The 144,179-nt window shown below is 42.7% G+C and overlaps 2 protein-coding genes and 1 long non-coding RNA gene across 4 annotated transcripts; 1 reads left to right on the top strand and 2 right to left on the bottom strand.

Moving 5' to 3' along the window:
- Positions 1 to 8,909: 8,909 nt before the first annotated feature.
- LOC310687708 lies at positions 8,910 to 37,342 on the bottom strand. The gene is made up of 3 exons (XR_014516554.1): positions 37,215 to 37,342; positions 30,863 to 30,939; positions 8,910 to 8,988 (listed from the first exon to the last, which is right to left on the bottom strand). It is a non-coding gene; the product is annotated as an uncharacterized lncRNA (long non-coding RNA).
- A 51,899-nt stretch (positions 37,343 to 89,241) lies between these two features.
- CCDC59 (coiled-coil domain containing 59) lies at positions 89,242 to 93,921 on the bottom strand (the record flags this gene model as incomplete). The annotated part of the gene is made up of 4 exons (XM_083463119.1): positions 89,242 to 89,577; positions 90,488 to 90,587; positions 91,628 to 91,853; positions 93,783 to 93,921. 4 exons carry the CDS (start codon positions 93,919 to 93,921, stop codon positions 89,416 to 89,418), a joined length of 627 nt encoding a protein of 208 aa, XP_083319245.1. The 3' UTR covers positions 89,242 to 89,415.
- Positions 93,922 to 94,182: 261 nt separating this feature from the next.
- On the top strand, positions 94,183 to 143,955 carry METTL25 (methyltransferase like 25; the record flags this gene model as incomplete). 2 transcript variants are annotated; one of them, XM_083463098.1, is made up of 12 exons in its annotated part: positions 94,183 to 94,471; positions 104,997 to 105,161; positions 109,132 to 109,238; positions 115,048 to 115,686; positions 116,703 to 116,847; positions 126,707 to 126,801; positions 128,316 to 128,345; positions 131,404 to 131,477; positions 133,273 to 133,366; positions 140,274 to 140,348; positions 141,280 to 141,351; positions 143,669 to 143,955. In XM_083463098.1, 12 exons carry the CDS (start codon positions 94,183 to 94,185, stop codon positions 143,771 to 143,773), a joined length of 1,890 nt encoding a protein of 629 aa, XP_083319224.1. In that variant the 3' UTR covers positions 143,774 to 143,955. The 2 variants fall into 2 exon arrangements, with proteins under 2 accessions (XP_083319224.1, XP_083319225.1); XM_083463099.1 differs by lacking the exon at positions 115,048 to 115,686.
- Between the last annotated feature and the right edge of the window lie 224 nt (positions 143,956 to 144,179).

The following is a 144,179-nucleotide window of genomic DNA, read 5'->3' as shown; positions in this document are numbered from 1 at the left end:
TAGGCAGACTACATCTCTCATGAGCGCACTGGGAATTTTTGAAAGCTGCTTGCATTAATGTGTGAAATGTGGGGCTCAAATAGGCTCTTCCTGTCTACAAAGCAATCTCACCTCTGGAGGGCAAATGTACAGCAATATAAGATGATAACATGCATATTGATGAGACGCATGCAGATTAGTAGGTTCAAAAGTAAATGTCTACAGCTAACCTGAAAAACCAAGAACAAATGTTAACAAGTCCTTCTGACCAAGATGTACAGAGACAGTCCTCCATCATATTTTAATAGCTAGATATGGGTAATTAATAACAATTAAAAATGTATTTCAGACAGTTCTCAAACCCTGGCGGCATTTAGCAGAGTCAAAGTTCTAAAAGGCTCTTAAATCTAGGTCATGCAGTTAGAAACAGAATATCTGTCATGATTCCTTTGTCTACTAAATGGCTACATCTATGGATGGGGAGGCACATTTTGGCCTTTGAATGATAGAGCAGATCCACACATAATGCCAAATCAGAGCTAAACGAACTATGGCATACTGGGAATGAAGAAGCTTGCTGGTGCATGCTGCCAACATTGCACCCATCCTCTTTTTTTGCTATGCCAGGAAGAAACAAACCAGGATATTGACTTAGTGCAATGTGCTAACAAGGACCTATGGTTTGCTTCTCACCAAACAAACAATGCCAGCCAGCCAGGAACAAACCATTATAGGTTCCCACCCCTCTCAGCTCATTCTAATTATTTGTTTGAAAGTTAGAGCTCTTGTTTCTTCTCTTTCAGTGAGGTTAAGGAGAGGAGGGATGGGAGGGTGCTATCTGCACAGTATGCATCAGCTTACCTGCTCATTCCTGGCAAGCCATCGTTTGTTAAACTACAATTTATCATTACAGGTCATAGTGCTGATACAATGGAACCTCAGTTTTCAAACGTAATCCATTCCGGAAGACCGTTCGACTTCCAAAACATTCAGAAACAGAAGGATGCATTTCCGGAAGCATTTACTTACGAAAAACTCAATACAGAAGCCACGTGGCATGCTTGACTTCTGAAAATTGTTCGGAAACCGAAACGTTCGACTTCCAAGATGTTCGAAAACAGAGGTTCTACTGTAGCCCTTTGCATGTTCTACACACAAAAAGTACACCGAAAAAGTAATTCCATGTTCAATTATTTTTAAATAAACCTTCAGCAATTTGTAAACTATCTTTGGGTAGCCTTGGGAGTAGAGTACAATTTTGCAATTAAGCAAAATGTATATGAACATTTCACTTAAATGCACATCCTGGCCCTACATATTTGCTCTGAAATACCTGCCTACAATGCTGGTACAGAATTCTGTCAATGAAAAATCAGGCTTAGCGATGCCATGTTGAATTCCTAAATACACAGACATTATGCGGACACTGAATTTTCAAAGCCAGCCCCTGCTTCTCTGCTGAAAAGTCATATCAGGGAGGTGCAATCAGCAGCGGACAAATGATTGGCAGGAAGGTGCTTAATTCCCCCTCCCCTCCTTTCAGCCTGCATGGTTTGAGCTATATGTTTCCAAGTCCTGGGATAGACTGCTGTGCAGTAGTGCCCAATAAAATCCCCTTTGGCAGGACTTGATGGATATAAACATGTCAGAAAATTCCAGAAGCCAGATCCAGAAATGGTATAAATATGTATAGCCAATGAACACAAGGGCTGCCTCTTTCCCGTTGTGAAGTTACTTTTTTTAAAAGGCTATTTAAAAGCACACAGTGATTACGATTTTAAAATGTTTGTGTTAGTCAGATATTCCTCTTGTGCCCATTGCTCTCCGTCAATTGCTCCATAGACTAGATGAAACTGCAATTTTGTAATGGGTGAATTGATTTCTGGGTTAATAAAGCATTCTGGAATCAATTGGTCTGGAATGTCTTACATAAATATGAGAGAAAATCTGATTGCACTGAAATAGTTGGCAAATGTCCTGTGATAATTTTAAGGTGAATACAGTATTTGGTTCTTTTTGACAGTTTTGTAAACAACAGCCTAGATACTCACAGTGGATGTAGCCCACCTTGATTTCAGCAAGGCATTCGACAAGGTGCCCCATGATATTCTTCTAAAGAAGCTGGTAAAATGCGGTCTTGACTATGCTACCACTCAGTGGATTTGTAACTGGCTGACTGACCGAACCCAAAGGGTGCTTATCAATGGTTCCTCTTCATCCTGGAGAAGCGTGACTAGTGGGGTGCCACAGGGTTCTGTCTTGGGCCCGGTCTTATTCAACATCTTTATCAACGACTTGGATGATGGACTCAAGGGCATCCTGATCAAATTTGCAGATGACACCAAACTGGGAGGTGTGGCTAACACCCCAGAGGACAGGATCACACTTCAAAACGACCTTGACAGATTAGAGAACTGGGCCAAAACAAACAAGATGAACTTTAACAGGGAGAAATGTAAAGTATTGCACTTGGGCAAAAAAAATGAGAGGCACAAATACAAGATGGGTGACACCTGGCTTGAGAGCAGTACATGTGAAAAGGATCTAGGAGTCTTGGTTGACCACAAACTTGACATGAGCCAACAGTGTGACGCGGCAGCTAAAAAAGCCAATGCAATTCTGGGCTGCATCAATAGGAGTATAGCATCTAGATCAAGGGAAGTAATAGTGCCACTGTATTCTGCTCTGGTCAGACCTCACCTGGAGTACTGTGTCCAGTTCTGGGCACCACAGTTCAAGAAGGACACTGACAAACTGGAACATGTCCAGAGGAGGGCAACCAAAATGGTCAAAGGCCTGGAAACGATGCCTTATGAGGAACGGCTAAGGGAGCTGGGCATGTTTAGCCTGGAGAAGAGGAGGTTAAGGGGTGATATGATAGCCATGTTCAAATATATAAAAGGATGTCATATAGAGGAGGGAGAAAGGTTGTTTTCTGCTGCTCCAAAGAAGCGGACACAGAGCAATGGATCCAAACTACAAGAAAGAAGATTACACCTAAACATTAGGAAGAACTTCCTGACAGTAAGAGCTGTTCAACAGTGGAATTTGCTGCCAAGGAGTGGGGTGGAGTCTCCTGCTTTGGAGGTCTTTAAGCAGAGGCTTGACAACCATATATCAGGAGTGCTCTGATGGTGTTTCCTGCTTGGCAGGGGGTTGAACTCGATGGCCCTTGTGGTCTATTCCAACTCTATGATTCTAAAAAAAAAAAAAAAAAATTTACTCAGTTTTGTTAAAGCCTTTAAAAATAACAAGCTCATTATCCCTAGATATTATAGTTCACAAGCAAGCTGCACAGGAACAGTAAAAACCCTTCAATTCAGGAGAGAGACCTGTGTGTCCAGTGATTGCTGGATCAGGATTTTGAAGCACAGATCAAAGTGCACTTCAGAATGTGCATCCAAGTGAGTTGCTTTCAATGGGATACAAAAATTATTTTCAGCAATGCGACTTTGTGCTACATAGCAATGCTTCTTCTTCCTGGGGACTATCTAAAAAGCCGGGTTTTATGGACAGCTTGAGTGACACAAGGAACTGGAGAAATATGATGACCACTAGGTGGAGTTCTGCATGAGCTGGCTGTTACACAAGAGCTACTCACCAATTGGATACTGCCAGAGTAGGCTATCACTGCACAATAATCTCCAATAAAAGTATCTCCCCACCAAACTCAATGGGACAGTGTTCTGCTTCTTGAGCATGCAATGAGACAACTATTATTTTCTGCATCATTATTTTCTGAGGTCATTCCTATCAGGACACAGTTACAGGCAGCAGTGGAGAGAGCCATGGAACAGAACTGTGCCAGGGAATCAGTGGTTAGGAACCAAGCAAGGAATTGGAGCTGAAGAATGTCAAAGCCAGAGCCATTGTTGGTCAGGCAAAGTCCCAGCCCAAACAGGAAGCTTTTACAGTCCCTCCTATTTAGGAGGGTGCAATAGCTAATCTGGGTGGGTGGGATCAATCCAGAGACTCAGAATGCTTTATGTTAAGTTGTGGGTGAACATATCAGATGACACAGTGGTTCTTCAAACAGCTCTTGTTTATTCAGGCCAGAACAGAACTGACTGAAGGGCTCAGCCAGCCTGCTTATATAGAGCTCCAGTACAACGTTACTGTAGCAACTTTCTAAAACTTTCCAATCACTGAATGTCACTTTCGATCCTTCATTTGCATAAAAACTATCCAATCACTGAATGTCACTTTCGATCCTTCATTTGCATAACTATCTACAGTATCCCCCTGCTGGCCCAGGGTGAGAACTTCAGTACATAACACTTTACTACCAAGGAAGATGCTCTAATATGTAGCTAGAGTTGGAAGGTCTCTCAGGGGCTACTGAGACCACTGTCTTGCTGATGCAGAATATTTGCTGCTACAGTATCCCTGATGGGTGGCAAGTCAACATTTGATTTAAAACTTCTAATGAAGAGCTTCTACCATCTGTGGCAGTCTGGTCCACTGTTGAACAGCCTGTGCCATCATGAAGTACTTCCTTATGTTTAATTAAAATTCCTTTTCTTGCAATTTGAATCTTGATTCAGGTCCCACCATATTGATTCAGGTCCTACCATCTAGGCACATTCCAGTTTTTATTGATAGCCTTCTTAAACCATAGTGCCCAGAATTAGTGGTTCACCGTCTACTCCAGATAAGTTCTGGCAATTCACACCACACTGGTCGGTTGAATACAGACAATGGTTCCCAGTTTAAGCCTTGCGGCTTCTGACAATTTAATTACACCCAGCCATTGGTCATATTAGCTGGAGTTAATGGGAGTTGTAATGCAAAACATTTGGAGGGAAGCAGGATGGTCACCTCTGGGCTAGGGAATTGTGTATACACACCCTCTATTCAGCTTTGCTTCTTTCTATTCTTCAGCACAGATTCCTCTACATGCTAGCAATAATGGATTTCCATGGTATCCTTCCCTGTTATTAACATGGTGCTCTGTGTGTCTGTCTGAGCAATGAACACCTCAGTGGCTTCCTATCACAAACACAATAGATGCCTTCAGTGTAATACTGCAAATACTTGCTTCCTGTCATTTAAAAATAACAGCTGCCTTTCAAGCTTGCTCCAAGAGCTCTGAAAGGTCACAGGGTGGTATTCTGCAATGTCTGGAATGAAAGCAGCTAGTCTTCTAAATCTGCCATGCCCCTTCAAAACTTTCCTCCCCAACTCCCATCCCAACTTGGCTTCTTTTCTTTTCTTGAGTTTTACTAGTTTTTAAAAAAATTCTTAGCTATTTATATAGCGCGACCATTGCACACCTATATTTGATGTAACATCAGTGCAAACAAGAAAACCATCATTAGCAAAAACTGAAGTGAAAAAGACTATTTAAAAACACACACAATCAAGTAGTCACAGACCCATCCACAAATCTTGTACCGAGAGAGCAAAGTTTAATCTCTATCAAGAGCATTTCATTAAGCATAAAAACACACAATCAAATCTAATTAGAGCATAACCAATTATTCAGTTTTTATCTGGTCTTACTGGGCCTGGTTGCACACTGAACATCTGTAGCATAAAATGGAAAACTGGCACATGCAATTTCATTGTTTAAAGGCTGACAACTCCATGGAAAATAAAGATGAATAAAATCTCAAGTTGGGGAAGTAGCCAATATGTGACAAGTTGGCTCTCATTTATTCTGAAATCTTCCCGCGTTTTGCATCCGTTCTTGAGGAGAACACTCAGTTATGAGCAATCTCTGTGGCCTTTCCTCCACCCCCAAGTTTGCAGAACCAGAAAACAATATTTAATATGCTTGCTCTGCCAAGCTTTCCATATGTGTAGCTATTTGATATGCAAATACGATGCCCGTTATCAAGGGTCTGTGGAAATCTGTTGCTGCCTGTTAAAGAACCACAACAGTACAAAGGAACTCAGTGGTGAGCCAAGAAAAGCTGAATTGGGCAGAAAACAGCAATTCATGCCAATCACCTCTAATAACAAATCCGTGTCAAAATAACAGCACCTGCTACTATATCTTGCATTTAGGTGGACCTTTCATGATTGAAGAGTTGAATGTCTATATTGTTTGGGTTTTCTTTTTTTTCCTTTTGCTTGGGCTGAATCAAAAGAACCCGAGAACATATTTGGCAGAATCAAAAAGCATCTACTTTTGATATTTTTTAAACAATTGCGTCAGTGATTTTTTTATCTGTTTAGGAAGCATTAGCCTCACTTGGCATCAACTTCGTTCTGCCCTCTCCCTGAGGTGTCATCTAGTCAAAGCTGATTGGCTATCTAGAGTTGTGTTCAGTGGGAGGGACTCTGAGTGATGAAGGTAAGGGGAGAGGAAGATTAGCTGCTGGTCTGGAATGGGGAGTGGAGACGGAAGAATTGTTGGAAGGGCAACAGCAGAGATCATTCCATGTGTAATGGAAGGGTTAATTCTGTTGGTATTACAGTCAGCTAGCTAAGAGCAGGGCAGGTGGAGGTGTTGTTTAACAACCAGACTGAGTGGCATGAAGGAAAGATTGTTAAGCAACTCTGGAAATTGTAGCTCTGGCAGAGGAGTGAGGGCCCCTGAAATCTGGCACCAGAAATAACCACAAAGCAACTTGTCTCTGCTTATTTCATGTATGCACCACACCCAAATGTGACAGTGTGGTGTAGTGGTTAGAAACCAGGGTTTGAATCCCTACTCAGCCATGAGGCTCATCGGGTGACCTTGGGCCTCAGCCTAACTTACCTCACAGGGTTGCTGTGAGGAAAAAGAGGGGATGGGAGAACCATATACACCACTTTGAGCTCCTTGGAGGAAAAGGTGGTAGATGAATGTAATAAATAAAATAGGGCTCATCTTCTCCCATGGAATTTGGACCCAATTGCTGCTTTTTATCCTCATTAAGCATCCAGGACTTGGGACTGGTTCTGAGCCTTCCCCCCTCGCATTTTCATTTTGGTCTTGGTGGGAAAAAAAACCACAACCATTCTCTTCTCAAGTGCTGCACACATAGAAATAGTGGCTCAATTAAAATGCAAATGTATGAGAAACGTGTGGTGGCTGGAGATTAAATAATAGGACGACTGTTACCATAATTCCCTTAGCTATTATAAAGATCAATTGATGAAAGGGTTTTCCTTGCACTGGGAATAATGCAACATGCATCTTCAACCATGTTTATTATCAGGCCTCCTCAGGAATTATTAATATAGCTGCTTACTGCTACAGTTTTGGACAATAAATATTCATAAAAAATTAATTAAAGTCTATATTTTTTTCCTCAAGAATCTGTGTTTATGACAGGACACTTGGGAGTTGTTGCCTTGGATTCTGTTGCTCCTGTACTACAAGTGCGACAGGGATACATTTAGCTATTTTACATGTTGCTTCTTTGGCAATTGCTGAGGAAGTTGTTGACAATTGCAGCAGATTCATATGACTTTATTTGGTAGCACGTAACAGCAAGGACTGTTGTTATTCATTATGCAGCACAAGATTCCCAAACATTTAACTTTCTTAGAATGGAAAAATATTCCACAAGATCACTTTTTCTTCCCCCTGTTCCCATCTTGCAATTTGTATCTTGCAAATACAAGATGGCTCCATCTTTATTCTCTAATGCATGTAGCAGGGGACCTGCATGGTTAAGCTATGTAGGTTTTCATAATGACCATTTCCTTGATGTGCTCAGTAGGAAGCAATAACTGCCTTCTTGCATCTCTTAATTCAGCCTTAATTCAAAGCAGTCTGTGGCTTTGCTTACCTTTTTGAATGTTATTAATGATTGCCCTTCAGTTAAGGCCAAGACCTTTGTGGTAGCAGCAGTCACAATAAGAAGGCATGCCTATAGACACTAAGGCAGGCATCCCCAACCTGCGGCCCTCCAGATGTTTTGGCCTACAACTCCCATGATCCCTAGCTAACATGACCAGTGGTCAGGGATGATGGGAATTGTAGTCCAAAACATCTGGAGGGCAAAAGGTTGGGGGTGCCTGCACTAAGGAATAAGTCCCAGGGACCTACTTTCAAGTAAGAGGCATAGGGTGCATACACTTGATAAGAATTTGGAATATACCGGGGTGATTCTGCAGTGACTTATTTCCTTGTATCTGGTGATGTTGAATATGCTAATAAGAACATAGGATAAGCCCTACTGCATCAAACCAAAAGTCCATGTCCTCATTTCTCATAGTGGACAGCCAAGCCTTATGAGGAACGGTTGAGGGAGCTGGGTTTGTTTAGCTTGGTTAAGAGGAGACAGAGAGGATATATGATAGCCATCTTCAAATATCGATGCTTTAGTTGAGATTCCTGTGTTGCAGGATGTCCCTCAGAGTACCTTCCAACTCTATGATTCTAAGTCCTTCTAGGAATCTCACAAGCAGTGCATTAAGGCAATAGCCCTCCTCCAATGCCACCTCCAGTAATTAGTTTTCTGTGGCATAAACCCTATGTAGTTTAGGTCCCCATATCTGAAATTACATTGCTCCCATAACCAACCTGAGGTTATCTTCAGGGGTTCTCCTCCAGGCTGCCGCACCAGGGGCTGGTAAGGGACAAGGACAAAGCCTTCTTAGTCACTGGCACCCAGTTCGCTTAATTCTCACCCAATGAAGAACCTCCTGGTATAGGTATTGTTATCTTTTCTGCAATGAAGCTGCACAATGGATAAATACTGCTTGCATTTTTGGGCTTTCCTTCATGGCATGGCTGTGGAGGCTATAATGTTGAGAACCTATGCATAAACATACACTGCAATGCCATTGATGGCTTTAGTTATCCTTTTCTGCACCTTTTCCTTTGTACCATATTATTGTCCTCAGTAGTTGCATATTGTCATCAAACCAACCTTGAGAGTGGTATGAGAGAGAGAGTTGGCGAGGGGGAGACTATAACACCATAGAAGACACTTGGTGGTATTCATTCAGAAGTTGAAAATGTGAAAAACACTACAGTACAAACTAGATCTCTAGATATTATCAATACTGAAATGAACAGTTGAAGTGAGAGTTTCCATCTGCAGGGAATCTTGAACTAGGGTATTTCAGCTGTAAAAAAAAGAAAAGAAAAGAAAATTGCCACAGGGACAATTGCTGCTTAAGCAGATATTTAGGACTGGAAGGCTAATGTTGTTGTTTAGAATACAATTCGATTAACTACTGGCATATCAATGCGTAGGATCATATCCAGCTAAATCATATTCAGAAACACACCACTAAAACCAATTAATTTAAGTCCATTCATTTCAATAAGTCTACTCTGAGTATGATTGTAATTGGGTATTGCCCATGAGAAATTGACATGTAAAGAAACAGAATCTAATCTAAGTTTCATTCTCAGTTGCTGATAGCATCAAATAAATAGAACACAACAGAAAGTAACAGCTCAGTGGCAAACAAATTCATTATCTTGAAAGAGCAGCCATGTTACAGAAGGATTAAACCATTTAAGTAGCCAAATGAAAAACAAATACAATTATGATTAACTTGGATCATTCCCCAACACTGAGTTCCCCTGAGTGTTTCGTAAATGTTTTTTTTGCAATCTGAATATCTTAGCTGCATTAATTTTGTCTTGTCTACCTTTATTATTTCAGTTGCTTGCTGTTCTCAGTTTGATTCTGTTTGCATTGTTTCATCTCTGTCAACAGATTGCTATTTCATTTGGCTAGTTTGCATGTATTGAACGTTTGTCCTTCAGATTAAGCCCCAGCACAACTTGTGCTCTGTAAAGCGTCTCTCAGGTGCCTATGGCATGGAAGTGATACTTATCATATAAATGGGTCTCTTTAGTTCTTTAGGATTCCTTTGTTGAAGGGGGAAAGCCAGATCTCAATGAAAGCATACAAGGTAACCTTTTTCTTAACTTGTTGCAAAGAGCATAGAACCACAGAACTGTTATGGGTCACATGCCCATTTATTTATTTCTACATTTGCACCTAAGAATGCTCTGATAAAAAGGCTCATGGTAGAGAGAAAGCCTCTTCCAACTCTTGCCTTTTCCCTATATTGTAAGACTGTTAATAATCAAATTGCAGTCTGCTTCAGGTGTTCCTTATCTGTGTAGCATAATCGCATAAGGGATGAGTGCACCAATTCCACATCCCCTCATTTTTTGTCTAGTCATTGCCCACAATCATGTTTGTCCCCATGCTCCCCTCATGTGATTATATTGCATAAATAACAAACATTTGAAAAGGGGTTAGGAGTTTTTCCACATCTTGTATTAAATGTGCATTTTAAAATGCTGTAGAACAGGGTTTCAAAAACTTGGGTCTCCAGATTTTTTTGGACTACAATCATCCCTAGCTAGCAGGACCAGTGATCAAGGATGATGTAAACTGTAATTCAAAAAAAGTTGGAGACCCTAGTTTGGGAAGCCCTGCTCTAGAACACGGGAGACGGCCTTTTCAGTATTTGGGCCTAGGCCAGGGATCCCCAAACTCAGTCCTCCAGCTGTTTTGGGACTACAATTCCCATCATGCCTGACCACTGGTCCTGTTAGCTAGGGATGATGGGAATTGTAGTCCTAAAACAGCTGGAGGGCCGAGTTTGGGGGTGCCTGGCCTAGGTTGTGGAACTCCTTCCCAAAGAAGGCTCACCTCCCCCACTTTTTTTACTGATTTTCTGCTGGACAGCAAATACTTTTTCATTTCAGGTGACCTATGTACTCTGACACATAAGCCTATGACAGAGCATTGCCTCTTCTCCTTTTGTAACCCTTAAGGTTGGGAGAAGACAGAAGCTTCCACTTACTCATCCAGACTGTTTTAGCCACTAGCAGCAAGTGGAATAGTAAACGTCTGTGCGTATACAGCAGATGCTCACTGTCAATAGTGTGCACAAGTTAGCAGTTTCACACCTCAGAGGATCCCTGATGACTGACTACTGCCGCCCACCATAGCTACAACCTTCAGAGCAAGGGACTTACTAGTGAAACTGTTTATGACATACAGTATCGTTCATATAAATTACTGTGAACTGCATCATCAACAAAACCAGTCAAATAAACTTAAGAATTTGGGAGAGTTTTAACAATTGTTTTAGTGCAGTGGTGTCCAAACTTTATTCAAAGAGGGCCAGATTTGATGAAGTGAAGGGCCATGAGGGGCGACCAAAGGACCAACCTTTTTTTTAGGATTGAAGTTGCTGAGGTTTTTTTTTAGGGTTGAGCTTGTAGTTGTTCAGGTTTTTTTAGGATTTTACCTCAGGAAATAAACTGCCACAAGGGCCGGATTAAACCGACCAGCAGGCCAGATTAGGCCCCCAAAACGGATTTTGGACATGCCTGTTTTAGTGGCATGGACTCAGATTAATCAGACTTCGTCTTTACCACAGCTCAAGGAGAGACCACACGATTTGCAAGCGAAAGGTGCATAAAAATAACCCAATCTGGAAGTTACCAGAGCATAGAGTACAGAGTACAGTGGCAAAGTCATTTATGTCCAAAAGCGGCTATAGCTGGCTGGAGCTGGAGAAGGGTGTTCCTAGCCACTGAGGCCACCTGAAGCTTCAGTGACAGTGTTGAATCTAGGACCATCTTGAAGCGATGGACCTTCTCTTTCCAGGGGAGTGCAGCGCTGTCCAGAACAGGCCATCTCTCCACCATGGGAACTTAGAACACATAACACCTCTGCCTTTTCAGGATTCAACTTTCTTTTATTGGCTACATCCAGTCCATTTCAACCTCCAAGCACCGCCCTAACACCTCAATTGTCTCTGCCAATTCAGATGGAACCAAGAGACAGAGCTGGGTGTTATTTGCATTTTGATGGCCGTTCTCCTGACAAAAACTCCCAGGGGCTTCATAGAGATGTTCTTTATAATTTTTAGCAGTGCAGTTAAGTAACATTGACATTTAGGTATTCATCTGAACATAAGCAGGGGTATTCCAAACTAAATCCAATTAATTTCAGTGGGCCTTCCTGCCAGGTAAGTGTTCTCAGAACTGTAGCTTTTATTGCAAATGATCCCGGCTGCTGAATTGTTTGGTGAAATTGATGACAGCAATTAGACCTCCCAATTTGTGCACTCTCACCCCTGTATTCAGTAGATAAGTTTCCAGAAGGAGAAGACAATCAACATTTTCATTAGCTTTATTTAAAACCAAGCCTGATTTCCTTTCTTTACTTCTTAACATTATGACAAAGAGTAATAAGAATTTTTGCAGTCTGCAAAGCGTCTGCTTCCTGTAGCTAATTTTATGCTAGATGTCAAACCCATTTGCAATGCACTTGCTGCTCTAACGGCAAGCTAGTTAGGTTCTTTAACCTTTCTTTAAAAGTAATTTTGCATTTCCCCCTCTAATTACATTTTCAGGCACAACTGTAAATTAAAGTTTGATGGCAAATGTCTTTATATGGGAGTAAATCTTTTGAGTCTTTCAGGAAAGGACACATTTTTAAGCCAATATGGAAGATCAGGATTGCAAAACTATACTCTGTGAAATTGGTAACTTTATTGTCATGATATTCTCAGTTCAGCAGCATTATCAGATCCAGGAATACAAATTTTGGAAAGTTGTTGTTATTTCAAGAAAAATATAGGATTTTTTTTTGGGGGGGGGAACCATAGAAATTCACTTATTTCTATTGTGATTTATTCAGCAATAGATTGTTCAAATCATCTATGGTTTTTTTCCTTCACCGCAAGCTGTCTTTCTTTGATAAAATAATTGTAAACCAAATGTAAAGCTATACAAGTTCAGTCCAATCCTTTCTCCAGCTTCAGGTGCTGTGGTGGGAACAGAGATTTGAACCACAAAGAACAAACAAGTAACAGGGCGATGGGAGGTAGCAGTCTTTCCCAACCTGTTGTCTTTCGCATGTTTTGGACTACAGTTCCCATCATCCTTGACTATTGGCCATACTGACTGGGACTGATGGGTGTTGTAGTCCAGAACCTCTGGAGAGTACCTAGTTGGGGAGATTCAGCCTGAGTGATCCAGCTTATTTCTTCTTTTTTTCATAATGTTTTGAAAAGGAGCTGCTCATGAAATATTCATATCCATACTTGTTCTAGTTAATATGAGTTAAATAGGCTCCTGCTATTAAGCCTGCAACTCTCTGAAATAACGAAGAAACACGAGAGAAAGCTGGCCTGTCACTTATTTGCTACCCGGCATACATCAAAGCAGTGCCTATTTTCAAATGACTTCTTTCACATATTCCTCCCTCCTACTGAGTTCAAGATACATATCTTTTCCACCTTCTCAATGGAATCTCATATCTTAATTACAACCTGGTGGGAAAGTAAATTTCAAGAGCCTACTCCTGATTTGTCGACTTCAGCTACATGACTACTTATATCTGGATTAGCTGAATGTGGCTGCCTTTCATCCACCTGTTTGAGAAAGAATGGGCCCAAATCTGATACTGTGGGCTTTCAAACATAGCCCTTTTACTGCCCAAGGGACTAAGGTTAAGAGCGGTAGTCTCGTAATCTGGTGAACTGGGTTCGCATCTCTGCTCTTCCACATGCAGCTGCTGGGTGACCTTGGGCCAGTCACACTTCTTTGAAGTCTCTCAGCCTCACTCACCTCACAGAGTGTTTGTTGTGGGGGAGGAAGGGAAAGGAGAATGTTAGCCGCTTTGAGACTCCTTAAAGGGAGTGAAAGGCGGGATATCAAATCTAAATCCAAACTCCTCTTCTTCTAACAGGCTGCCAGGCTATGGGGTCAGTTGAGAATACAATTGATGACTGAAAGGGGGAGCTGTCCAGGGTCCTGAGAGTCCTGTACATAATCAAGTTCCAAGGAAGTTATTTAAGTCTATGAGTAATTGCTCCTGAAAATGATTTTTGGACTGCAGTAATTAAGTTTTACAGCTTGTCCTATTGTATAAATTTCAGAGTAAGTAATTTAATTTGAATTACAAATTTTGGTCTGCTGCTAAAGTAGAAAAGGGTACTCCAAATCTATAGCAGCCTCAGAATAATTCCAGTTTAGCTGTTTTCACATTCTCACAGATTTAGGTAAATAAGTAATTCATTGAGTGGTAGATGTAAAAGTTTCTGGGGAGTTTGGCATAAGTGGTATAACATGGGGGGGACGGGGACATTCACATCTCTAATTTGGTTTAGCAGTTGTAGGTGGAGATACTGACATAAAAGACCAGCAGCCCTCAATAGTCTGGACATACTTAATGCAGCATCTTGTCTGCATTAAGTTAAGGGTTAAATGTTCTTAATAACTGTGGGAATGTTCAGGGAGGCAGGAGAGGATATATTGTTAAATTATATCCTTCCCAACTTGTGTTAACAAGTTCTACAATTTAGCAGAGTAGCATTCCCCTTTTAAACTTACACAGTGGGTAGGTTTGCCAGGCATGCTTAAGCTTCTAAAATAAGTTTCCTGCTAATTCCTCTTTTATTCCCTCTTTAAAAAGAATATACACAACAGAGTCTTGTATAAAAGTATAAAATAGTTTACTCACTCATTCTGTTCACAGATAGATCCCAGAAGGCAGACTAAAGTTACAAAACATATACACCAGGAATGTATCCCATAGGGAGATAGTTCCTTTGTCCTCTCTTGGCATCTCAGGCTGATGCTTCTTCAATGAAAGCAAAATGGAGAAGAGAGAGATGTGGTGGCCAGCCCTGTGCTTTTGTTACCTGTACAGGTAAAGTCACGCCCACCTCTGGTCACATGTAGAGGAAGTTTGTCACAGCCCAGGAGGAAACAGGAAGTTTATCTACTGGCTGGACAAACATCCCTCTTCATGTCTAAACATGTCCACTCTAGGAATGTTGTATTTGACTGCTCTGTGTTTCACACCCCACAATAACTAATAACCATGGTAAGTAATAGCTAACAACCATTAGTAAGCATTAGAAAGAACTTTTTGGTGGTAAGAGCTGTTCAACATTGGAAGCAACTGCTGTGGATGGCCCGGGGGTTAACCCGAGCAATGCAGTCCAGGTCCAGTCCTGAATCCAAGGATTCTGCGAGGAGTCAGTCCAAAAGGGCCAAGGCAAGTCTCAAGGCAGGAAACCAGGCTAGGTCAGGCACAGGGTCTCAGGTAGCTTCCAGCAAGCAGCAATGTTACTCCCGCAACCTGGGGCAGGGCCCGACAGCCTTTTATCTCTGTCGGGGTAACGGCCGGTCCTGATCCCCCAGTGACTCACCTCCCTGTCTCGCCCAAAGGCGAGGACTCCTCCTGCGAGTACTCAGGTCTCTCCTTCTCTCAGACCTGAGTCTCTGCAGCTCGGGAGATGTCGGTGGGTTACTAGACCCAGAGGCTGCCTCAGCCTCTCCTGACCCAACTGGTAATGGAGAGCTGCACGTGATTGCCCAGCAGAGGGCAACGAGGTAATCCTCGCATCTGGAGCCAGGAGAGGCTCAGGCCCCTGACTCGGCCCAGCTGGTGCTTGTTGCAGGGGAACCTGTGCAGACTGGGGCTCTTCAGAATCAGGCCCCAGACTTGGTTCAGATGCCGCCTGAGGCAGAGGATCCGGTGCAGATTGAGACTCCTCTGGTTCCGAGTCTGAGCCCGGGTCCCAGGCCATCACACTCTTTAGGCTCAGTCTGTGCAACCGTACACAGGAAGGGTGCATGAGAACAATGGGTGTTGCTCAATCTGCTCACTGCTTGCAGGTTCAAACAAAACAGGTAGACAGGCAATATAAGCAAAGAGGAGGGGCAGCATAGTCAGAAGGCTGGGGGGGTTGACAGTGAGCCCCTCCTTTTCTAGTTATAAACTCTGAACTCTATTTTTTCCTCCTCCATCAGTTCCTTATTTTTGTATAGTTTCTGCTTTGCATAATTCTGCTGCAGATATTATATCCCAAGGGTAGAGAACCTCCATTCCTTGGGCCAAATTTGGTTCACTCGCCTCCCCATTTGCCCCTCCTCATGCCATTTTGGTCAAACAACACCCACCTGCCCTTCATCCAATATCATATATGATGTTCCTACATCTGATAAAGTGGCTTTGGCTCTCAAAAAGTTAAGTCAAAGGCTGTAAGGACCCATATGATTGTTTACTGTCATCTTTGCAGTTCCATACTGCACTTAAACATTTTTAAAAGACTCCAGGACATGGCAAAAATCTAACTTAGTGATCTGCTGTGGGTGTGGAGGCCCCAATACGAATATGGAAGTTTTCTGTGCACAAGTTCTGCCCTATTCACTTCTCATGATGGAGGCAATCTCCTCCCTACTTGAAATGTGTGTGGAATACTATGTGTGCCTCAACGTGGCATGCTTAGTGCAGTGTATATGAGGCTCTGTTTTAAAGCAGCTGAAATAGTCATTACTATGGCAGAATGCTGCAAAGCTGGATCTAGTCTCCTGGTGTGATTTTCTGCTGTGGGCATAATTTTAGCTTCTTTCTTGTCAGATGTCTCTCCAGAATGCAAGGCAGAAATCCAAATTGTGTGCAAATGTATAATTTGACTATATGAGTGAGGACTTATTTGCCATCTTATTGATTATCTAACGTTGCTCTATTTTGAATGCTTTAATTCTAGCTCTTAAATAGTCCCCTGGTGTATTCATTTCTTCTGTCTGTTCTAGCTTGTGACTTGCTGGCAGATGAATTTAATTGGAGCCTTCTATTTTCTTAAGTGCTCCGAAGACAGGAATTTTGTCAAAATAAAGCTATGGAGGGTCCAAGAGAGCAGGAACAAAGAGTGGGGATAGAACATTAGTTTTCTTGCTAAATAGTCTGGGTAATTTTAGCAATGCTATATCAGCAAAAATTGATCAGGAAAGCCCTTTAAAACAGAATTTGACAGGGGCAGCCAATCAGGTTCCCCACCAGATGCTGTTGGACTACAACTCCCACTAGTCTCAGTCAGCATGCCCAATGGCTGGGAATGATGGGAGTTGTAGTCCAGTAACAGATACAGGTCTCTCAGTCTAGATGATGGAAATGAAGCACTTTCTGGTCTGTGAACATTCACAATTTCCTGTAAAATACCATGATATGATGGAGTAAGTTTCAGAATTTTTGAAATCTATGAAGACTAGAGATACCATATTAAAGATTAATAAGATTTATTTTAAGAACATTTCTGGGTTACTCCTTCTATGTTTCTACCACTTGTGTGATTCACCTTAGCAAGTTATCCCCAGGCCCTTTTTGTTGTGGGATGAGTTTAGGCAATAAGAGCAGATAAGCCAAGGTGGCCCACTATTAGGCTTTGCTGTTATATGTCTGAGTTGATTATCCAACTTGGTTATGGACTCCAGCAATTTCACAATTCTTGACTTCATTTTTTATTTCTTTAACGTGGGGAAAAATAGTAACATGCTTCACCTTGCTATGTTGTGAAAATGAATCAGGCTCCATATGCCCCTATACATTTAAAGCAATATCATCCCACTTCGAGCAGCTATGGCTTCTTGCAAAGAATCTTGGGACTTGCAATTTGTTAAGAGTGCTGGGAGTTGTTACGAGACCCCCTCACAAAACTACAATTCCCAGGGTTCCTTAGGAAGAGGGATTGCCTATTAGATCACTCTGTGAGAGGGGGGACAGGGGTCTCCTAACAACACTCAGTACTTTTAACAAACTACAGTTCCCATATTCTTTGGGAGAAACCATGGTTGTTTAAAGTGGTGTGAATGTATAAATGTACAGTACAGATGGGGCCTTAGATCAACATAATAAATCACTTTCTATATTAAAATTTCTATATCGCTCATTCATAATGAAAACACAGTCATCCTTTTCATACATATTATGTCCCGATCATTACAATGAGCTCTTTTGTCTCATCCTCACTCCACCCAATCACTGATAAGACTGATTTTTTTTCATTGTTCCTTACAGTTCCTTGCCTTCTGAAGAAAGATCTCTCTCATTTCTTCCTTGTTTGGAGGGGGGGGGGGAATTGTTCCTTGATTCTCTCGCCCTTGGATTCTTTTATGCTACTTTGGGCACAATAATAATCATGCTAGCTACATTTATAAAACAGCCTAGCATTTTGTAGGCATGCCAGCAATGTCATGGCTACCATGGTATTCTATGAACACTGGAGCATACAAAGGTAAATGGGAATTGCAATGTGAATCACACTTAGCACTGCAGAATGAAGCTTGACAGGAAAACTACATCTGACCCCACTATATTATTACAGGGTCCTCCCTCTCCCCCTCCTGGTAAGCAAAAGTGACCCACCTGCTAGGAAGCTAGCATAGCAGTTCCACCTCACCCAGCAAGCCACTTCTGAATGCAATAATTTCACATGGCTGCAATAACCAGCAATATACTTGACCGACAGACAAATTTGAGTATGCCTCTATGCTACTTTCAGATCCACAACATTTACAAGGCAGTTTCTCCTTTTAAAAAAAAGCATCCTGTCTTCATATATCACTTTCCCCTCCTGAACATGGATATTCATTTTCAGTTGCTTTGTTGATAACCAGTAATTTCCTCAAGATGCTCCCTTTCTCTCATTTGTGGATTTCTAATTGCTGGTGCATCTGCTCCCTTCAAAAGGAGCCCGTCTTGCCTTTGGGCTCCTCCTTTGTCTTTTCTGGGATATTTCATACGTTACTTTCAAAAAATTCCATTTAGGGAGATATTTGATGGACGGCGTAAATGTTTTATATGCCATAAGCCTTGCATGCAGTGGCTTCCAACGGGTCTAATTGCAGTGGGGAAATGGCACTAATGTATCTCACCTTTCAAATGAGACAATCTATGCCTGTTTCCAGAGATTATTTCAGATTTGGAAACACAGAGCATATCAAGCTGTCCTTACCCACACTTTGTGGTGCTGTCAAGGCAGGACTGTGAGGCAGAAGCCCAAGATCCCACCCAGCAAAACTAGCAAGAGGGCTTTAAAATGTGGGCTAGCTTACCACATTTTGAAGCGAATCTAGCGCACACGACTGCCTAAAGATTCTCCCTCGCACACACACCCCAATTAAGTATAGAGTCTAAAATTATGTAACTGCTCCACTGTGCACACACTTACTTGTCACTGATAACTTTGCTACTTTGCACTCACCCTAAAAGCTTGGGGGCTGCCCTAAAATACACATTTCTCAGAATGTAAAGGGCTATTTCAGAAAGTAGCATGCAGATAGTCAACAGGAAAATGTAATTAGCCCAATTTAAAAACTGGAACTGCTAATCACATTAAAACCATCTGGGTAAAAAAATAAATTAAAAATTAAATCACAGATTATTTTGATGTAACAAGAAAGCAGTGATGAATGGAGGGCGCCGAAGAAAAGAAAATGCCTGTTCCAATTTTAGAATACTGACATCAATGTCTTCCAGAGTCATCCCACACAATCTGTCAGCTGGCAGAGTCATACATTGGAGGATCAGAGTTGCGTAAGGTCACAGTTCTGCCTCCAGCCATTCTGCGCGCACGCATCCCTCTGAGACAAACACTGTAAGCAGCTCTTTGCACAAGGGGTAAGGCAGCCGATCAATCATCTGAACCAATTCTATCCCAGTCAGCATGTAATGGGGGTTTCCCTCCTCCTCTAGAGAGGTAGAGCCATGTTAGCCTTCTGAAGCCAAAACAACAGTCTTGCAGCACCTTAAAAAACTTAACACTTATTACAGCATAAGCTTCAATGGGCTAAAGCAGTAGTGGCTGGTGTGGTGGAACATCACTGCTCACCTGACCTCTAGTTGGATGCACCTCTGCATTATCCTCAACTGGGAAGTATATAAGCATGTTCATGACCAGCAGGAGTGCCAGCTTGGCCCTGCGACCATGGGTGCCTGGGGCCAAGGGTGCTATGAAGCGTGCCTGGCCCTGGCACTGAAATTTGTGGGTGCCCGGCCCCTTCATGGGGAATTTTGTGAGTGCTCAGGCACCCAGGTTCCCAGGAAGCTGGCACCTATGGTGACCAGTGAAGTCAGATGGTAATAAAATACAAAAACAGTGCTATGTGGCAATACAGTTAAATGGCCTTTCACAACAGCAGTAGTATGGGATAACCCTATCATCCTTGCATTGTTATGTAGATAGACATCTGTAGCGTGGCAGGAAGCCACTGTCCCTCCTCATGCCTAGAAGGATGGAATCAAATCTCCTGGTATGTTTTTATTTAGTGTTTTCACACTGGAGTCTCTCCCTCTTGTAATTCTTCCACAGTACTTTCTGGAGTTTGTTTTCTGTGAGGAATTTCAGTAGTCAGAGCGGAGAACACCTTTACAATAGCAATGGTTTAAAACAGGGGTCAGCAAACTTTTTCAGCAGGGGACCAGTCCACTGTCCCTCAAACCTTGTGGGAGGCTGGACTATATTTTTTGGGGAAAATGAACGAATTCCTATGCCCCACAAATAACCCAGAGATGCATTTTAAATAAAAGCACACATTCTACTCATGTAAAAACACCAGATAGGCCCCACAAATAACCCAGAGATGCATTTTAAATTAAAGGACGCATTCTATTCATGAAAAAACACACTGATTCCTGGACAGTCTGCGGGCCAGATTTAGGAGGCGATTGCGCCAGATCTGGCCCCCGGGCCTTAGTTTGCCTACCCATAGTTTAAAAGGCTTTGGATGAAATCTGTTCAGTGGTGCACTTAGGTAATTAGACTTAATAGCCTTATGTCCCTCCCTCAGCATTTAAATGGCAATGTGCATTTTGCTACTTACTTCAACATGTAGTACGTCAACCCTGCTCCGTCTAGCGGGTCCCAGCTCATCCTTGACAACATCTGCCCCAAAGTCTTGCCCTGATAGCACCACTGAATCTGGAATAACTGTTCATTAACACCTCCTCATTTAACACCATTGCTTTATTGCTGCTTCTGCTCTGGTTTTCTTATTTAGGGTGATTTACTGTGTTTTATTTGCTTGCTTTGCATTGTTGCTATGCCAGCCTTGTGGATCTTGATGGATGGAAAGATGGCGCAGAAATATTTTTAAACTCACCTGCCTCCAATACTGCCACTTTCACACTACCAATTGAAATAAATGAGAGTTGTACATGAGCTTTCATTTTATTTCAAGTCACAGAAGGTTGATGGCGGATTGGGCACTAGGCTTAGCACAGTCTCAGGCTCCAGTGTATACACAGTCATCTGAGAGTAAGTCTCAGTGAACTCAGTGGTGCTTACTTCTGAGTAGATTCACAGAAGACTGTGCTGCAAGTGATTTAAACGTGCTTCTTTAATGGGGGAATAGAAAGGGTATGTTTTGAGTGGTGTACAAAAGAGGAGGCAGAGGAAAATGCTCCCTAATAATGTGCCACACACCTGAAAGCTTCTTTCAGAAAGAAGGCTGTTTAGCGTAACTAAGACACTTTGGAGTGAAATGGCAGTCACATAGTTCATCTAAAAGGCTGCTATAAAGCAGGAATCAAAGGTGTAATCCAAGGCTTTTACAGCCTTAAGAGAAGAAAAGTGCAAATATTTCCTGTCCATTTTTTAAAAGTCATTGTTATTATGCAAACTTTCAGGAATTGGCCCACTTGCCAATATTCAACCTCTGTACCAAGTAAATCCTTCAGTGAAAAACTATCAACACAGGAAAGAGAGGCTGAATGGTGTAGGTAGAAATCCCCATTCAGCTTTGAAGTTTATGAGGAGACTGTGGCAGTCATTGACATGGTACATCATGGACATCTACATCATGGTAAACTGAACGATAGCTACAGATCATGGTTAAGGAGGTGAGATGGCATGTTGAAGCATGGTTTAAACCTCTTTTTTGTTGGCCTATCTTGGGAGTGACAATGGAAGAGTGTACCTTCAAGGGTGAAGTCAAACCACTGGAGAGTTACAGCAGCTGCTGTGGCTGTAGAGCCATGCAGTGGCCTAAAACGTCTGTGGAAGAGCAAAGAGGGAGAGAGAGCTCCTCCTCAGAAGCCAGTGGATTTGAGCATTCAAGCTAAGCCATGGTTTGGCTTCGTATTATGTGCTAACACAGCCATAGACCCTCAGCTGAATTTACCTCACAGGGTTACAGGGAAGATACAGTAGGAAGGGGAGAACCAAGCACACCATCCTGAGGTCCTATGGGAAAGTTGGAACATCAATGTAATAATAAATAAATTAATAAAATTGGGCATTTGGCTTCTTCAAAACCAATAACAGGATTTATATACCACTTGTGTGCCATTTATATACAACTTAATCATCAAAACCTCTAAGCAGTTTACATAAAATACATTATGTATACATTAAAAATGCTGTAAAAAAATCAAATGTTAAAAACACACTGACTGAATTTTCCAAAACATAAATGAGTTAAAATATGTGGTTAATAATAATAATAATAATAAGTAGTAGTAGTAGTAGTAGTTACATATTAAAATAGTTACATACATAAACTACAAATAGTTTTAATATGTAGTTACATATTAAAATAACTTCAAGGCCGTATCTAAAATAAGTTCTGAAACAATGCCTGCTCCATTTTTAATAAATATCTGTCAGAGTTCAAAAAGCAATCTACCCCTAAACAGTAACACCAAAAAATGCTAGCAATATGAAAGCTCACAGCCACCAACTCTTTTGCTCAATGTGCAGGTACTAAAGGTAGCACTCTCAACGATTTGGGTTAGTGGAAAGAATATTAAGGTGTGGAGAAGTGCCAAACATCAAACCCCTTTCATTGAAACTTTCCGATCCTCCTGGCATTTTGAGTAACAAAATGTTACTGACGGGTTTAAGTGACCTGGCAGGGCAAGCAGAACCACATTGCGTTGGCCTCATTCAGTCTTCTTTGACAGGCCCCAGAGAATTCCCCTCCTGAGCTGCATGAGCATTTGTTTTGTCAGTCACATTCACATATTGATAAAATAAAAACCATTGTATTTGTACCCATCTCTGGAATGAGTATAACAGTTCAAAATAGAAACTTCAAAAATTCTTTAAAAGAATAAAGTCAGAATATAATTGTGTAAATGTTATCATTTATAAACAATAAGCCTGGCTCTGTCAAAAAAAATTTTGTCCAAAAAATGATCACAAATTATTCCTCTTGGTAATATTATTAACCAGCATATGTTATTTATTCTTACTAGGTATCCCAAAACATTTACCATGTTTAGGGAAGTTTTTAATGACTGATGTTTTAATGTATTTTTAATCTTTTGTTGGAAGCCGCCCAGAGTAGCTGGGGAGACCCAACCAGAAAGGCGAGGTAGAAATAAATTATTATTATTATTATTATTATTATTATTATTATTATTATTTATTAGTGTTGTCAATATCAATTATTGAGTCTGTTATCTCTAGATATCCTTCAATTATGCATCTAGTTATGCATCATTGATCGGCACCTACATCCTTTTTCTTTTGTTCCATGCTTTAGGACTAAGAGTGGCAGAAAGTTCTATCTCAGAATCAGGTGGAGAGACTTTCACACTTAGGTTCTGAGGCCTGGGATCAGCCAGATGCAGTTCTGGGAGCACCTAATCAGGCCTGTTAGGACTCTCCATTTGACCTGCAAGGCTGTACCAGCCAAGCCACACCCACTTTCTCTACAGGTGAAAGTATTGATGCAACATTGGAGAGCAGTGCATCAGCTCAATGGACGTGTTGCTGCCGTGCAGATGCTGTAGTCATATTGACTGGCACATGGTTAAAGCATTTACAGTCGTACCTCTTGTTACATCAGTCTCTGGCTGCATTTTTTCAGGATACAAATGGGGGAAACCCTGAAGTGTAGACTTCACCATGCGCGCATGCGCAGAAGTGCTCTATCGCACTGTGTGTGTGTGCAGAGGTGGCTCTCTAGTTGCAGACTTTTCGGGGTGCGAATGGCACCCCGGAATGGATCGAGTCCGTAACTAGAGGTACCACTGTAAATGAGACACTTCTGGCCTTCCCCAGTTAATAGTGAAGAACTTGAACTCACAGCTCCAGTTCTGCAAAAAGCTGTAATGCATAATCATATTGGCACATAAGTCATGAGTTATAGGATTCAGCACATTCATGAGGCTGGATGCATTGCTAATCTGAGAGTAATGCATTGTTCCAACAAGCAACACACCCCCTGCACCTTTCCTTTGAAGGGAGGAGAAGAGTTCTGAGATGAGCAAGCAAACAGACATTCCTTTGAGTCAGCTGCCTCTGCAAAGCTCATTTGTCCTGGTGTCTCTCCAATGGAATACAGCAATGGAAGCAACAACAGGGCTGGTCCAGCATTAGAATTACTTTCACATTCACAGGGGACAAAGGCTCCTGAGTGATAGGAGGAGGCTTAGGTGCTGGTGGGTCAGGACTGCCTCCACCCAGAGCCCTCTGAATCAGCCCAATTTGGCTCAGGACACAGCTGAATCTGGTGCACAGCCCTACAGCACAGCTGAAAACTGTCAGCTCTCCAGTGTACTAGATGAGAAAGATTCTTCCAACGAATTGTACATATTGGTGACAGGTGCCAAAGTAAACTTGTCTAGTGTTGTAGTTTTCAAAAAACTGCAAGTGACTCGAGCACAAAAATAGTCCTTCAAGTCAGCGAAAAGCCAAAAGAAAACAAACAACCCTTGCAGTTTTCTGCCAATGTCCCATTAATTCAAAATCGCTAGGTAGCTCAAGACTAACTTTTGAATGAAATTCTGCATCTGATGGGTAACTCTGCATGCCAAGAAGCATCACAAAATAAATTAACGTGGTTAATTATGAAGTCTCCAGTAGGAGAATTAAAAAAGAAATGCTGACAAGCCGTTCAAGGCAGCAGTGCATCCAGATGCTCAGAAATGGCCTTACAGTGGTGCACAGTGCATGTAGAACAGGGTAAATGGTTACAACATTGTCTTAGGACAGGGGTAGGCAACCTAAGGCTTCTGGGCCGGATGCGGCCCAATCACCTTCTCAATCCGGCCTGTGGACAGTCCAGGAATCAGCGTCTTTTTACATTAGTAGAATGTGTACTTTTATTTAAAATGCATCTCTGGAGTATTTGTGGGGCATAGGAATTCGTTCATTTCCCCCAAAAAATATAGTCCAGCCCACCACATGGTCTCAGGGACAGTGGACTAGCCTACAGCTGAAAAAGGTTGCTGACCCCTGTCTTAGGTTGTGCCCAAGTCCAGCACTCTCAGCATATTTCAACAGTTCCATCCGTTAACTATCCTGAAACAAATCTTTCTGTGTTTCCAGTACATACAGAATGTGTGTTTCTCTCCCATAATCTTAACCCTGGTGTTTTTCACCTTAAAACACACCATGCTGAGACACTCTACAACAGGGGATGGCAGCACAGTGCCCATGGGCACCAGCGTGCCCACCAGTACCTCCTATGGCACCCACAAAAGTCTCAGTGATTATTCCCTCAAAAATCCACAGTGCATGAGAGACTGTTTACTCTTCTTGCTCAGTTCCTATTTGCGTTGGCTCATGCTCTCCTGACATACCCCCATGGCAGTCATTTTGCATTATGCCACGTGCCCAGTGTCAGCCATTTTGTGACTGGTTTCCACAGCACTTTCTCAAAATTCCAAACATGCTTACTGGCCCAGAAAAGTTGATAAGCCCTGTTCTATATCACGTCCCCCGGCAAAATGATCAATTCCCAACACACTGTGGTTACCAACTCACTGAGAGATGATTACAAAGTGCCTTGCCTTGCCCTTCTGCTCCTCAGGGACTCACTGGACCAGTTCTCTAATAGTGGACCAGGACCACCAGTTGCCTTCCATCTTAAATGAGGATGGAACTGGTCAATGAGACCTGATGGGCTCATTGTCTCTAAGCAGTCTCCACATAAGGTGGGAAAGTACTAAGATATAAGCCTGTTCCTTTGATGTCAGGCCCACAAAAATGTTACACCCATTTTATAGGTTCCCTTTGGTTTCTAAGCATATAGCAGTTATGTTAACCTTCTCATATTTTTTGAAAACTATTCCACCCGGATCATATATGGAATATAATTTCTGTGAATGAACCAGAAATGAATTTTTCATAGAGGAACCACCTTTAGTCTCATCCTTGTCACATCTCTCCGGCTCTAGTTCTATGCGCTGCATATGGATGGGGAGAAATGACTTTGACTGACATTTAATGCAAACCTACCTGATTCACACTGTCCAAACCAAAATGAAAACTACAGCTTTCTTGAGAAATTCTCACTTCTCTGAATTTTGTTATTTATCGTCAACCAAATAATGGATACAAAAATTTGTGCACAGCAAAATGCATGTATTAGTGAAAACAATTCAGTTAGGAAAATTGCTTGCAATAATGTGTACAAGCATTCCATGCAAACATGCATATGTCAGGAGAAATGTGTGGGGGATTTTCTTGCAGGGTTTGGAAAAATCTGAACACTGATGTGGAAATGGGACAGACTGAAGAAACTTAAATGAACAAATTCATCCACCCCTAGTCATGCAGTTGAGGTCAGACAGGGCCACTCCCTACTGGATGTCTAGCCTATTTTATTGTTGTTTAGTCGTTTAGTCATGTCCGACTCTTCGTGACCCCATGGACCAGAACACGCCAGGCACTCCTGTCTTCCACTGCCTCCCGCAGTTTGGTCAAACTCATGCTGGGAGCTTCGAGAACACTATCCAACCATCTCATCCTCTGTCATCCCCTTCTCCTTGTGCCCTCCATCTTTCCCAACATCAGGGTCTTTTCCAGGGAGCTTTCTCTTCTCATGAGGTGGCCAAAGTATTGGAGTCTCAGCTTCATGCTCTGTCCTTCCAGTGAGCACTGAGGGCTGATTTCTTTAAGAATGAAGATCTTTTCGTCCCAGCAGGCATTCACTATGCTACTACAACTCTTGTGTAGTGTCAGCTACACATGCTCCTTCATCTGAGTGAAATTCCAGAAAAATTGTGATTCCGGAATAGAGGCACATCTTAAGCCAGCAGAGCTGGTGTTGACACTTAACCCTGGACATTTGTTTGCTGACACGGTGACTCAGAAGATTGGGCCATTGAGATAAAAGGGATATGAAATTGCTTTATTTCTGTTGGAGCAAATTGATGTGCAACCCAGTACCATAACATTACATTTGTTCACTTGCTGCCATCCCACTGGTGTTAAAGCTGCTGGCTTTCAGGTAGTTTGTGGATCACAGTTTAATCTCTCTTGCTTGAGTTAAAGCAACTCTGCCCATGATGAGTTCCTTTAATAATTCCAGCTTGCTTCAAAGCAAGGAGCTGTTTAACCTGGCTTTCATAATGCTTTTGACTCTAAAAATACGGCTGGTTTGTGAAAAAACGAACCTATTAACACAGGGTAGGTGGGGGAAATATGAATGCAAAGAAGTTTAAAGGCAGTATAAACAATGAAGTGCCCTCAGCATGAAATCAGGCAAAGCATGATAATATTTTATAACCCTCTAAAAACCATTGCCAAACATTTTGAAAGCATTGCATAATATCAGTGTTTTGGGTGTGGGTTAATAATGTTGAGCTCAGAAAGAGGAGAGAGCATAAATATTAGATGGCACAGCACACTTTGAAGGTTGTGATGCCTCTAAAACATTTTGAGATCCTGCAACGAAAAAGGTGAGTAAAGATCTCAAACTCTATTAATGAATTATTCAAGATGCAGAACTTGGTTTTGGGAAATGTGACATTTCTGTAAGCAGTCTTATCTTCATTCCAGTGCCACCCAAACAATAATCATCCCCGGCTATCTCAATGTATAAAGTGCTTTACAATTCTAATCTCCTTCTATCGTCACAACTCTGTAGAGCAGATAAAGCTATTTGCCTGCAGTTGTGAGTTCAACTGCTGAGCTTCCAGGCCATTGAGTATCAATAGCAAGCAATGCAGTGGCTGAGTACCGGAACTGCAACAAGGACTCTCATTGCCCACTGTGGAGCATTTTGCATACAGAGATCCTCAAAAATATAAAGAAGGATATAAACAGCTGCCATATGCCTGGTAACACTGGTTCTCTCTCCTGCCCTGTACTGAAGGGCAGCAGGTCTCTGGAGTTTTGATCTGAAGTATTCTATGTGCTTTGTTAACAAAGGTCCTCTACAGATGGCAGCACTTGAACCCTGGACTTTTTGCATAAAGGTAGCAATGTAAACAAGGAGATGAAGATGTAGTTCAAAAGACAGAATTCACAATTTCCTGCATGCAAGCCCATTCCTTTAGTATCTACACCACATGATCAGTCCTCACAACTTTAAACTTTATATATTAATTTTCAGAATAAATTATTATTATTATTATTATTATTATTATTATTATTATTAGAAGAGTTTGGATTTGATATCCCGCTTTATCACTACCCGAAGGAGTCTCAAAGCAGCTAACATTCTCCTTTCCCTTCCTCCCCCATAACAAACACTCTGTGAGGTTAGTGGGCCTGAGAGACTTCAGAAAAGTGTGACTGGCCCAAGGTCACCCAGCAGCTGCATGTGGAGGAGCGGGGACGTGAACCCGGTTCCCCAGATTACAAGTCTACCACTCTTAACCACTACACCACACCGGCTCCCTATTATTATTATTATTATTATTATTATTATTATTATTATTGACAAACTAGAGCATCTGCAGAGAAGGGTGGCCAAGATACTCGAGGATCTGGAAACCAAGCCATATGAGGAATGGTTGAGGGAGTTGGGCATGTTTAGCCTGTTTAAGAGGAGACTGAGAGGAGATATGAAAGCCATCTTTAAATATGGTTGTCACATGGAAAATGGAGGAAGCTTCATTTCTCTGGCTCTAGAAGGTAGGATCTGAACCAATGGATTCAAGTTACAAGAAAGGTAGATTCTGACTAAAAATCAGGAAGAATCTTTGGATGGTAAGAGCTGTTCAACAGTGAAATGGACTCCCTCGGAAGTTGGTGGACTCTCCTTTACTGGAGGTTTTTAAGCAAAGGTTGGATGGCCATCTGTCATGCATACTTTAGTCGAGATTCCTGCATTGCTGAGGGTTGGTCTGGATGACCCTCAGGATCCCTTCCAATTCTACAATTCTATTATTCTGCTTTTCAGGTCTGCTTTGATAGACATTGTCCATTCACTCTAAAATTACGCATAGGATGTGTATATAATGGAACAGACCACTCAGTCACTAAATTGGCTGAATCCTGTTAGGTTAAAAAGGGAGCACCTTTCCCCTTCTATACAGTTTGTCATCTCTTTTCCAGCAGATGAGAGCATATCTTCAACAAACAGGATTGGGGATGAGTAATTGAATTCCCTTTCATTTATTCTGCTCACTCTTTCAGAAATGATATTATGTGACACGGAAAGCTACATTCAACCCCATATTTTGTTAAAATAAAAGACAACTTCCCAGAAGAATGACACATTTCTGCAAGTGGATAGATTGAAATGCACAGCTGATAAGAAACTGGATTCCATTTTTCCTCTCCAAAAGCCTTATGCACTCCAACATCAAAGTGCCTTCTTAAGGACTCTTTTCTGGCAGTTCATTAGAGTTGATGCCAGGGCAGCAAATCACTGTCAGTTGTCCTTTAGACTTCTTACAGATCACCCAGTGTAATAATGCAGAGACTTAGTAAGGTACCAAGGAACATTAAATAAAATAAAGATTACAGAGATCACAAAGGGCATTCTGTGTTGATATTTTGTCCTCAAATGTCCATTCCTTTGAAAATATTATGCAATATTGATATGGTATTAGAAAATGAGAAAGAGCAACACATTCCAAATCCACCTTGCGCTGGGTTGTGGCTAAGCTGGCATCTCCAACATCACTACCCACAACTCACAAATCCTCAGCCATACCTAAGAAAGTAGCTACATCTGTCTGTCACTGCCCACTACCATATTCAATGGGCTTGGGTTAAAACATATCTCAAGGGGTGCAATCCAAACATGTATACCATTAGCAAACTCATTTTCCAAGCATCAGTCTTCATGCTTCAGGGAACCCCAAGTTTTGCAGAAGAACAAAAAACAAAACAACAAAACACAACCATCCTGCAAGGGTAAAATCCAAATCCTACAGGGTGGAACCCAAAAGTAGCATGGTGAATACTGAGCTTCCTGAGTGAAAACAGAATGCTCAGTGTTTGGAGGAGGGTAAGGAAAACTGGGGATTAGAGTACCCTTGCTGGAATCCTGAACAAAGGTCCTATTTGTAACTTGTAAGATGCTCTAGTTTAAATGCACACAAAAAAGGCAGGGTATCCAGGCATCCTTACTTCATTTCCCCCAGCTAGTAAGAGCTGTCTTAGGATGCAGTCCAACTAGACTTGTATAGTCTTGACCTTCACAAAAAGTGTATGTGGCTGGACAAGAAGGCAGTGGTGATCATTGCCCAAATACTGGCACCACCAGTCCTGTTAAATGTATCATTGAAATGATGAAGCTTAAAAAACACTAGTAGAGAGCTTGGAGGGAAGTATAAATAAATACTTTTGAAATTAATGGGTCCTTCTTTCCCTTTATTATTTCATAGTTAGCCACCTTATACATCAAGTAGCAGAAAAACGCACAAAGAGGAAGAGATATAAAGAAAATAGTCAGGGAAAATGTTGCATACAATCCTTTGGCCTGGAGCAACTATCGAAACATACTTTCAGTGTTACAATAAATCAGCAGGAAGAAGAGGTTTTTTTGTTTTGCTTTTAAGAATGCTTGTGGGCACTTTAACTTTCATCCTAGCCATTCATGTACAGTCTGTGTGCTGCTATCATTTTTGTGTTCAATCAACAATAAAGGCAGGGGGCTTAAGTTGTTTGGCAAATTATCTGAGCATACTTCATGTGCAAGCTTGTCTCTTCACCAGCCCTCCCGCCCAACTGAATGCAGGAGAAACCAGTCAAAATGGTGGCAAATCAGACCCGTTCAAAATGGCAAATTCAAGCAGCATTTCATTTGACCAAAAAATTGTTTTCACAATTCTGTGAAATGGTGCTGGGGGGGGGGTTCATCTTGCTACTGATATGAAGTAAAGAAAGTGAGAAAGATTTCTGAAAGCAGGGGGGACTTTAGCAACTTTCTACAAGCACACATGTACACAGGTTTCTTGTTGTTAACATGAGTGCATTTTGATTCATGATTATTCATAAGCATCAGCTATGAACTGCATAAGTTGGCCTTTACCTGGTGGTGCATCTGGAATGAGGGAGAAAATAGCAGCAATGGGGCTCAGTTACGTGTTGTGAAGGTTTCAGGTTTCACTGCGGGAAGAAGAAGCATGAAATGGCTGTCAACCTATCTCTGGAGATATAAAATCCAGCTGTCACCCAGGACTATCTCCACCTTTGGTGAAACACATAGGTCCCTTGGTCCATGGAGAGCATGGTGGAGTCCTTGGAGATAATGTACTTAAAAATGACGGGAAGGTGTTATACTGTGGTTTTATATGAGCAATATATGGTGAGCAAGAAGCATTATCATGACAATGACATGCTTAAAGTTATTAATCAAAGGTTACCAGGGCTCGAATTCCATGGCTCAAATTTTTGAAGCTTGTGTGAATCAGCATATGATGAAATGAGTCATGCTCATTCAGTGCATTGTCCCAAAGGGTACATAAAAGCAGCCATCAATATACTGTTCAAGGTTTTTCTGCCACTCAACATGACAGTTTGTGCTTTGGTTTGAGGAGATGGGTACTAAAAGGGACTTGTTGAAGATATGGCATTCCTGTATGCACAGGAATGCTTGTATTTCTAGTTTGGCTTACTGTAGATAAGAGCACAGGTTTTCATGTAGCTCTAAAGCATTACGTCTTAGGAAGGAGGAAAATGCAAAATTCTACATCCTAGAGAGCATTTCCATTTCAGAAAGCCTATCCCTGTTTCTGTCTTCAAGGTAAAGGATCTGCAGCTCAGTGGTAGAACCTTGCTTTGAATGCAGAAGGTCCCAGGTGCAATTCTCAGCATCTCCAGGTAAAGCTGAGGGATAACACTGTTTGAAATCTTGGAGAGCTGCTGCAGTCAGGGTGGACAGTACTGAAGTAGAAGGGGCAAATGATCTGATACAGTAGCAGGCAGCTTCCTATGCTCCTCTGAAAGGTAAACAGACTCTTCTGATCTGAAATAAAAACTAAGTGCCATGACCTAAAGCAGGATTAACCCTGCCACGGCATCTTTCAGAGTCATGAAATGATAGCATTTAATTTCCAGCATCCAGGTTGTTTACCCATGGCCATATGAAATCTATACCTGCAAATAAGCATGAGCATAGATTCCAAACCTTTCCCTGTCTAATTTACTTACCCACTTTGCATGCAAAAGTTGCGCTGTAAATTCCAGGACAGCATGAGATTTTAAATGACTTCATTACAATGCTCAAAGGCAATGTTTTATTCCTTTAGTCCTAGATTCTATTTGTGTTCGCCACCAAGGATAAAATGGGAGGTGGTACTGTATGCATCTTAAAAAGTAGAGACATCACCTTGCCAACAAAGGTCCGTATAGTAAAAGCTATGGTTTTCCCAGTAATGATGTATGGAAGTGAAAGCTGGACCATAAAGAAGGCTGATCGCCGAAGAATTGATGCTTTTGAATTATGGTGCTGGAGGAGACTCTTGAGAGTCCCATGGACTGCAAGAAGATCAAACCTCTCCATTCTTAAGGAAATCAGCCCTGAGTGCTCACTGGAAGGACAGATCGTGAAGCTGAGGCTCCAATACTTTGGCCACCTCATGAGGAGAGAAGACTCCCTGGAAAAGACCCTGATGTTGGGAAAGATGGAGGGCACAAGGAGAAGAGGACGACAGAGGACGAGATGGTTGGATAGTGTTCTCGAAGCTACAAACATGAGTCTGACCAAACTGCGGGAGGCAGTGGAAGACAGAAGTGCCTGGTGTGCTCTGGTCCATGGGGTCATGAAGAGTCAGACACTACTAAACGACTAAACAACAACAACAACAACAACTGTATGCCAACAAGTCATTCTTCCTCTGGCAGCTTCTAAAGGTCCAATTCTCAACTGTTATTTGGCGTTTATCTCCTGGATTTTGAACCCATAGTTTCCACCTATCCCACCAGCTTGGGGTAGTTTACAATGTGAGACCACCTACTAAAAATAAGCAAATAAAATGCAAGCTAAATAAAGCATGTACTTGTTTCTTCATACCTACCAAAGCTTCCTGATCTGATGAGCCTCTCTAATTGACTCTACTACCACCAAGGGTGATCTTCAGTGGCAAGAGGAAAGCATGCACAGATATCCCTTAGCCTGCCATGTTTCTGAGGGTTTTTTGTTGGGGTGGGGAGGAGTCTAAGTCTCTCTCTCTCTCTCTCTCTCTCTCTCTCTCTCTCTCTCTCTCTGGTTATGTATATGTGATTGTTTCAAATCAACATGGTTCTGGAGCAGCCAGTGTGGAAGGTTATTGTTGAACACCTTGCATATTATGCCAGAAAGACTGGGGTACCCAGGCCAGTTACAGAAACTTTTAGCTCTTGTCTAGAAGTTCTGGGAGTCTCCTGGACAGCTCCTCTGCTCTTCAGCACTTGACCCACTGACTTGTGTTAATCTTGCTGAAACTGCTGGACAGCTCCCCTGGCTCCCCTGGAAATATGGAGAGGACAGACTGGAAGAGAAGTCTAATGATATTTAGTTAGGATCAAATTTAGGGTACACAATAGACCCTTAGCATATAGAATGTAGTATATAGAATGTAGTTGAAGTCATGCCCCAAACTAGAAGTCGGGGTATACTTGAGGACAGAGTTTGTGAGCAAAGAAAACACAAATACATTGAAATGGATTTAAGTCTGCAGTGTTGCTAGGATGTTTTCTGGGCAGTAAGGGGGATGCTTTTTAGAACATGAAGGCTTGTGTATTTGTTTCTGCTCCATCACAACCCCTTACTACTCAAGTTGCATATGTGCAGATTAAATGGCTTGTTCCAATTCTTCCAATGACAAAAGAAATTTCTTTCTCTGTAATGGCTGCCCAGAAATTCCAACAATTCAGTGAATCAGGAAAAATGAAACAATGTCTATTAGTGTATTTAAAAAGAAGATAGTGGAATTGATGTTTTGAAACTCAGTACATTAAACTGAAACTCTTTCTGGATAATATAAGCATAGAAAAGCAAATGCATACAGTAAATGCATATTATTGTTCTGAATAATATAACATTCCACTCAAATGTATTACAGTGGATTGCCCTAGCACATGAGAATAGGAAAAGTCACTTCAGGATTCCAATCAGTAGAGAGAAAAGCTGTCTGGCAAAATCAGTCGGCCAGCTACTACAGCATCTCCGTTCTATTTATAGAAAGCCTTTCAAAGCAAGCTCTGCTGCTGTCTGTATCATGTAGCAAAATTACAACTGCAGGACAAGCATTTTGTAGTATCTGTGGCACTTGGCAGAAGTAAGAATTGGTTCCCAGCCAAGACCAAAAAAAAATTGATATGGCTGATTATGATTGAGGGGGTGAGTGGAATTATGCAAAGGTAGTCACTGGAGTAGCTTCCGAAGGAACATTAGGCAAAGGCTTTTGATGATCCCAAGAATGTGCTTTGCTGCTGGGCTGGAATTGATGCAGACTTCATGAGAAAGATATGGGATAAGTGCACCGTCAGGCCTCTACAATTCGCAACCCATCATGCTGACCCACTATATTTTGTGGCCTCTTCAAAGCTTAACAGTCCAGAGCAAAAGCAGAGACATTTATTGAGTATCTCCTGAGCAACCCTTTCCTGCTTAGTGGCTTCTTTCTGCAGGCTTCACATATATTCTCAGCAGGAAAAATGCTCACAGAACACTTGTGCTGGGCAAGGAATTGATGCTATTTTAAAATGTATGGGGATGCTATTCTCCTGCAGTCGATTGGATGTTTGGCCTTTTAGAAACGAAAAGAGGGCAGGTATATTGTCAGCATCTCTCCCTAAATAGAAATGCAATGCTTAGCCCTGTGACTACTTCTTGCCACAGCTGGACTCCATATCCTTCATCAGAACTGTATTGAATACCGATTTTCTGTACTGAATGTCTAAATATAGACAGCCTGTGTGTGCTGAGAAAGATTTGGAGTGGTGAACTTTGCATGTTTGGATGAATGCACATAGAATCCTCTACATCGGGGTGAAGTGCCTCCAGCCCAGAGGCTCAGAGGTTAGGCAGCACAACCATTTTGAGCAAACCACATCCACCTGACATGTGATATCTGGCACAGAAAAATTCAAGCTGTGGCTGCAAAAGAAGAATCGGGAATGTGCTCCTGATTCATCCTTTGAAGTCAAAATTTGAATTTGCAAATAGCTTTCCTTTGTAGCCATGCCAGCTTGATTTTTTTTTTATTTAAAAAATGGTGAATTCAAGTTAGAGATGCAGAAGCAAAATCTTCATCTGCAGCCATGGGTGGCACTGAACAGCCATGCCCCCCCCCCCCCCGGTCAAAGTAGCCTATTGAGGGTCAAGCCCTCTCCTTGATCACTTTTAGATCAGAGTTGCTAATCACATCACAAATCCCAAGCACATTCAGCCAGATGTACAAAGATTTGTGCTCATGGTACAAAGGGTTAAGGCAGGGGTCAGCAAACATTTTCAGCAGGGGGCCGGTCCACTGTCCCTCAGACCTTGCGGGGGGGCAGACTATATTTTGGGGGGGGGGTGTGAACGAATTCCTATGCCCCACAAATAACCCAGAGATGCATTTTAAATAAAAGGACACATTCTGCTTTTGTAAAAACACGCTGATTCCCGGACCGTCTGTGGGCTGGATTTAGAAGGCGATTGGGCTGGATCTGGCCCCCGGCCTTAGTTTGCCTACCCATGGGTTAAGGCTTCAGCCAACAGGGACAGGGGTGTAGGGAGTGTGGCTCTCCTAGTCAATAATAGCAAAGAGGATGAAAGTTAAGAGACACTTGCCACTAACCAAAATGGCAATTGTATCGGCTGAAAGCATCAGGAATGAGACCAATGGATTTATGTATGTGGCACTTCATTAGAAATTTGCTGTGTGAGTGGTGCAGGATTTCTAGTGGAGGACTGCTGAACAATCTAAAATGTATTTTCAATAAATCTCAGAAAAGTGGTACCCAGAAGTAGTTTGAAGTTGGGTAAAAGGGATTGAGAGATGAAAGCTTTGGGGGGGGGGGTGGAATTAAAAACCCTGTAGCAATCACAATGTTTCAAAGAGAGCATCCCCTGACATGTTAATGCCTTTCCCAGAGTGGCTGGGGAAATCCAGCCAGATTTTTTTGGGGGGGGAGGGTTAAATAATAAATTATAATTTTATATTATATTATATATTATATTATATTATATTATAATTATCATTATAATACCTATGAGTGACACAGGTTACAATTTATGTTAATGACTGCAAGTACAGAATCTTTTCAAAGTTATTCTAGGTAGATGAATGTGGAATCCAATGATTAGGACTGGGTGATAACTGGTCTTCAACTTCACAATATATCACCAGCTAAACATCACGATATACCAATTTATCACAATGTCTGAAATAAGGATGGTGCATTGGCTGGCTTCATGGTTTTTCCCACATTGTGATTTTTGCATAATAGTGCACACACACACATCCATCATGATTCACAATATATTGCCAGGTCAAAAATTATGAAACCAATATCATGATATGGACATCAAACTGGTTTTGGAGGGGGCATTATATTGAGTGTGTGTGTGGTAGAGAAGGAGCTTGCCATCAGAGATGGATTTAGGGAGCATGACCAGTTCAGTTGCACTGGGTGTGGGGCCTGGGAGGACTGTAAGAGGGGGTCTGCAACTGTGATGTAAAATGGAAGACAAGAGGTGGGGGGGCACTGAATTTTGGTGTTGCATAGAACGTTGCTGAAATTTTTGACCCCCAAGGTCCGCCTCTGCTGCCTTGCCATACAAATGGCATTTCCCCTGTAGATCTGTTAATTTAATTTTTGTATCTGCAAAGAACTGCTGTCTATTTGGTGTCAGGCTACATTGGCCCAAGGGCTATATCCCCTTCTAGGCATCATTCTGGAGGCCAAATGCCAGTGGTGGGCGGGGGCAGAGGCAAAAGTGGGTGGAGCAATGGATATAAATGTTGTCTTTGTAGAATAGGCTAGTTCCTACTCACTCATCCCTCTCTATCCTTTATTCAGGCAAGCAAGATGCACTATCAAAGTTCAATTATGTGTTTTAGCCAGGCAAAAGCACTCAAAGAGAGTGCCCAGTAGGTTTGATGATTGGTATGCCCTGGGGAGAAGGAGTGTGGCCTGAGGAGGAGTCTCAAAAGGCCATACAGAGAGGCCTGGAGATCTGCATTTATGCACCAGGCCTGAGGTTTCGCATTGCTGGGCTACAGTATCTGAGCATCCACACTTAACTGGATGACTCCAGTGGAACTCAGAGCAGGATTTCACAACCAGTATCAGACTCTTTAAATGGCTTACACATGCCCCCCCCCCAAATTTGGCTAAAGCCAAGAACATGTTGACTTGACCGATCAAACAGAATGATGTGATATGAGTTATATAGAGCAAGTTATACATACATAATTGGGTGGTTACAATGGACTCAGATGTGATTTAGTGGAGAGATGACAGGCAATGCTGTAATAATTGAGTAATATAGATGGGTCTATAGGCTAAGGCCATGATTTGATAGCGGTCCTTTGCTTAAACGGAAGATAGTGGTGTATGTCAAAAGAGTTCAAGAGAAAGATCTTTACATAGTTTATGCTGTGTAGTAACCGTGCCAATATCTGCAGTGTGAGATCAGAGCATTGCCATGGCAACAGTTGTAACACACAAAAAACAGGTACGTAAATTATGGATGCATCCAAGTAGCTAATCATTTGAAGCGTCTTATGCTCAAATGTAATGATTTCTAAAATACATAATTCTAGGAATTAAAGAGAGCAAACCACAGATTTATTTATATTTATTTACTACTACAGCATATATAAAAAAAATCAAAGTGGTTTAAAACAATCTGAGATAGCATATAACACAAAACATCCTAGATTTTACTTTAGAAATATCTTCTATTGCAGCAGCCTTAGTTAAAAGTACATGGTATAAAGCTTGATGAACAGGAAAGTCTTCAGTGGGGTTATAATTTGCTTTGTTCTATTTTTCTAGCTTCAATATACTTGAAATATGTTTATGCTTTTTATAGCTTTCTCCTGAGCCCAGTAAGCAAATCTGCCACCCTTATCGCTTCCACCCCTTTTAAGCTCCATAGGGGATCAGTCATTTTTCTCTGAAGGATTTCAGGGTTGCTTGTGCTGCCAAATGGGACATGACAGAGACAATATCTTCTGAATCATATTATAAAAATTGTCATCTTGACACTGTCAGGGTCTAAGGGGAAATGACATAAATTTTACTCATAGAGCTGGAAATTCTAATCAAAACTGATTCTGCTCTTAAAATATTGGCAGGACTGTTCAAATAACTTAGAAGGTTACTTGTTATCCTGTCAAGTAAATACATGGAAATATACACCTCTAATGATGAGGTATGCTATAAACATAGACAAGTGTCCTTTCCTTACTTTGGAGAGTATTTAAATGCACTGCATGGTTCCCTGAACATGGAATGACAGGCGTTCTGAACACGGCTCACAGCCAGAATGGGGAACCTGTGGCCCTGCAGATGTTGTTAGACTCGTAACTCCTCTCAGCCCCAGTAAGCATGATCAATGGTCAACACCGATGGGGAGTAGTCTGACTTAAATCAATATTCAAGGTGCAAGAAATATGGATGAACACGCTTTTCACTATTGCCCTCTGCATGTTCCAGGGCAATGATCTGCACTGGAGAAGCCTGATCTACACATGGAGGCTTCCTTACATTTTGGAACCCTGGATATCTAGATTCCAAAATATGTGAGAGTCTCCACGTGTACAGGTGGTTTCCTTGCCTCAAAGCTAGTACACCTGCACATACTCTCCAGTCCTTGTCTGTTGTGGGTGAAATAGAAAATAAAACTACATGATCTCATCTGGGGCCCCTGGAGGGAGAACTCAGGAAGACCTCCCTACTTTTAGGGAAAGGGGTGATATGAAAAACCATCTCCTTGGGCAGAGACAAGGCCATTTGCTTGGGGAATCCATTGAGTCATTTACTTCTGTGGGTAAATGAATAAATGTGGATCTAATTCAGCCCACTTACCTCTTTATTTCCAGCTTCAGGGTCAATGCAGGAATGGTCTCCGCTGCTGTTTTCCACACGCTCCCTTCTCACAATCTTTCCTCATAGCAAAGCAATAGACAAAAACAGAAGCACAGCTGTCCTTGTAGCCTATGCAACAAAGCTTCTCTGTGTGCATCACCCAATTTACAACTTTTAAACAGGATGCACATCTAGATATTAATTCCCATCCATGTATTCATACATAGAAATATTCATCTTTTTGAAAGCAGCGCAAAGAAAACACATTTGCACTCCAGAGGGCCTACAGATGTGCATCTGATTTACACCTCTAATCTAGGAGTTTGTATATTCATCTCCTTAGCTAATGTGTGGCAAAGAAGCACAGGACCTTCTCTCCCCCCCTACCATTATTTTTTTAATCCCACACAACAAATATAACAAAAGAAGATCATTACTTACAACCCACAACATTTTCCCCCACGGGCCTTCATTTGTCGCAGCTTGTTGTGTAGCTTGCTGGCTTTTTATTGGTTAGAAGTTTAGACTACCTGTTATATTGGTTCTAAAGAGTTCTGTAACAGCAAGTCTAGTAGTTGAAGGACAAGAAAATCTCTCTCACTCTCTCTCTATTGTGTGGTTTTTAATACTTCAATCGTTGTCATGGCACTGCAGATGCATTAATGTTGAATCTGGTCATACAATGTCTCTTAGAGTCCTTTTATAACCATTATGATACTTGACTTCAATTGGCACTTTCATGACTAAGGAAGAATATCTTGATATTTCTTTGTCTTGGGAAATGTTGGCTTCATTGTATTAAAATTACAGGCTTGGGGTCTTGCGGTGGAGGAGCGATAGTGCTTCCATCCTACACAAAGAAAGATCTGTGTTCTCAAAATCTTGTGACTTGCTTGAAATGTAGTAATTTGTATCCCAACAACTCATCTGGTATTCTCATACCCTATTCCCCCAAATAAAGTTCCTCTTTCTCCGTAAGCTTGGTTTATCTTTCGACTTTTCAAATGAAATTGAGCTTTGCTTACAAATGAGAACTTTTTAAATACCTTCCTCTAATCTAATGGTAACCTTTTCAGTTCTAACATTGCCGTTGTTACACAAAACACCTTCACGCATGCTCATCTATACTGTATTGTGCTTGTGGTGATGAAACCTCTGGCACTCACTGCTTGAATGTGTGTTATAATTCAGAATGTTCATTTGTTCATGGAACAAAGCAGTTTACAGACTGGCTTCTGTGAGGAATGGAAAAGTCGTCAGCATGGCTGGGATAAAAGCACAGGGGACAGCTGAAGAAGAGGCAAAGAAATGAAGGAAAGCTAATAGATTGGGAGCTCAGAGGCATGGTGTAATTTGGGAATATGTGCAAAATTACACTAACAGCTTTGTTTGTGTCTTTAGTTACCCTTCCCCTGTGTCTGATCTCTGTTCAGAGTTGAGATGCTAGCTGTAGTGGGCATTTTGAAACAGCTCAAGGCTACAGGCCTCTGGCATGACTCACCCACCCACCCCCACCCTTTCTCCAATGAATGTGGTATGTGCATTGGCAGGTATAAAGCCAAGGCTAGAGTCAGCAGTGATGTGGGAGGGGGTTGGTGATGATGGTAGTGCTCTCTTCAAACTTGGATCTCTTGATATACAGGTTGCTGTACTTATTGGAGGTTGCCGCCCACACATTTCTATTGCGCTTGCTGCTCTTGTAGTGGCTCCTCTGTAAAACCTCTTTAAACAGCTTGCAGCAGAGTTTCTTCCTGGCGGCAGAAGACAAGAGACTATGAGACTTGTGCAAAATACTCAGTCAAGAGTTACTTTATTTCTTGGCTGGTTCACAAGCGACTATTTACATACGGTACATACAGTATAAACTCACAGCATGTGGGTACTCTTTCCTCATTCAGGCAAATGCAACCTGCAACTTCCTCTTTTTTATTTTCGTCCCAAGCTATAACCAATCAGCCTAGATTGTCACTCCTAACTATTAAAGAAAACTTCTTTAGAAGAAAAAGAAGAGTTTGGACTTGATATCCCGCCTTTCACTCCCCTTAAGGAGTCACAAAGTGGCTAACATTCTCCTTTCCCTTCCTCCCCCACAACAAACACTCTGTGAGGTGAGTGGGGCTGAGAGAATTCAGAGAAGTGTGACTAGCCCAAGATCACCCAGCAGCTGCATGTGGAGGAGCGGAGATGCGAACCCGGTTCACAAGATTACGAGTCCACCGCTCTTAACCACTACACCACGCTGGCTCTCTTTAAATTACAAACACCTTTTTCTGTTTCTTTGAAGAATGACTTCCTAACAGTACTTAGTAGTATAGTTTATGATGCAGCAGCATATCTTGACTTTATGTACATCATGTATTCGAATTGTCTTGTGTCTTGAAGCAATAAAACACTTTACACTGAACTGGGTGGGTAAGGAGTATTCTTCACTATCTACTCTGGAAAGGCTGACAATGAGACAGGAGAAGATTCTGAAACTTTGCTTGACTATGACTATTCTGCTGGTGATGCACAACTCTGCTAATCATACTAGTATAGGTGTGATATCAAAACACAGTCAAAGGAGGATTAAGGAAGGGTGTAGAGTAGACAATGAACCAAGTTTGGGCATTAAAATGTAGGGATGCTTTAGGACACAATCTCTATGAATTCCAGTGTGGTTAGATCCATGCCTCCTCCACTAAAATGCAGATTGGAAGGTCATTATCCTTCAGATTTTGCACTTCTCTGAATTTTGCAGCAAAGTTCCTGTCTCAAAAAAGTACCAAAATGCATTTTAAATGTGTCTTTTAGAATGTCATCTATTTTAGAAATATATAAACTGGAATAAAAGATGTATTTAAATACATATTTGGGGATGAAATACGTTTTTACATACAAATGTTCATGCATTAATCAGAGATTAATGCAGAGGTGGGACAGTACAGAACTATGAATGGACATATGGAAAACTGGCATGGACTGGGAATGGGATGCAATTAATTAAATGCAAACAAAACCTCCGTGGCAAGCAGTGCTCTGAAAAACAGGCCTCTTTTAACCGACTCCTATACTGTACTGTGGGACTGTAACTCAGCGTCTTTGCAGTTCCCCTTAGCTAGCTGCTTAATCTATTACCTCACTAATGCAGAGGTGGAAATAAAATGAATTTGGCTCACCTGAACAGCCTTGCATCCTAATTAGAAGGGATGATAAGCTAATGAGTTTGCATGTTCTCTGGTCCTATTATGGTTTTCTTTGAGGGCCATATCATATTCCAAGGGGGGTGGAGTTTGCAGCTCTGCATTGATACACTCTGGTAGAAGAAGAAGAAGAGTTTGGATTTGATATCCCGCTTTATCACTACCCAAAGGAGTCTCAAAGTGGCTAGCATTCTTCTTTCCCTTCCTCCCCCACAACAAACACTCTGTGAGGTGAGTGGGGCTGAGAGACTTCAGAGAAGTGTGACTAGCCCAGGGTCACCCAGCAGCTGCATGTGAAGGAGCGGGGACGCGAACCCGGTTCACCAGATTACGAGTCCACTGCTCTTAACCACTACACCACACTGGCCCTCTTTTTAAGTATACTTTTTGGAGAAATAGTGTGATGCTAGTTTCCCACAGGCATCTGGGAAGAGGATGCTGGACTAGAGGGTCCATTGGCTTCATCTTCTTATATTCTTATGTTGCTGGTTTCAACAATTGATCTACCACTTAAGATGCAAGTTTCATGTGGTATGCAGTAAGATTACAAAACACACACACACAGTGGATAAAATCAATTAAAATAAATCATAATAACAGAAAACCTACTTCACTTTAAATGCCCGTTGAGGTGGCCTGTTTGATCTCAGCCAAGAAGAAGTTCCACAGAATCAGACCCACAATACTGAATGCCCACCTCCTGGTGGATACAAGCCATTCATCTGAGTCAGATGGGTCCATGAATAGAGACTCTACCCAAGGTCCCATGATTGGGCATGGATTTAAGGAGTTTCTACATGCTAAGACCCTTAGACCAAGCTGAAATCTGCCTCTAGTTAGGAGATATACCCCTAGAGGATTAGTTCATAGTATATCCCTATAGGTTTAATACCCTGCTCTTTCTCCTTATCTCCTAATGCCTCTTCTTATGCCCTCAAGTTCCTTTCTCTTGATGCTTATCAAAGCCCCTTTTCACATTCATATCTCAGATTTGCATTTCAAATAAGAAACCCAAGGAATGAAGTAGCACATCAAAATGCAGCAGAGACTAAAAAGCACACACCACATTTTATGAATGTTAACTAAAGCCTCTAGGTTCTTCCTGTGGCTAATATCACTTGTGTAACAATTCTGCGGACACTGTAGCTCAGTCAAATGTGTATCAGCAAAGAACCAGTTGCTGGGGAACAGCAACAGAAGAGCACTTCTGCCCTCCTTTCCTGCTTGTTGGCATCTGATTGGATACTGTGGGAAACAGGATGCTAGACTATGTAGACCTTTGGTGTGATCCAGCAGAGCTATTCTTATGTTAGACTGAATGACATGATGTTCGATCAGTGGCCCAATTCAGAATTATTTCTGACAGGCAACAGCTCTCCATGGTCTGAGACAGGTTTGCTCCCCCACCCCAGATGTTACCTGAAGTCCTTTATGTAGAAATACCACATTTGATACCTGCAAAGAATTTGCTCTACCACTGCACTGATCCTCATCTTCATGTGGGAAACCATGACAAATGCTCTCTTCTCTGCAGTTTAATGGTGCTGCAAGGCCAATGAAAGAGGCTATTCCTACCACCTACCAGCAACAAAAGTATCACACTTCACTCGCAGCCTTTCATAAAACCTCATTATCCTTTGCAAAGCTGCATCATCATCATCACCTGAGGCCCTTCTCTGTTTGTGCCCCCTTCATGAGAGGTCCAGAGGATGACAACATGAGAATGGGCCTCTTCTGTGGTGGTTCCTCATTTTTGGAATGCTCTCTCCAGGGCATTCATTACATACACCAGGTGAAAGCATTCTTATTCTCCTAGAGCTTTGGCTAATTAAACAATCTATGACCATTTAACATGTGTGGGAGGAGGGGTATTGTTTTGTATTGTGTATTTTTGTGCTTTTAAATTGCCCTGTGATCCTTGGATGAAGGGAGGTAGAATTAAATAAATAAGTAAATAAATAATCTTTGCATGCTCAGTGATGAAAGTCTGCTTGCCCCTACCTTTGCCCCTACTTTTGAAACCTGCGGTAGTACAGTCACACTAGACACAGAATTGTGCATGCATGTAGCAGCTTTACAAAGGCTCATAACATGGAGAGATTACATTTTTACGTCTTCACAACACTTCTCTAATAAACAGGTGGAGTCCTGAAATCATTTTAGAAGTCACTAAGCAATGCATTTAAAAATCAAAACAGTTTCAAACGATTATGAAAAACTCAGAAAAATAGCCCACATTCAACATAAGGATTAAATTGTGACTGTTTTGCAGCTTTCCCCAAAGGTCACTTGATGCTTACAGGGTGGGGGTTTTTTGGTACACATGGCTCAGGGTGGGAAAACACTTAAAATGTGAAATGAAAAAAATGACTAATCTGCAAATGCTAAGGGCAGATTGCCCAGATTCAGGGGAGCCCTGCAGGTATGTTATCATTCATTAATCCAAGAAAGAATCATGACCTCACTTGTGGAGGGAAATGGATGTGTACGCTACTTAATTATAGCACTCATAGTGAGTGGGACCTTAGGTTTATTTCCATTCCTTCAAATGTTTATTATTTTGAAATGTGATCCGAGTATTTAAGTGTTGCAGGAATCCAATGTGCTTGAGAGTTAAAGCACTATTTGGATTCTATAACAGCCGTAAGTAAAAATCTCTTAGGATCTGGTGGATCATCCATGGTTCAGAAAGGCCATGTTTGCGTTCTCTCTCTTTCTCGCTCTCTGAGATGCATTGCAAGCTAAAAAACTGTATCACAAAGAACTTCATTTAGTCTTCATTTCATGCCTACAAACATATATTTGTCATGCAAGAAACTTAATTAGTTCTGTTCTCATAAGTCTTCTGCACTTTTCTTTGCCTCTTACATAAAGCCAATAGGGCAAATCTATCCCTGACTGGTGTCCATAATGGGTGGGTGGGGTTTTGGGGGGGAGGGGAATAACCATACTCTATTCTCTACATCTAATAGACATATTTTCTTTTTCCAGCCATTGCGAATTCCTGCAGCAGTTTAACTCCTACTTAGTATTTTAAGGTTCAGAATATCTTGCAACTTTTTTTTTAATGCATCAATTAATAAGGAGACCTTCTGTTTCTACGACAGTTTCTCAGGTGTCAAGTGGACTTGAGTCCTATTATAAAGTCATAGGCAATATCCAAAGAAGGAAAGAATCGCAGGGTATTAAAAATTGCTTACAATATAGGACTGGTGATAAGAATCGCATACAGCGAAAACAGCTTAAAATATACCCTGCTACATTTGGCTGACAAAGGGCTTGAGTAAAACCTTTGCTCTTGCCAAAATATTAACACTTATTTAAATAAAATTCAACTTCAATCACCAGACTGCAGAAGCTAGAAATCCATAGCTATCAGACAAGATCACGGTTTGTAAATTCAATTTGCTGCCTCTTTTCTGGGTAACTGGAAGCACCCAGAAGGTCCGAATTGGCTCCCAGGTGATAGGGGAAAATACTTTTGGTGCCTTGAATTGTATTGCACAGTTAAGCCTATCACACTGGAAGGTAGAGAAATGTCAAGCTGATCAGCACTTTGCATTTCAACCACAGCATCCAATGGAACATAAGATGCTGCTTTATACTAGGTTAAACTATTTATCCACTTAGCCCAATATATGTCTGCTTTGACTAGTGGAGTGCCTTCATGATTTCAGGAAAAGCCAGCCTCCTACCTACCCCTTTTAGCTAGAGATGCTTGAACTTGGGACCTTGTGCATGCAAAACACCTGTTTTCTCTACCAATGGGATAGGAAGAAGAAACCAGTTCACACTTATTGCTGGGAACTAACAGAGAATTCTCAGCCTCCTGATAAAACCACCATGCCCAGGATTTTCTAGGGGAAGCTGTGCCAGTTAAACTGGCATAAAAAACAACATAGGGGCACAATGACATCCTAGAGTAAACCAACCCATGCCCAGCAGACTTGAGGTTTCAGTCAAGGCCAGGCATAGGCCAACTTGGCCCTCCAGATGTTTTGGGACTACAACTCCTATCATCCCTGACCACTGGTCCTGTTAGCTAGGGATGATGGGAGTTGTAGTCCCAAAACATCAGGAGGGCCGTGTTTGTCTATGCCTGGTCAAGGCCTCTCAGGCCAAGACACCTGGAGGACCTGCCAAGCTGATATGCAAATACAGTGGTACCTCGGGTTACAGACGCTTCAGGTTACAGACTCCACTAACCCAGAAATAGTACATTGGGTTAAGAACTTTGCTTCAGGATGAAAACAGAAATTGGGTAGCGGCAGTGGGAGGCCCCATTAGCTAAAGTGGTACCTCAGGTTAAGAACAGTTTCAGGTTAAGAACGGACCTCCAGAACAAATTAAGTTCTTAACCCGAGGTACCACTGTATCCCCTTCATGGATCACTGCCTTGCTGTGGCGAAGGGGCTTGAATAACACAGAGAAGCTATGAGTTATGCCGTGCAGGGCCACCCAAGATGGACAGGTCATAGTGAAGAGTTTTGACCAAACGTGATCCACCTGGAGCAGGAACCAGCAAGCCACTCCAGTATCCCTGCCAAGAAAACTCCATGGACAAAGGCAACAGGCATATAAAAGTTATGACGCTGGAAGATGAGCCCCTCTGGTCGGAAGGCATCCAACATGCTACTGAGGAAGAGCGGAGAACAAGTACAAGTAGATTCAGAGCTGATGAAGTGGCTGGGCCAAAGCCGAAAGGACGCTCAGTTGCGGATATGCCTGGAAGCGAAAGGAAAGTCCAATGCTGTAAAGAAAAATATTGCATAGGAACCTGGAATGTAAGAACCATGAACCTTGGTAAGTTGGATGTGGTCAAAAATGAGATGGAAAGAATAAATATTGACATCATGGGCATCAGTGAACTAAAATGGACAGGAATGGGCGAATTCAGTTTGGATGACCATCATATCTACTACTGTGGGCAAGAATCCCATAAAAGAATCAGCCTTCTTTATCAGGGCCCTGCAGGATCTGATTTCTTTCCGCAGGGCCTGTAAGACAGAGTTGTTCCGCCGGGCCTTTGGCTTGGAGCCAATTTGATTCCCTCCCTCTCTTTCTTTTTTCTTTTCCTTCTCCTCCTGCGAGGAGGCTACATTTTAATATTTTAATGTTTCAATATTTTAATGTTGTATTTCAATTTTGTTTTTAAGTTGTAATCATTCAACTTGTTTTTATTATTGCTTGTAAGCCGCTCTGAGCCCGGCCTTGGCTGGGGAGGGCGGGGTATAAATAAAAAATATTATTATTATTATTATTATTATTATTATTATTATTATTATTATTATTATTAATGGAAGTGAGAGCTGGACCATAAAGAAGGCTGATTGCCAAAGAATTGATGCTTTTGAATTATGGTGCTGGAGGAGACTCTTGAGAGTCCCATGGAGTGCAAGAAGATCAAACCTATCCATTCTTAAGGAAATCAGCCCTGAGTGCTCACTGGAAGGACAGATCCTGAAACTGAGGCTCCAATACTTTAGCCACCTCATGAGAAGAGAAGACTCCCTGGAAAAGTCCCTGATGTTGGGAAAGATGGAGGGCACAAGGAGAAGGGGACGACAGAGGACGAGATGGTTGGACAGTGTTCTCGAAGCTACAAACATGAGTCTGACCAAACTGTGGGAGGCAGTGGAAGACAGGAGTGCCTGGCGTGCTCTGGTCCATGGGGCCACAAACAGTCGGACACGACTAAATGACTAAACAACAACAACCACAGTATATTCTGCAGGTCAAAGAAAACAAGTCCAGAAATTACAAGCTCATTAAAAGCAAACGGAAAGTGCAGCATCTTAGTTCATCAAGCACTTTTGCCATCTGATCCCAGCAACCATACTGTGGAAAGCAGTAATAAAAGAAAGACACATGCAGGTCTGCATCAACCCAAAGGAAATTGTCCCTGCCTAATGAGGGTCGATTTGGCTTTATGTGCCTCATCACAATAACAGTTACCAAATACACCAAGGCAGCTGCTAGTGTCAAAGCTGAGGTTGGATGGTTACAAGAGAATATGAAGCATCATTTGTTTTCCCTGAGCAAATGAGAGCACCATATATTATATATCAACATTGTAGGCAGTGGATGTTCTTCCTTCGCTTAGTGGTTTTTAATTCTCAGGGAGTGTTTTCATGAAAGATAAGCATACATTGCTTGATTTATTTGTCTGTAGGAGTATTCAAGAGGTGATGCACAGTTACTTCTGTACAGTGTAGGAGTCAATGATCCTGCTCTTCCCACCCCCTTGGAAGATAATGTTTTCTGACACAATGTGAGATTCTTAGCTGCGCTTCCTAGAGTGGAAGCTACCATATTCTCTGCTGTAGATCCAAACGCCTGGGTTAGAGAGCTATATGGCTACAACATTCTGGTGAATTTACTCTTTGGAAATAAGACTGTTTCTTTGCTTTAAAAACTGAATTGCTCCTCACTTTCAAACATCTCTCAGAACCACTGATGACACCCACATTACAAAACTCTCCCACGTGACCACCACAGAAAGCATATGGGTTGCTTCTTGTTTAGAAGGCCCCATGCCATGTGATTCAATCTCCCCAAAATGCGAAGCTCACAAATCAAACATAAGGTGATATTATGGCAGTGAACAAAGCTGTACTGTAATTTTTGAATAAATGTTTTTTTAATTAAAAAAAAGATAAGATGTTCTAGTATCCCTGTGCATTTCAGTTGGTTATCAGTGAGAAGAGCACAATAATTCAAGAGTGTTAAGGAGTTGGAATCCATAAACTATTTGGAAGTGTTTAATTCTGGCTGTCTTTGAGTGGGACCCAGCCTAAATGAAACACTTTCAGGTACCATTAATTTAAATGAGCAATGGGGAGAGAAATGCTTTCCTGTGACTGGATTACACCATTAAGGCATTTGTGCAACTGAATTGTGTCTGGTTATGTGAACATGGCCAGAGATGTGATCATGGGAGAAGCACGTGGATACAGAAAGTTGCACTTTTCTGATCAATGAAGATCTGCAAGGGCCATACTGTCTAGGGCTACTGAGGAGTGGAGTCCAACAAGAGCTGGAGGGTTTCTCATTCTTGATATAAAACAATTAACAGAATTCATTGCCACAGGACATCATGATTGTATTCAATGCTGTTCCCCAAGGACGAGGAGCTGGCTTCCAGCACCAGGCCAGTTGGCAGGCCAACACTGTGTTGCAAAGACGTCTGCATACATGGCATGAAGGCTGGCAATATCAACCCTGCCATGTGGGAATCCCTTGCAGATGACCCCAGTGCCTGGAGACAGGCAGTCAGGTCATGTATCCATAGCAATGACCAGAGCAGAAATGGCCGCTAGGAGGAACACAGAGAGAAGAAACGCCATAGGACATTTGCAGCAGCACAACTAGATGCCTTCACATGCTCCAGCTGCAAAAAAACATGTCTCTCCCATGTCTATATCTATAGCCACAGCAGGCGCTGCAACCGTCCAACAGTTTGACCTCACCCTCCAAAGGCATACTCGCCCATTGTCTCTCAAGACAGATGGATGCCAGCATCTAATGCTGTGCCACCAGAGTACCGCTGGTGCAATGAGGCTGTCATTCACTCTATTTACCCTGCACAAACCCCAAAAATTTGCTCTGGAGAGCCCCCCAACCCTTCAAAAGGTTGGGAGACTGGAAGAACAGGAGAAAAAGTTCCATTGCACACAGAGAAATCCCTTGCACCAATGGAGCTACAGAGGTGGATGCAGCCCATCAACAGCTTTTTGAAAAAAGATGAGACAAATTCACAGGGATGTTGTTTACCAGCAACTATTAACTAAGGTGGCTCAAAGTGGAACATCCATGTGCAGAAGCAGTGCACCTTAGAATTGCTGAAGCCTAGGGGAGAGGAGGGGAAATGTCCTTTTTATGAGCATTCTGAGATGCACTATTGTTGAAGGTAGAGCAGTGAACCAAATGTATCTTTGATCTGATCCAACAAGGCAATTCTTACATTTTTATGTTCTCCAAATGAATGAGCAGCTAGTTCATGTGGCATGCCTCCAACAAAACAAAACAAACAGGGAGGGAGGGAGGAAGCTACCTAGGAGTAAAAGTAGTTACAGAATGCATTGCAGTCATCAAAAATCCTCATTCTTCTCTTCATCTGAAAACATGAACAGAAATGCTTATCTTTCTTGCAAATCAGACATAAATAAGACTGAGAAATTGCTCTTAGAGCACACCGGGGAGTTTAAAAAGGAAGCACGTGAACCTGCTTGGAAAACAGGATGGGAAAGCATCAACACAAAACAAGATGAATCTTTTCCCATGTTGCTACTGCTAAAGACTGAACATAGGAGTCCCAGTACAACTTGTAAGGGATGAAAATCAGGAGGAAAAATGCCGCACACCAGTCCACATTTGTTGTTGCCTAATTCTATTTCTTTTTTTAAAAAAATGATATTTATTACTTTTCGAACAATTTCAACACAACACTACAAACAAACAAAAAAAGAAAAAAAAGAACAACACAAATACAATACAAAAACACTACATACAAAACAAAACAAAAACAATTTAAAAACACCTCAAACATTTTCAATATCTTATCATCATTCGCTTATTTCCAACGACCTCCACACACCTCCCTTTTTGTATTCCACTTCTATTTATTGTTTCAGCAATTCCTTTCCATCTTCCTCTGTTTTCTATCCTATAATTATCTTAACATTCTTGCCTTATTTTTTCCTTTAATTTTCTATTAATCTATTTATACTTAATTCCTTATAACATTTCTACTAAAGCCATATAACTTCATTCCAACATTATTCTAACATTCATTAATCTTACAATATTTCTAGAAATAGTCTTTAAACTTTTTCCAGTCTTCTTCCCCCGACTCTTCTCCCTGGTCTCGGATCTTGCCAGTCATTTCCGCCAATTCCATATAGTCCATCAACTTCATCTGCCATTATCCAACACTTCAGTGCTTTCAAGAAGCAACCATTCTCTCAGCCAGCAAAAAGCAGATGGTTCACAACAAAGTTTAGGGGTCTGGCAGGGCAAGTCCACCTCCTTCTTTGGCATCCGTCAAAATCGTAAATTTTACTCGTGGCTTCCTGCCCTGCCAAACAAATCTAGAGACGTCCCTCTGCCACCTCCTGAAACAATCCATCCCATCCAAAGCTTGCAATGTTTGAAACAAAAGCAACATCCCCGACAACACAGCAACCCTCATCCCCACCACAGCAACTCGGCCCAACAATAACAACTTCAGATTTGTCCATATTTCCAAATCGCCCTTCTCTTCAATCCAACGTCCTTCACAGTTATCCTTGAATAAATTCACATTTCTGGCGGTCATACTAACCCCCAAATACCTCTCTTTCTCAACCGATGTTAGTCCTGTCTCCTCCTGAAACTCTGTCAAGCTTTCCTTTTCCTCAGGTAGGGCTCTGATCCTCAAATTCATCTGTTTCTCTTTAAGTTCAATCAAAACAAATGTCAGCTTGTGTTCATCAAGTTGTCCTTGTATGGATGGGACTCTCTCTCTCTCCAGTTGTATTGCTTTACATTCAGCAGCAAGGGTTTTCTCCTTGACTTCATCCGCAGTTTGCCGTATCAGAGTAGATTCCTGTGTCAGTTTCTGGATGGTTTCTGTATTGGTATTCACCTTTTGTCCCAGATTATTTAAACTTTCTACCATTAAGTCTATTTTAATATTTGCAGCATCCACTTTCACATTTATCACATCTGTTTTCCTGTGAAGCTGTTCCAGCGAATCGTTTATTTTCACTAATACGACTGCTAAGGCCTCTTCTGTCGACATTCCGTCTGTTTTTCCTTTCCATTTGCCATAACACTTAAGAGACTCAAGGTCAATCCCAGAGTCTCACAATTCTTTATCTTGCAGCTGGAAATTCCCCTAGCCCAGCTCCTGTAGAGCAACCAATTTCAAAAGCTTCCACTAGGGGAAAACGGTTTCTATTTGTATTAGTCAGTACTGTCCTCTTTTAAACAATGTTCCAATAATCCAAAGTTAGTTTCAGTTTTCAGTTACTTTTACTCCTCTTTAAAAGCAGCCTGAGATAGTAGAAACAATGTATTCTCTTATTTAGCTACCTGTCAATGAACGTTCTAAACACTGTCAATGAACATTCCAAAAGACATCGATCCTGCTAGCAGCCCGTTTCCAGGGTCTGAGCGGCGGTATTTTAACTCTCTTGACTCTCTCCTACAGGCATATTCGGTCCACCACTTCCCCCCCCTTCTCCTGTCTCCAAAGGGGGGGTTAGTTCTTTGCCGATGGAGATTTAGTCTTTTTACAAAAGGCTTTCCAAGACTTCAGCTTGCAGGCTCATTGCTTTAATTTATTTACAAAAGGGGAGGCGGACTTCCTGTATTGAACCTCCCCATTTCGATGCCAAATTAAACGTTTAAAAATCCAATTCTCACACTTCAGCTCTACTCCTGCGTAATTACTTTAGAGTCCAATTGTCCACAGGAAAAAGTCAATGCACTCCGGCAACAGCTATGCAGCTTCGCTCCATGGAAGAAGCAGATGATTCGAAGCACCGCGCCGCTCACCCCACGTCGCTCCGGATCCCTGAAACCGGGTTTCCCTGCGAGTAGGGGAGGCGCAAAAGGTGCCCGCCGAATCCCATGTTCACAGGCTTCTCCCACCTGTGATTTTTACGGGTCTCCGCCTTCGCCGTGGCAGTACAGACCCAAATTCCCACGGGGCAAATTCCTCCCGATCAGAGGAATTCCGCCATTGCCGGAGGCACCAACCCGGAAGTCCCTGTTGTTGCCTAATTCTAATGTAGGGACGTGGGTTGCGCTGTTGTTTAAACCACAGAGCCTAGGACTTGCCAATCAGAAGGTCGGCGGTTTGAATCCCGCGACGGAGTGAGCTCCCATTGCTCGGTCCCTGCTCCTGCCAACCTAGCAGTTCGAAAGCACATCAAAGTGCAAGTAGATAAATAGGTACGCTCTGGCAGGAAGGTAAACGACATTTCTGTGTGCTGCTCTGGTTCGCCAGAAGCGGCTTAGTCATGCTGGCCACATGACCCGGAAGCTGTACACTGGCTCTCTTGGCCAATAAAGCGAGATGAGCGCCGCAACCCCAGAGTCGGCCACGACTGGACCTAATGGTCAGGGGTCCCTTTACCTTTACCTTTAATTCTAATGTAAAGACTGAAATCAGTTTCTTTCTCATTTTTTTTTTACTTTCTAGTTTTTAGACTCTTGTAGCGATTTAAGCATGCCATTTCAGAAAAGAAAAGGCCTAGTCTGATTAACCCAGAAATCAAAATCCCTATCACAGGGTGGGGAACCTGTGGCCCCTTTCCATCAATATTGCCAGTGGTCAGGAAGGGTTGGCATTCCTTGTCAAAGGTGACAACTTCCTTGATAACTTCCTTGTCAAGGTTGCCTGGAAATAACTAAGAACTCCATCCAAGCTTGAATCAATCATGAGTATAAATTTATATGAGGGACAATGTGCTATAAATGTGCTCAAGCATTCCTGAACAAATTCCATTTCAAAAGAAAGTGTGCCATACACACAAACCTTAAAATCAACCCCCTTGTAGCCACTTCTCAGGAGCATCTGAGGAACGACTCCTTGTTTATCTCTTCTTCTGGAGAAGACTGCAAAAATTATGACAATGATATGACATTGTGCGAGCAGAGGAAACCTCTCATGACCTTTTGGAGCAGGCTCCCTTTGCTTTGTTAACATTCATCATATTACAGATGTCTGACTTTGCGAATCCATATTGGACGACATCTGCCTACAAAACCCCAGGAAACCTGTTGTTTGCAACACTGCGGGGAAGTATCAGTACACCACCTCCTCATAAATATTTTTGAGCTCGCATGAGTCACAGGAGAAGCGAGCTCGTTTTTTTAAATAGCTCCAGTGCTGTGGCAACTCTCCTCCATTCATGCGCACTGTAACTAGCAGCCTCCAAGGTTATTACTATTTCCATTAAGTTAGATATCCATGTGGAACTAAATTACCTGAGATACCTGTAGGTACAGGATGGAAAGCAGGAGAAAGATGAAACTCCCCAAGGGCACATAGAAATAAAGAAGTTATTGGCCAAGGTGGTTTGAATTAAAATTCTTCTTCAGGAGAAATGCAAAAAAGAGCAATGAACACTGGGATGCCACAGAAGGTGCTTTAAACCAGCACAGGCTTCTGTGAATGGAAGGAGGAGGGAGACCGTATTTTGCAAATCCCCCTTTTCACCTGCAGCCATCTCCCCCCCAGGTGCCTCCCATGCTATTCCAAAGGGGGCCCCCAACCCTCTGGAGCAGATGTTGAGAGGGGTGTGAGCAGGGCTTTTTTAAGCCAGAATCCGCCACAACTCAGTTCTTGCACCTAGTGGGCTCCATGCCATTCTAAGAGAATGAGCGAGGTGTTTATGGTGAGTTCCGGCACCTCTTTTTTTTGAAATATAGCTCTGGGTATATGGGAAAGGGAACACCATGGAGAATTTCCTTCCTCGCTTTCCCGTACTGACTCCTCCACTGGATTAAAGAGCCTCCTGGTGAATGGAAGGAACCACAATTGAATAAGACCTTTGTACAAAGTATAATACTGTACTTTCTGCAGAGTATTTATACCTCACAATATAAGGGTGAAGCGAATGTCAATAAAAGAGATAGAAAATGATAAAGCTCTTACATAACAATTGTAACACAGATGTTAAAAACATATAAATGTTCCTCAATACAAATAGGAGTGGAACAAAATGAAGGTCAGAACTACCAGATGCCAAAAGCCTTGAAAAGCAGCCCCCAGTGTTCTCTAGGGAGTTTTATCAGCAAATGGATTTGAGGTCCAGCTGCAAGTACCACCTTTAGGCATCAAGCAGCGTACACATCACACTTGTACAGAGCTGCAAAGGAAAAATCAATCATTTAATTATATTTCCGGGTCTCTACCAAATGGGGAAAGCGTGTAATCACGAAAAATGGATGTAAATCTGAGAGAAATGAAAAAGTGTTGGGGGGGGGGGACCAAAACAGTTATCAGACACACCTGTAAAAGCTAACGATCCCCACACCAGCAGAAAAATAACTATCCAGAAAAAGGGAATGAGGAAATCAATGACAATAAATAACAGAAGCAATGCAAACCTTCTTACTGTAGGTACTAAGCTATGTACAGTAAGTATACAGTGCTTTTTTGCAGCAGGAATGTAGCCTATTTTACAAAGGAAAGAGCCATGCAGATTGCCTTGCCCACCTTTTGCCTCTTATCCTTTGCCTAACACTGGCATATTATTATTATTATTATTATTATTATTATTATTATTATTATTAGACTCTGGAAGGTGACACATAAGGATATGCAGCCCTTGAGTTGCAAAGGATTCCAGTATTAGATAAATATGTTGATAAATGAAACATTGTGGCCCGATGCATGTGAATAAACAGGTTTTCTTTTGATGGTAGGGTCTTCATAACTGACATTATTATTGTTATTGTTATTGTTATTATTATATTATTATTATTATTATACATTTTAAAATGTCATGCTGACCTAAAATGTTTTAGTTTTAGATGTGATTATAAGGAAACCATGCTCAGATGTTCACTTCTAAACTGGAAATCTTTTGGACGGTGATTTTTTTTAAGGGATAATTAGATGCCTTCTTCCCTATCCATGAAATCTTCTTTTGTCACCAAGCATTGCATTATGTCACATTTTGTTATATGGCGCCACATCATAAGGCTTTGCATTCCCTTGTTGTAACATGTGTCAAAAATAGCAAGGGTACTTTTTAAAAGACCATTATGTCTGCGTTCCAAAGTTCAGGCGACTGTGGAGTAAGAATAGAAAGCACACATGCACAAAAGAATAATTAACCATTTGAATTGTAATAGTAAAACATAATATGTATAAATATATTATAGTGGATACAACATGTTGATAAATACTAAAACTTAAAATTGTTAACTATTCCCAATTAATTCCTGTGGAAGTTAGCATTCACTAATTTCTTATTCCTTTGATTTTATCCATCCATTAGGTAAAGGTAAAGGTACCCCTGCCCATACGGGCCAGTCTTGCCAGACTCTAGGGTTGTGCGCTCATCTCACTCTATAGGCTGGGAGCCAGCGCTGTCCGCAGACACTTCCGGGTCACGTGGCCAGCGTGACGAAGCTACTCTGGCGAGCCAGAGCCGCACACGGAAACGGCATTTACCTTCCCACTAGTAAGCGGTCCCTATTTATCTACTTGCACCCGGGGGTGCTTTCAAACTGCTAGGTTGGAGGCGCTGGGACCGAGCAGCGGGAGCGCACCCCACCGCGGGGATTCGAACTGCCGACCATGCGATCAGCAAGTCCTAGGCACTGAGGTTTAACCCACAGCGCCATCCGCATCCCATCCATTATCCGTGTTTAATTTTGTATTTTATTCAGATGTTTTATCCTATGCTTGTTTCTTTGTCCTTATTTGCTCCAACATTTATCAGGTGTTTTTTTTAAAAAAAATCCTAGCTGCTATTTTATTTATATGTTGCTGTTGTTGTTTTTGTCCTGGTCTGTGACCGTAATAAAGTTCAACTCACCAATTCTTATTCCTTCAGTTGGACATGCATGAGTGAAAGCTGGCACTCTTATTTAGGTAAAATTGTCCAGCATTCACTAGTGTATCTCTGAATTTTTCAACATTCAAATGGTCTGGGATTGTCAATATTCATATTCACCACTTTTTAGACATTCCCTGTTGATAGATAATATAACTGGTGTTCTTTTTGTCCTGATCATGCAGCAGTATATGTTGACATTTACCACAATAGCCTTGTGACTCAAAGATTTCTGACATTCTCAGAATCTCACATTCTAAAAAAGACTATCTACATAGATAGTCTCCCTCTCCCTTTAAACATTGCTTGAAATCCACTCACCCTATAAGACATAGGGCAGTATTGAGTCCTACTCACAGCAGACCCATTAAAATTAATGGACATGACTAATTTGGTTTCAGTGGGCCTACACTGAGTAGGATTTGGTTGAATATCACTTTTTGGGTTTAAACCACTAGTCTTCATCCCCCACAGAAATTGCACCTAAATACGTATTGTTTGCACACAACCCCCCACAATTTTACACCTTTTCCCATCTCCCACCTCCCACCAGCAGACCTGCCTCAGTATCCTAAAGATTGAGAAGATGAATAAAAAGGACAGTAAACAACTTCTATTGAATAATGAATTTTTTTAAATACTTTTCTAATTTTGAGGCTCAGCCTGTTACATTTTTTAGCAGGTAATAAAGTGCTGTCATATTTGTAGGGCAGCATAAACAATCTCATGCATCACGAGAAGAAATTGGTTCAGTCCATATTTTAATGCAAACTTAACTGATTCATAGTTCCCGAAACAATATGCAAACCAAAATGCAGTTGCCCTTCTGAATTAACACTTATTGGAAATTTGCAATGCAGTTCTCCAGCTGAAAAAAAAGTTTATAAGAGTGCATTTTCTTAGGGCAGTGTGTGTATATCAATGCATATATTGATGAAAGTGACACATAAAACCACATACTATTAGGTAAAATTACTTGTAAAAATATGTATATTAGGCAAAACTGCATACAAAAATATGCATCTCAGGAGAAAAGCAATGTGAAATGCTGATGAATTTTCATGAGGTCTGAAAAAAAAGATCTCAAGGTGATGTGGAAATGTGACAAACTGAATACTGAAAAATGAGAAAATAAGAGAAACCAAAATTGACATTTCTGTCCATCCCTAATCATTACTATGCTGTCCCAAACATTAAAGTCATTCCCTGCCATGCTATTCCTTTGCTTCATGCTTGTCTGCCTTCTTCTCCTAAAGTGGTTTTTATTATTATTTTTTGCTGAAGTGTGGCTGGAAGGATATTGTGTCCTTGAAAATCCTGCCAGTTGGTTGGGGTTTTTTCTTTCTCTTTCCTTCCTTCCTTCCTTCCTTCCTTCCTTCCTTCCTTCCTTCCCTCCCTCCCTCCCTCCCTTCCTTCCTTCCTTCATTCCGATGTTTTTAGCCGTGTGATGCATTGTGCCTGCTTAAGTCACTGCACAATCTGACAGATGTGACTAGGCAGAGCTATCATAGCAATGACTAGCTAGCCTGGGAGTATAAAGAGCAAACAACAATGCCACTTCTGGCTGAAACTCAATAGAGCTGGACTGCAGAGTTGAAAATTTAAAAACCTCAAGCCATCTCCTTCAGGCCATCATTGTCTCATTAAGCTTATGCTAGTTTCTTTCCTTCAGCAGGTTACGTGAAATGGGGGAGGATGTTGGGAATTCCATTCCTCCCTTACTGCAGATGTGTGGGGAACATTGGGGAACATTGCTAGGATTTTTGCCTCACAAATTCTGGATTTCCCCTGCCTGAACCTCCTCACTGCCCACGGAGGGCAGCAAAGAGCTACCACCAATAACTTGTGATATAGCCAGAAACCAGCAGAGAAAGGGTCTTGATCCCATGGCTGCTACTCTGCTGTAGAGCAGCTTAGTTTTCTATGAATGGGGAAGTTATAGAAACGGAATCATAATTCCCTGTCCAATGAGATATCCATACAATTCACTTTGAAATGTGTGTAAGAGTAGAGACAATAAATTTTAGGACTAATCCGCCTCCCATCATGTATCTACTGATCCATTGTTGTCATATTAAATTGGGTTCAGTAATTCATTTTAAAAGAGAGAGGCCATTCTCCTGAAACCACTTAGTCGTGACTTGTGGCACTGAAATGAAAATAATCACTGAACATTGCTAAATGGGACCTATCAGGATTCAGTGATTTAAAGATTCTGTCCATGTCTGAAATTAAGGTGGTTGCGTGTCTGTCTTTATAGCAAAGCTGAACACTCCTATGACATCTTGACATATCAGTTTCCCATATCAACTATCTTTTTCTCCTAATATTAGTCCCATATTTCTTCCACCATCATCTAACAATGATGTTAAGTAGCTGCATTCTGCCCATATAAAATCAAGAATAAATTATTCACACATCAGGAATGAATTCTTCACAAATTTGTGGATGGAATAATTCAGCCACCCTGGTAAATTGCTCAAAGAGCAGAGTATGAGAGGAATTCAATGTTATGATCTTCAGATCATTCAGCTAGCACAGGGGTCTGCAACCTGCGGCTCCGGAGCCGCATGTGGCTCTTTTACACCTTTGCTGCGGCTCCGGGGCGGATACTAGCGAGGGGAGGAGGCGCATTGTGCGCCCCGACACTCCTCACTGTGGCGGGCGCTGTACTGGCTGTGATGTCACATGGGGGCGGTGTGTGCGTTAGTCACGCACCGTCCCGACGTCACCTTCCCGCCCGCTGTCAGATCGTGGCTCCGGAGATATATTTGTTTTAAATGTCACAATGGTTTTGCGGCTCCCAGTTGTTGTTTTTTCTTCGGAAACGGGTCCAAGTGGCTCTTTTTGTCTTAAAGGTTGCAGACCCCTGAGCTAGCACAAGCATTTCTGCTTGGCAGATGGAATGGTACCCCCGCTCCTCCTCACATGCACTGTTCTGGGAATTCTTTCAAATTTGGGGGAGGTGGGGGGGAGGAGGCTGGGGGAAACCCCATTGTGCTAGTGGAAGTCCTGGAGCATGATGGATTAGCTAAATCCATCCCTACAAATCTTAATAAACAAATTAATAAACCATACTAGATAGGAATTTTATTGAGACAAATTGTGATAGTGTCACAATAATATGCTCACTCTGTATTTTTCATTGTTCTTGTAAACACTGGCCTGGGTCCATTCAAATCAACAGATCTTAGATGTATCAGAGTGTATACGGGAGTGAAAGCATTAGTGCCTTGTGGATGGGGTACAAAGGCATTTACTTCCTATCCAGCCTAAAAATCTCCAGAAGCATTCACATTTAAAATAAAATAAAATACAGTTATTGATGGGATTATCTTTAAGGCTCTGACTTTGTGCAAATAGCACTTAACTTCTGGATATACATTTTAAAAGAATATTTTGTGGAACTAAAACATTTCAAAGAATCATTTCAACACTGCTGTTGGCAAGAAATTAAATTCTATATTCATCAGATCATCATGCTAATTGCATCATTAAGAAGGGAACAGAGAACAATGAGTAGCATTTTTAACACAGCACTCTTCCAGAGAATGCCTACTGGCAGATGTATATGGATTCCTCTTGGATATAGATGGTTTGCCATATTTTTCCTTGTGACCTGTGACCTGTCTGATGGGTAGTAAGTCAGCAGGACTAGTTTCTACTGAGATAAAGAGATTGGAGAAAGTTTGTCCATTGTATTCTTGCTAGCTGTTGTAGCAAATGCATTAGTGCCAAAATTCAAAATATGCTGAACTGTGGGTACATGGATTCCCATGAATATAAGGAGATCTGGAGAGTGTTCTATAGGAAATACACTGTTTGACATGGGAAATGTAAAATTCCAAATCCAGATGTTAGAAAAGCACCTCAATTAACACAAAAATCCAGTGCTGGGTCTAGCAACGAGAGACAAATGTGTGTCTCAATACTAATGCCCTGATGTGACTTTTTGTGGTATTGTCTAGTTTGATGCAATGTGTGACATGTCTTTACTGTGTAGCTCAGTATCAGTGGTGAAGTGGGGCAGCAAAATGCAGGGTCTGATAATGTTATATTTTGGTGTGGAAAACCCCCCAACATTTTTGGAAAATGGGGAAAGAGACATGAAGTAGCAGGTCATATTTATACATCTCTTATTTCATACAAACATGTTCAAACGCAATCATTTCAAGTATCGTCTTTACCTTACTACCTCACAAATTCCTTTGAGGCTTAGAATAACATTCGGTGTGGTGATTCAAAAGCTTTTTGAGCTTCTCCTTCATAACAGTCCTCCTTAATGGATTCCAAAAACAGCATTGAATAATCAATTAATGATGAGAGTTTACTTCTGGGAGTATGGCCTAAAGTTTCCTGAATAACTATTATCTGGAGCCATCAAGAACTCAATTAAAACAGACTTCCTTTTATGCATTTTAGTGCCTTGTGGATGGGGTACAAAGGCATTCCACAGGGCCAGTTATGCCCTGATCAGATGTGATCCCTCCCCTCAGTCAATGGGAAAGAGAAAGGATATCTTACCTTGGGGCAAGGCAGAAGCTAACACCAGCAAGTGCTGCTTAGCTGAACAGTGGATGTGTCAGAATGGGCAAATCTGGGACCTCAAAATGGAAGCATGTCCGATCTCTGCTTGTGGAGGTAAACTGGGAAAAAGTTCTGAGCTCAAGGGAGTGAAGCCGCATCCTGTCCACTATATGATACTATCTCATTTGTCCCCTGTTCCTTTTATTCTGTCAAGTCACAAGATAGACCTACTGAAATTCCCTCTTCTACACAGCTCTTAAAGGCATAAGAGCCTTCACCCCTTTTCTCTAAGTGGCCGTTCTAGCTTTAGTGGGATATACATTTTTCCTTGTTTCAATAAGCAGGTACAAGAAGGGGAAAGAGTAAAAGATTTTGCCCCTTTATTATAAATTGTGACACCATAGATCTGGATTCACAATGAATATTAGTGTTTTCTTTTCTTTTCTCTCCCCCCCCCTTAAAACTCCCTTCTCTCAGCAATAAACCAGCAATTAGTGGAGGCAGAGTTGTAGGAATGTCATCGCCCTACTTGGGCAGGACCTGGCAATGGAGACATGTGGTCCAGAGGTAGAACCAGAGCACAGGTGTGGTGGCAGAGGCCAGCACTGGATTGGTTTAGGAACAGATCTAGTATTTCTTTGTGGGTCTCAGAGCAAATCCCAGATGAAACTTGTCTGTTTCACTTAAGATACATAGATAAAACAATAACAAACCACTGGGGTAAGAGGAAACTAGAATTACCTCTTTCTTTCTAGTAACTGTGCAGGTTTTGCACTTTGCACAGGGTTTCGTATTTCAAAGCTTAAGAGAAATCAGGATCTAATTAACGCAGTCAGAGCTCACTTCAATCTGAGGCTGTAAACATAGTTGGTCAAGGGTGTTAGGAATTGTAGCTCTGTGAGGGGCTAACTGCAATTCCCATGATTCTTGCAGGGGAGGGTAGAATATGCTTTAAATGGGTGGTGTTTTGCATTGCAGTGGCATTTGCTACAGTCTTTGGTTTGGGAAACAAAATAAGCCACAGTGAAGCCTCTGACTAAAAAATAAAGTTCAAAAGCATTCCTAGTGTTTCATGTGTTTAAATACTTCTTAGCACCATGATTTGATAAGCATTAAAATCACTTGAATGTGGAAACATTTTCTGTGTAGCAATGGTTAGGACACAGAGTGCAAGCATTTACCATCTCTGTCAAAAGCCACTCACAGAACATGGAGCCGGAAGAGCAGAGAGCAACGGGTTTTTGCAATCAGTGCACATTTCATCCTTTGTGTAACTGCTAGGTGGTTTGTTGTGCAAAAGGTTAACAGGTTTTTTTCCAACCTAAGCTTTCACTGAACCATTAACGGCAACGGTGCTTTTGCTTTAGCCTTCAGAAGAATGTGTGCTGCATTTCAACAGCATGTGAAGTGTGCCTAAACTTGCTGCAGCACATCACAAGCCATCTATTATTTATTTAATTATTTATTGCATTGCACTTCTATTCCGCCTTTTCTCCAAGCAGCTCAAGGTGGTGTACATGGTTCTCTTCCTCCTCATGTAATCCCCACAACAATGCTCTGAGGTAGGTTAGGCTGAGAGGCAGTGACTGGCCCAAAGTCACCCAGTGAGCTTCATGGCCAATAAAGGATTTGAACTCTGGTCTCACAGGTCCTAGTCTGACACTCTAATCACTAGACCACACTGGCTCTTAGCCTCATGAAGTGATTTGAAGCAGCCTTTTTGGGTAGCAGATTCCGGAAAGAACACCCTTCTCCATCCTCTAAGTCCCGTTTATTATTTTGATGCCACTAACAGCAACTTCCCCTGAGGAGTTATTCCAGTAACAACAGTTATGCTTCATTTTCTGTGGGAGTTACTTCCAAAACTGGCCTTAAGATCATAGCCTGGGCCAGTGTTTCTCAACCTTGGGTCCCCAGCTATGATTGGACTACAACTCCAATCATTCCTAGCTAGAAGGACCATTGGTCAGGGATGATGGGAGTTGTAGTCCAACAACAGCTGGGGACCCAAGGTTAAGAAACCCTGGCCTAGGCTACAATGCCCATCTTGATTTGGGTGCCATGCTAGGCCTAGCTAGTACAAACAACAGGGGCCAACTGACATGTGGTTTTATGTCTTGGCTACATAACACTCTTCTTCTTTTCCAGATAATTAAAAAGGGAGGATGTGTTTACCCGATTCTAATGTTCCTGGGTATATGCATTATTGCTTAATTAATGGTGTTAAGTGTCTGAACAGATGAAATTGCTCCCCCAGTACAAAGTAAACAGGGCTTTTAGAGTGTAGTAAATTAGGAAATTGAAAACACTCAAGCAGAATGAGTGAAGGGTTTTAGGGGCTGCTGTGAAGAAAATTCAACCGTGAAATAGATTCATCCTTACTGGAGATGTGTGAGGAAAAAAATGTGTTCTGTTGTGAACTTGCTTGTTAAGGGGTGGCCTTCTCTTCTACCTGGCAACAAGGGGGGCTCTCAGTCACTAGGCACTGTAGTATTCTTGCTGTCTCAGGTGCTCCCATATGAATAAGGTATCATGAACTACTCGGTTCTGTAACAAGTCACACACACACCTCAAGATAATTCAGACATTCAGTACCCAGAATACTAACATGCTGAGATTCATCAATTAGAAAACAGCAGGTGTTTGTCCCATTAGATGCTAACAGATGCAAAGATATGAGCTTTTTACTGCTCCCATAAAATGAAACAAGCTCCGTGGAAAGGGAAGGAACTCTATAGAAAATCAGTCCATTAAGTTTGTCTTCACTTATTAAGGATGATTTCTGAGGACAGTCTGGGGATAACTCCTTTAGATCAAAGAGGCAATTTGATCCTTTAAATTTATCTTTTTTATTTTTTTTATCTTTAAATTTCTGTCCAGCTGAGCATATATGCAATGCAGCAACAACATATTTCTGTTGCTTTGGAGATGTAAAATGTGACAGATAATATCCTACCCCACCCCCCGGCAGAAAAGAGAGTCACAGGTGTCTGAAATCTTTTTGTCAGACCAAAAGAATGATAATTCGATGTGGTTTTTTTTGGGGGGGGGAGGCATGGGAAGGGTGCTCTCAGCAAGACCATCTCTCTAAGTTCACCCACCTCTCCTTGGCATAGCTGAGGCTTCCCATATTCATGCCTCTCCTCCCAGGATCAATCCAAGAGAGATGATGGCAAGAGGGCAGAAGTTTCCACCCCTTCTCACTGCTGCCCGGTGCCCACTCACTCAGAAGGATTAGGTGAATATGTTGCAAGTGTAAGAAATGGCAGCAGCAGATTCCATGGATTCTGTGGGTACTCCCACAGGGGCATGGCCCTGATCATGGCAACTTGACAATGCAGGAACCTGACACTACCCATAGACCAAGGTCCATCTCACCAAGCATTTCGCTTCCCATAGTGGCCAGCCTGGTGCTTCTGGGAAGCCCACAAGAAACGCCTGGAGGCATTAACCCTTCCCCCTTGCAAGTGGCATTCAGCAGCTTCTGAAAATGGAAGGGCCTTACAGCCATTATGAATAGTGGTCCTGTTCTCCAAGCATCTGTCCAATTCCCTTCTATGTCCATCTAAGCTTGTAGCAACTCTCAATTCTGTGCAGTTGCATCCAACACTGGCCTTCTCCCTTTTCCTCTCTCTTGCATCCTCCTTCCTGTTGCATCTGAAGTCTGGAATTGCTTTCCCTACTTGACCTACCAAACCAAACTACTCGCATCCTTTGATATCGGCCAGATGAACGTTTCCCATGAGATTTCCCATTGATTCTGTTACTTAACATTCTACCGCCCTGTCCTTGCTACTCCTTCACTGAACTCTGCTAGGTCCTGTTAGCTTTATCTTCTCAATTTTAACTTCAGTTGTCTTCCTTTGAGGAAGAATTGTGTCCCATCTCCATTCCTCCTAGCATACCTTTGGTGCTAAATTAAGGATCGAATCACTATTGCAGTATTTCCAGTGGGTCCAGTAGGTCTGCTTGAGGGCAAAGGCAGAAATAAGTGAGTCATACTATATATCCATTAAGAAATATGGTGCCCCCACAGCTCTGAATTATCTAAACCAGGGGCAAAGAACCTTCTTTAGTCTGAAGGCTGCATTCCCTTCTGGAGACCATATGCCAGTGCTGGGCAGGCCCAGGGACAAAAGTGGGCAAAGCAATTAATGCCAATTTTACATTTTTACAATAGGGTAGTTTCTATACTCACACACTCCTCTGCATCCTCCATCTTGGCAAGCAAGAGAAGGCAAAAAATGATCACAAGTAGGGTCAGTGGAAGGTGTGGCCTGGAGAGATCTCTGAGGGCCAAGGACCCAGAGGTTCACATTTGGACCCTGGACCTGAGGTTCCCCCATCCCTGGTTGACAACCAGTGCTTTACAAGTTGTTTCACAAAGAGCATTGCAACAAAAATGTGCATGCAATCCTAATGCAATCCTAGCTGTGAATGGCTAAAGAAAAATCACATCAATCACACCATTCAGGTTAAGCCAGGCCTGCTAGCCTGCATTTTGTGGCAGTTATGTTTTTATTGTAAAGCAGTAATTTTCTCACCGAGAACACAGCAGGAATTAGATCTAAAACTCTCTGGGTGATTTCTTGGTATTTCTTAAAGCAGCACCTGAATACAGGCAATTTTCTGTGGCTTCCTCAGTGCGACCAAGTCTATCACTTAGCAACGTTTGCTAAGGAGCGGGTTTGCAAAGGTAGCTGTAGTTTCTCCCTCTCCTCCTAGGAATGACATCATTCACTTGTGGGAAATGTAACAAGCTAGCCTGTCATTGCCAGGTTTACAAGCAAGGCTTAAAAACCACTCAAGCTAGCAAACTGCTAGCTAGCTAGAGTCAGGCTGCTAGCATAAATTATCTGTTTATGTGACTGAACACATACTTCTGAGAGGCGAAATAGTGGTTTTAAACAATGGAAGAGGCTTGAGTAAGGAAGGGATAGAGAATCACCAAGATGAAAATGGTGGTTTTAAATGGCAGAGGTTTGAATAAAGTGGAAATGGTGATTCACTGAGAGGGGAAAAGTGGTGATTTTAAATAAAGGTAGAGGTTTAAGTAGGGTCAGCAGGAGATGACATGGGTGGGGGCAGAGTGGCAGTTTAAAACAAGTACAGTGGTACCTCAGGTTACAGACACTTCAGGTTACAGACGCTTCAGGTTACAGACTCTGCTAACCCAGAAATAGTACCTCGGGTTAAGAACTTAAGGATGAGAACAGAAATCGTGCTCCGGCGGCACGGCAGCAGCAGGAGGCCCCATTAGCTAAAGTGGTGCTTCAGGTTAAGAACAGTTTCAGGTTAAGAATGGACCTCTGGAACGAATTAAGTACTTAACCCGAGGTACCACTGTACAGCAAAAAGGGATTTTGGAAAAACTCTGTGTTATGTTAGCTTTTTGGTGTTGGCTGCGGTGTTGTACTAATCATTGCTATTTCTCTTTGTTAAAAACGGTTCGTTCTTTTAAAAATTAACAGTGAGGCAAAAGTGGGTGGAGAAATAAATGCAAATTTTAGTGTTGTACACTAGGCTAGTTTCTATACACATTTGTACACCACTCTCCATTGTCCATCCAGGGAAATAAGAAGCATAATGAGATATCAGGGACAAATTCCAGCCAGGCAAAAACACTTGAGGTGTAAAAGCAAGGGCCAGAGAATGGTGTGGCCTGGAAATGAGGTGTGTGGCCTGAGGAGGGTGCTGAGAGCCAGATAGGCCTGGAGGGCTGCATTAAGACCTTGGGCCTCTACTTCCCCAACCCTGCTTTAGACCTTGGACATAATGGCCTTACACCCATTCTTTAGATGACTTTGTGTGTTACTTCAGCTGTGAAACATACAACTGCCATTTCACTTCCACACTCAACACCATCTCATGCTTTACACTTGCTTCTACATTTCTGATACGTTAGAGCAAAAAGCAAGAAAACAAAACAGGGTTTTCTACCCTGATGGGAAAAGAAATAATCCAAGTATGGGCAGTTCTGCTTTTAAATTCATTTGAATCATAGTACCATCACAGCTACAGGAATAATGTGGCATTTGCTTCTGCTGCCTTGATGCTAACCAATGTTTGAGCAACATATTTTTGCATGCCACTTCAATCTCCAAGTAGTGTGAGATTGCCAGGATACCAGGTACACTTACCAGGGTCTGAGTTTCTTTTTGGACAATGATGCACAGCAGAGACTGCAGTGTCTTTATGATATATGGTTTCTTTATGTATATACATATACAACCTGAATACAGAGCATTCACATTCCAAGAGGATCCTGCTCCTTCCATTGCTGCAGCCTCGGATTCCAAGAGACCCCAAATTTCATGTCTGACCCTCTCTGCAGCATAAAACAGACCCCCCCACCTCGTGTTCTGCCCCACCCTCCAGCTTCCAAAACCAACACATTTTATTATCTGCTTACCTCAATGCCCAGCGCAATTCTATCTATCTCTCTCCTCAGGCAGAGGCTTCCCCCATTTGCTGCCCTGACCAGAAAGTATCGGTTAATGGCCTTCGTAATAGGACATCACCCATTTCTTTGTACTCTTTTAATGATCCATTCTACAGGAAGTCAGCCTGGCTTATATTTTAAGATGATTTACATCTTTAATGTTAAGTTGTGGGTGAACATATCAGACGACACAGCGATTCTTCAAACAGCTCTTGTTTATTCACAGGCCAGAACAGAACTGAACTGAAGGGTTCAGCCAGCCTGCTTATATAGAGCTCCACTACAACGCAACAGTAACCATTTTCTGTAACTACCCAATCACTGAATGTCACTTTCGATGCCTTATTTGCATATGTGGACCTGAACTATCTACAGTATCCCCCTGCTGGCCCAGGGTGAGAACTTCAGTACATAACATTTACCATCCTAAATTGAAAGTTGGGCACCCTGGAATTAGAAGAGGGGTCCAGGCACTCCCAAACTTATAAGAATATTGTTGTAGAAAACAATCACAGAACTAGTTTGGACCCAAGTCTCATTGTAAATAACAAGCTGGTGGGTGGGAATGTTGAATGGTATTGTCACAGAAACGAATCAGTGAAGCTAAAAGATCAATGTTAGGTGGACTTTTAAAATATTCTGCATCTGTCACTTTCTGAGCTTTGTGTACTTTGTTGACACTGCTTTGAAGCTTCTGACAAAAATCTCCTCCTTTGCCTTGACTCCTCTCAACCTTTCCTATGATCTGCTCACCCGCATCTATCTTTTACACTGGAATCCAGCAACCAGCAGTGCCACCTTGATGCAAGATGTCTATCTTTTATGAGATCTCTCATCTCTGTGATAAACAACTGATAGTATATTTTCTATCTAGAAGAGGAGAAGAGGGTAAGGGGGGGGACCACTCCTATTACGAGGCTTAGAGGCAGCTAAAGCAATTGTTACAATTAATAAAAATGTGTATTTTTTCAGCTCATTGAGAAATCTTGCTTCCATCATGTTAAACAGAATGTTTTCAAAGGCTCCATCTAATTGAGAAGCCTGCAAGAGAGCTATTAAAAACAATTACTCTCCAAAGGGTCAAAAGAATCAAGCAACTAGTCTCTCACATCCTAGGGAGGGTTAGACTAATTCCTTGTATGGGACATATGGAAAACTACTTTGGAACCTTATACTCAGAGATTTGTGAATTCATTGGAACTCACTTCCAGGTAAAAAGCCTACACAGAAATATAGTTTTTCATGATACTTAGCAACAAGAAATTAAAAAAAATCTGGGAGCAGCTCCAATGCCTAGAATTGCTAAGACTGAGTTCCATTTCAAATTAGTCATTAATGAGGAATTCTATAAAAGATATTTTTGAATGATTAAGGAGAGAAATTTGGCCACAAAAATTATTGGGCTAATGGAAAGCCTCAAGTGGAAATATTGCATGAAAATAGAATAACCAGCTTTCTCAGGTGTTCAGAATTCTGTTCAATGATTCTCTCCCTATCCACCTCATGCTTTTGTGTCCGGCTTTATCTAATTCAGTTGTTTAAAGAGACTTACAAATCTCATAAATATATAAAATCAGAATAAAAAATAAAGTATTCCAGAAAACAACAACGACAAAACCAACAAAAAGTACACCCAGTGAATTTTTAAAACCAATCAAATAGCATCTATAAAATGTATAATGGACCCTTTTTTTAGCCTTTCATTGCTTTCTAAAAAACTAGCAAACTGAGGCTGAGATGGAAATCACAAAAGGACACAGGCCTAAACTGAAAGCAGTTGTTCTGACCCTGAATAGATCTGACTTATGGATTCTGCATGAATGGGCTGCAAGAAGGATCTGTCAATTTTGGTTCTCTCCATTCCACATTTTTCCAGGCTTAAATTGAGTTCACCAAATTCTCATAGAAACTCATAAGCATTTTAGTGTGAATTTCTCATGATAAACACATTTTTATACGCATGTCTTTATTTTAATTACACCATTTTAAAGCAATTTCCCTTAATTTAATGCATTTTCACCTACACATTATTGCTGTCCAGAAGTGCTATAGGGCAACAAGACAAAAATTAACCAGAACATGTGTGGTATAAAAGGCTAAGGCATTTCGGCAGGAGGGTATGAGATATGCATGAGATATTGCTTGTAAATGAAACAGTGTGACACCCCAAAACCTTTGTAAGTGCAAACAGTATTGAAAGCGGAGTTGGGTATGACCATCCCAACAGCATCATGAGCACAAATCATCAGGAATGTACAATAAAAGAATGTCTGAAGGAGAGCTTAACCTGAGAAAAAAGCAACTTGCCTGCCAGACTTGCCAAGTGAGTTGACTCCAGAACTGGATTCTGGTTTCAAGTCCAGCATTTTCTACACTGTTTCACACTGGCTGTTAGGCTGGAAGTCTCCTCTAATCCAGTGTTTCCCAACCACTGTTCCGCGGCACACTAGTGTGCTGCGAGATGTTGCCTGGTGTGCCGCGGGAAAAATTAAAAAATTCGAAAGATTTTTTTTTTTTAAAGTCAAATTTTCGATTGGGGCGCCGTCACTAGATGACCCCTGGGGTTCCCTCCCTCCCTCCCGCTCTGCGCCTCCCTCCCCCTCCTCCTCCGGGGAGGCCCTTCCTGGCTCTCGGCCAAGGCTTGGCGGCTGCCACTCACTCGCTCGCCCACCTGTCCCTCCATCCCTGCACCCGGCCTCTCCCCCTCCGTCCCCGGCGCGGGGGCTGCCGGGATCTGTAGTCCCCTTGCCCTTGGGCTCCGCGCCCGCGCGGGGTGCGCGAACTACGTTTCCCAGCGTGGCCTGGCGGGCCGGGCGTTTTGTTTGAAGCGCTCTTCTCCCGGCCATGGAATGAGCACAGCGGCGGCGGCTGGGCGGGCAGGGGCTCTTCCGCGCAGACCCCACGCAGCCTGCCTGCGCCCCCGCGGAGATCGGGCGGCAGGATGGAGCCCGGGGATCCCCGCAGAGGCGGAGCGGCGGAGGCAGAGGCTGCCCCCCAGGTAGGGCTGCGTCGGGGGGGTTTTATTTTTGCAATGCTGCATCCGCGCCGGAGGGGACGCATCGGACCGCGGGGAGACCCCTTGGCGGGCGTGCAAGGCAATGCATGCGTGCAGGCGTTGCATGGAGTGCAGTGCAATGCAATGGCAACGCGGCGCCCTGCATGCATGCATGCAACTTCCACCGGCGCTCCGGACTTGGCAGGTGAGGGGGGTCCCCAGTGGGCGGCAGAGAGAGCTGGGAGGGCGAAGGGGAGCCGGGGGGGAGCAGCGCTGCTCCCCGAGCCGAGCCCGGGGGGAAACTTCGGCGTCGTTGCGCCGGGTGTTGGAAGCGGAGGCTGGCGGGGGCCCCTCACCTGCAAAACCTGGTCGCCTCTCATATATTTCGTGCATTGCATTCATCGCCCGCTTTCTCCTCCAAGGAGCTCCCGGGGGCGCGCATGGTTCTCCCCGTGTTATCCTCGCAACAACAGCCTTGCGAGGTGGGTCAGGCGAGTGGCCCAAGGGAGCACCCAGGGATTGTCCTGGCCAGGTGGGGTGATTTAAACCCTGCTCTCTGCCCGGCCTTCGTCCTCATTTAGCCCCCACATGTGCATGACTGTGCATGACTGAGGTTTTCCCCCCTCGTCTTGGCTATGGTGTGAGTCTGTGCTGTTAATTAATGGGGTTCTGCCTTCGGAGAAGATGAGCCAGCCCTCAAGGAGGTGATTATGTAATTTGCTAGCAATTCATGTCCCTCCCGGCGTGACGCTGCGCGCTGACGTCACGGGGCTGTAATGGTGGTGTGCCTCGAGATTTTTTTCATGAAACAAGTGTGCCTTTGCCCAAAAAAGGTTGGGAAACACTGCTCTAATCAAAGGCCAGCCGTGTTGATTGAAGCTATATAATAATTGGACCTCTTAAAAACAAACAAAAAACAGGCAGAGGAGAACAGAGACTGATTAAATTGAAATGACAAGGGAAATTCTAATTTGGCATAGCATGAATACCTGAGACTGAATCTTAGCCAAGATACCTACAGCTGCAGGGAGGAAGCCAAATCTGTTGTCCACATTTACACAACTTTTGGAAGGGGGAGGAGGACAGAATATTGTGACCAACAATACTTCATGCCTCTGTTTTCTCCCTCTGAGCATAGTTCTGATTTTTTGTGGGGGGGGGGGGAGGTCTTGAAAAATATGGTTTAAGGAACTGGATTCAACTACTGTATTTTTCGCTCTTTAAGACGCACCAGACCACAAGACGCACCTAATTTTGGGAGGAGAAAAACAAGGAAAAAAATATTCTGAATCTCAGAAGCCAGAACAGCAAGAGGGATCGCTGCGCAGTGAAAGCAGCAATCCCTCTTGCTGTTCTGGCTTCTGGGATAGCTGCGCAGCCTGCATTCGCTCCATAAGACGCTCACACATTTCCCCTTACTTTTTAGGAGGGAAAAAGTGAGTCATAGAGCAAAAAATACGGTAATTTGGTGCACTAGCAGATGTCACCACAAGGACTGCCGCTAGTGCAGTGGGTCTCCCTCCCCCCCCCCCCCCATGCAGAACAATCCTATTAGCATGATACTTTTTTTCAGGCAGAATACTTGGGAACAGTGTTCCAGCACCTCTCAGGTAGCCCCTGGAAGTGTGGAGAAAGACCTGACCAGCTTCAGCAAAGCCCTGAAGGGGGCATCTTCTATAGGTTCTGGAGAGGGTCCCCGATGAGCTGCAGGTGTAGCAGGGCTTTGCCGAGGCTCTTCAACCTCCCAGATAATGGTGGATGTGCAGGAAAGCAGTGCCTCAGCTGAGCAAGTCACTGTGCTGCTCCAGCTCATGTGAGACAGGAAGGTGTGTGAGCTGATGCAATGAAGGCTCCCCTCCCCTCAGTCTCAACAAGCGTCTGGCTGGTGAGGAGACACCCCCCACCTGAAGCCCAAAGAGTTCCTTTTTGAGCTCTGGAGAAGGTCTGCATTCTGGCACCTTTTCTTCTTGAAAAAGGAAAAAAGCACTGATTCTACCCGTTGTCCTAAAAGCTGAACATTTTAAGCCCGGCTTCCTGAAACTGGGGTCCCCAGATGTTCAAGTATAACTCCCATCACCCCTAGCCTGGGATCCATAATCCATTAATGGCTGGGTACTCGAGGTTGGTTTACGCTCCCTAATAAAGCTGAAACTCAATAAATGATCTTCCGCTGCAGAGGCGGTTGCTTCACCTCTGAATTGTGTTTTCAAAGTTAGGTTCAAATTAGAATGAGTCATCTGTTGGTATCTGGTATCAAAAGGAACGTTGGAGGTAATGCTAAATTCTATTATATATAGGGAATAGAAGTCAGTTGTGACGCTGCCATTTCTCCTGGAATCTAATACTGTGAAGACCCAGTCCTGGAGGCTGCACTTACATGATGGGGGAGATCAATGAACAAGATCTCTTTCATACCATTCAAAGTGAGGAGCTGTGATGGCTTAAGGGTTTTTGTGACGGTCCCAGCCTTTTGAGGACAGTTGGAGGCTATGCTTCTGCATTTTAAAAAGTGTTAGTTAGAAAGGAGGGTTTGGATCTCTGGACTCTGGCAGCGGGGAACAGCTCTTAAAATCATTCCCCCTTGATGTTTCTCCAGTAACACCCGCCAAGCTACTGTTTACCCTGCAGACTGAAATATACTGGGTAAGAACAGCGTGATACCTGTGTTTTGTCCTGTGGTGCAACTAGTAGCTTTGGAAAGAGGTTGGGAAACTGTGACCTTCCAGTTGTTGCTGGAACACAGTTCCCATCATCCTTGACCATTGGCCATGCTGGTTCCCCAGCCTTTTCAGAGACCCCTGGAAAAGCCAAGTCAAACTAGGATCCAGCTGATGATTTTGGATAATGCTAATATGAACTAATTCTAGCGAATAAGATACTCACAGGGTGATTATTCTAAAGCGCAGGTTGTTTTAAAGAGAACATTGTGTTCACTTCCCAGAAAATATACTTTAGTACATGCATCTCCCCCCCCCCCATTACTATTCATATGATACTTCAAGGTTGACTACTCTGTTACATCTCTGCTTATAGTGACTGCAGTGGAAGCTGGTTGCTGCTGGTTGCTGCTGTTTTTACTGAAGAGGGTGGAATAATTTCAGCTCTGACCTTGAGAAACATGTTTGCATGACTTTTATTTATTTATCCTACAAAGATATCCTCTGATTTCTCCCCTCTCCCTAAAACCTTGCTCATCTTTAATCTATTTATTGTTTAAACAGGGCAGTTGGTAGGTCTGAAGCTGTGCAGAATGAATGAATAAATAAATCATATCCCAAGATGATGTCAGCATAAGAGATGCTAGTATTAATTCATCGTATGCTTTCCCCTGCTACTGTCGAGGCTTGTGTGCCAGAGCAATCCTTGGATCCCTCTGCTTTAATGAGAAGGACTGCTGACATTTCATTGGCCCAATTCTAGAAGCAAAGCCAGTTTCATTGTGGTGTTGAGCAGCAGTCTACAACTTCCATGATGAATCCTAAAACCTCTAACATACAGCATGTTTGGTATTGCTATTTCATCCATAAAATAAAGGCTAGTAACATGCTTAGAAGCATGCAGGCACAAGCCACTTCTACATTAAGAGCACCAAAGGAGAGAATGATGAGTACTAATGGCTCCTTTTGATATTTTTCATATTATTTTTGTATATATACAAAATGTATTTATACAAAATATTTATACTGATGGACTTGCAATTTGCTCCATGCAGACACACTAGTGCTGCAACCATCTTTTTGTTCCCCACCTAAATTGCATCACAAGTGACTTTGTAAATCCTAGATTAAAAAGCCTACTGCATTGCAGTACTGGGGTAGGATTCATGAACGAAAGCCACTGTCCATCTAGAGCTTGCTGCATTTTTCTTTAAGTGAGTGCCAATGTATTAAATGGGGTGTTTGAAACATGATGCTACTCTTCCGGAAATAGCTTTTGCCTACCCTTGATATATGCATCTTTATCATTTAGCCCTCTCACAGATGATGGCTGAATGCTAGTCATATTTTTTTAAGGCTATACTGTACACTTCTATATTACAGTGGTACCTGGGGTTAAGAACTTAATTCGTTCCAGAGGTCTGTTCTTAACCTGAAACGGTTCTTAACCTGAGGCTTGCTTTCACTAATGGTGCCTCCTGCTGCCACTGCGCTGCTGGCGTGCGATTTCTGTTCTTATCCTGGGGCAACCACTTCCTGGTTAGCGGAGTTTATAACCCAAAGCATCTGTAACCCGAGGTACCCCTGTACAGTTCCATACCCTTCCCAATTTTCCAGGGGCAGTACCAAAATGATGCAAGTTATCCCAGCTTCTAATTTGATCCTGGAATGTCCCTATTTCCCTCGCCAGTGCTAGGCTCAGAGGGGAGGAAGAGACAGCGCTTCTCCCGAGCAGTGGCTGTAGGGGAGCATCTCATTGCCTCTCCATGGCCGCCACTGCTGGCTTCCTCCCATGAGCAGCTCATAGCAGCTGCTGCTGCAGAGTGGGCAAGGAGGAGGAGAGGCTGCCATCACCGAGGCCCAGCCCCATGTGACGCACTGGCTCTGAGGTGTGGGAAGATGACAGGGTTGCCCTGGGCAAGAAGAACAGGGGTGGGGGGCAGAGTTGAGCACAATCAGTCTTGATATTTTATTTTATTTACAGATGGGTAGCCGTGTTGGTCTGCCATAGTCAAAATAAAAAAATTCCTTCCTGTAGCACCTTAAAGCCTTTAAACGATGGTTTAAAGGCTATAAGGAACACCATTTCAGATAAAACCACAGCGGACCTTGCCACCAAACTCTGCCAATTTGTCCTTACCCACAACAACTTCAAATTCGGTGATGACCTGTTTCTTCAGATCAGCGGCACAGCAATGGGCACCCGCATGGCCCCACAGTATGCCAACATCTTCATGGCAGATTTAGAACAACGTTTCCTAAACTCCTACCCACTCAAACCTCTCTTGTACCTGCGATACATTGACGATATTTTTATCATCTGGACACATGGTCAACAGACCCTGGACACCTTTCACCAGAAATTCAATGATTTTCACCCCACAATCAACCTTACAATGAATAATTCTATGCAAGAAATACATTTTTTGGACACTACTATAAAAATACAGGATGGACGTATAGACACCACCTTATACCGTAAACCAACTGACCGACAAACATATCTACATGCCTCTAGCTACCATCCCAAACATACCAAACAGTCCATTGTATATAGCCAGGCACTACGTTACACCCGCATCTGTTCCAATTCTACAGACAGAGACTCTCACCTAAGAGATCTACAGCAAACCTTTTCAGAACTAAAATACCCAGCAGATGAAGTTAGACAACAGATCAACAGAGCCAGACTGATACCCAGAGAGAACTTGCTGCAAGACAGACCCAAAAAAGAAAATAACAGAACACCACTAGTCATCACATACAGCTCCCAAGTTAAAACAGTTCAACGCATCATCAGAGATCTACAACCTCTCCTGGACAATGACAGTTCTCTTTCTCAAGCTCTGGGAGGAAGACCTTTCATTGCCTACAGACAGCCACCCAATCTTAAACAACTCCTAACCCACAATAATACTACAACCAGACTTAACACGGACACTGGCACCAGAGCCTGCAATAAACCCAGATGCCAACTTTGCTGCCACATACACCCGGACAACACCATTACTGGCCCCAACAACATCACACATACCATCTCGGGACTATTTAATTGCTCATCGTCTAACATTGTGTATGCCATCAAATGCCAACAGTGTCCTTCAGCTCTCTATATTGGACAAACAGGCCAAACCTTACGCCAAAGAATAAACGGACATAAATCTGACATCAAGAATCACAAAACAGAGAAACCAGTAGGAGAACACTTCAATCTCCCAGGACATTCTATACAAGATCTCAAAGTAGCTGTTTTACTACAAAGGAATTTCAGAAATAGACTGGAAAGAGAAGCTGCTGAATTGCAACTCATTACCAAACTTAAAACAATGGAGAGACCTGGTATGAACAGAGACATTGGATTCTTATCTCATTATACATGACTAAGCCATTTCTCACCTTCTCACCCCTTGCCTTTTCCTGTAAGACCTATTACAGTCGTTAAGAGTCGTCAACAGGCTCATCAGGCTCATCTCAGCTATCTGCCAATCTCCGATTCCCACCACCCTTCTGAGTAATACCCCTCCCCACCTTCTCTATATATAGAAGGATCTGGCAACTTCTGTTTCAGTGTATCTGAAGAAGTGTGCATGCACACGAAAGCTTATACCAAGAACTAACTTAGTTGGTCTTTAAGGTGCTACAGGAAGGAATTTTTTTATTTTATTTTATTATTTTATTATTTTATTTTATTTTATTATTTTATTTTACTAACTATCAATTCTTTATTGATTTGCATGTCTATACAAACATTATGTATTATCTCTTAACAGGTAAAAAAGAAAAGAAAAAAGTATACAAAATAGAAAATTTATAAAGAAAAAAAAAGTAACAAAGATAAGAAACAAAGAAATCAAATCTTAAAAAAGAGAGAAAAATTTATTTACATAGTAAAAGGAGTCTTGATTTTTTAAATTTAAAAAATGCTTTGTGCATCTGCCTCTAATCTTACCCCTTTCTAAAATGTATTTATTGACGTGTGTTTTTCATTCTACCAAAGAATAAAATAAAATCGGAGTTAAGGGGTTTTCTCGTGATGGTGGAGAGTGTGTGTGCTATGCCCCATTGGTGTGGTGGAACTTGACTTTCTTCTGATAGGAAGTGCCCTGTGGGGGATGGATTGGGGTGCCGAGGAGGGTTAATTGGGGGTGAGAAATGTCCATGTTTTCACCTGAGTCCAATCCACCGCGATTCAGGAATCTTTTGCCCATCATGGGGCTTGAACCCATGACCCTGACATTAAGAGTCTCATGCTCTACTGACTCATACATTCTACAACCTGCAAGGATCAGGTGGGCATGATGCTAAAGTTGACTGAATAAGCATCAGCACCTGTAATTTCACTCAAACTTTATTTCAATTTAAAACCACCAATGGGATGCAATGACTCACCATAAATAAATGTAGAACAATATAAATTCCATTGTGATTTACTTGAGTGTATTTCCACTGATCCGTCAGGTTATAATGAACTGCACACATTGTTCCAAGTAAGCTCACAAAAAATATAAGTCTTTGTATTTTAAAATGAAGCACAGGAACCAGTGACATTGTGAAGGCAAAGAATTTGAATATTGTTGCATGCCACCCCAATCTCCGAGTGGTGGAAGATTCCAGGGATTCCAGGCATTTACCTAGGGTACATGCTTCCTTTGGAATGAGGTACAGAGGAGACTGTGATGTCTTTATGATATATGGTTTATTTACACATATATACAACCTGAGCCTACAATGAGGGAGGTCACAGCATTAACACCCAAGAAGGTCTTGCTTCTCCCATTGCCAAAGCCTTGGATTCCAACAGAAATCAGGCATGGCTCTGACTCGCAGCTGCTCAGCCTGCAGCCTGCCAGCTTCCAGCTTCTAGCTCAGGCAACTCAGCTCTCAACTCTGGCTTTTGTCTTCCTAACTACCAGCGAGTTGAGGGAGTGGGGCTCACCCATTTGCTGTCTGGCACTTGTTAAACCCATACAGACCATTACTTCACCAGGAAACTAGCCTGGCTATCTCAGGAATTTGAATCCTTGCTTAGGTTTTAACACTTGCTGGATCCAGGAATTCGAAGGGTCTTGGCCTACAGCTCCTCCCCACCCACCACAACTCATAAGCTTATAGGTTGTTTTACTTGTCAGATGGAATTTACTTGGTTTCCATCCAGTATGCATGGCCCAGAATCGCCAGTCTTGGCATAGCAGTTTGTTCCTTGTCAAGTAATATGACAAGTACTTTTGCTTGGCTCGTAAACAGTTAAGAACAATGAGAAAAGTGTTTTGCATTCTACATCATTCTTATTTTTAATCCATACATACATGCTACAAATGCTTAACTGGAGGGACAAATGCTGTTGCTCAGCAACAAAGAATTGGCAAGAGCTCAGAGCAAGCTCCACATTACTAACAGACAATGACTCGTGCAGCTCAACAATCAATAGCACTTGATTTAAAGGCAATGTCCAGTATATCATACCTCCCAAATAATAACACACAGTTGTATTAGTGGTCAACATATTCAAGACATCAGCCTTGCTAAGTACTCTTATTGCAAATGTTGCCCTATATTCTGCCCAAACCAACTCAGTTGCTGTGAATGATTTTCTAATTTGTATGGATTTATTTAAAAAAATAAAAATAGCCTTGTTGGCACCTTGAAGACTAACAAATGCATTGTGCTGTAAGATTTCATGGGGCAGAACCATCTTCATTAGATGTTTGAACGGAGTACCTAAGTACAGTGGTACCTCGGGTTAAGAACTTTGTAATTCGTTCCAGAGGTCCGCTCTTAACCTGAAACTGTTCTTAACCTGAGGTACCATTTTAGCTAATGGGGCCTCCCACTACCGCCGTGTGATTTCTGTTCTCATCCTGAAGCAAAGTTCTTAACCTGAGGTACTATTTCTGGGTTAGCAGAGTCTGTAACCTGAAGTGTCTGTAACCCGAGGTACCACTGTATAATCTGAGTACAGAGAGGAGGAAGATGATTCCCCCCCCCCCCAAGAAAAGCACAATGTAGAGTCAGTTGCTAGAACAGAGATAAAACTAGGTGTGTCACAATATTGACTAGTGGTCATTGTTCCTGACTAGACTGAGAATAGCCAACATTAAAGCTGAAGAGAGACAGTTACTCTGTCTAATGCAGGGGAAGGCAACACAGTGCCCTCTAGATACTACAGCTCCCATCAGCCCTAGCCAGCATGGCCCATGATTAACAATGATGGGATATGTCATCCACAACATCTGGAGGGCACCAAGTTGGCTGCCCTTGTTCTAATGAGCTAGTTGTTCCCATGTTTTTTCAAGGCCAAGTTACACATTACCAGTGCTTTTTTTCTGGGGGGAACGCAGGGGTGCTCATACCCCAAAACATTTTGTGAATCTATGCTTGGCCTCATTGAGGGGCAGCATTTCAATGGCAGTAGGAAAATGAGAGTACCCCTAAACATTTTTTAAGAAAAAAACCACTGCACATTACTAACTGCTAATGAACTCAGAAAGGCAGAGTCACGCTAGAGCAGGAGTTGGGCATATTGGTGTCATCTTGTTCCCAGGATTGGGGGGGGGGCAGACAGTGTGTTTTGCACACGTGTGGTATCATGTGATAGTGCTCATGTGACGTTGCGTCGTTGGGAGGAGGCCAAGTGGGGAGCCCAGCACTGTGGCTTCTTCTCCCATGGCTCAGGAGCCAGCAATTGAACCACGCTGTGCTCAGCCTCCTCCAGCACCTCAACATCAAGGGGGCCTGGCCCCATGCCAGCAAATACTGAGTGGAGCGGAAGACCCCTCTGCCCTAGGAGTTGGTGCACCAGGGCCTAGGGCTGAATGCAGCCCTCCAGGACTCCCAATCTGATCCTTGCAGCTCTTCCCAGACCACACTCACCACCAGCCATGCTTCAGACCCTCCTTGAGTTCATTTGGTGGCTATAACGTGTCCTTGAACTAAAGTAATGTCTCTTCCTTGCCCGGATAGACATACATGTGCAGGGTGTGTAGAAACCTCTGGGTTTTACATGGCTGGAATGCAACCTATTGTACAGAGTCACATCCTTTGCCCTGCCCACTTTTGCCTTTGGCCCTGGGTCTTCACGAGCCCTTTCATGAGAAGACTCAGCTGAAAAATGTTGCACTAGGTTGCCTTCCTTTTTGATCCACAAGCTAAAGATGAAATGGTCTGCAGGAGGCCGGTTTTAAAAAAACTACTGTAGCCCCAAGTGGACAATGTGATGTGAGCTGTGGTTTCATCTGAAAGTCAGCTGGTTCCAACAGAATTGTGTGAGGAGATTATCAATAAACTAGCCGTTTATCATACTAGCCGTTATGATGGCATCACACATTCCTGGTCTCATGAGGCACAACAACTGCTCTTTTCTAATTTGCTTCCATACAAGACTGTGACCTCACTTTCACTCACCCAGTCTTTCTGCTCTGATTGAGAAAGCTCCGTGTAACCTGTCAAAGTCAAAGCCATGGTTTTCCCAGTAGTGATGTATGGAAGTGAGAGCTGGACCATGAAGAAGGCTGATCGACGAAGAATTGATGCTTTTGAATTATGGTGCTGGAGGAGACTCTTGAGAGTCCCATGGACTGCAAGAAGATCAAACCTCTCCATTCTTAAGGAAATCAGCCCTGAGTGCTCACTGGAAGGGCAGATCGTGAAGTTGAGGCTCCAATACTTTGACCACCTCATGAGAAGAGAAAACTCCCTGGAAAAGACCCTGATGTTGGGAAAAATGGAGGGCACAAGGAGAGGGGGACGACAGAGGACAAGATGGTTGGACAGTGTTCTCGAAGCTACAAACATGAGCCTGACCAAACTGTGGGAGGCGGTGGAAGACAGGAGTGCCTGGCGTTCTCTGGTCCATGGGGTCACGAAGAGTCGGACACAACTAAACGACTAAACAACAACAACCTGTACACTCCCTGGCTGGTACCATTTGTTTATTCACAGGTTGTAGATTGCAGTAGGATCAGATATTTGGTGACTGCCGTAACGGCAGCCAGAATCGTGTTGGCCCAGAAGTGGAAGCAGGAGGAAATTCCAACGGTAGAAGAGTGGAGAGTAAAACTGACAGAATATGCAGAACTGGATAAATTAACAGGGAAAATCAGATATACTAAAGATCAAAAATTTATTGAGGACTGGGGGAAATTTGTGGGTTATCTGGAAAATAACTGTGGTGTAAATACAACGCTAGGGGGTTTTAAAGAGGCACTGTAAAGAATTAATAAGTATTGTTTATTAGAAATAATGAAGGAAGGGAGGAACAAATGGCAATATGAAAGAATGAAATGTGTACCAAAGTTATAACTACGAATGATTGTCAGTGACGTTGTAGGAAGTCTAAAATGGATATGATTTGTTGTATTATGGATAAAATGTTTAACTAGTTGGAAATTAATAAAATTATATATATATATATTTTAAAAAAGATATTTGGTGTCTGCCAGCATTTGTTTTGGTCACCTCTTGGGGAAACAGCTTGTCTGAAACCTCCTTTGGTCCTCTGCCACAAACTCTCCCTGGCACAGATCCTTGGTCCCAGCTCTGTTTGCAACATTACTTTCTGTGGGAAGAAAAAAGAGAAGGTGTTTGCATGCAGATGATCTTCAGATCAATCCCTGATATCTCCAGATTTAAAGAAGGAAGTAGGATCAAGCAGAGGAACTGTAGTTAAGGGTGCTGCATCCCAGGGACCTAATACTACAAAAACTAAAAAGGAGCCATCATTCTGAGGCACTTCCTTGCTATAATTACTTTACAAGCTCTTATCCTCATCAGCTTGTGATTATGTCTCTCTGTGTTGAGTCCACAATCACCATTTCAATTGGCACCATTATCTGACATGAACAAAATGGGAGGCGCACAGAGTCAGTATAGTTAGATTTATCTTGCATGCATCAGATAGTGAGGGAATATCTGATGCTACAACAATCATTGGGAGTTGGACATTCTGTCCAGTGCAACGTGGGTTTGCCCACCTTCCAGCCCAGCAACATATCTTAAGGGGAGGACAACTGAGGAGAGTGCTGTTGCCCTCATGTTCTGCTTGTAGCCTGTAGACATCTGTTTGACCATTGTGAGAACAGGATATTGGACTAGATGGGCCTTTGGCATGATCCAGTAGGGTTCTTCTTATGTTAATCATACTAATTGACCATTGTTCATGGCCTTTAGATTCTCAGTTAGAATTCCCTCTGGTATGTACGCCTGCACCACTACTGATTAATTTACAAATCTTCCTACGTACCTACCTATCAGAGAAGGAGAAAGTTATATGTCCAAGGACTGCAATAGCAAATCCCTATATGAATCCTATCCACTGAACAATTGCCATTATATTTCTTTTGTCAAGCTCTCTATAATTTTCTTACATTCTTTTTGCTAATCTTAAAAAAAAATCTCTTATCCAAACACATCACAACCAGCAGAATTTTAAGAAAAGTGCAGAAATGATCTTTCTCCCTAGCAACAGAGAATACAATAGTGCAACCTCAATAGCTCTTTATTTCACTTAGTCAGTCGTTTTCTCTTGATAAGACTCCCCACCCCCCATTCCCCTACCCCCCCCCTTGGAGGAAGTTCGTGTACACTAGAGAGTTCAAAATACAAATTATGACTCTACAAGTCTGTTCCTAAATAGGAGCAATAGTTCTTGTAGGTAAAACACTGCCTGTTTTTATTTAACAATTAATTTACCTGATTTGTTCAACTGATTAAAGCCTTTGGATAAAACTGTTACTAGTTGCTTGTCATATTTCTTTCAGTTTCTCCATCATTGTTCCAAAACTCATTGTTATGACCTTCCTCTTTATATTTAGTGTGTTAGATTCAAATGCTCCTTTCTGTTCATGGAAGGAAACCTTTGGATCTCACCCACTGTTTCTTGCTCTTAAGACTATGGGTTGTGTCCAATTGCTGCCCTAACGCAAGGCTTTAAAATCCAGAGGAATGCATCCACTAATGGGAGGAGCAGGGGAGGGAAATTCTTATTTTCCCTCCTCTCTTCAGCCTCCCTGAAAATATGTTCTGGAGGATCTGCTGCCTCTGTAGAACAGATCAAAGGGGAGGCACTGAGGCCTATGAGAAGAGGGGAATGCGGGGAGGGGAAATCACCTCTCTCTTGTATTAGCAGACTCCTCCTGCTGGTAGGAGGACCAAGAGATTCACCTCTACGAACCTGTTTTATTTTATTTTTAAATCACTTAATTTATACTTATTTTCACAGTTATAGCTGCTTGCAGGAAGTGTTGTGTATTATTTATGAGTCGGCTATTTTTGTATTAGCTTCTTCTTCTTCTAATAATAATAATAATAATAATAATAATAATAATAATAATTTATTTATACCCCGCCCATCTGGCTGGGCCTCCCCAGCCACTCTGGGCGGCTTCCATAAAAACCAAAAATACAATAAAATATCACACGTTAAAAACTTCCCTGAACAGGGCTGCCTTAAGATGTCTCCTGAATGTCAGGTAGTTGTTTATCGCCTTGACATCTGCTGGAAGGGTGTTCCACAGGGCGGGCGCCACTACCGAGAAGGCCCTCTGCCTGGTTCCCTGTAGCTTTGCTTCTCGCAATGAGGGAACCGCCAGAAGGCCCTCGGCGCTGGACCTCAGCGTCCGGGCAGAATGATGGGGGTGGAGATGCTCCTTCAGGTATACTGGACCGAGGCCGTTTAGGGCTTTAAAGGTCAGCACCAACACTTTGAATTGTGCTCGGAAACATACTGGGAGCCAATGCAGGTCTTTCAAGACCGGTGTTATATGGTCTCGGCGGCCGCTCCCACTCACCAGTCTAGCTGCCGCATTCTGGATTAGTTGTAGTTTCCGAGTCACCTTCAAAGGTAGCCCCACGTAGAGTGCATTGTAGTAGTCCAAGCGGGAGATAACCAGAGCATGCACCACTCTGGCGAGACAGTCCGCAGGCAGATAGGGTCTCAGCCTACGTACCAGATGGAGCTGGTAAACAGCTGCCCTGGACACAGATTTGACCTGTGCCTCCATGGACAGCTGTGAGTCCAAAATGACTCCCAGGCTGCGCACCTGGTCCTTCAGGGGCACAGTTACCCCATTCAGGACCAGGGAATCCTCCACACCTGCCCGCCTTCTGTCCCCCAAAAACAGTACTTCTGTCTTGTCAGGATTCAACCTCAATCTGTTAGCCGCCATCCATCCTCCAACCGCCTCCAGACACTCACACAGGACCTTCACCGCCTTCACTGGTTCTGATTTAAAAGAGAGGTAGAGCTGGGTATCATCCGCATACTGATGAACACCCAGCCCAAACCTCCTGATGATCTCTCCCAGCGGCCGCATGTAGATGTTGAAAAGCATGGGGGAGAGGACAGAACCCTGAGGCACCCCACAAGTGAGAGCCCAGGGGTCTGAACACTCATCCCCCACCACCACTTTCTGAACACGGCCCAGGAGGAAGGAGCGGAACCACTGTATAACAGTGCCCCCAGCTCCCAGCCCCTCAAGACGGTCCAGAAGGATGCTATGGTCGATGGTATCGAACGCCGCTGAGAGATCCAGCAGAACTAGGAAACAGCTCTCACCTTTGTCCCTAGCCCGCCGGAGATCATCAACCAGTGCGACCAAGGCAGTTTCAGTCCCATGATGAGGCCTGAATCCCGACTGGAAGGGATCCAAATGGTCCGCTTCTTCTTTCTTCTTCTTCTTCTTCTTCTTCTTCTTCTTCTTCTTCTTCTTCTTCGCTTTTATATCTCACCTTTTCTCCAAAGAGCTCAAAGCAGTGTTCATGGTTCCCCTGTTCATTCTTAAAACTCCCAACAATCTTGTGAGATAAGTTATGCTGAGAGGCAGTGATTGGCCCAAGGTCCCCATTGAGCTTCACGGATGAGTGGGGATTTGAACCCTTCTAGTCTGACACTCTAACCATTATACCACCCTGCCTCGAAAGGAGGTTTTTTTGGTACAAAATTCTGAACTAGAAAAGCAATCGGATTAACTTTTCCCTCAAAGTCATATCCGCAAAGTGCTCTATGGTATACTTTTCTGTTTTTTGTCAAATGGCCCAGAAGTAGGTTGGACAATGAACGACTCTTTCCTCATTGCTACACAGATTACAATGGTACCTCGGGTTAAGTACTTAATTCGTTCCGGAGGCCCCTACTTAACCTGAAACTGTTCTTAACCTGAGGTACCACTTTAGCTAATGGGGCCTCCTGCTGCTGCTGCGCCGCTGGAGCACAATTTCTGTTCTTATCCTGAAGCAAAGTTCTTAACCTGAAGCACTATTTCTGGGTTAGCGGAGTCTGTAACCTGAAGCGTATGTAACCTGAAGAGTATGTAACCCGAGGTACCACTGTATTATGTTCTCACTCAGAAAGAAGGCTCCATGTTTGCTTGCAGCAGAAGTGATAAACCTTTTCCTTACTCCCCAGTCAGAGGGAAGGTGACTTTTGAAAGCTAGGCTTGGTGGGTTGTTTTTTTGGCCACCACAGGTTTGTGAAATTCCCAAACCAGTAGAAGAGCATTCTGCTTGCAGTCAGTTGAAGATTGAACCATTACAAACCAGTGAAACCAATGAATCATCTGGAGTCCTCTTGTTCTGAAGGCTAAGATGTTCATATCTTCTTCAGGGTAATGATTTAGGGTTTGATGCATCACATCAGTGCCACCAATATTTCTTCCCGTTTGTTGTTGAGTACTTCTCTGAAAACGTACACTTTCCCACAGCTCTTTCAGAAGAAGTACCATCATTCTGAATAATGTCTGAAAATTCTGCTTGAGCGGGCATCAAATATAACAAGGAAAGAAACATAGTCATTATGTTGGACAGTGTATCATTCTGCTCCTCAGGAGGGGCCAAACTTTGCCTGAACGTCATTCCATATATACTGAAAATAATGAAATCACTTTTCTACAGAGCTGGTAAGGTTTGGTTGGAAAAGGAGATTCTCTATTAAAAGACAACCATGCTATTATACCATTAGTTACTGCTGCTTCTATTTTGGGAAATATGCTGATACGATAGCAGTGTGTCAGCAGGGGCATTCTCACTGAGAAATGGTCATTTTATTTGCAGGTTGGAATATAAAAACGAGACAAGAACAGTTTGTCACTTCGTGGGTTCACGCTTCATTTCTGACACAACATCAGTGTGGAAAAAATAAAATAAAAATCATTTTCGATCAAAGGGAGAAATGAACTCAAAAGCGCAAATGAGCAGATAAAACATTGTTCCTGTCCATAATCACTTTTATGGAACTTTTATTTTGCTGTCACACATAAAAAAATGACTAAATAACTAATTTTTCAATTAGCAGTGGAAAATACTAGTAAATCATTATGGGGTGGGGAAGATAGGCTACATTTCGGACAAATGAGCTCAAATTCAGCAGAGGATCATGGCAGAAATAGAGGGGGGTGTTTTTTCTGATTCCTCTTCCCCCTTGAAGCTCAGTTCTCCTTGAATATCTGCTCCAGGTGCCAATAAAAATGAAGGCTATAATCCTAACCTCATTTACCGGGGAGTAAGCTATATTAAATTCAGTAGGACTTACTTCTCAGTAGGCATGGTTAGGGATTACACTGTAGGCCATTACTCAGATGTTTAGTCCTACTGAGTTCAATAGGATTTACGCCTGGGCAACTGTGTACAGGATTGCTGCCTCAAGGACCTAAAATTGAAATTTCTGATTGATAAATGCTTTCCTGGGCAATGCTTTAAAAATGTATTTCTTTCCCCTAAGATTGTAAGCTCTTGAAATCACACCAGGTCTTCAAATAGCACCGGATCTTTTTAACTATGATTTTATCTGTTCTATTGAACGATCAGGCACCCATGTATTCTTGCTGCTGAATTTCAGCTCCATGCTGCCACCCAGTGGGGTTTCAATGATAAGGGATAAAAACCAAAAGCTTCTGAAAAGCAATTATGCTGCATTTAAAGCAGGAACAAGCAAGCTGAAATAGTCTCCCTTCCTCCCTAAAACAGGACGGGCACATTTTTAAGTTTTACTGCAGTAGACCATCTTTGCAAGGAGCTATTGTAACCGTGAAAATCTATTTAAATAAATTAGTAAATGGTTGCTTTTTGCAGCTAGGGATGGACAAATCTGGTAATTTCTCTTTCTCCGTTTCTCATTTTTCCTGCTTAATTTTTTTAAAAAAATCCTGATGCATTTTAGTATACAATTTTTCCTAATATACACTTCTGAAAAAGGAGCTTTTCCTTAGCCCCCAGTGGTACAAGGGGTCAGTGAGTCTGCCTGTTAGTCAGAAGATTGGTGCTTTGAGCCCATCCAGGGATGGCTATGGGCAGGATTCCTGCACTGCAGGGCATGGGCATAGCCAGGATTTATGTTAGGGCAGGTGGGACTTTTGTTGGGGGTGGGCAGAACCAAGTTATCTGTGACTCGATTGGTCAGTTAGTTAGGTAGTTTTATTTGTTGAGTTGGTGGGCGGCAGCTGCTCCCCTGGCTATGCCCATGTTGCAGAGGTTGGATCAAATGACCCTTTGGATTCGTTCCAACTCTACAATTCTAAAGGAACGCTGGGTGAATTTTGCAACACAGTACACCTAACACACCACTCAAATGGTATTTAAAAATCTATATTCGTAGTTAGAATTACTATTTCTGTATTAGATAAATCTGCCATTAGGTGTCATACAAGTTATCACACAATTAATTTCACAGTTGACCAACAACAGATGCAAGAGAAACGCAATGTATTAGCTCATTCAAGTTTTAAGCATATATCCTCTACATACAACAAGGCACAGAGGCAAATCCCCAGCTCACATCTCCTTTTCACCATACAAGCCCTGTAATAATAATTTTGTTGTTGTTGTTTATTATTTTATATATCAGTGCTTTTTTTCACAGAGAAGGCCTTCTGCCTGGTTCCCTATAACCTCATTTCTCACAGAGAGGGAACCACCAGAAGGCCCTCGGCGCTGGACTTCAGTGTCTGAGCTGAATGCTGGGGGTGGAGACGCTCCTTCAGGTATTCAGGGCGGAGGCCATTTAGGGCTTTAAAGGTCAACACCAATACCTTGAATTGTGCCCGGAAATGTACTGGGAGTCAATGTAGGTGTTATGTGGTTTCGGCAGCCACTCCCAGTCACCAGTCCAGCTCCTGCATTCTGGATTAGTTGTAGTTTCCAGGTCACCTTCAAAGGTAGCCCCACATAGAGCACATTGCAGTAGTCCAAGCGGGAGATAACCAGGGTATGCACCACTCTGGCGAGACAGTCTGATTACAAGGTGTGTGTGTGGTTGTGTCCCACCTACGATCCATGGGTAAAACTTAAAACACACATGAAATTTAACACTCCAGGCCTGTGTTAGCCAAATGGAAGAAAAAGGCAGAAACATAGCATTTTCATTTTTTTAAAAAAGTATTTTAATCTCCCCAATATAAGGGCTGCTTCATATTGCTTTTTATTGCATTGACAACAGTGAGCTTCAGTGATCAAACCTGGCATTAGAGACGTGTATCTCCATATGTGTCATCTATCATTGCACAACCAAAGTGTTGCAGCGCCCAAGACTGACTTGGAAGGAGGATACACAGGATTAAGATGTTACATTTGTGTAAGAGCATCATACAGCAAAAGAAGAAAAATCATTCCATGGATTGACTCTGCTTATGTACCTATCTTCTTTGATTCTGCTATTGACAGAACCACTTTTCATTATCTTAAAATCAATACATATTGCTTTGCTTCCCAATAAAACTCGTGTCAACCAGGCTTTTCGTTATGAGTTAGTACTTGACGGCAGTGCAGCTATTCATTAATATAATAAAATATCAGTACCTCCATCCATTAATCACACTTCCAACAATTATATACTAAGTGAGATTGAATCAGGAATAGTCTCGTGTTTGTTGTGGTAAACAGTGTAATGCCCATTCTAAGAACACAGGTGAAGTAACAGCTGGATGGGTTAAAAACCAAGACCACAAGAATTCAGAGATTTTAGCTAAAATTAGACCACTGCTGGTCTAATGCAGATACATGTATTTATTTTAAAATACTACTAGAAAAATATGATACCCAGATTTGCAAGTTCAGATAGTTTGAAAACAGATTTTATTCTGATACCCTCAAAATACTTTCATCATAATTTTGTACACTTTCCCAAGAGCCAATTCTTTAATATCAGGTTTTCCAATACTGAGGAGGGATAACAAGTTTTATCATCTTAAAGGCTCATTTTTGTTTGCACCTGTAATAAAAAAACAAGAGTTTATGGGTTTTTCTGTATTTTCTGAAGGAGGTACTCCATTTGTAAGTTTAGATTTGGCTGTCCTTTTCTTGTCTTTTTACTTAAAATTTTATAAGCTTCCATTTTCTTCTGTTTGTAGAGCTTTTGAGCTTTTTCTATTTCTTCCCTTCTTTTTATGGCTGCCTGAAATAATAAAGAAATACCCAAGTAATTAAAAGAAGTATGACTTTCATACTTTTTAAGAAATTATTTTTACATATATATAAATGCAAGTTGCAAATATCTTACGGGTATATATGCTAGGAAAATAAATGGTGATATCTAGAAATATTTGTCCATGATACCTCCTTCATTTGTTCCAATGTTTTTAGTGCGAAAAATAAGTAATCAACACAGTTACCTATCTAATGACAAAGTCCAGGGTTGTCTTTCTATTGTCTTTCTGATACAGGGGGGAAAGCACATTTGCTTATGTTATTGCATTGTTCTTCATGGTTAGGACTACAGTGCACCTGTTTCAGAAGACATCAGACTGGTGGATCTCTTGGGCATGACTGATGAGAGCAATAATCAGGGGGAGGGGGGAGAAAGACATAGCATCTTTCAAGGACTGGAAGAAACACCATGGACAGAATAATTGCCACACAGAAAGAACAAGGATATAGTTTTGAGTTCCTCATTTACAGTTTTATTAATCATTTAATGTTTCAACAAAAACAGAAACTATTAATATTGCAGTTGTTGTATAAGGGATTATGATTATGACCAGAATGTAATTGAAACTAGTAAGATTTTGGAATGCAGAAATAAAGAAAATCATGAAACCATCAAGTATAGCATGCAGGGGGCCACTTTAAATTATATAATTTGGTATTTGAAAGATTGGTATTAATAATTGTATTATAAAAAAACCAGACTGGTGGACCCCTTTCCAACAATATATAGAGTGAGTTACATAAAATTATCATGAGCTATAAGACAAAAGAAGTTGCCCGCATCAACTTCAGTGCTAGGGAATAAAATAAAACTCTCACATCTTCCCACTCTCTAAAGTGCTAACTTTCTGTAAGAAACTTAAGACTTTAAGACTTACCTCTTTTTTCTTCTCTCGTTCGGCTTTTATTTTCTCATATTCTTCTTTTGCTTTCTGGTTTGAGGTTTTCGTTTTAAATTTTCGATGAACCGTGTTGCACCTGCATTAGACAAACAAACCAGTGAGTAAAAGTATTGCTTTTCGATTAATGCAATTATACTATTCGTGTAAAGTTTGCAATTCTGATTCAGTGCTTTCAATGGTCCTCTCAATACCATTTGGAAAAGTGCAGCAACAACAACAGGGCTGTGCTGGGGAAAGGAGTCTATTGCTCATCTGACCTACAGAACTGCTTTTGCCAACACCACCTTTCAGATAGGCAGCATTGTCTGCTATTCTGCATCTATCATGTTCAGAGCAATTATCATCGACCTATAAATCGGATTTAACTATTTTGAGCTGCTTGAGATCTATTATGTTTGAAAAGTGGTTTGCAACTATTAAGAAAAATGCATATGTAATCATGTAACTTCCTTATATGTACCATAACTTTATTCCCCACATTTATTCTATGTATTTATTCTATGTATTTATTCTATGTACCAATGTGGTGCCTTACAGTTCCTATCAACCTCAGCAAACGTGGTCAGGGACTCTGGGGTTGCAGCACTCATCTCGCTTTACAGGCCGAGGGAGCTGGTGTTTGTCCACTTCCGCAGACAGTTTTTCCGCAGACATGTGGCCAGCATGACTAAGCCGCTTCTGGGGGAACCAGAGCAGCGCACAGAAACACCGTTTACCTTCCTGCTGGAGGTAGGAATTTATCTACTTGCACTTTGTGCTTTCGAACTGCTAGGTTGGCAGGAGCTGGGACTGAGCAACGGGAGCTCACCCCGTCGCGGGGATTTGAACTGCCAACCTTTCGATTGGCAAGCCCAAGTGGCACAGTGGTTTAACCCACAGCGCCACCCGCATCCCTTAGGACAATTTACTATAATTTGACCCAAATCCTAAAATAGCTGAACTATTTTATATGCTGTTACTGCTAGTTGCTACCTTTTTCACTGAACTAAACTTGGAAAATGAAAGATTACCCTGAATGGAACTAAAATGCTGTGAAAACACCTGCTAGAAGAATAACCTAGGCTCACCTTTAAAAAGGAATTATAGGATAAAAGCAGTTCCCAAAAGGTTTCTTACTTTGTGGTTGCAATTTCCTCTTCTTTTGGTATAGCAGGGCGAACATTCCTAGGCTTCCGTTGTTTCTTAAGCATTTCCTCTTCAGCTAAGTAAAGATGCTTCAGGTGTTCTGGGTAATCTTCTTTGTACCCAATGTTCTTCTGAGAATTGGCATTGCTTTCCTTTTTAAGCAATTTCTTGTAGTCACGTTGGATCTTTTGCTTTCTCCAAAAGGCAAAACCCTGTCCTATAGACACCAAAAAAAGATGTGGAATAAGAAAAAAGTGTGATTAAAACTACAAATGTTATAACATAACACTCTCTTTTACTAATGCTTCTTCCAGATAAACTTTGACATAATGCTCCATCTTCTCTTGAAGAACTGTAGTTAATAGGGTCAACTCGAATGTTGAGCAAGCTGACTTGCTCATGTAAAAGAACTTAACCTTGCTCTCTACCCTTTCTGCAAACTCGTCTCTGGGAGCCCTTGCTTTCACATGGTCTTACTAAGTTATAGCTGGGTTCCTGTGATGTGTGAATGTGATCACTGTCTCTTCCTTTGCAAACTGATGGAAGACCTTGTTGGGCAGGTAGGTAAGGTCAAACTTTATACTTAACAGCCCTTAGTAAGCCTAAGGTCCTAACCATGTCTACCCAGAAGCAAGTCCAACTGAACTCCAAGGTGAGTAGGGTTAGGACTGCAGCCTAAGCTATGAGCCCCGCAAAGCTCACTTCTAAGTGAACAATGTTTAAATAAAATGTTTTGCCAGGATGTCACATTTTGTGGTTAATCTTATTATTATTTATTAAATTTGTATACCATCCTTCATCCAAAGACTGCAGGGTGGTTCACACAAACCCATTTTAAAGGCGACAGAATATTAATTAGCCCAAGGCCTGGTTATTAAAAAAACCATTTTTGCCTGGTACCTAAAGATACGTAATGAACACACCAAGTGAGGCTCCCTGGGACAGCACTCCACAAATGAAGAGCCACTGCAGAAAAGGCCCAGTTGGTACTGGCACCTTCCAGACCTCTTGTGGAGAAGGCACACAAAGATGTTTGCAGGGTCTGGACCGGGTCATATGGGGAAAGGCGGTACTTGAGATAATTACAGCCCTGGGCAATTTAAGGCTTTATAGGTCAAGACCAGCACTTTGAATTGGGCCCAGAAACAAATCTGCAGCCAGGGCAGTCAGGCCAGGAACAGTTGTAAGATGCTTAAACTGTCTAGGACCAGTGAACAACCTGGACGCCAAACTCTGCACCAGTGGAAGTTTCTGAACTGCCTTCAGTGGCAGCCCTATGTAGAACGTGTTGCAAGAGTCTAAGCTAGAGGATACCAGAGCATAGACAGCAATAGTGAGGCTCTCCTTGTCCAGGATGGGCCACCAGCAGAAGCTGACGGAAGGCACTCTGCGCCACCGAAGCCACTTGCAGGGAACAGCAGTAGATCCAGAAGTACCACACACCCCTAACTCAAGACGGCCAGAACGATACCACAGTCAATGGTATCGAAAGCTGCCAGGGGAGGTCGAGGAGAACGAACAAGGATGCATTTTCCTACCTCTAGTGACAACCAAATGCATGGCAACCAAAGCAGCTTCTGCGCCAAAGCCAGGCCTAAACCCTGACCAAAATGGATATCCAAACTTAGCCACATTCTTCTGACTTTTAGAAGACATCTGAAGGTTTAGGGACGTTTTTAATATTTGAGGTTTTACAGTGGTACCTCAGATTACATACGCTTTAGGTAACAGACTCCGCTAACCCAGAAATAGTGCTTCAGGTTAAGAACTTTGCTTCAGGATGAGAACAGAAATCGTGCTCCGGCGGAGTGGCGGCAGTGGGAGGCCCCATTAGCTAAAATGGTGCTTCAGGTTAAGAACAGTTTCAGGTTAAGAACGGACCTCCAGAACGAATTAAGTACTTAACCTGAGGCACCATTGTATTGTGTTTTTAATATTCTGTTGGAAGCCGCCCAGAGTGGCTGGGGAAACCCAGCCAGAAGGGCGGGGTAGAAATAATAATAATAATAATAATAATAATAATAATAATTCAACGTGCACCATTGATTCCAATGGGTCTATTCAGAGTACGACTTAGCTGCTTATCGCCCAGTGTTTATAGGCGCCCCACTCCCCCCGCCTTCAGCTCCTTCCTGGCTGGCCTTACCCTCCCGGACGCTCCCTCGCACCAGACGCGGGTCTTTCCTCCACTGCCGTTTCCGACCGGGGCGAACCTGCGACTTCTTCTCCACCCCAGCATCTTTCTCGGCGCCCGGCGCCTCTCTCTTCCTCGCTACAGGCGCCATCTGCCAACTTCCGCTCGGCTTCGCCGCGCGCCGATGACGTAATCCAACCGGCGACCCGCTTCTCTTCGGCCGCGGCAGTCGCCCTTATCCCTGATGAAGAGAAATCGCTGGCCTTTCTGTCGGTGCTCGATTCGCTTAGCCTGGACAGGGCATTCGAGAGCGAACGGGCGTCCTTGGAGACGGACAGGCTCTCCCAATCGAGCGCCGAGCCCTTCCTTTTACGCCTGAGCAGCTCGGCTCCATCCGTTCCCCCCGCCGGCGATGTCGCGGCGCGTCCACGAGGCTTCCGCGCCGGTCCCCGGGCCGAACCGCCCTCTTCCCCCGGAGCTGCCGGCGGAGACGGTGGTGGCGCGGCTGCGGGCGGTGGCGCGCTTCCTGGGACGGATGCTTTCGCTGTGCCGGGCCCACACGGTGGACTTCTACACTCGCGGCCTGTGGGAGAAGATGGTGGCGCTTCCCCCGGAGGCGGTGCTGGAAGCGCTGAGCGGAGAGAGGCTTCAGCAGCTCCTGGAGGAGCCGCCTCTGCAGCGCCCCCTGGAGGAGGCCGCCGGTAAGCGCCTCCACGCTGCTTAGAAGGCGGCCCGCAGCGCACGTGGGCGGGGGGCGGGGGTCTCCACTGGCTATTAGCAAAAGCGTTTGCCTTTTATTTATTTTATTTTATATTTTAATTTTATATTTATTTTATTGCAGTGGTACCTTGGTTCTCAAACTTAGTCCTTTCCGGAAGTCCGTTCCAAATCCAAAGCATTCCAAAACCGAGGCGCAGTTGCTTTCCCATAGAAAGTAATGCAAAACGGATTAATCTGTTCCAGACTTTTAAAAACAACCCCCAAAACAGCAATTTAACATGAATTTTACTATCTAACGAGACCATTGATCCATAAAATGAAAGCAATAAACAATGTACTGCAGTCACACAATCAGTCTATCAGTAGGTGAACTGGGTTCCACACAGTCCCAGAAACAAAACCAAAAAGCCACAAAAATGCAATATAAATAGGAAAAACAGACAGACCTTGGCATAACACTCAAAACAGAAGTGTAGCACTCAAAACAGAGCACGTTCGCAAACCGGAACACTTACTCCCAGGTTTGCAGTGTTTAGGTTCCAAGTTTTAGTACCAAGGCGTTTGAGAACCAAGGTACCACTGTATTTTATTATTTGTTTACGGATCTCTGTGCCCCACCTTCTTCCAACAAGTGAATTCAAGGCGGCTTACAGAAAGAACCCATTATTTATCGATGATCTTAACATAAAGGAAAGGAAACGTTGAATTGCAGTTAGATGCTTATACAGTCAGATATCTGTATGATATATTTACTACACTTGATCTTAGCCCAAAGGCCAAGAAGCCACGTACATGATATATTTGTGCAAAGAACGGCATTGCTTGCAATGAGACATTTAAATTTATTTAGGCACATTGGTTCCCAAACTCCCCACCACCGTGGACAACTTGAAGTTGTAGGGTTGCCATAGTTTGAAGACCAAAGAACCGGACACATTTGCCGACTTCTGCTTTTAACCGTGGATTCCTATGATGGCTCTCATTTTACATACCCATGAAAAAGAGGATGTGTCCTGGAAAAAGAGGACATATGGGGAAAGAGGACGTGTCCTGGAAAAAGAGGACATATGGGGAAAAAGAGGACATAAGGCAACACTACATTATTGTCTTGTCACACCACTTAATAGTTTTCTGCCCTTTTGTATAATGTAGCAGATGCTGTGTAATTTTTAAATGGTATATTTATTGCTTCTTTTGTTTCTTGCATTTTTATTGTGTTACGGTTTGAATTTCGTAGAACACAATTAAAAATCAATATAAAAGAAGCAATAAAGATACAATTTAAAAATCAGTATGAATGTTGATTTTTCCCATCTTCAACCACAAATCCACAGAGATGCTGCAAACCCCCTGAGTAAAGCTCTCAGATCACAGTTTGGGAACCCCTGTGAGACTATATAACATATATATTTATTATAATTGAAATTAACTATTTGAAATAATATTTTTAAATGTTTTTTCAATGGTAACATTTTAAAAAATGTAACAACATAATAAAACATAACCACAAAGGGAACAGTACTGGGAGGGGGAAGTTAACCAGAACAATAATATTAGTATTGGAAACATTGTTTTAACCAATTATTTAAGAAAACATAGTGTTGGAGCATGGTAAGCTGTAAGCAGTGGAGCCATGAAATGTAAAATGTACCCAGATATTTCTGGATAAAACTGGTGATCTTTCACAATTGCAGTAGTTGCCAGTAATCCTAGCTTTGCTATGCTACATGTGCTGGTCCCGGGGGTAAGGTACCGTGAGTGTAGCAGAGTCCACACGAAGAGGGGCGAGGTCCGATGCAGAGAGCCGGGCGGGGAACAGGAACGCTGGAACAGAAGGCGGAGCAGGTAACAGGAACGCCGGATGGTCGGGAACAGGAGGCCGAGCATGGAACAGGAGTACTGGATAGTCAGGAACAGGAAGCCGAGCAGGGATCAAGAACACAGGAAGGTCCGTAGCCAACAACGACGTTGCTCCCGCAACCTGGGGCCGGCCTGACTGGGCTTTTATCCTCTTCTAAGGTCAGGGGCGGTCCCGACCCCCAGGAGCCCCGCCTCCTCTGGCCTTAAGGCGAGCACTCCTCCTGGGGGCAACCAGTTCCCTTCGCCTCTCTGCCCTAAGCCTCTGCAGATCAGGAGAGGCCGAAGGGTTACTGGGCCCTGGAGGAGGCTCACCTGTGGCCACTGAGTCATCCAGCACCTCTGGGGCCAGAATGGTTTCACCTGGTGCCTGCTCTTGAGTTTCCTCAGCATCTAGGCCTTGCCCCAGTTCAGCCGGCCCTGGAGGCGGGGACTCCTGTGCCGGCTGGGATTCCTCCGGATCGCTCTCAGACTCGGAATCCCAGGCCATCACACCATCCCCCCTCCCAGGCCCCCCCTCACTTGAGGGTCCGGACCCGGCTTGCTGGGGTACGCCGCATGAAACTCTCGGATGCAGGCAGGCGCGTGGACGTTGGCCGCTGGTTCCCAGGAACGGTCCTCTGGCCCATACCCCTTCCAGTCAATGAGATACTGCAGCCTTCCCCTGCGGTATCGGGAGTCCAGAATGCGTTCCACCTTGTACTCAGGCTCTCCCTGCACCAAAACTGGCTGCGGTCGGGGACGGTTCGGGTGGAACTCGTCGGGTGGGGCCACCAGACTCAGAAGGGACCTGTGGAATACCGGGTGAACCTTCAGGTGTGCTGGCAACCGGAGACGGAAAGCTACAGGCGAGACCTGGTTCACGATAGGGAACGGGCCGGTGAACCGGGCGTCCAGCTTCCGCGAAGGTCGAGAAGGGTGGAGGTGGCGAGTGGAAAGCCACACCAGGTCACCGACGTGAAGTTCCGGCCCCACCTGGCGGTGGCGGTCGGCCTGGACCTTGTACGCCTCCTTGGCCTGGCGCAGCTGCTCCATCAACAGCTGTTGCTGGGACTGGAGCTCCTGAAGCCACTCTGTCACCGCAGGGACCGCAGATGCCGGCAGCACATCCGGAAACAACCGTGGATGAAAACCATAACTGGCTTGGAACGGGGTCTGCTGGGTGGACGCATTCACCGCGTTGTTATAAGCGAACTCCGCCAATGCTAGGTGGTCGACCCAGTCGTCCTGCTGGTAGCTGCAGTAACACCGGAGGTACTGTTCCAGCACCGCGTTCGCCCGTTCCGTCTGGCCATCCGTCTGTGGGTGGTAAGCAGATGAGAGACAGACCTCTGTCCCGAGGGCCTGGTGCAAAGCACGCCAAAACCGGGACGTGAACTGAACGCCACGGTCGGACACTACACGCTCAGGTAGGCCATGCAGGCGGAAGACATGCTGAAGGTACAGCTGCGCGGTTTCCTTAGCTGAGGGTACGGATGGGCAGGGGGCACAGTGCACCATCTTCGTGAAGTGGTCGGAGAAAACTAGAAGGCAGGTGCAGCCACGAGACGGGGGTAACTCCACTACAAAGTCCAAAGAAACTGTGTGCCAAGGACGTGGTGGAACCGGCAACGGCTGAAGAAGGCCGGGGGGTCGCCCGGTAGGCCCCTTGGCCCGCCTGCAGACGTCACAACCAGCGACGTAGCGAGCCACGTCGGCCTTCAAACGGGGCCACCAAAACTCACGGCTTACCAGATGGGTGGTCCGATACCGCCCAAAGTGCCCCGCCGCTGGCGCATCATGGGTCACCCGGAGAATCTCAGCCCGCAGCGGCCCTGATGGGATGTACAGGCGCCCGTGGTGCAGCAGAAGACCCTGATGCGAGACCAGCCCTGGATACTGAGGGCATGATCCTTCGGCCAGTTCCCGGAGTCGTTCCTGGGCCCAAGCGTCGACCCGCTGCTGTTCCCGCACCCGAGCCTGCAGTGGCTCAACCTCCTGGGTGGCCAGGAATGCAGCTGGTGGTAGGATCGTGGTGGGTGCTGCTTGCTGAACCGTGTCTACGTTGTCTTCGGGTTTCCGGGACAGGGCATCCGCCTTCTGGTTTTGGGAGCTAGGGATGTAGCGGATCCGGAACTGGAACCGGGAAAAGAACAACGCCCACCGGATCTGCCTTTGGTTCAGCTTGCGGGTGGTCTGGAGGTATTCCAGGTTCCGGTGGTCGGTTCTCACCTCCACCGGGTGTCGTGCTCCTTCAAGATGATGGCGCCAAACCTCAAAGGCCACCTTGATGGCCAGTAGTTCCCGCTCCCACACGGTATAGTTACGCTCCGCTGGGAGGAGCTGGCGGGAATAGAAGGCGCAGGGTAAAAGTGGCGCTTCCGGTCCGTGCTGCTGAGACAAGACGGCACCGAGAGCCGTACTGGAGGCGTCAGTCTCTACCACAAAGGGTCGAGAAGGATCCGGATGTTGCAAGATTGGCGCTCTCTGGAAACAGGCCTTCAACCCTTGAAACGCCTCCTCCGCCTCCTTGTCCCAGGAAAACGGCGTCTTGGGGCGCAGTAGTCGGGTCAACGGGGTGGTGCGGTGAGCATAGTCCGCAATGAAAGTCCGGTAATAGTTGGTGAACCCCAGGAAACGCTGTAGGTCCTTGCGGTTCCGAGGTGCCGCCCATTCTCGAACCGCTGCCACCTTCCCAGGATCCATCTGCACCCCACCTGGTGAGAGTCGGTGACCCAGGAAGTCCACTGACCGCTGATGAAACTCGCACTTGCTGAGCTTTGCATACAGACGATGCTCGCGCAAGCGCTGCAGCACGGTCCGGACATGGCCTTCGTGGCACGCCGGGTCACGGGAGTAAACCAGAATGTCATCCAAGTACACCACCACGTACTTGTCTAGTAAGTCCTGGAACACGTGGTTGATGTACCGTTGGAACACAGCAGGCGCGTTGCACAAACCAAAGGGCATAACCAGGTATTCGAACTGTCCGTACCGGGTCCCAAATGCGGTCTTCCACTCATCCCCGGCGCGGATCCGAATCAAATTGTAGGCACCCCGGAGATCTAGCTTGGTGAACACCTGCGCCCCTTGCACCCGCTCCAGTAACTCCGAAATAAGGGGCAAGGGGTACCGGTCCGGGATGGTAATTTTGTTCAGGGCCCGGTAATCATGGCAAAGGCGGAGCTCCCCACATTTCTTTTTAACAAAGAGCACTGGTGCAGCAGTGGGCGAGGTAGAAGGCCTAATGAACCCACGCTCCAGGTTCTTGCGCAAGAAGTCCTGTAAAGCCTCGCGCTCTGGCTCTGTTAACGAGTATAAGCGACTCACCGGTAGAGGCGCTCCGGGCTGGAGGTCTATGCCACAGTCAAAGGACCGATGCGGCGGCAGCTGGTCTGCCCCCCGTTCCTCAAACACGTCGTGATATTCCCGGTATTCAGCGGGGAGCGTTGCAGCAACCTCCTCAGTGGGCGCAGCCGCTAGCATCTCAGTCTCAGCAGGAGAACTGGGGTCTGGGAAGTGTACAGTCCGTTTGACCCAGTCGATCCGCACATTGTGAGCCTCCAGCCAGTCCATCCCAAGCACCAGGGGGAACCGGGGCATGGAGGCAATATCCAGAGTTCGCATCTCACGGTGCTGCTGGAGGCACAGGACCAGGAGCTGGGTCTCCTGAGTGACGGCACCCGAACGCAGGGGCCGTCCGTCGATTGCCTCCACCTGCACCGGTTCTGGCTTGTTCCGAAGTGGCACCCGATGCTGGGCAGCAAAAGCAGCGTCCATATAAGAGCGGGTTGCGCCCGAATCCACCAGCGCATGGGTAAGAATCCATGGCCCTCCTGGAGGGTATAGATGTACCGGAACCATAAGGTGTTGTAATTCAATTGGTGCGGCCCCATTCTGTGCTGTTTGGGACCCCAGGTAGCCAGGGCCATCAGCTACTGGGGTTTGGTGGTTTCCCTGCGGCTGGCGTTTCTCAGGACAGGACCTTGCATAGTGTCCGCTTCCGCCACAATAGAGACATAGATTCCCCTCCCGACGCCGCGACTTCTCTGCGGGGGAGAGGCGTGGCCGCACTGCCCCAAGCTGCATAGGTACCTCCAATGACTTAGCTGGGCCCGTGGGGCTGCTGGTAGACACTGGGGCCAAGAACTGGAGGTGCCGGCGGTCCCGAGCCTGACGCCGGTCCTCTAGCCGATCGTCAATCTGTAGACTCCATTGAATAAGAGTGTCTAGCGTGGTGGGGCGTTCCATTGTGGCCAGCTGGTCCAGTATCTCATCTGAAAGCCCCTCGAGATACTGGTCCCGGAGAGCCGAGTCGTTCCAGGTCAAGTCCTGTGCCAGCAGCCGGAATTCTGCGGTGTATGCGGCCACCGTGGTCTTGCCCTGCCTCAACCGCCGAATCGCCCGGTTGGCTTGACTCTCCTTCTGGGGGTTGCCGAACGCGGCCTCCAACAGATTGCAAAACCCCCCGTAGTCTGTCAGCAAGGGGGAGTCTTGCCTGAGCAGCGGCAACGCCCACTTGGCCGCCTGGTCCTTTAACAAACTAATCAAAAAATGCACCTTGGTGCGGTCGTCAGGGAAATTCCGGGCGCGCCCCTGAATATACAGCTTGGCCTGGGCAAGGAACATGGGAAAGCTGGCCGGGGCCCCATCAAATTTCTCAGGCAAAGCCACTGGGTACTTGCCAGAAGCGTCGGCCCCAGGAGCCGGTAGGGCGTCCAAACGCTGCTGCAGTGCCGTAACCGCGTTACTGAGCTGCTGCACGGTGTGCCTCAAAGCCTGGTTCTCCTGGGCTATTGCCAACGGTGTAGCCGCTTGGTCGGCCATGGCCTCTGACTCTTCCCGAACGCACCCCTACGAAGGGGGAGTGCGGGTGTGGCGGGAGCAAACTGTGCTGGTCCCGGGGGTAAGGTACCGTGAGTGTAGCAGAGTCCACACGAAGAGGGGCGAGGTCCGATGCAGAGAGCCGGGCGGGGAACAGGAACGCTGGAACAGAAGGCGGAGCAGGTAACAGGAACGCCGGATGGTCGGGAACAGGAGGCCGAGCATGGAACAGGAGTACTGGATAGTCAGGAACAGGAAGCCGAGCAGGGATCAAGAACACAGGAAGGTCCGTAGCCAACAACGACGTTGCTCCCGCAACCTGGGGCCGGCCTGACTGGGCTTTTATCCTCTTCTAAGGTCAGGGGCGGTCCCGACCCCCAGGAGCCCCGCCTCCTCTGGCCTTAAGGCGAGCACTCCTCCTGGGGGCAACCAGTTCCCTTCGCCTCTCTGCCCTAAGCCTCTGCAGATCAGGAGAGGCCGAAGGGTTACTGGGCCCTGGAGGAGGCTCACCTGTGGCCACTGAGTCATCCAGCACCTCTGGGGCCAGAATGGTTTCACCTGGTGCCTGCTCTTGAGTTTCCTCAGCATCTAGGCCTTGCCCCAGTTCAGCCGGCCCTGGAGGCGGGGACTCCTGTGCCGGCTGGGATTCCTCCGGATCGCTCTCAGACTCGGAATCCCAGGCCATCACACTACATTTTACTTAGGGCAGGAAAGAAATTCTGGATTCTGATTTGCAGTCTTAAACTCATGGAATCACATATTTCTTGCGTCCAGAGGAGATTAAATTATTTTATGACATTTATATCTCTACTTTATTTCCATTAATGGAACTCAAGGGTTCCCATGCAACCTTCCATTCAGTCAATGGCTACTAAACTCCTTCCTGAGCATGCATATAGATTTACAGTGAGTGTATAAAAATGTTGATACAGTGGTACCCCGCAAGACGAACGCCTCGCAAGACGGAAAACCCGCTAGACGAAAGGGTTTTCCGTTTTGGAGGCGCTTCGCAAAACGAATTTCCCTATGGGCTTGCTTCGCAAGACGACAGCCCATAGGGAAATCTCAGGGACAGCGGGGAAGCGCAGCACGTCTTCCCCACTGTCCTCGGACCTCCTCCCGCCGCCAGCTTCGGAACGAAGCTCCGATGCCGGGCGGCGGAGGGGGAAAGCCTCCCGCCGCCGCGCGGCATCGGGACGAAGCCCCGATGCCGGGCGGCGGAGGGGGAAAGCCTCCCGCCGCCGCGTGGCATCGGGACGAAGCCCCGATGCCGGGCGGCAGAGGGGGAAAGCCTCCCGCCGCCGCGCGGCATCGGGAGGAAGCCCCGATGCCGGGCGGCGGAGGGGGAAAGCCTCCCGCCGCCGCGTGGCATCGGGACGAAGCCCCGATGCCGGGCGGCGGAGGGGGAAAGCCTCCCGCCGCCGCGCGGCATCGGGAGGAAGCCCCGATGCAGGGCGGCGGAGGGGAAAAGCCTCCCGCCGCCGCGCGGCATCGGGACGAAGCCCCGATGCCGGGCGGCGGAGGGGGAAAGCCTCCCGCCGCCGCGCGGCATCGGGAGGAAGCCCCGATGCCGGGCGGCGGAGGGGGAAAGCCTCCCGCCGCCGCGCGGCATCGGGAGGAAGCCCCGATGCCGGGCGGCGGAGGGGGAACGTCTCCTCCCGCCGCGCGGCATCGGGACGAAGCCCCGATGCCCGGCGGCGGAGGGGGAACGTCTCCCCCCGCCGCGCGGCATTGGGACGAAGCTCCGATGCCGGGAGGGGGAGGGGGAAAGCCTTCTCCCGCCGCCCGGCATCGGATGGCTTTCCTGAAGACTTGGGGTGGGAGGAGGGTTTTCCTTCCCACCGCCAACATTCAGAATGCTGTTCTGAATGTTGGCGGTGGGGAGGAAAAACCCTCCTCCCAGGCAAGCCCCGGGAACAGAGGGAAAGCGCTGCGCCCCTTCCCCTCTGTTCCCGTACCTGTCCTGAAGGCTTGCGGTGCGGAGAAAAGCCCTTCTCCGCACCGCCAGCCTGGCAAGCGGTTTCCCTAGGAACGCATTAATTGATTTTCAATGCATTCCTATGGGAAACCGTGCTTCGCAAGACGAAAAACCCGCAAGAAGAAAAAACTTGCGGAACGAATTAATTTCGTCTTGCGAGGCACCACTGTATCCGGCTGCAGATAAAATAGCATTGGGTTTCTAGATAGCTGACTTGACAGCCAGACATCAGCATTTTCCTCAGCATGTGCTATTTAGTGTGTTGCTACTGCTTTAGCATTGTGCAGCCCATCCTAATTCTGCCAGATTATAAATTTAGATAAATCTTATTCTCATTTTCTCAGATAGCGGTAGGTGGAGAAAAGTCAACTTTAGCCACTTACTCTCTCTTGCGGCAGCACCATAAGCTGCTTTACCTGAAGACAGGAAAGTTCTCAAGTGGGAGAAGCCAGCTTTGTGTATTTCCAAACCAAAAAATGGGTGTGAGGTCATATTATATGCACATCTGGTTAGTGCCAGGACCAATTGCCATTTGGCTCCTCTCCCAGGAGCTTCTTTTCCTCTCCCCTGCCCATTCATATTTTTTTTTTCTTTTGCACCACACCTATTTCTGAGCTTGTTGGCAGGCACTGTTTTATTATTTGAAGTCTGTACCGTGCCTATATATTTTAGGTACTTTTAAAATGAAAATACAGTACTTGAAAATCTCACTTAAGCCATTCGGAGGTTTCTGAAGGATGAGCTGGATAGAACTGCTGTAAATAAATGCAGATTTTTTTTTACTTTCCCCCCAAACTGCTGAACATTTCTACCATGGGTGAAAGAAGTCTGCTTTTGTTTTTGAGCAGAGATTGCCCACTCCCATATCTCCCACCCCCTGCCCACTCTTCAGTTTTCAAATTTTCACTTGCAAAAAAAAAGGAACAAGATGCTGACCTCGAAAAGACTAGAAAGCAGCAATCCTTAATAGTTATTGACACTGTTGATTTCTGTTTTGTTCCAGCTGGTATTGTAGGAGCTCCTGCCATAACTGTAAATTGAAACTACAGATTAACTCAGTGTGAACTGGATCTACAGTGGTGCCCCACAAGACGAATGCCTCGCAAGACGGAAAACTCGCTAGACGAAAGAGTTTTCCATTTTGGAGGTGCTTCGTAAAACAAATTTCCTATGGGCTTGCTTCGCAAGACGACAATGCCTTGCGAGTTCCTGCGGGTTTTTTTTCCTTTCTCCCCCCTTTTTCTAAGCCGCTAAGCCGCTTATCAGCTGATCCGATCAGCAGATAAGCCACTAAAAGCAGCTAAAAGCCGCTAATAGCGCTAAGCCGCTTATCAGCTGATCTGATCAGCAGATAAGCCGCTAATAGCGCTAAGCCGCTTATCAGCTGATCCGATCAGCAGATAAGCCTCTAAAAGCCGCTAATAGCGCTAATCCGCTAATCCTTCAATGGGCTTGCTTCGCAAGACGAAAAACACCGCTAGACGAAGAGAATCACAGAACTGATTCTTTTCGTCTTACGAGGCACCGCTGTAGCTGGTTTTTAACCCGCCCCGCCCCCCAAAGGCAGAAACAAATATATATGCATTTTCATCACTAAAGGACATTTTATGTGTTAAGGTTACATAATGGCTAGTTAGGCATATGCCATACACACACACACACACACACACACACATATTTTCTAGCAGTCTCAATGTGACTCTTGTCTCCAGTTATCAGAATCCACAGTGTGATGTGCGAAAGGTGAGGTGACAATATCTATTTGTGGGTATCCAGTTTTTGTTGCGTTGCATTAAGATTTAGAGTAAAGGAGTTATCCCTCTACAGTTAATTACAAAATTAATTGTATTTCCTTCTCTTTTTTACAGATAGTTGTGAGTTTTACAACATTTTCTGTGAAAATTCTCAGAGGCTGATCAATGTGCAGGCTTTTGCTCTCGCTGCTAAATATTACTCCATGCCAAACCTTGGCGTGTGTATCTCCTTAGAACAGATGCTAGAAGCACTAGAAAGGACACAGCAGCCAAGGTCAGGTAAGTTATAATCTTGGAATCTATTTTTATATATCCTTAAAGCTTTCTCCTTCCTATTCACCTATTCTTGTTTACATGTGTTATGACATTCTGGATTTCTTTTCTAAGCAATTCAGAAATCTTTAAAACTTACATGTAGCACAATCCTGTATATATATGTCTACTCGCTGTCCCACTGTGTTACGTGAGGCTAGGCTTGCTCCCAGGTAGAGCTCTTCTGGCGCATTTAGGAGGCTTCATGAAGGGAGAACATCTTCCAAAGTTGGAGAGAAGGGACAAGCATCTGGTTTGGTGGAGGAGGAACGAGTAGGGAGTATGCACAACACAACACATGAGGTGATCCGAAGGCAAGTTAATAAAGAGACAAAAGCACTTGATTCACCACAGGGTGGATTTGATTGAAATCAAATTGATTGAAATCACTGGTCAGTACAACTTGATTTAAATTATTTTTTTACAGAAAGGCTCATCCTTGCGGATATAATCTTAATATTTACAACCAGATGAAGGTTTCATTTTTGGCATAATAAATTTTCAGAGTAGTTTTTACAGTTATATAAAAAATTTATATTGCATGTACAGTAAAGCCTCATGCTACATAATTAAAAACAAATCCTTATTTCCTTATAGCCTTTGGACTATAATGTAACTTAAATAGAAAACTATCTTTAGAAAGATTTTTCCTCCAAAAGCATTTTTTTTATTAAAAAAAATCCGATTTTTTTGTTTAGTTTAAAAAATCATTTATTTTCTCCACCAGATTCACCATAACTGTAAGTTTACACACACACACACACACACACACACACACACACACACACAGACACACACACATTGAAAAGGAAGGTCCCTGCTTCCAGGTAAGTGCATACAAATGCAATCCCAGTCATCTCTTCAAACATCATTACTGGGGAATCCTACATTTTTTCTTTTCTTTTTTTGCAACAATAGTGTTCAATTTTTTGTTTATTACTCATACGCTTGGCCGTGTGTGATTTCTTATATATTCCCAGCAGAACATCTTGTTTCTTTTCTTTGAAGAGTTCTCTCTGAATTTCACATATCAAATGGCTTTTGGAAATCCTGTAAGTTTCAAAACTCAAGTTTCAAAACTGGGAGCTACTGCTCAAAAAAATGAAAGAAATCATAGCCACACTGAGCCAGCATAGTTAGTCGCATGGTCCAGGAGGGCAGCCATAATAATATCACATTTAGTGCTTCTTACGTCTAGGTCCCTCGTTTTCAACTTCACACTCAAATTTTAGCTGCCACTTGGCAAGCTTTACCTTGCTTTATGTTTTACAACTGCTGACTTTCTTCCTATCTCAGTGTCCTAAAACTTGCATAGTAGATCCAAAACTCACAACCATTATAAATGGGGCACATAATTGTAATATAATCTGAAACTGTAAAAAAAAGAACAAAACTGAATCCAGAATAAGTTCCTTGTATTTAACAACATTAAAAGAAACCTATTAAGTTGAATAGAATTGCTTGGCAGTCACCTGGTGAGGCCAAATACCCAACTTCGGGGTTGTAATATGGTCTTTTTGTATGATCACTGGGATCTTTAAATGTAGAATGTTTTCCAGACATTCCTAGATTCATTTCTGTATTTCAGAAAAGAGGCACATCTATTAACTGTTGAGAAATGTTCTTGAACAAATTGCATTTTTCGACAAAGAAATGTGCCCAAAGAGAGGAATGTTATAGCATTCAAACATACTGTTCTCGAAATTCTTTCATCTGGTTTTTATGATTTTCCTTATCAACATAAAAAGAAAAATATGTCAGAGATACTGCTTTGAAGAGCTACACAGTCTGCTTCAGAAATAACCAAAATAACTTGGAAACATGCTACCCGCTTCTAGCATTACATTTACAAAAGTGTCTTTTTCCCTCTTAAAATTAAATTGCAGCTGTTTGTATATCTCAGAAGAGCATTGGCCTCATGAAACATCAATGGTGCTATGGAGTGCTTAAGCCTTTGAGAGGCTTCTGCTACCAAAGCATCTTTAAACTGTTTCCTTCAAGTATCCATTATTTGTATTTTAAACAATTAGGAGTCGGGATTTCCCTGTACTGAAGGAACTCATATTTGAGCATGATATTTGGTGTTACTATTTCACCTTACAGACATAACATTATTGGCTGCTTTCCGATCAAAAGTTCAGTGCTCTTTAGAGGTCCCAACCAAAGAAGAGTGGCAACTCAAGTTAACAGAATATGCACAACTTGCAGACTTAACATATAGAATAAGAGAACAAGAAGAACATACGTTTAAAGAAGATTGGAAAAAGTTTATTGAATACAGTCAAACCTATTCTTACGTCCGCTTCCACTCGCGTCCATTTCGCCCAATGTCTGTGGCAAACTGGGAAGTAACTGGTGGGTTTGTTGCCGTTTGTGCATGTGCAGAAGCGGGCAGTCACCGCCTGCGCTCAACAGCGCCTCTCCCAGCGACCCGTTTTGACTTCTGGACGGGCCTGCGGAACGGATTGTGGTCATGAGTAGAGGTTCCACTGTATATGGAAAATAATTGTGTACAGCTGAAAACGCTGGCAGCATTAAGATAAATTCAACAGTGCAAATAAGTTTTGATGAATGCAATAATGAAAAACTGATTAGTATAGTTTTTTGGTAAAATATGCAGGGATTTAAGATATATAAAATGAACCATGGAAGGAGAGGAAGGGAAGTCATTGATATCTTAAGGATGTAAAATGAGTATTTGAAGTTGTAAAACAGAAAATTTAATAAAAATTATAAAAAAGGAGTTCGGTGCTCTTTCAGACTTTGTGAAATCAGCTAGGTAAGCAATAATTAATTTTAAAGCATCTGGTAAGTGCCTTTAATCTAAAAAACAATGAACTTGAGGAGGAGCATTTCAGCATATTACTATTACTAACATAATTATGTAAGTGACTGTAGTGTGCCTTGCCACTATGGATGAATGCACATACAATTATGTGGGGGTATTGCAGTGGTTAGCAGTGCATTTAATGCAAATATAATATTTGCTGTCCTATTGTATGTGATTTCTTTAAATGAAAGATCTTCAGTAATACTAGCCTTCAAAAACTATTCCAGCTGAATAGCAAGGATTGAAAAAGCCTGTTGTGCCAGCAGGAGATACTTCTGCATGCATTTTGTGTAGGGATTTCTGGTTTTCCTTCCCAACAGCAGCCTTTGAATCCAGCTTTGATAACGTTCCCTAAGCAGCTTTTGAGAAAATTCAGGGGCCTCTTTCTGCATGCATCTTGTTGGATGCCAGCCAACGTTTATGGGAAACCTAAACTTTAATCAATCTTTTCTTTTGACTACATCAAAATTTGATAACACAAAAATGACATGGCTGGCTTCTGCCTTCTTTGAATTTTGTTTGTCAGTATTAATTTTTTGTGAGCTGATAAAATCTGCTGTATGATGACAGCTCTTGACCATACTGCCACATGTTTAAAAGTACAGCCTTTTTGGCAAGTCTCAAGATGGATTACTATTATCATTGGGAAACAATGATGTTAACTCTTCATTCCTTCATTCTTTAATTTTTAATTTAGCAAGTCTGCATGAGAATTCCTTAGTAACCGTTTTGTATTCTCCTGCTGGTTTTCATTGCATAGGATCTTAATGCTTTTTTGTTATTTTCTCCTGTTTGTATTGGAAATTTCCCCTCTCTTGTTATAATAAAAATAATTTGAAAAAAGGAACAAATCAACATGGCGAACACTTTCCAACAAAATGGCCCGATGTGGGGTGTCACTGACGTTAGTTTTTATTAACAAGTTTTAGTTCTTATTATTTTGAATTATCTAATTTATTTAATGACAATCAATTGATCATAAGCAAAACTGATATTTACTGATAAGAATCAGTAAAATCAGCTGTTCAGGATTGGTGTATAATTGGTTCTGCATTTTCTTTTAAAAAATCAAACCCTTCTAATTTAATTGCATTTTGTGTCGATCAGAAGTAGAGATAAAAACGGATGACTTCATGAACAATAAGAAGTCGCATGAAGTGCAGCTGATGTCGGAGTTAGTAGACGGCATTGCAAAGTATTACGGCCTAAACCAGGTAAGAATTCTTATGATTTCATATTGTGTACTTATTTTAAAAAGTAAAGTCATACTTGGTCCAGTTTTGGACTTTAAAGCAAAGACCCATGGACTAGCTCCAGCCCCTTAGGGATAATAAATGCGATCAAGAAACCATTGATTTTAGATTCAGTTCTCTGCAGGTTTGATCAAACACTTCAACAAGAGTCAGAAGCCAGAAATGTGGGTGTAAAAACTAGACATCAGGACCATGGACAGAGTACAGTAGTCCAGCTAGAAAACAGGTACGCTTAGGTATAGTTCTTGTGCTTTCAGGAGCCTGTTGAATATTTGGGGACTGTTAAAGGGAAGGGACTTTGGACTCAACATGCACTCCTACAGGCAGAAGAACCGTAGGCAATACTGCTACTCCCATGACTGTCCACTGGTGTACAGGGGACTTCCAAGTCAGGAATAGGCTGTGCGGGCTATGACCATGGGATGTTTCCTATGGTGATTGAAAATGTACCTGTTTCCCCAAGCATTTCCCTGACCATCAATACCAGTTCCTGGCATTCCTGGTTATCGTGATTGATATTTTAACTTGGTTTTATTGCGTTGTTCTGTTGCGATATTTGGTTTCAGCGCAACCCTAGGTACGTCTACTCTGAAGTGAGTATAGCATTGCAGAGCCAGTGTGGTGTAGTGGTTAAGAGCGGTAGTTTCGTAATCTGGGGAACCGGGTTCGCTTCCCCGCTCCTCCACATGCAGCTGCTGGGTGACCTTGGGCCAGTCACACTTCTCTGAAGTCTCTCAGCCCCACTCACCTCACCGAGTGTTTGTTGTGGGGGAGTAAGGGAAAGGAGAATGTTAGCCACTTTGAGACTCCTTCGGGTAGTGATAAAGCGGGATATCAAATCCAAACTCTTCTTCTTCACTGTAAAATTAGACAACTGTCTGTGTGGTTTGACATCTGATTGCAGTAATTGCAGAGTTGGATAAGGTTCAGAAAAGGGCAACCAAAATGTTCAGGGGGTTGAAGAGACACCCCTATGAGGACAGGATGCAGTGTTTGGGACTTTTTGGATTAGAGCAGGCACCCCCAAACTCGGCCCTCCAGCTGTTTTGGGACTACAATTCCCATCATCCCTGACCCCTGGTCCTTTTAGCTAGGGATGATGGGAGCTGTAGTCCCAAAACAGCTGGAGGGCCAAGTTTGGGGGTGCCTGGTTTAGAGAATAGGCAAGTAAGAGGTGACACGGTAGAAGTTTATAAAATTAAGCCTGGCCTGGAGAAAGTAGGTAGAGGAAAGTTTTTCTCCCTCTTTCATAAAACTAGAATTTGTGGGCAATCCCGTGAAGCAGAACGTTGGAAGAATCAGGAGAAAGCACTTTTTCACACAGCACATATTCATAGCTGTCAACTTTTCCCTTTTCTTGCAAGGAACCCTATTCGGAATAAGGGAATTTCCCTTTAGAAAAGGGAAACGTTGACTGCTATGTGAATAGCTAAACTCTGGAAGTCACTCCTACAAGAGGCAGTGATGGCCACCAGCCTACATGGCTTGAGGAGGATTAGATAAATGCATGGAGGAGAGGGCTTTTGATGGCCACCATCCATAACTTCTGTTCTCTCCCTTCACAGATAGAGGCAGGAATGCTTCTGAATACCAGTTGCTGGAAACCACAGGAGGGGAGAGCGCTCTTGTGCTTTGGTCCTGTGCTCTTGTGCTTTCGGTTTCCCACAGGCAACTGATTGGCCACTGTGAGAGCAGGATGCTGGATTAGATGGGCCACTGGCCTGATCCAGAACCCTGTTCTTACAGTCTTAATTGTAACCCAGACTTTCCACAATTTGCACTGAATATAAAATAGAGACTTGGAATGCCAATAAAGGTATTTGCATTGTATTGTAAAATAGAGGCTGTTTATGATTAAACGTTTTAGTCAATCAATGCATTGTAATATTGCATTGTTTGCTCAGAATTGCAAATCCCTAATACCCCCAAATGGCCTTTTGGTTACACTGGAATTAATATGGGGGTGGGGTGGATAAAAGCACTCCCTGGTTTTAGTTAATGGAAAAAATGCAAGACTTTAGGAGAGACTTTTCATATTGGATTCTTTTCAGCCCTTCTCATAAAAGTATGCCAAATATAATTAAAGTGTAGCGCTATGAAAAACACAAACACATGGTTTACAACAGTACATATCTTTTTAAGAGGGTTCTTTTTCAGAGACTCCAGTCTCTGCCCTTAGTTTCAACTTTTTACCTGCAATATATAATGGGTGGTAGAAGATACTGTGATGGTATGGTGGTTGGTTGTAGAGCAAAACTAAAGTGCATACCGGTATACTTATTTTGAAAACTATTACTTTCGAAGTTAATCAACAGGTATCCTATGTTTTTACACACACACACGCACACAAAAATCAAGTTCATTGTCTATTTTATGAATGGCTGCATTTTGGATGCCTTGAGATTAAAAAAAGGGATCCTGTGGTCCTCGGGATGTTGTTGGTTTCCAACTCCCATCACTCGTAGCCAGTGTTCAGAGATCATGGAATTATAGTCTTCACAACATCTGGAGGACCACAGGTTCTTCATCCCTGTTTTAGATGAAGAAAATCATTGTAATAGTTTTTAATATTACACAGAGGCATAATCTAAAAGAAATATAAAACCTTTTCTCTACAATAGCATTGAATTGTGTTGGGACCAAGTCAAGTTGTTGTTTTACATGTAATTTGACGTATTTTGGAAAGGACCTCCTGGCTTAGTTAGTGCAGATGCAAGCTAATAAACAAGAATAGTATCAGGACCCATAAATGGATATCTTTAAGCCCATTTCATTAGCTAATCAAAGCCGCCTGGTTGCCACAACCCCCTGGTTATTCCCACGCTGCTCCCAGTGATATACAGGGTTAGGGAGGATTGTGTGACTATGCACCACACTAGCAATGCACCCTGTAACGCAATAGGTTTTGCTAGTATGTAATTGCACGGCCCACCAACAATAGTCCTACCCAATTCTCCACGTGGAGAAGGAGGTTGTGGACTGTGTTGCTAGCCCCATCCCCGATATCATGCATGGCACTGACTCTGATGCAGTTTGAAGGGACGCGGGTGGCGCTGTGGTCTAAACCACTGAGCCTCTTGGGTTTGCCGATCGGAAGGTCGGTGGTTCAAATCCCCACGACGGAGTGAGCTCCCGTTGCTCAGTCCCATCTCCTGCCAACCTAGCAGTTCGAAAGCACGCCAGTGCAAGTAGATAAATAGGTACCGCTGTGGCAGGAAGGTAATAGCATTTCCATGTGCTCTGGTTTCCATCTCAGTGTTATGCCGTGCCAGAAGCGGTTTAGTCATGCTGGCCACATGAGCTGGAAGGCTGTCTGTGGACAAACGCCGGCTTCCTCAGCCTGAAAGTGAGGTGAGCACTGTAACCCCATAGTCACTTTTGACTGGACTTAACTGTCCAGGGGTCCTTTACCTTTACCTTAGTGGTACGTTGGATAGTTGTACCTTGGCTAAAGATCCAGAGAGCAGACTAGGGGGATAGAGTCCATTTGCCAGGCTCAGCTCCAAGGCCAGCAGTGAGGGGCCCACTGGGGGGGAGGCAAAGGCCTTTCCCAGCTGCCAGCTCAATTGCATTCCCTGTCTCACATGCTAAGTAAACCCAGCTTATGTAATTTTTAATAAAAATTCACTTCTAAAATGTTTCCCTTGCTAACTAAGTTGCAGGGAATCTTGTAGCTTATAATGAGATAAAAACAAAACAAATATAAACTATAATGGCATTAAAAACCATTAGAACAGAACATAGCCCTCGATAAAGCTTTTTAGGTTTGGTCCTTTTAATATCTGTTGAATAGTACACATGCAGCCAGCTTTTGGGCTGAAGCTTTACTTCTGACTTGCCATTAAAATGTTTTGCCTTGTTGCATTAAAGTTTTTGCCTTGTTGCTTACAAGGACTGTATTTGGACATAGTATTTAACCCAATAAAGATTTCATTATGTCTTGGAACTTTCACTTTTAATAGTTTATTCTTGGCATTGCCTTTCCAAGTTGAGTCAGTGGTATTTCAGTGGGGATTAGCTTTTTCCAATGTGCTTAGCATAACTTCCATTACACTTTTCAAAGGGAACACAAATGTTCATTAAAAATGTATAGTGTTGACGTACATATGTGATTTCCTTGATTAAAAAGTTGAGTAGAAATGGCTTGCTGAGGTAGCACTGGCAATTTGACAGACACTAGAGGTCAGTAAAGGACAATCCATTATTGTTTTAAGCCCAAGCCTCAAGTTCCTGTCAAAGAAAGGTTGAACTGCATATCGAAACCACTGCAAAGGTGTTGAAGGATCAAAGAGATTGTAAATTACATTAATATAGAGTGTTACGTTTTCACCAGTTGTTGGGAAATCATTTCATAAATTCCTTTTGTCATAGTTCTAGATGAGAATATTTGGTGTAGATTTCACATGCTTGAGAAGGAAAGAGAGAATGTTCCCTCTTCTCTCAGACCTTTGTCTATAGAAAATGGAAGATTGTGGTATGAGATGTATTTTTGTATATGGAAGCATCAATCAGTTTCCCCCTTCGTAAGTTCTGTCCATTTCAAATACTTGCATTTTGTAATATTGATAACCATTCTTTCTATAGTCTGAAACAAAAATTTAAGTTTCTCAAACTAGGGTTGATCTTCATATTTGATAGAGAGCTTTTTTGGATTCAAAAGCACTTCCATAAAAAGAGTGGGACATTCATTTAAAAATTAATATTGGAGGCTCTTTACCTGTCCATGTGACTTTTTGTATATTCTTAATGAAAGCTAAACTGAACATTAATTCAAACAAGAACTTACTTAGCAGAGTGAAAGTTACTTTAATTGACCGTGTTTTCTAATGTCAACAAGGTACGGTAGAAGTATACAATAAAAACAGATTATAAGCACACACTTCTCAATAATAGCAGGAATGAGCATGGGGAAATCCACTTCCTGGAAGTCTGGGAGCAGCTCTTTCATGGAGACAAAAGGCTCAAAATGAATTCCTCTGGGCTCATTCAAGTGATATTTTCCTCCCAGAATCTAACCTAACCTGGGACCAGGATTTGTTCTCCATTCATTCTGAAGATAGGTGAATGAATGAACCAGCCAGCCAGGACAAGAGAGCTGGTGTGTAAGAAGGGAAGAATATGTATACAACCTAACCTTAGCTGTGAGGTCACTAGAGGGTCTTGGGCAAGCCACTGCTCTCTTAGCCTCAACTCACCAGCTTCGATACTGGGCCTGTGTTCTGTGTTCTCTAAAGGTTTATGAGATCTCTCTCTCTCTCTCTCTCTCTCTCTCTCTCTCACACACACACACACACACACACACACACCCAATTGGAACAACTGAAATATGATATTGAAATGCTGTTATTAAACATCATACTGTGCTTGAACGTAATGTTTTCCCCCAATGCATACACCCACTTCTCCTGAAATTGAAGAGGTTTAGGAAGAGAGCACCTGAGCTCAAGACCTTCTCTTTGTCACTCCTAAGGTCCTAGTAAATTACCCTTTTGGGGGAGAAATTTGCAGGCCAAATACGAATTCTTAAAGACCTGTTTCCGAGTCTAGGACATTTGAATTCTAAATTACTGCATTTTGACATTATCAGGTAGTGTAGTTTTACCTTGTGCCAACCTCAAGGGAGATATAAACGCTAACAGAACTATTTAAATCACAGGACCTACACTCCTCTCCCCCCCCCCCCCCAATTAATTTTATGGTTTATAGTTGCTGCCTGCAATTATGAGTATCTGCTACTTTTAAAAAGTTGTTTTTGTTATCTTTGTTCTAGGTTATTGACCTGGGATCTGGAAAAGGCTACCTGAGCTCCTTCTTGTCATTGCAGTATAATCTGAAGGTTTACGGAATTGATTCCTCAAACACAAACACCCACGGAGCTAATGAAAGGAACAGGAAATTGAAGAAACACTGGAAAGCCTATCAAAGACGGGGAAGAGCAAATGTCAGAGAGCAAGTGTTGGAAGAGGCAAATGAAAGGCCACAGCAAGATAAAGGGAAATGTAAAGCAAATATCAGTGAAAAGCTCTTAAGTACTAATAACAGTCTTCAAAGTCAGGCCCAGGTGGCTGCTGCAGATTCCATTCTTTTTGAAACAGCTGATGTTTTCACAGACTCTGATAAGTGTATTACTAACAAACAGTATGAACTTCACTCGGGGGCTCAGCTGCAGCCCGAAGAGAGCAACATTCCGGAAAATGTATTCCTAAGTATTCTGCCTGCTGACGCTGTGGAAACTGACTGCTCAACCAGAAGTAATTGTAGGGAGCTCTGTGAAGAGGAGAAAGAACGAAGGAAGATGGCTTCCCTTAAAGAGAAAGCAAGCCGGTCAAAAGAAGCCAACGTATATTCTCCATTAACGTCATACGTCACTGCAGAAACAGAGCTGCGAGACATTGTTGAAGATCTGGAGGTTATTTTGCTTGTTGTTATAATCCAGGTTGCTTGTGAATAAACCCATTCTGCTATTACTTTTACAGTCCTGCTAAGAGACAAGCAGCCTGTGTTTGCTTGCTGGTGCCACGGAGCAAAGTCTATCCTCTGTGGCCAATGTGGAGACATATGCTACTAGCCTCTCAGCTGGCTATTAATAAAGAAAGAAAGTTCCTTTTACCAAGTCAACGGGAATAGGAGTGGTCTTTCCCTCCTATGTTCCCTCCTACATAGAATTCCTGGTCTGGTCATCACTGTAAGGCGAATTGTGAAGTAGAACTCTGGGCTACTTAACCTCATTTTAAAAATATTTTCTGCTACATCTTTATAACATTTTTTTTAACAGCACAGAGGAAATAGAGCATGGGATCCGTTTTATAACGACACCATTGCTATTATTTAGAAGTGTCACACTAAATGTTTCATAAGTACAGGCTTAGCTAAGTGGAGGTTTGGTTCATAAATGGAAGTTCCTTGCCGTTCAGATTTCCTTGATCCGTTGTTCCCTATATCTAAACATGTTCATATAGCATGTATAAAGTCACTTTCCTTAAAGTTCAGGAACATACTTTGACTAAAAATTCCCTTTATTTAATTTTTTTTTTTTTTTGCTAATTTTACAATGTCCCTGGATTATCATCTCACTTTATTAACTCATTTTATTAATTTTGAAGCTTGAAATATTTCATGTCGAGAACAGTGGCAGACAGTGGGCTGGTGTGTTGGAGCTCACCCGACCTCCCGAGAGCTAAGTGGCTGCTTTTTACAGCATACTGCCTGGGTGTAAATATATTCAGTGTGGAAACTTCTTCCCAAGAGACCTTAATAAATCCAAGAGGCCTTAATTTCTCCATTCTTTTCCACCTGTAGGTAGGAGAGAGCCGGAGAAATAATGCAAATGATCTTTGTCACATACATTGTGGGCTTCAAAATTTTCGGTGTATTCACTAATGGTGAGCTCAATTCTGAATGTGTATTATTTCTATTCTGTTCCAGGACTGTGTAATGGTGGGCCTACATACCTGTGGTGATCTTGCTCCGAGCACCCTGCGACTTTTTACTGCTAAACCTGAAATCAAGGCAGTTTGCAGTGTCGGCTGCTGTTACCATCTTCTGTCAGAGGAGCATGAAACTCAGGAAGGTACAGCAAGCCTTTTCTACCTGAGTCCTTTTTTAAAAACCTGTTTAATTAATAATGTCTTTGGTTTCTTTTATTGACTCATTTCTTACTGTTTTTCATTATGATTTGTGGAAGACTCACTTCTGCATGCCCTGTGGCTTTCCTGTTTTGCCACTCTCTTTTATATTTGTAATATTTGGTCATAGGCTTATTAATACAGAATGCTTTAATGTGGTTATAAAGACAGCTGTTTTTACTTGGCTTCACTTAAAAATATGTGTTTTTGTTCATCATTATATTTCCATCCACATAACGTTTATATCAGATTTTGCCGTTAGCAGTGTACCCGTAACACCACACTGATTCATTATACAGTGAGTTGTGCGTTTATGCCTTTGGAAATACTGTGGCTGTTTACAATCATAAGCCAAGTTGGGAGGAAAGCGTTGGAAGATTATGATGTCAATGTGCTTGCCACTTAAACTGGTTTAACCTCCTTAAGTATGTAAATGCACAAACAGAGAAGTTTAATGGGTTTGTAGATAACAGCACACTTGTATAATTAGAGAGCAAATAGTTCCAGAAAATTTCATTATGGGAACAGAATGATTTTATATATGTATATACCCTTAGTTAAACATGATCTGAAATAGGAAATATAAAACTTACCCAGAATTATCTTGCAGATTACTAAAATAATAATGCTTCAGTATTACAGTAAAGAACAACCTTTGGCTTTAGATTTCAGACACATTTGCATTAATTTAGTTCGCAAGACCCATTAGTTTACCACAATGTGCATGAGCCATAGTGAGCTTAGAGTTTATGCATTCCCCATCTCCAGTCTTCCTCCTGTGCGACCGGGAGGAGTTTGGAAGCTTTCGCAGCTTATCATATCATCTGGATCCAGAACTGTTGCTATGTAATCTTAACTATGGTTAGTTTCAGCATGCCAGTTTCTGTGAAGTTGACTTGCTTGAAGCACAAATGTGAATTCTAGAAGGGTAGCTGTGTTAGCTTCCTGTAGCAAAAGATTATGAACTTTAGCATTTCAATTTATTGTGCCATAAGCTTTTATGTCCAAGGATTGCTTCCGTTGCTGATTGTACTCAGAGTAGAATCACTGATGTTTGTGGACAAGACTAACTTAGTCACATTAACTTCAGAGGGTGTTATTCAACACTGCAGCTCCTTTGGTGCAGCAGACCTCGGTGTGCACAATCAAACTTCCACTCCTGGCCCCTCCAGCATCCTACATGCCCTTAAAAAAATTCTGGAGGGTTGGGGGACCCTCTGGAACAGATTTTGGGGGCACACAGGGTCAGAGAGGAAATGGGAGACAGTGCACATGTAGGAAGGGGTGATATGTCACACACCAAGATCCCAAAATCCATGGAGGGCTTTAAAAAGAAAAACCAGCACATTGCATTGGGATTGGAGAAGATAAATTATTGGGCTCATAATACACAGTTCTAGCTAATACTTTAGCAGCCATATTTTGTACCAGCTATCATTTTCAAAGGCAGCTCCACATCCAAGACATTGCAGTCATCCAAACAAAGGTGACATGTCACTGGAGCCAGGTTATCTCTTATAACACAGAGGTGACTCTAGTGCCACGGATAGACCATTGAGCCACCCCTAAGCAACAGGCCTCCACTTTTAACCTGCTCTTGAATCGCTAGAGTTTCACATTAGATTCTAAATCCATGGCATGTTGAAAGATTATTTGGTTATGATCCAGAGGGCAGACACACACAAGCCGATTGAAATCAGTTGAGCTATACATGCTCAGATTTAGATTGTGTTCCTCGTTTGGAAATTCAGTTCCGTTGACATGTAAAGGAACTGCACATTCTTTTAGAAGCATTGTTTGATATAGAACTTGAGGGGTTTTTTTTTTATTTCTGACCCTCTTGAAATGATGAAAGAATCTACTTCTGTCTTCCACAATACCAATCTAAAAGCAAGAGACTTTGATACCATGGCAACTCATGAAGTGCTCCAAAGAAAAGATCAAAGCACTTGATTTCATTTCCATACCATCTCTAAATATTGCTGTATGGCACATGTTTGCATTGTTTGAATCAATTTGTGAGATATCTGAAACATGGCTGTAAATGAAATAACAGATGTTTTTAACTAATATGTATGCTGAAACATTTAAAAATCATTATCTTATTAAATTTCACTATAGCTCTCTGACAGTCCCCCCCCCCCAAGTGACCAATTCAAAATACAGAGGGGTTTTATTGAAGAAACAGTACAGAAGAAATTCAAAATTCCGGTTTCAGTCTTTCTTTCTTTTTGCCCCTTGAAGCATACATTAAAATAAAGGCGTTTCTTCACTGAATACATGAACTCCAGTATTTTTATTGTGTCTTGAAAGAGTACATAGATGCTCCAATTGGAACTATCGTTGGCTGGGCTCTCTGCAATGATTTTTTTTTCTTCACGTACTGAAAAATATCCAATGCAAATACACTATTCTCTGGAAAACCCATATCCGTATTTGTGGATTGTGTATAGCTATATTTGTCATCTTTATACATGAGAGTTTTGCCAAAAGAAAAGAGAGCTTTATAGCTATCCAAAGCAAGCAGATGATCGAGGCAGCGATAAGCAGAGGAAGAGTTTGTGTTAATTGGCTAGACGTACTTTAGCTTACTTTACGACAGCTTCCTGGAATAAGCGTGTTTTGAGGAGTGACCTGAACAAAGTAAGGGAGTTGGTCACACTGAGTTGTTCTGAAGGACAGTTTCAAGGAGTTTTGAAGTTGGTGTGGTGGCGTATATGAAGGAGCAGGAGACCTTTGGGCAACTGAAGCATGATGCAGCTGGATGAGTGAAGGGAACAGTTGTGCTGGAACATAAAAGTGGAGAGATGGGGATGAGGCCGTGAACCATTTTGAATGAAAGAAGCTTGTGCAGGGTGTCCAAGAAGCCAGTGTACGGATTAGAGGAGGAATCTTACATGATCAGAACAATGCTAGAGGTGGATAATGTTGGTAACAAGAGTGCTTGATGGATGTGTGTTGGTGGAAGATGGATTGTAGTCATAGTTATTTACCGGGGGTGGGGCGGGACATTAAGGGTGAAGGCCGAATAATGGAATATGTGACTAATTTTCTAACTAAAAAGTCTGAAATCCACCTACGAGTATGGCGTCAAAACAGTTGCATTTCTGTTCTTCTGTAGGTATTTAATTAAATCTTAAAAGCACTACAAGATTTGTATAGACTTTCACCTCAGCTAAAAAATGAAATACATATGAAGGCTTGTATAGTTTGGTGTCTTTATAGCTCCCAAAACCATCATTTAAAAGGATATTGCATTCGTTTTAATGCAGAACGCAATACACAAATGGTTGTAGAACATCTTTTAAAGTGATTTTTCTATAATCTCAGAATGAATACGGACAAATATTTCTGTGCTTCTTGGTTTTCACCTAAGTGTGACATTTCATAGAATCATAGAATCATAGAGTTGGAAGAGACCACAAGGGCCATCGAGTCCAACCCCCTGCCAAGCAGGAAACACCATCAGAGCACTCCTGACATTTAGTGCTGGTTGGTTGTGATCCCATCTTCTTATTAGTAAAACCTGTTCAAATGCACAGACCAAAAAAAATGCCGCTGATGTAATCTTCCCAGTTCTTGTTGCATCTTGAGTGACGTTCTCAGTGGTATGGTTTCACAACAGCATCCTTGACAACTCTGGACAGGGCTCAGATTGGAGAATCCTCTAGAGCAGGGTGAATCTGTCAATAAAACAATAATACGATCTCATAACGAAATAATATAATCAGCCTCCCAAGTCCTGTAATGGTGGCTGCTTTCTGAGTATGAAATATACCCAGAGCCAAATAAAATAAAGATCTAGAGAAACCTGTTTGTAATACTTAAGAAGTAGATGTGCATAATGTTGCCATTTGGGAGCCCCAATGAAAGCCGGGTTTCACTTTCAGTGCAACTTCTGTGCTGCTCAGCCTTCTGTTTTATGCCTAGACTGAAGTGTTTTTAAACAACTTAAAGAAAACTAGTCCATTAGCACTTGTCATGTCATTGTTTTTAATATCTTTCTGTATAGGATGTGTGTGCCATAGTGTCCCAATCCCAGTTCTCATAACTTAAATACTTAATATTTCAGCGATAAGAAGTCACCTTTTCTGTCTGAATGCATAATTACAGTGATTAATTGCATATACTTAGTATGCAAGATCTTGTAACAGACCTGTCATATTACTTACCCATTCATCTTTTTCATAGAAAACATTTTGTGTCTTCCAGGCATTGTTTCAAAATCTCTTTACTTTTCCATAACTTCTCTTTATATTTGTGTATAAAGCAGCTTATTTAATGTATACATGTGTATGTATATATATATATATATATATATATATATATATATATATATCAGTGCAATAAACAGAAGAAGGATGGCTAATGGGTCTTTCCTATAGGAATTCTTATTATAACTTTTTGTGTAGTGTGGTCTTAGCTTCTGGGTTTTGAGAATCTGTGTTTGCAGCACCAAAGTGTCCTTCTTGGGGTGCAAGCCTGGGCATTGCATATGGAGGTCCTGGGCTGCCCAGACGACAAGACCCCCCTCTTGGCGTCAATGATGTGGTCCAAAGGAAAGCAGAGCAATACGTTTGGCACCAGCTTGGCTCCCAGAGTTGCTGGAAGGAGATGTACAAGGAACTATCCTACCGTCTTAGGGACTCCACTCCAGATTTGTGTAGGGTTTTACTCCTTAGCCTTTACTTTTCCCGAAGACGTCCCACAAGGCAGCAAGTACAGATTGTTCCCTAGGGTTTACTCCTGAAGCCTTTCTCCCCAATGAGTATAGCTGCAAGACTGCAGAGGTTTAGCACCAGAGCTTTCCTTCTCTTAGATGGGCTACCTTCCCAGATTGATGAAACAGGGTGGTAACTCATGAACAGTGCATGTCATATGTTCTTCTATGGCTTTCTTGACCCAATCACTGGAATTCAAATAGCCCTAAAGCTAGTCCGTGTATCTTTAGGACTTCTCTAATGTTATGTCATAAAGGTACCTTGCTGTCTGGGAAGTGATGCATGCCACTCATTTGTGTTTGAGGCTGAGGTGGTGGTTGAATTTTATTAGGCCATTCTTCTTTTTCTGTAATATTTCAACAGGGATAAACTTGCCTTATTTATTTTCAAATCAAAGTCAGCAGATTATTAGGACTTCTGTCCTCCTCATGCTGTACCACATTTTACAATTATTCTTGTTTCCTTGATTTAAAAAAAAATATCTTTCGGAGCATAATTAAAGGCCATGATTTAGATGCAGTTAAGCTCATGGATTTAATTTTTTAGTTTTCCTATTTTATCTGTAAGCCAGCCTCTTCTTGTTGTTTTTCTGGATGGTGATGGTGGTGATGATGATACTAATACTAATCATCATCATCATCATACTAGCTTTCACACATATCTAACTTGGTGTTGGATTGCCACCAAAGTTCTATGTGTTTGTTTTTAAACTTTTGCAGGGTTACTACTTGTTACAGTAATGTCACACTAGCACTTAACTCATAATTGGTGAGCTTTATTGTCCAACATAGAATCTACTTCTAAGTAAACAATAAAAAGGCAATAACTTCTTCTTTCTCTGTTATCCATAAGCTGCCATCCATAAGCTATCAGGGAGAAAGGTGGGGTATAAATAAATATGGAAGAAGACAACGACATTTTTTTAAAAGCATAGTTGTACGCTACAAACAAGCCTAGCATGAACACAATTTTGGGTGACTATCTCTGAGGTAGTAATCTTTATAATTAAATAGCTGACATGCTGTTGGTGCCAGCCTTGTGAATTCCACTGCATATGAGTATTAGGTTCCATATCAAGTCACTCTTCACTGTTTATCTTAGGCGAAAATTATGGAGCAGTCCCTGTGAATAAGTGTGTGATAAATACAGAGATTTTCCAGTGTGTTTGGCAAGCCCTGAGTAATTACCTTACACTGACAGCTGTTTCAGATTGTCAGTCAGTTATATCTCTTGGCAGGTTTGTCACCTTTTTTAGGCCTTGCCCTTAGGGTGTATTCCATTGCTTCTCTATAGTGGTTAGAAATGAAGCCTAAACATTTTGATTTTTCTTTATTCACACACATGAGATGAAAAATAAAATTGTAAATATTTGTGCATTATGGAACTTCAATATACAAGAAAAGCAAGCGAGATGCAAGCGATCAGGAATCCTGTGCTTTTTACTGATACAATTAATATCCTATAACACCTTTATCCTCAGATTCTACCTTTGTGCTGCTTAATACTACAAACTGCAAGATGCTTTCAATCAGAATTTTTGTGCTGCTTTGTGCTGCTTAATACTACAAACTGCAAGATGCTTTCAATCAGAATTTTTTGTTGCTCTTTCATTTATGTAAAAAGGTGGGGGTTTCTTAATTAAAATATTTATAACCCACTCTATATCAAGTGGATCTCAGGTTGGGCACAACAATACATTGAAAGCAATTGTTCAGTTAATGAAACGACAGCTAAACAACAAATAACAATTTTAAAACACAGAGCAGAATTAACAATCCATAAATGCCTGAAAAAATAGCCAGGTGTTAACAATGAAAATCAAAACTGCTGCAGTATACTTGCTCTAGTTCTGAATGCATTTTGGCTTCAGACAAGCCTGTTCTGAATAGCTGCCTGTCAGCCTTCTGCTAAGTGGTTTACTATCCCTATATATACTTCTAGGGTCAAGGTAAGTTGTATGCATTTATTGCCAAGTAGTTTTGTAGATGGGAAAGTTGTACTTCTTTAGCCACTTACCTCAAAATATCTCCACTGGAGTGCGGCAGTTCCAAAGTAAATGCTTATCTTTGTTCATAATCTTTTTTTAAAAAAAGTCTCAGCCCCCCTCTCTCTCTCTCTCTCTCTCTCTCTCTCTCTCACACACACACACACACACACACACACACACACACTTTCCTCTGATGAAATACAGGATTAAAAAAGACTCTGGAAAATCCACTCTCTGCAGCAGGCAAAAAACCTCTCCCTTTCCAACTTTGGAGTGGGAAGATAGGAGAAACCACATCACACTGAGCAGTTCAAGCGTGACACTTAACTATGATTTAGGCTGTGTTCACATTAGCAGTTTGAAACACTGTGAGGTCGTTTCCTCCCCACTGCATTTCCAAGTCGCTTTCTCCCACCGCTGTTCACATCAGAGGGTGGGGCAGGGATGTCTTTGCTCCGTGATTTGTTTCCCCATGTGGAACTCCCAAGTCAGTGAAGCTTTCATCCGCACATGTGCAAAACCTGCCTGAACGGCTCACACCACAATGGAAGTGACAGTTTCCATTTTCGAAGCTGGCTGGAGGAAAAAAGCTCATCAAAGAGGAGTATTTCTCTGAAAGCAACTGGATACCGATGGATTGTGCTACCGTCATGTGAACCCGGCTTTTAAAAAAAGCAGTGGTGGGAGCCTGCCGAAGCCACAGTAAACTGTAGTGTGAACACACCCTTAATGTGCAAACCTCAGGGCTTGCACACTCCCCTTTCTCGCGAGGAGATTGGAAGCAGTTACTTCTTGTGTCTAAACTGTCCATAACATGCCCTGGGCCTCCTATTGCCCCCGGTATGAGACAAACCTCTCTGGGCATTGTCCGGGGTTATGCTCCCCTGGGATGGATATCAATCTTCATCCTGGAGCGCTCGGCGACACAGGCTGGATGATCCTGTGCACGCTGTTAATCAGCAAAGTCTGCAGTGACGACTGGAAGCTTGAATGTGAGCATTTTTAGATTTATTTTGCCATATTTATAGGACAAATCATAATGGCGCCTGCTCTCTTCTTCAGCAGACGGAGAGAAAAAAACACAGTGCAACAGCACAACATAACAGAATAGATAAGATGTAACTTCCGCCCTCAGACTTTCCCAGCTCAGGAAAGTAAACGGAGACATGTGACTTTCCAGCCACATATCAGCAACGGAGGAGTGACTTGCTAACATAAACATGGACAAACTGTAATTTCAAAATATAGTTTGCAATTCTGGCCTGTTTCCCTAAGGTAGGAGTGGCTAGCCTTTTTTGGTCAGCCGTCCCTCCAAGGGCAGCTTCCTACACTGGGCATGGTTAGTGCATAAGTGTATGTGCATGCGCACACAAATCACACATCCAGCATATGCTTACCATACATGCACAGTTGTGCATATACTACACATATGCCAGACATTCGGGCACACAGTGCTCTCTCGCTCTCTCACATACACACACATGCATGTGGTTTCACATACGCACAATCAGCATTTCCCACTCCATAGCCTCGATGAGGTACAGTGGTGCCCCGCAAGACGAATGCCTCGCAAGACGGAAAACTCGCTAGACGAAAGAGTTTTCCGTTTTGGAGGTGCTTCACAAAACGAATCTCCTATGGGCTTGCTTCGCAAGATGAAAATGTCTTGCGAGTTCCTGCGGGGTTTTTTCCTTCCCCCCCTTTTTCTAAGCCGCTAAGCCGCTTATCAGCTGATCCGATAAGCCGCTAATAGCGCTAATCCGCTAATCCGTCAATGGGCTTGCTTCGCAAGATGAAAAAACCGCTAGACGAAGAGAATCACAGAACGGATTCATTTCGTCTTGCGAGGCACCACCGTAGCTGGAAACAGTGCCTTGTCTTTATGAAAGAACAGGCAGAAGGCTTTATCTTTGATCTCAGTGCTGTGGGGTTTAGAGCCAAGATCTATTTGCTGGCTCTCAACTGGGAAATAGTTTGGTGGGCCAGATGCATCCCCTGAGTGACAGATTAAACATCCCCACCCTAAACAATAGTAGCAAAGGAGTTGTGCTCTAATGGCATTGTTAGTAAGTAGTTAAGTGTACCTGAGCATTTTTTTGGAATTTTCTTCTAAATGTTCCATTAAAAATCTTTTGTTTTCTTGAATGTGTGTGCATCAATATATATTGAGCCAGCGCTTAGACGCTTGCCTCGTTTTCCTCCCTTCTGTGGCCAACTTATTGATTTGTCTCCAGCAGTCCCTCTCTCGCATCCGTTTGTCATGAGCACTCCTGTTTCTTACCCAGTCTTGCTCAGCTGCCCAAATAATTTTCCATTTTGTGGGCCCACACCATGCAGTTGCACAGATAAATGTCTCATGTGAGAACCAGAGGTGATGATGTTTAACCTTAGGTAAATGGCTAATTATTAAGTTAAAAGTGGAACAGTGCCAGTTGGAGAAGAAGGCTTTTGTTTTCACCAGGGCTGAAGAAGACCAAACAGAAACTCATGCCTTTGTTAGTTGTTGGCAAATGATCAGGTAGATAATCAGGTGTTAGCACGCATCTGGAGTTCTCAAACTCCTTGATCTCATGCATACTAGTAATAGTTTCTCAATGAGGGCAGCCAGTCTTCACCAAGGTTTCCTTTTTCTGTTCGTGTGCAGTGAGCATGTGCTCATCGCTTAGTCACCAGCAGCGCAAAGCAAATCACATAGTTCGGGGACATGTGGAAAATACTAGCTGAAATGAGATTCTTGGCAATGCACCTAATATATTAAAACAACAACCGTCATTCTAGGTTAGTTTGCTGAAATCTTATTATAAATTGCCTGTGCTGCACCATGTAAATGATGTACTAGGTTGTTGTTGTTTTTTAGAGGATCCTATTACAAGAGGGATTTAATTTAGAATGGAAATAATAGCTTACCTTGAGAAAATATAAGGATTTTTAGATGTAGGCCCTTAGGCAAATGGTATTCACCAGGTAAGATATCTCTCTCAAACTGCTGTTTTGAATTGTTAAACTAGGTAGCATTTAAAAATCTCTTTCAGTGCTCTAGTGTATTCTCAACAGCCTATTTACACTGTTTCTGTATTGTTTCTCTTTGTTTTACAGATGTCCTTCACGGAACACTGGGTTTTCCCATGAGCCGGTATTTAAAGGAAGAGGGCTGGTTCTGTGGTCGCAATGCCAGAATGGCAGCCTGTTTGGTACAGTTTCTTTCCACACACCCCAAAATGTATCTACATGTGATGGAATTTGTTGTGTTTTGCTTGCAGACCTGGATTTGTCTCTTAAATATCAGGCAGTGCAGAATAACACCATTAGTGGTGTATTCATGCTCAGTTGATGGGCCCATATGAAAATTTGGGCACAGCTTGGTTTCTTTGAGCTCAGATGAGATGTGGCACAGAGCAGAAGGTCCTGACAATTGTCTAAAGGGCAGAAATCCATGGCAGCCCCATCACTGATTTCACTAGTCTTTGTTGGATATCACAACTAAGCGTAGCAAAAATGACTGCCTGGCTACAAAGTCAGAGAAGACTCTCAATCCCTTTTTAACAAGATAGCTTTACGTGCAATGTTTCTTCAGTTCAAATGCACCGCCTCATGACATGGTGAGATGGCATAACATGCATTCGGATTTCTAGGGACATTTATCTTGGATGCCCACTGTGTTGTGTCTTCAATCTGCCCACCATCTCCTCCTTTCCTAACCTACTAAAATTTTAATTTACGTGCTTTTGATATTCTCACAGATGCTAGCTACGAATTAAACTGGGTTAGCAGAGTCTGCCATGTGCTAAGCAGGTCTGAATATTAGAACTGCCCCCTGCTTCTGGCTGCAGTGCTAGTCCAATCCCAAGCAACATATCTTTACTTTGAACCAAATGTGCATTTGATCCTTGTGTGATCTTCTTATGAACCTCAGTCTTTGTCCCTTTCGACTTGCTAAGCCTCTGTCTCAGTTTGCATAATCCCTTTAAACATATTCAGACAGATTTGGCTTCCCCTGCATCTTAGCCAGCTTTTCTTCAGCAGGCTGAGGATGGTCTGCATCCCTTTTCTCCTCCTATCACTTTGCCCCACATTCTCCCCCCCCCCACCTTGCTACTTATCTTATTTACTGGGTGCCTAATCAGGGAAGCCATGTTTACTTCTGTTTTTCCTGTGCGCAATGGGAAAAAAATATGACAACCATGTGTAAGCAGCATGGCTGTTTTGCTTAGGCTTGTTCCTGCTTGTGAATGTAGCACTAAACCATGGTTTATCATTACGTGTGAACCAGCCCTTTGCATTTAAAGTTTTTATTCAGTGTACGTATTAATAGAAGGGATATTTCTAATCTTTTTGGAGATTTGAATTTGTATCCCAACAGTTCTTTAAAGTCTTCTCCGTTCCTTTTCATAGTTTTCAGGCATACCTGATAATCCATTACCATTTTAGGTGCATTGTAGACTAAAATGAAGTGCTCATCGAAATCAATTTTTTAATTAAAAATGTACAGTCAAGTATCATCTCAGATATTTGCAGAAATATATTTATACGTTTCATTGTAATTGTGAATCCCATGATTACATTCTTAAATAACATGTGATAGATGCGAGCACACACATTTTGGTCATATATTCTGTTATTCCCCCACCCCTTTAATGAATTATGTTTATGATATGTTCAGATTGAAGAATAAACACATCAGTATTTTCTCTTTTTCTCTTTGAAGGCTCTGGAACGAGTTGCTGTTGGCCAAGTGGTGAGTAATGTTGTGTATTTAACCCTTCCAATGACAAAGCTGTTTTCTCACTTTGAATACTTTGAATACATGACCTTGTGCTGAACTTCTCGTTTGCTGGAATTGGAGAGTTAGCAAACAGCAAAGCTTGAATTGGAGGCAGATTGATATTCTGCATCAGCACCATGAAATTGCACTTTTATTGCCTGGTCTTCATGGAGCAATGATAAAACATAATTTTCTCCAGTTAATTAAGAGTGATTTAAATAGCAAGAGCATACATTAAAAGTACTCTGAATGTCTCGCGTTTCATTCCTCTATCAGCCTCTTTCATTGTAGTAGCCTCATTTGAAGTCCAGAGAAATTCTTCAGGGCTACTGAATAACCGGGTTGAGGATTACAGTCTCATTGTAAACTGGTTTCTTTTCTGCCTCATGCAAATTTAAAATAAAATCTCTTTTTCTGAGTCCAAAGGTGTATCCATGGAAAATATGAAGTTAAATTGATCCTTTGACAAGCAAGAGTTCTTTCTTATCCAACAAAAGCTTTTGACCTAATTGCAACCCGTTCTGCATTCAGTCCTCTCTTTCCAAAAGTTCATTTGGATTAGAGTTGCATCTGATGATACCCTTTATGAGCTTCTTTCCTCTGCGTCAGTCTTGTCCCTGCTTGCTCATCGTTGCCGGCTGTGGAGCTCTTCCCAAGTAAAGCCTTACGTTTTGTGGAACTGTGACTTAATCTTCATCTACTTAAAAACACGGCATGCTTTCTTAAAGAACCCATGGTAAGACAGGACAGGCCAAAAACACTTTTAAGATTTACAGACGGCTGAAAGTGCACTCTCCGTGGAACACATTTTTGTGACTCACATTTCATTATTGTGATGCGATGTATTATGGAATAGGTGTCAGTTGAGGTTGGTTTACACTGCCAGATTCTTCTATTTGAAGAAGAAGAAGAAGAGGAGGAGGAGGAGGAGTTTGGATTTGATATCCCGCCTTTCACTCCCTATAAGGAGTCTCAAAGTGGCTAACATTCTCCTTTCCCTTCCTCCCCCACAACAAACACTCTGTGAGGTGAGTGGGGCTGAGAGACTTCAAATAAGTGTGACTGGCCCAAAGGTCACCCAGCAGCTGCATGTGGAGGAGCGGAGATGCGAACCCGGTTCCCCAGATTACGAGACTACCGCTCTTAACCACTACACCACACTGGCTCTCTATTTGCTTATATATTTGACCGTTTGGAAGTAGTAAACACAATACATCTTGAACTCCTGTCTGCTAACTCTGATTACAGCTGCTTGGAAAAGTCCCCTATTCATCACCACCACCCTGCAACCTTTTGCCATGTGGCTATGTATTCTTTATTGTTATCATTTATTACATACATATCTTGCCTTCTCTCAAGGTGGTAGACAATAATACAAATGCAATAAAACAGCAATAGCATACAAGTACATATAGAGAGAGTAAGTTAAACATCAATAAAAGCAACCAGTTAAAACCCACTACAGCATATTTACATATCAATTTATGGGCCAAATGTCTGTCTAAATAAAAATGTCTTTGCTGCCGGCAGAAGGTCATCAGAGACTGAGCTCGCCAGGCCTCTCTTGATAAAGAGTTCCAGAGCCGGGGAGCAGCCAAATGTGCTTTCGATGTTGGCAGGCTAGAAAGAAAGGTCTTTCTCAAGGATCTTAAAACCTGGGTGGGCTTGTATGGGAGATGATGCCTTTCAGATAACCTGGTCCCAAGTCATATAAGGCTTTGAAGGTCATAACCAGCACTTTGAACTGTGCCCAGAAAACACTGCTTGTGTACATTTGTGGGGGGAAATTTGGCAATTTAAGCTGGCTCATTGCATTTACGGAACAATGGAGACCTGCTTAGTGAAGAAATTCTATTTAGCTGGGCATCTCACAGTGTTCTTTTCTTTCAGAATCTTGCACCAGTATCTTTTCTAGTAATGTAGTCAGCGTTCATAAACCTTTTTTTAAAGAGACTAGCATGGCTTTTCCCATTCAGTTTTTACAGTTGGGTAGCTGCCTTTATTTTCTTACAATGTATTGCTGCAAGTCCAGATTCTTCCGTAAGAATTATATATTACTGAAATTTTAGTTTATGGGCAAATATTAACGTAACATAAAGCCAGGTTGTACATCATGCAGTTAATTTTCTGACATTTAACTAGAAGCACAGTGGTCAGATTGAAATGGCTTCCTAACGTGGGCCAGTGAACCATCAGTGGATTTTCTCTTCAATATTAGTTATATACAACTGGAGATATAAACATGGGAAAGTATTGGGAGGATTTGCTTTGATTTATTACAAATTCTTGGTTCTGGCAAGGCACTCAATATTCTTTGTTTTCAAATCTCCATCTAAATTCCTTTTGTGGATACTTTAAATCATTACAGCGCCATTTATCATCCCTTTTGGTATATGTACACAAGCCGCATGACTGTTCAGCACACCAGATTTACAGACCAGTGTGTCCCTGCTGCAAAGCCGTTAGCCCAGTGGAGTTTACACAGGGGATAAATTTGGCCGTGCATTTTAAAGAGGTGCAAGTATTGCCTATTCTTATGTAAACACATAGTTCATTCTTAAAGGTATGAAGCTCTTCAGCACATTGCACTGTTTGTAGAAGCACAGGAGTTTCTGTGTGTATTGGGGAAAGAAGATGAAGTTGTTAGGGGGTAGAAAGTGCATTGAAAACTTGCAAAATGTTTTCCCTCCGACTTTAGAGAACCAGATTAATCCTAAATGGGTACATTTCTGCAGTAAAACCAACATAACAAATAGCATAATTTGGCCTATGGGGCTTACTGTTTTCCTCTAGCCTGCTCCTCAGCCCCATTCAGTGCTTGCTGTTTCCTGTGTTTATTTTTTCCAACAATTATGGTTACAGCGTTACATTTCTAAAGAACAACACTTTAACTTGGGAACAAGAGACATACTAGTAACACTAGGTGGAATGAACAGAAACCAGTAATTAGTTGAAGACAGCCAACTGTTTTCGTTGTTCTAGTTGCGGTGTCTGCTTCCAACTTAATACCCTGCTGTTTGATTCCTTGCAGCTGCCTACAGAATCCTTGTTTTATCGAGCTGTCCTCCAGGTTATTGTAGAAGAATTTTATGGAGTCAAAAGAAGGTAGTATGCTATAATTCCATATTGTTAAGGAAGAACAACTTTTGCCTCCTTTTTTTACTTGCAGTGGTGGCGAAACCTGAGAAGAATGCATGTATTGAAAGAGCAGCAACTCTTTCATAGATAGCTGACAGTATCTCTTTGACAGTGGGTCTGTAAATCTGAATAAGGGTAAAGGTAAAGGGAGCCCTGACCATTAGGTCCAGTCGCGGATGACTCTGGGGTTGTGGCGCTCATCTCGCTTTACTGGCTAAGGGAGCTGATGTACAACTTCCGGCTCATGTGGCCAGCATGACTAAGCCGCTTCTGGCGAACCAAAGCAGTGCGCGGAAATGCCGTTTACCTTCCAGGCGGAGTGGTACCTATTTATCTACTTGCACTGCGTACTTTTGAACTGCTAGGTTGTTCTGCTGGGGCCGAACAACGGGAGCTCACCCCGTCGTGGGGATTTGAACCGCTGACCTTCTGACCAGCAAGCCCTAGGCTCTGTGTTTTAACCCACAGTGCCACCCGCGCTGAATAGGACTCTGCAAAGTTCTACCGCGAGCAAGTTGAACCTGTTTTAATTAAGTTGATCATTCAGAAGGAACTGGTGAATTATGTGGTGTCTTGATTTTAGCAAAGCTTGGCAAATGTAGCCAAATTATTCTTGAAAATGGTTTATGTAACCGTGCTTGAAAAGCAGCTGAAGTCAAACAAAAGAGTGAATAATGATGCCTACCATGATCCATTATTAATCATTCATATAGTGTTTCAACTGTAGTAAAAGCTTAATATTTACTGTTCAGCTTCTCAGTTGTAAGGCAAGTCATTATCATTTCAAAGTGTTGAGAGAATGTGACTTCCCCAAGACTTTCCCTGGTTGACCCCCTACCTGTGCACCTTATATATTGTCTACATCGGTGTTCTTCAACCTTGGGTCATCAGATATTGTTGGACTGCAACTTATATCTCTGACCACTGACTAAGCTGGATGGGGATGATGGGCCTTGTAGTCCAAAAACATCTGGTGAACCCAAGGTTGAAGGAACACTGGTCTACATGATACAACTATGGTCTGTATAATAGAGTCGTACCTTGGATTCCAAATGCCTTGCAGGTCAAACGTTTTGGCTCCCGAATGCCCCAAACCCAGAAGTGAGTGTTCCGGTTTGTGAACATTCTTTGGAACCCGAACGTCCGATGCAGCTTCTGCAGCTTCCGATTAACTGCAGGAGCTTCCTTTAGCCAATCGGAAGCCACACCTTGGTTTTGGAAGTCAAACAGACTTCTGGAACAGATTCTGTTCAACTTCCAAGGTACCACTGTATTTGTTTAGTCGCTTAGTCGTGTCCAACTCTTTGTGACCCCATGGACCAGAGCATGCCAGGCACTCCTATATAGGGCTGTATAATATCTTATTTTTTTAACATGCAGGTATAAGTATTTTAGTTAATACAAATGCATTTGGAATCATAGCTCAGTTGGTAGAACACAAGACACTGAATCTCAGGGTTGTGGTTTCGAGCCCTATATTGGGCAAAATATCCCTGCATGGCAGGGGGTTGGAATGGATGACCCTTGTGGTCCCTTCCAGCTCTATTATCTATGATCTACTGGCATCCCCAGTCTTCTTTGATCTATGATCTGTATTCCCGATGAAGTTGAAAAGGAAACTTGAATAAATATAAAACAGTATTTTATGCATTTCATTATTTTGTTAGGTCATTCATGCTTTCTGTTAATGCTCTCTGTGGAATGACAATATATAGCCTTCTAACGCAACAAGAACAAAAATATGTCCTATTTATCATTTCAGTGATCGTAATATTGGGAAAGTATATTCTAAATCATCTTCCTTCTTGGATTATGCTCGAAAAGCTTTTAAAAAGCTTGAACTCGATGAGTCAGAGGTAAGTAGCTGATTACTCAATACATGCAATTCACCTTCATAGATGACAGTTTATTTCAGTGGGTTGTTTGCTAGTGGAAGTTCTGCTGCTGAAATCTGAAAGCTTACGTTGTCTTGACTGTTGCTGAAATGCATATCTACTGTAGATTTGTCTTAAGTTACACATACCTATCAGTTCCAAATTGTTGCAAGTGGAATATTTGGAAGATTTTATTCTGCTCTTCCAATTTAATTTCCTGTAATTGATAAAAAGCAAAAAGTTACAAATCAGTGATGGTGGAATAGCAGGAATTGCAGATGCCAAGAACATTTATTATTATTATTATTATTATTATTATTATTATTATGCAGATGCCAAGAGCATTTATTATTATTATTATTATTATTATTATTATTATTATTACTACTACTACTACTATTATTATTACTATTACTACTATTATTACTATTATTATTGTCTACCCCACCCACCATCTGGCTCAGTTTTCCCAGCCACTCTGGACAGCTTTCAGCAGAACATTTAAAACAGAATAAAACTTCAAACATTTAAAAACTTCCCTAAACAGGGAAGGATTCCTTCTCCCTCTTCGGACACAACATCCTCACTGTAAATATTAAATAGTGCTAAAGAGAATTATTTGGATTTTTTTTCTGAAATAGGGCCTTGCATAATATACTAAGGGATTTTTTCTGTATGTGTAATAAATAGTATATATATGAATTCGTGCATATGGTAGAAATTCTGTTTATGTCTCTATTCCCAGGGAAATGGAGACCACAGTCCTGTGCACACTTGCTATTGAATAAGTCCCATTGAAATAAATGGGGGTAGTGTCCAAATGATAATGCGTTGGATTGCACAGCACATGTTCAATAGATATGCTTTGAGTAGGTTTTTTTTATTAAAAATATATATCACTAAATTAGCAATATTTGTTTTGTCAGTAAAATTTGATGTTCTCCAGAACATTTTATTTCTGAGAAGTTTTTTTCTCCCCACATATGCGGGAAGACTCACAGATTATTCTGTTTACTGAATTGCATTTTCAGTTTCTTGCCCTTTTTTGACATCATCTGGAACTTATTGCTACATTTATTGGATATAATGTGTGTTTGTTATTTCTGGTGTTTTCTTTTTAACAAGCTTATATTTCTAAAGAAAACCTGCAAGAGCCATTGTTCTAATGCGTTGACATTGGTTTTACTTCAGGCAGAAATCAAGTGCCTGTGATCTAAAGATCTCTTCAGACTAAGCAATTTGGATTGAAGCCCATTTAATTTCAATAGAGGAAGTTACTTTAAAAATTGAGAATTAGTTAAAAAAGAAACTTAACACACACAACTATGAGGTTATTAGAAACACGCTGTAAGCAAGGCTCAAATGGATCCTGGGTCACAAATTACAAACTGTACAGCATTTCCCAGGATATGTGAACATGGTTACATAGCAAATTAACAGAAAGTAACCTTTGGAAAAAAGTGGATAAGATTAGTACCTAGTGATTTGTTACTTTTACATTTCTCAATAAGGACCGGAACGTCATATCTTGTCACCACTATTTTCTTCTGTCCTTCAGCCTCTCTTTTTGAGAAGTTCAGACATGGATACCTATCTTACATTTTCTGTAGAAAAGGCAGGTACAAAGAATTAATTCAGTTTCTCTGTAGCTTCTTACCCCCCCCCCCTTAACACACCTTATCATTCAACAGTCCAAGTTCCTCCTTATCCTGTTTCTCTCTTCTCCTTTAGCTCAAACAGGAGTGCAGGCGCTGTCTTAAACCCTTTCCTAAAGCCTCTTTGAAGTAGCTCTCACACGTGAGCTGCTTCAAGTAACACTTTTGCACATGGCTTTAATACCCACTCAGCTGATGTGCAGGGATTAAATCCTGCTGCCTTGGCTGTGCAATCTTGTTCCCTGCTGGGAATAGGGCAGCACAGCCAAGGCAGAATTAAACCTTGTCCCCCCACCCACCAGCTGATTATCACCAGTGACAGTGGCTGATGGGCATGGTTTGAAGAAAGTGGCCTCACTGACCACATTAGAGCCTCTGACAGGGTTAGTCTTTGGTCTATGCTCTCCTTTAAGGTCAAGCACTTCGCCTCAATTGTCTTGGTTCAGAGACTCTAGTTTTAGCATACAAACACATCCACTCTGAGTATAATCCCACCTGGAAGTGCCAGGGGATTGAAACTGGGACCTACTACATGAACCTTCTACCCCGGGACCTTCTACTTCTGGGTTGTGATTCTTCCCAAAGGCCCAACATTATGGTTCTCTCCATGGGCTCTCTCCCATTATGGAAGCCATGCCGTACTGTATGCTCATTTCCCAGTTCTACCTCGTCGCTTTTTGGGTGATCAGAAATATTTTCACCCTCATTCGCTCGAGATAATTTGTCCTGATGAACTGGATGCTTTCCAAATTTGAACAGCTGCACCCCAAGGGTTAATTTTAAAAGCTGCTCTGCAACCTTTTTGATGTTAAGTACCATCAGTGCCAACCTAGTAGTTCGAAAGCACGGCAAAGTGCAAGTAGATCAATAGGTACCGCTCTGGTCGGAAGGTAAACGGCGTTTCTGTGTGCTGCTCTGGTTTCGCCAGAAGCGGCTTAGTCATGCTGGCCACATGACCCGGAAAAACTGTCTGCAGAAGCGGACGAACGCCGGCTCCCTCGGCCTGTAAAGCGAGATGAGCGCCGCAACCCCAGAGTCGTTTGCGAATGGACTTAATCGTCAGGGGTCCCTTTACCATCAGTGTGGTTCTGCTCTGGTTTGAGGAGAGCTTATCGCTATTTGAAGAGCTGACTTGTCACAAAACACTCCCCAGGGACTAAGAAATCCACATCCCTTGTCTGCGCACCTCTGTATAAACCACACATGAGACCTCTCAACTCAGCCTACCTAGCTGGCCCCGCTTGTGAAACAGAAAGCATCTCACCAAAAGCTGGCTTGCAGGTCCTGGTTTTCAGCTTCCTATGCAGAAAACTACGTTTTGTTTCCAGGAATTTCACCACTGTGGCTTACTCATCCTACCAGCCTGTCTAGTCAAAGCATTGTCAACCTTCACACCAGGCAGGCTAGTTAGCATGCAGCCCAGACACCTGTCAAACATCTCTTTGCGCTTCTAAGGAGTGAATCACGCACTACTAAGACACACACACCCCAATCCCTGGAGGTGTGTCCTCAATGTGAGAGGATATCAGTTAGTCCCCCAAGGAATGAGTCAGCCTTAAGGCATCACTTTTCTTTTTCTTGGAGTGACACCCTCTTTCCTTGAGAACCTCATTCTTCATGACAGCAAAGGAGCTGTCAAGTGAGCCACAGAAGCTCTTGGGACATTAAACTACAAGCCTGAGCATGCAAGCAAGGCAAGGAATGTGGGGGAATTGCCCTTCTCCCTACTTGCTTGGAGAAGTAGCAGGTGCCTTCATTAGGCACATTGGGTTGATCTAGTTGTTCTTCCCAAGCAGAGGTTGTCTCGTTTACTCCAGTGTCAAGGAATTCAGAGTTCTTTGTTCATGTATCCAGAACTGATGAACCAGAAAGAAGCTTTGTAGATTTGATAGGTGCCATTTGTTTTGTGAGATATCTCTTTGGTACATGCAATTTCAGTCGTCTGCATTATTTATTCAGGAGTCTCACCAAGTTCAGTGGAACCTATTCTCAAGTAAACATACCACCTTAGTGTGTAGGTGTGTTTTGTTTTGAAGCTGTTGAGGGGTTTGGTTTGCCATTCCTTATTAACTTGAGTTATAATGCAAATAGGTCATCCGAATCTTAAATTGTAACAAGCATTTCAGCAAGAACAGTTACCAGCCAATTGTGGAAAGGAAGATATAGTCCTGCTGTCAAAACGGGATTATGAAAGGTTGCTGTTAAAACTGTATAAAGCACATATATTAATGCAGTATTTCAAGGATGGCTGTCATTTAAATATAAACCAACATATAATCTGTGTACTGCCGGTGCCAAATTCCAGTTTAATCTGATAAGGAGTTTTAACAGCTGTAGTATTTGCAAGAATCACCTAGCAAACTACAGACTTCACTTTAAAATATGCAAACCGAAAATCCCCAGCACCAACAAGGTGTTGGAGAAGAAGGAACCAGTCTGTGGCAGATAAGCATTAAGAATTGAATATATGACATTTCATTTGAGGCATTCCACTGCTGTCATAGTGAGCTGATCTCTCCTTTTATGTGAGCATTTGCGTGGCAGGATGCAAGGTAATCTTTAGTTTGTACCTCCTGTTTTCATTCTAAAGATGCTGTAGTTTAGAGATCGGTATAGAATAGTCTTCTTTTGACTCATTTAGCTCTCTTCATATCTCCTTCACGTGTAAGGTATGAGAAGCTTTCTTGGATTTCCTATGAGTCAGTTCAGACATAAGCAAATTGTGGTTTGGCCATCAATAATAGGATTCAAATTGCTGCACTTCTTTTTTCCATCCCTGGTTTAAACAGATGTCTCAATTAGGCAGCATGGATTGTGAAAACCATGGTTTGTTTCAACATCAGCATTGAAAGCCCAGTTTACAGTTTTGGTTTTGGGACAAAACAGTTTTTGCAAACTAGGAGGGGAGGCAGAAAAAGGAAGGCATAAACCTCTAGCCTATTCATAACAGCCAAGCATACTTTAGCTGCTACATCTTAGTGGGGATAGTATACATCAGTCTTCTGGGTTGAACCCCTGCCCACTTTTTACTTTAACTTCCCTTATGATGAAATACATTTCTGCACTTAAAACGAGATTTTAAATTGGGCCGCAAATACAGAAACTTCATGCACCTTCACCCCCTTTCTCCAAGGCCTTCATGGGCAGCTTATCTTCTCCCACATCCCCTGAAAATACTGTATTTTTTGCACCATAACACTCACTTTTTTTCTCCTAGAAAGGAAGGGGAAATGTCTGTGCGTGTTATGGAGCGAATGCCTACGGATGATGGGGGGGATCTGCTGCAGTCGTGAGCAGAGGTTCCATGGTTCCCCTTCCTTCCCTCCTCTGTGGCTCGCTTTGAAACAGCAAAGTGGGAGAAGAGCCGCTGAGTGGGGAGGAGAGAGGGACAGAGAGCCTGCTTGCTTTAAAGGAGCAAAGCAGGAGAGGAGAGGAGCCTTCTCCTCTTATACCCCTCTTCTGCATTATTAACAGTATCCTTCTCCACCCACCCCACGCGTGTTCCTTGTCCCTTGAGTGCTTTTCCTTCCCTCCCCACTTAAAACGTGGTTACAAAGCACGGATCCACATGGATCCTCAGGATTTCTGCACTGGATCACCCCAAATTCACCATCAGATCACATAGCATGTCCATGGCTACAGCTTGCACCAAAAAAATCATGCACCCACTGTTGCCTGGGGCCGCAGTGGTGCAAAAATGTGGTTACAAAGCATGGATCCACATGGATCCTCAGGATTTTTGCATTGGGCTACCCCAAACTCACCGTCAGATCACATGTCTGTGGCCACAGCATGAACCACAAAAATCATACATCCACTGTTTCGTTTAGAACATTTTTTTTCTTGTTTTCCTCCTCTAAAAACTATGTGCGTGTTATGGTGGGGTGCGTGTTATAGAGCGAAAAATACGGTATGCTTTAGAGACACTTTGGACCTTCCAAAGTATGTGAGAAGTGAAATAAGATCAGCAGGGGGAAGGGGGAATTGGGGGGGGGGATGACCTACACACACTGCTGTCTGCAGAAGCTTCTGCCAGATCCAAGCCCCTTTCACAAAGCGCTACTTACGTTCATAGAAGTGCACTCTTGGATTGAACTCAGAGTTCTCAACCTTGTTCCAAGCTTTTAATCTTCCTCTTGTGGAATAACATAATTCAATAAAAGCAAGTTTTGAATCAGTTTATTTGATTTGTTTGCAATAGAAGATGCCTGAGAAGTTTAACAATGGGCTACAACCTATGCATTCCCTTTTACCCGTAATGTTGCTAAAATTTCTAGAAGCTGCTCTCAGTGGTATTTATCCTTGCCCTTCTCCTCCATTCACTCTCTTACATACAGAAGCTATATTCTCTGACTTACCTAAGCTGTTGGTTTTCCTAGTTTTTGTTGGTGGCTTGTAGCATATTTGGGCTGAAACCATACATGCAATTATGGACATGGTTGGAACCACAATGTGAATGCAGGCCATTGGCTGTGGAATATGAGGACCAAGTCTTGAACTACCTTCCCTGTATAGTTGCTGTTTGTGTGGTTGCACAACACACTGCTCTGATAATATTTAAAATACAGAGACCAAGTAGAAAAGAAGGATGATGTGCTTACTCCCTATGGTTGCATAGCACGAAGGGCATCCATATGATGTACCCATGTCAGATGATTTTCCTGTTTCAAAAGTATTGTAGCTACTTTGAAACATTCTAGAATGTTGCCTCTTTTACCAAAATGCCCTGCGTTTCAAGGAGCCTGGCCTTGTTTTTAAGAGATTCCGTATTTCATATTCTGATGCCTGTTTTAAGAATGCTTCCCCAAATGTAGAATGGCTACCCCATACTGTATGCAAAGGATCTAGGAACATTGTCTTCACTTCCAGTAGAGAGCACCAGCCTTACAATGCAATACCAAACATGTTAACTCTGAATTTATGTCCCACTTAATTCAACAGGTCTTTCTTTCTAGTATAAATGTGCTTAGGGTGGCATGCGTAGAGTGATTTTATTCCCCCCCTTTTTTTAAAAAAAGTGTAATTTCGCTGTAGAGCAATAACACAGGTAAGAGACATAAACAATTTTGGGAGTGAAAAATAAGTCCTGCAAAGTCATTATAGTAAGTTGGAAAATTATTGATTGTAAAATGAAATTTCTGTTGGGTTTCAAGTATTTTTAATTAGAGAAAATAATTTTAGTATCTGCCTCAGGTAGGTTTTAATTGCCATCATCAATTTTCCTGTTATTGCAGATTTCAGACAGCCTCATAATGGAGTACTTTGAAAAATACAAGCACAGAATGAATGAGCTGGAAGCTTTTAATATGGTAAAATCACAGTTCCAGAAAAGTTGTTTTGTATGTTTATGTTAGGCCACAGTTGGGTTGTGTTAAACTTTTACGATGGGGTGGATCAGTTTATATTGTGATATACTCTCTACAGGAAGAAAAAAACCAACCCTTAACTGGGAGCATATTCTCTTCCAAAATTATATTAGGTGTCAGTAGAATAATGAGAACATATGGAGATTCTTTTTCAAGTATAATAAATGTAAAAAAAAAAAAAAGTTGGGCTCCTTTTGAACCCATATTGGTCTCTGTTCGTTCCTTTTAATACATTTCATTGTTGGTTCCCTTTTAACAAGATTTCTGCCACTTGCAATGTGCTTTGCATGCTGAGTTATACCTCAAAGCTACTTAATAATAGATGCCATGCCTATTGCATTTCACAGACTTTGATCTTTATTGCACTGATTTTCTGAAGATGTCCAATAGGGTAGACTTGGCAAGGTTGCACTTGTACTGTTTCTTTGGCAGTGCCCACCTTCCTTAACTGTTTTGATGGGAAAGAGTTGAAGAGCCTGGTAGTAGAGGATCAATGCCAAGGGCCGTTTTGATAACCTATCATGAGAAAAAAGATTGTAGCTAATTATATATATATATGTAACTAACAAAATTTGCATAACAAATTATTGAATGACTAACCCCCTGCCATGGACAAATTCTGTCTTACTAAATGTACCTCCTTGTCAGCCTGAGTGAAAAACTACTGGCCCAGTACCTTTGAAGTTCATAATTAATCCCTGTAAAATAATGAGATGAAATATATAAAAATTTCTCTGTTTTCAAAGAAGTGTCTCCTGAAATGTACAAACAACAAAACAACCCGGAAACTGTATTGGTGGGACATTACTTGTTTGCGGTAATGGAATTATATTTCTCTTCTGTGGCTAAACTGGTGGCTAAATGTTTCTTTCAGCTGAAAGTTGTTCTGGGACCTTGTATTGAGGTGCTGATTCTTCTAGATCGTCTCTGCTACCTCAAAGAACAGGTAATTCTTAGCAACGTGACACAGCAGAATAATACTTTTTCGTATTAAGAAAACAACAGCAGCGTGCATGATTTTCACGGATTTGGAAAAGTTTTAAGTGTCCAATCCATCACTCCCAATGTTGTGCCGCAGATGTTTTTACTTTGGGAAATCGGTTGCAGTAAAGTTTTTATGTTCTTTTAATTGCATGGTAAATTACCAGTAATAAAGAAACCACATTGCCTAAACAGATATTTTGACTGTTAGTAGTTGAAGTGCTCAAACCATTTTGACTTTGCATATCCTGCTGTTTTCTGCATGATCTTAATATTAAGGTAACACCTTTATTTAATATGCAACCAGTTGCTGTTTCCAACAGGTATGTGTTTGTGATGCATGGTACCTTCAGCAACACGGTTCATCCCTAGCTGTTCAAGTAACATGTTAACTGATCCAGAATCAAGTTATCATTGATATGGACTACCAGCAATTTCAATGACTGTCTGTAGCAGTGTTATTTGGTTCATGGGAATTTTTCGGTCCATAAACACTTCACATTTTGCTACCTAAGAAAGCCGGAGTCTGTACCCTTGGACAAAAATGTGCTCTAATCAGCTGTAATCTTGGTGAAGGATATGTTTTAAGCTTACTACTTGCAGACGATTTTACATATTCATCCGTTCTCATGCAAGCACTGGAATCACCACACTCACAACGATCTCACTTGCATACTACTCCAGAGATTGACAAATGTATGAAATGGACCATTGTGTCAGTACTAGAAATAAAGGGGGTGATTTTCCTCATCTCGGGAATGAGAAATCACTTCTTCTTAGAAAGGCTGGTGGTGAACAAGCTGCGCTTAAATCTGTACATAGTGATTTAAGTAGGAGAGTTGTCTTATGTTTTTTTCCATCCTTTGACCCAAGGAGCAAACTGCATGCATGTTATTGGGGCTGGCACTGATAACATGCAGTGAAATTTCTGCAGAATATCTGACTTTTCGCAAATAATGAACCATTGAATCGATACCTAACTTTTCTTCTTCTTTGCTTTTACAAGCACATCCATTGAGCTGCTCTGCTTTTCCTCCACAATTTTAAGTCCTTTAGAGAATCATAGAGAAGATTTATCCTAAGGGAGTTTTATTTTGTCTGCAGTGCAGCACTCGAACAATTGATTTATAATAAATGTGTGCTTTTCTTCTTACCGGGTTTTTTTAGAGGAACTGTTGAAATATTTAAATAACTATGTAACTTTTTTCTTTTTGCAAATGCCAACTAGTTTTAAATTATGAAAGCTTCAGTTCCACGAGCCCCCCTTCAGCAGGTGCACATAAAACAGCACTTCTTCTTCCCCTGGATTTCAAAAACCAAAATATGGATTTCAAAAGCACTGCGCAAGTGGGGCTGGAAGTCAGAAACTTCACATGATGTGAGGTTATTACTTCATAGACCTCTAGTAATCTGCACAGTAGTATTCTGAATTCACAAGAAAAAAGGGAAATCATTTCAGTAGCATTCATCACTGACTTAACTTTACTAAATTTACTGTTGAATGAGATTTATGCCCATGCTGCCAGCATATCTAGCATTGCTTTTCTGTGCCGTTCTGCTAGCGTTAGTTATTATTGTAGTTATGCCAGTGGCAGCACAAGAGATTTTGGTGCCTGAGGCTGCAAAGCCAAATGATGCCTCCTGAGCATAATACATATAAAAAATAAAACAAATAATTGACAAATGTGCTGCCCTTTAATGATACCTCCCCAATCTGCCTTTGGCCAGCCCTGCCATACAGCTGACATAGCAAAAGTTGGCATAAGATATTTTGACTTTGTGTCGGAAGAAAAAGCAACCCAAAGTGATGAAGGCACGTTAATGAAGGCACTTCTCGTCTCACCTGCCTACCTTGTTTAGATAAGAAGTTCTGTTAACTTATGCTGTTGCTATAGTGCAGTCTCCTGCACATGTTGACAGAGGGCAGCTCATAATATCAGCTTGAAGGAGAATGTGTGAGGCAGAGCATGGGGGAAAAGTTCTGCCTTCGCTTCTTAAGACAGCTGCTGGGCTCTTGGGCTAGTGGATAGTTTTAGTAGCAAATTCACAAGAAAATAACTAAGAACAATAAAACAGCCTCCTTTCAAAACCATAGCTTTTGAAATTGTAATTGGCAGCAGTGAAACTTCAAGCAAACACTGGAGGATGAATGTTAGACACACTTTGTGTGTAACAGAATTTGTTCAGTGAATTTTATTTTTTTAGGAAAAAACATATTGCCGTATCTGAGCTTTCAAGTCAAATTCCTTTCTGATGTACTCTGATCAAGTATTATTTTACAGGACAACATTGCCTGGTCTGGACTGGTAAAATTATTCGATCCCATAAAATCCCCCAGATGCTATGCAGTTGTGGCTCTGAAGAAACAGACTTTCACATGCAAGTAAATTGATCTAATGCTGGGAACTGATACTGCTATTGTACTTTAAACACAAAGGTTTCTTTTTTACACTTACTCTTCTGTTATCAACTGTTCTGTTAATGGCTTCTTTTTAAAGTTTTAATGTTTTATAAATCAGGAAATATGTACAAGAAAAACAAAAATAAACTATCCTTTGTATACCATCAAGTACCTGTAACATCAAGTGTGAAATTTTACCTTTGCCTTACGTGGATAGTACAACAGGATTGTAAAATTTCCATGAAAAGTAAGCCAAGCAAGGAGTAGAAGAGAGAGGTCCATGATCATATAAAGGTAAAGGTAAAGGTACCCCTGCCCGTATGGGCCAGTCGTGACCGACTCTGGGGTTGTGTGCTCATCTCGCTTAAGAGGCCGGGAGCCAGCGCTGTCTG

The sequence above is a fragment of the Podarcis liolepis genome (assembly GCF_965112155.1).
Source record: "Podarcis liolepis genome assembly, chromosome: 10".
NCBI classification, from domain to species: domain Eukaryota; kingdom Metazoa; phylum Chordata; class Lepidosauria; order Squamata; family Lacertidae; genus Podarcis; species Podarcis liolepis.
The sequence above is the reverse complement of the archived record's forward strand: the minus strand, read 5'-3'. Positions and strand labels throughout refer to the sequence as shown.